The 144,179-nt window shown below is 37.2% G+C and overlaps 5 protein-coding genes across 5 annotated transcripts; 3 read left to right on the plus strand and 2 right to left on the minus strand.

Annotated features, from left to right (window-relative positions):
* The first annotated feature begins 8,805 nt into the window (after positions 1-8,805).
* Positions 8,806-54,209, plus strand: DDI1 (ubiquitin family protein). The gene is made up of 16 exons (XM_089992485.1): positions 8,806-9,014; positions 14,088-14,120; positions 14,267-14,391; positions 20,493-20,601; positions 22,859-22,975; positions 33,173-33,238; positions 48,372-48,434; positions 48,519-48,563; positions 48,849-48,910; positions 49,712-49,805; positions 50,147-50,239; positions 50,362-50,431; positions 50,620-50,696; positions 50,852-50,918; positions 53,179-53,204; positions 53,835-54,209. The coding sequence occupies exons 1-16, from the start codon at positions 8,949-8,951 to the stop codon at positions 53,961-53,963; spliced, it is 1,242 nt and encodes a 413-aa protein (XP_089848611.1). The 5' UTR covers positions 8,806-8,948; the 3' UTR covers positions 53,964-54,209.
* Positions 54,210-60,940: 6,731 nt separating this feature from the next.
* LOC149812639 (subtilisin-like protease SBT5.4) lies at positions 60,941-68,048 on the minus strand. Its single transcript, XM_089992264.1, has 11 exons — positions 67,971-68,048; positions 67,571-67,677; positions 67,395-67,492; positions 67,087-67,251; positions 65,973-66,084; positions 63,727-64,264; positions 63,151-63,239; positions 62,806-63,054; positions 62,241-62,355; positions 61,932-62,145; positions 60,941-61,488 (listed from the first exon to the last, which is right to left on the minus strand). Exons 1-11 carry the CDS (start codon positions 68,046-68,048, stop codon positions 60,941-60,943), a joined length of 2,313 nt encoding a protein of 770 aa, XP_089848390.1.
* Positions 68,049-74,966: 6,918 nt separating this feature from the next.
* LOC149812640 (BTB/POZ domain-containing protein At1g55760-like) lies at positions 74,967-78,255 on the minus strand. The gene is made up of 4 exons (XM_089992163.1): positions 77,935-78,255; positions 77,030-77,175; positions 76,502-76,623; positions 74,967-75,798 (listed from the first exon to the last, which is right to left on the minus strand). Exons 1-4 carry the CDS (start codon positions 78,051-78,053, stop codon positions 75,193-75,195), a joined length of 993 nt encoding a protein of 330 aa, XP_089848289.1. The 5' UTR covers positions 78,054-78,255; the 3' UTR covers positions 74,967-75,192.
* Positions 78,256-87,689: 9,434 nt separating this feature from the next.
* Positions 87,690-110,460, plus strand: LOC149812641 (uncharacterized). The gene is made up of 6 exons (XM_089992155.1): positions 87,690-87,847; positions 88,113-88,178; positions 89,666-89,740; positions 90,963-91,092; positions 91,159-91,284; positions 110,317-110,460. Exons 1-6 carry the CDS (start codon positions 87,690-87,692, stop codon positions 110,458-110,460), a joined length of 699 nt encoding a protein of 232 aa, XP_089848281.1.
* Positions 110,461-115,610: 5,150 nt separating this feature from the next.
* On the plus strand, positions 115,611-116,246 carry LOC149812642 (disease resistance protein RPM1-like). Its single transcript, XM_089992265.1, has one exon. The coding sequence runs from the start codon at positions 115,611-115,613 to the stop codon at positions 116,244-116,246; it is 636 nt and encodes a 211-aa protein (XP_089848391.1).
* The last annotated feature ends 27,933 nt before the right edge of the window (positions 116,247-144,179 follow it).

Consider the following 144,179-nt stretch of genomic DNA (forward strand, 5'->3'; position numbering starts at 1 on the left):
ATTGACTCTTATATCACTTTGTAACACCCCGACCTGAGACGTCGAAAGTCTGAGTTTGGTTGGTATTACTTTCTAAAAAGAAAACATACATAGTTCACACACATAAAACATGGCTAGTTTTTTTTTGTTTCATTATTTTTCAATAACTTACTTTCTTTCATAATGTTCATCATTCATAACAAAATAAAATAACAATTATACGAATGTTCAATGACAAGAAAATGAGAACTACCAAATATTATGCTCAAGAAGTCAATCACGTTATGCTTGTACTAGTGTGCTTGAAACCTATAATTATAATTATATAGTGGATGAATCTACAACCCAATAAGAAATAATTATAAGAAAATAAGGAACTTAACTTACAATTATAGTGGGCTCTAAGCCCATAGTCTGAGTTTAGTTTTTGACACACCACACAAGTTTGTATGTTTTAATTATCCATCCATCACTCATTTAAACACTATATCACACCAAACTAATCTTAGGTCGGCTATATTGATCATAGTCGACTATGGGCGTAACAACCCGCGTAGAACACCCTAATTCTATATGTTGACCAAACAATAAATCATATACTCTCAATGGTCCCCGAACCACCAGGCACTCTAGTGAAACAAAAAAGGTACTCCACTGGTAGCTAGCAGGGAGGTCAGACTTAATCTCAATCTTGGTATGGTTTATGTTATATCTTATTCATGATGGTTCTCAACCATCTATGGTCGTTTAGAGTCTCTGAACACTGTGTGAGTGTAACCCTAAGCCATAAGCTAAGTTCAACTCATTGAACCATATTCTCAAACTCATTTTAGTCATTCTCTCACGACTGATATCATGAAATGATAACAACAAATCTCATTCTTTAATCTCAGGATGACATTAGGACTCACACTTATCTTATAATAAGCACACAATGATGTAGGGTCTAGTTTCACTCTAGCCCTCAACCAGGTAACCCTTACCACAGGTCACTACTTTCATGATTTAAGAGGTTGTGCATGTTATTTTCAATATATACATTCACATCATGAATAATATAAAGAAACTCCAATCTTATCATTATGCATGTTATTAACAACTTATTACACTGATATGCTATCACAAAATAATTTCTTTCTAATATGCATGACATACTACAACTAACATGTGTATGCAATTATCTTATAATATCATGCATGATCATTTTATGCACATCAATATCACACTCAAAAGCTATCACACTAATTAACAATATTATAATAATATACAACATAAAAAAATATTTATTCACATATAATTTTTTCTCATAATATCACTTACCTCGAATATGGATAATGTGCTTTAGTCACAATCGAGATTCAAAATGCTCTAACAGTAAGATCTGGTCGTTACACAAACATATTCATATTAATACACATCATCTCTTATATTTTAACAAAATTATCAAAATACCTCTTCTAAATTGACTTGTCAAACCTTAATTTTTATGCCCCTAATTTGATCAAGATTAGAGGACAAGTAGATTTGCCTTTATGATATGAGTCCAACGCATCAAACCTCGCTCTATTCTGAGTTCGGAGTGTGAAGTTATGCTCATTTTACCAAAATAGATAGTGGATACTCACAAGGGCATTTTGGTCATTTTGATAATTATTTATTATATTCATATGTATACACATTCTATCCATATCCATTACTGATCTGGATCTATAATTGTGGGACTGCGTATAGATCCAATTATGATGTGGATCCAATACTAATGTGAACCAGATCCAGTTATGTTATAGATCTAGAATAGTTAATCTTGATCTAGACCAAGTTCTTGCTGGATCTAGTTCTTATTTGGATTGGTCTAGATTAACGAGATCCTTACTCAGTCTGATCTAGATTATACTAGATCTGAATCGAGACTTGAGGCCCAGTCAAACTCGACTCAGTTTGGTTCAAACCCAGACCGATTCAGTCTGACCCGGTTTGATATTGAACCAATTTAACCTGACCTGAACCGGTTAAACTTGAACTGATTCAACCTACACTGGTTCGACTTAATCCTTTTTTTATTATAATAACTCATAAGCAGCCATGGTTGTCGTCTCTCATCTTTATCAAAAAAAAAATGAGAAAAAGAAAAACAAGAGGGCAAAAGCCCTTACCTCACCATCGGCCAGTGAGGGTTATCCTCATCCCTCGATCTTTTATAGTGAAGGCGGTTCCCCCAAACGAGGAACAATCTTTTCCTTTTTTATTTTTTTTCAACAATATCCCCTTCGATGGTTTCGTCGAAAGGGGGTTTTACACCTGTAAAGTCAAGCACAAACTTGATCGTTTACAAAATAAATAATTATTTTAAAATTATAAGCAATTCAAGTTGGACTTTACTCTAATTGCTTTCGCTTCAACCATCTTCATTATATAATGCATAATATATGTAAAATATATTTATTACTAATAAACAAACTTATACCAGATGAGCTGAGATGAGCATTGGTTGTTGATGCTCGAGTTTGCCGAGCCTATTTTATAAGTTCTAATGAGCTCTTTACGAGCCACACATGAGCTAACAACAAGCGTCTCATCCCAATTTTCTGTCGTCCCATCATAGTGTGGCAATATTTTGAAAGTTGGAAAAAATGTGATATTTTTATTGATGTTGGAAAATATTGCCATATTAATGGTTACTCTAAAATCCTGAAAATTTGGGCAATTTCAATAAAATAAATACGAGAGAAAGGATGATTCCAAACAAGAAATATCGGAATATCGCAAGGGTTGTAGGTCAGATATTTTGGAAATCGAGGTGGCCTTCGAAAAGAGACCTACTAAAATGCCATATATACTTAAAGGAATTAATGTCAACCAAAGAGTCAACAAGAGACAAAGTAGCGACACAGCGCAACGTCGAACAGGGAAACAATCCAAGTTCGAAATGCCATAGCACAAGTAAAGGGCATGCGAAAATAAACGGTAAACGCCAATTTTGAAAAATCTACCAAACGGTTACAAGAGATTAAAAAAATCCACGTTGAAAGAATATGCAACGAAATTGAACATAGCACACTGGTGGGGTTCGTTGCCCCTTAAGGAGGAGGACTCAGGTTCAAATTCCCTTGTGCACTGGTGTTTTTGCAAAAAACACTTTTGGTTTTCAATCAAATTTTTTATAACTCCTCATAAATTCAAGTTGTTAAAGAGCACAAACAAATGAAAATGTTTGTTTTTTTCTCTCTTTCTCTAAATTGGCCACCTCATAAAAGGATAAGGGAAAACCAAAATAGAGAAAGATGCATTAACGTTTTTCCTTCTTTAGAAGGAAACCCTAAGCAATAAAAATGATTTTGAAAAAGGGAGTTACAGGGAATAATGGCAGGGGGGTTCAAGAAAACTTAATGAAAATATAGAAAGACTTTTAAAAAAATGGGTGGAGGAACCAACCCTTCCCTCTCCATCGGACCCTTTCCCTTTTCATTTCTTTCGTCTCTCCAGACACTGCTATTCCATTAGGGGGCGTGAAACAAGTATCTCTGGTTACCTCTGGGCTAAACGACGCAAGTGGTGCAAGTGGGCGTGCGAACCACGTGAGAAGTAGAGCACTCTCAAACTTAGATTGTTATATTTAAAAGAGGTAGGGGTACCGTCTCTTTATACATGTGCATAGTGCCATGGGGTACTTGTATGTGTTCGATTACTCAAATATCTATCAATACCTAAGACTCATCTTGTTTCTATCCCATTGCATTTAATGGTGTTTTCATTATTTTGTTGAACAAAAATATATAGGTATACCTAATACTGATGTGGACATGACGACGTTGTCATCGTACTGCACGTGCACACAAGCTTAAAAATTTGACATATTGTTGTTGTTTTTTTATAGTTGATTTATCATTTGAGTGTGAATTTATATAAGGGATCATCTGATTAGTTATGTATACATCCATCATAAACAAACAACATATGTCTTAAGAGTAAATCAATCATATATTTTTTTGTGATATGTCCTGAAGCATAAATCTCCAGATACTTTTAAATGTGTATATGTAAAGCCACCTTTCATCTAGATCCTATTTGATTTCCTTTTTCTACCTGTAGATGCAGAAAAAAAAATGTATTTGATACGGTCATCCGATCGGGGATTGGTATCATCCAGTTTACATATTTCGGTAACTTCTGTTTTTAATTCTTTATTTAATATCCGTAAGAGTTTGGCTACTATATCGCAAGAAGATTGTTCGCTGACCTTGGAAGGCATAGGTCGAACAAATCGACCTGCATCCACACCCTAAACGGTCTGCACCCACCATTGTGACATTTCTTGCACACCCACACTTGACATCCTGCAATCACCATTACCATTGTTATATGGTTAATTCCAGAATATTGTAGAGGAATGAATTCATAAACTTTTTTCTTCTACATGAACTCAGTCTAACAGTACGAGGTTCACAAGGGTCATTGAAATGATACAACCTAATGCCTAGAATAGTTAATTAGGTAGATCCGAACTCAAATGAATACAAATTGCTATAGATCAAAGTAATTAATCGGACCAGCGTATACCATATTATGCAACTATGTTTCCAAATTTGTTGCTACATTACAAATGACGTAAGCAAACGAGTTTACGTATGTTTCCTGGTGGTGAGGTTATGCTCATACCTGACTCCAGTAGACGTTAAGATCCAACATGGGATCAACAGACTTGGACTGACACCAGTGGGTAGGGTCGAGAATGCTGCATCCTGCATGCATATGCTGCAGTGATGATCTACCTGGTGGTGGTAGTAGTCTGAAGCTCATCAAACTCCTAGCCACTGGTGCATTTAGTGGAGGGCCAACGACCTCAGTGTGCATCAGAGCACCTTGCGCCCTGTTGAGCCTAATCGGCTGAGAGTCATATTGCCTTCAGCCATGACGTGTCATACTTGGCGATGGGCTACTGCAAAACCAAACCACATCATAGAGATCCAAACCCAACTAGTTTGGACTGGTATGTGGGCAGGTTGGTAGGCATAGTTGCCTTGCTGCACTTGGTTCTGACAACAGTTGGCAGTTAGAAACTCCTACAAAAGAAAGGCAATTGGCAATACACGTCTGCTTGTGGTGACAACTTGTAAGGTCAAAACTAAATGGTAGGTTGAATAACTGGTGATGTCTTCGAACCAGCTTGAAAAGAAGAATGTACCTAATGATGTGCACCCGACCCGACATATGTTATGCAGTAGGGTTGGTGAGTAGATATCAAACTAATCCAAGACAAGTACATTGGAAGACTGCCAAGAGGATTATGCGATATCTTAAAAGGCACATTGGATTTAGTTCTTTGCTACCATGGTGGTAACATACGTGTAGTAAGCTATACGGATGCAGATTGGGGCGGTGACCCTGATGAGCGTAAGTCTACGTCTGACTATGTGTTCTTGATTAACAATGGTGCTATATCTTGGTGTAGTAAGAAGCAAACGTGTGTATCCTTGTCCACAAATGAAGTTGAATTTGTTGCAGACTTGTTGGCAGTGCAAGAATGTGTTTGGTTAAGGAGATTCATCAAATATTTGGGCGTCACTTCTGATGCAAAACTGCGAGCGACTTTATTCTGTGATAATCAAGCGACAATTGCGTCTACCAAAGATCCCAAGTTTTGCAGTAGAACCAAACATATGGACACAAGATGCAAGTATATGCACGACATTGTATCTAAAGGCAAGGTTGCCTTGACATATGTTAATACACAATATATAGTGGCAGATCCCTTTACTAAGCCGATTAATAGGGATTATTATGTTAAGCATGTAAAATCTATGGGTAATTGTAAGATTCGATATACTAATGCTATTTATATTTTTTTCTATGATTATTGTATAGCATATTGCACATCTATATAAATATGCTATCAGGTTCGAGATAAATCTTCTCACACAGATTTATCGCCTCAGACGCTGCTTGTGAGCGAGATGAGATGTAACAAAATCTAGGGTTGCTAAATTAATAAGCATGTCGGTTTTTTAGGATATCATGTGTTAATAACTCAAAAGAGTGAGAGTACAATGAGTTATGATATCCGCCATATATACGTATATTAGATACATCGCCCTAACTGGGTTAGGATGAGGTCTCGTGTATATTTAACTATATGGAGAGACCGACCTTGCTATCTAATTGTCGAGGGTAACCTGGTTGACCAGATCTAAGGACTTGGATAGACATTGCATGCGAATGTGCATCCTGAAGGACTCAAGTTAGTTTCTCGGAGAGAAACTGAACTAGTATAGATCTGTACGACAAAAAATTTATGATGTATGCATACACTCACTAAAGTGAGATAGTCTTGCCGTAATACGTTAGTCATACCACGTATATCGCACCATAACTATAAGTCGACCACAAAAGGAAATGAAGAATGATCCCTGTTTCTTCATTGTGTGAGTCATTAATATATATATATATATACACTTTGGTGTCCTTATTGACTTTTGACCTTATTTTAAGAAGAAAGATGAGTGTTGCTACTTTAGAATGTTGCTTAAGGCCATGTCTGATCCGATCTAAAAGGACATGTCTGGAAAAACAACTTATCTTGATTCAAAGAATGAGTATTGGAAAGGAATATCATTTGACATTTTCAGATTATGCATATGTTAAAAGCTAGCCTATGTTACCACATCCTGGGAATTTTGGGTTTATGATTAAACATGTGACATAATAGAAGGCCTTGTCTGACATAGCTTGACACTATAAATATGTGCAGAGGGATTTAGTATGCTAGAATGTGAAAAATGTATTTGATCTAGGACAAAGCTTCTTACTTGACTTGTGCAGGTATACCTTGTGTCATCTTATTTTTGTAGGTATAAGGTATTATGTTACACTAACCGATACATAATATGCCTCCATTCCCTAAGCTCACGGGTCGCACGATCCATTTGCCAGTATGAATACCCGATGCTATTTACTATTTGAACACATATGATGCTCATTCTTTTAAGATATCTTCTCATCATGTGCGAGTGGGAGAATGTTGGGTTGGGTACCGGGTCTACCCATGATGGGCGAGATCCGAACCCAGCCCACCATTTGAGGAGGGGGTGGTTTGGAAACCGCCTACCTCCCCATCTTCTCTTGTTGATTCCTCATTTGTGTGAGGTGAAGATGGAGATAGAGAAGCGTGCACAATGAAAACACACAGAGAGAGATCGTGTGCACAATGAGTGCACATTTTGAAAATGAAAAAGAAAAAGACGGCGATGCCATCTTCGTGGTGACAGTGCGTCGTGAGGCACTTGAATTCGTGGATTCGCCATTCTCTCCAAGTGATGGCACACATTCGTTGAGCAAGACGAACATCAACGATCGCTTTTACGCTTCCGCTTCAAAGAGGTATTTATTTTATCCTTCATATATATTTACAAGGAGAAAGCACCCAAGGACCATAGACCTATCCATGTCAGCTCAGCCTGATATACTTATGGTGGTTGTCCTGCTGTGTAAAACTCCTTGGGCTTAACCCTTGACCCTAGGGAATCACCATGCTTCGGCTTGCGCAAGGGGTGACACTCATGAGATTTGAACCTAGGCCACCTGCCTAGTGACTTGGGTCCCATTCCAACATGCCAAACCCCTTTTGGGCGGTAGCCAAGTATGCAAAGAACAGCCAAACCCTAACAACCAAGCAACCCACTTTCATTGGAACTGTTACAGCATTCCAATGATTTTTGTTAATGATTTAGGTGCGTTTTCTAAAATTTCACTTAATTGATAGGATATAGTCGAATGTCCAATCCGAGTCTGACAATTTTTTTGATATGGATCCTTTAAGCATGATTTTAATGTACATTCCCATCAGATTCAGAGTTATTTAATTGGATTAATTTTGGGTTTGGGTCGGATTCAGATCAACATTTAAAGTTAGATATTGAATTGATCAGATCCAAAATCTGACTTTATTATATATATAGTTTTACATGTAACTAGCTTGTTTTTGTTTTATTTATTCCAGATACAGTATTATCACATGTATTCCGGATTCAGATTCAACCTTACCTCCCCGTATCTTCTTTCAGATTAACATATCCTACTTACAATTCAGATTCTGATTCAGTTATGAAAAGATCCAGCCCGAATCCAACCAGTTTGTATTGCACCTGTACAACATGGTATTGGGGCGGTAGTGTGGTGTTTGTGGTTTGGATCGGATCCAATTTCAACATGGGTTCGGACTTCAGACTCATGACCAGTTTTGAGGCTGCCGTTGTCTTCATTGAAAGGGTCGAGAATCTACTCTTTGGAATTGGATGAAGTTAGGTTTTCAAAATAATCTGAATGTTTGAACCTACTTTTCTAGGACCGTGATCCAGGCTGCATTATGCATAATAATGCCCAGACCAACTTATGGGTCATGCTCCTCGGTAGCTCTACAAACAGATCAGATATGGTTGGATGTTTGATTCGAGATAAACATATTATTTCTGGATACGGATCAAACATCCAAATTGCATTCTCATCGGATTAGGATATATTCAATCGGATTACTTTATATTCGGATACAAAAACTAAGTTGGATCTGAATCAAAATCAGACCCAAATTGCACTTTTTTCACATGTAAATAGCTCCTCCTTGTTCAAATTTATTTTTTCCAGATCCAATATTACCACATGTATTTTCGGTTTGGATTCAACCTTCTATCTTCAGATCTGATATAGATTTGGATATGTATTCGGATCTATAAAGATCCGGACCGATTTCGATCCGTTTGAAACCTTACTACTCATTTTCGCGAAAATACGTGAGAATTTCCATTGAATTTAATAATTGAAATAAAAAATGGAGGTTGGAATTTTATTCCTTCTCAAGGAAGCGATTCGTCCTTTTTAATCAGAGCTTCTTATCACGCGAACGATCGCGCGCAAGCCTTCGTGGAGGAGAGAGATCCCCCATTGATCGATTACGGCCGTCGGAAACATCGAAGTCGACGATGAAGATCACCGTGATGACCGCCGACGAGCAATTCGTCGCCCTCGACGTCGATTCCGACGAGTCGGTAATGCCTTCCTCCTTTTCCCTCTATCCGTTATATGTTCTCTTATGAATCGCGTTAAATTTTGATATTTTTCTTCTTTTAGGGTTTCGTTTTTCTGGATTGTTTGTATGGTTTTGATTTTAAGGTTGTTTTCGTTGATTTGTAGGCGTGAGGGGTTCTTTTTTGGTGTTTGCTTTTGAATCTTTTGATGGGTTGAGTGTGATCGTTGTCATTGGAAATTTGGAACAACGAGTTTAGAATTGGGTGCGAAAATATGAATTCAATACGTTGAATGTGAAGAATTTCAGTTGGGCTGAGGAATTGTTTTTCCCTCCTCATCTCTCTCTCTCTCTCTCCGCGAGTTGGGAGAAACACAATGGTAGTAATTTGGGAGCTCGTTGAACTCGTGGCCCCATGGGCGTCTGAATTGGGGTTACTTTTTGCCAATTCGAAAGTGGTGCATGTGACTTGGGTGCGTTTAAGGGGTGTTTGTATATGGGTATTTAACTAGATCTATGGGGCACAAGTTGTGGATGCTGGATTATAGAGCGCAATGCCCTATCCGACTCATCGAAACTCTGTTTTAAATGCTCGTGACCTACTTCTTTGTTCTCCAGTGATCAACAGTCGTCACCGCTGGAACTTTATTTGGTACAGCTGGCTCGTTTCCGCTTGGTGGGATTTGTGGAACGAGCGCAACACGAGAACCTTAACTGATTCTAGATCCAGCTTCTCCATTGTGTTGCAGGACATTCTTTTGGATGTATTTTTTTGCGGCCAGCTTCAAATGGGGCCCTGAAAATGTTTCTTTTATTTCTCCCCTGTTTAACGGCATGTCCTCGGATCTTCTTTCTATGTTGGTTGAGTCCCCTTCAACCTTGTAGCTATCCTTTATCAAATAAAATTCTCTTAAAAAAATTATAAATAACCAAACTATTTGAAAAAGCGAATTGCATCTTGTAACATAATTGTGAGAAAATAGTACTGTATCGTAAAAATCACAAAAGTTGTGTAACATAAAGTTAAAAAATTTGAAAAGAAGTTGTGTAACATAAAGTTAAAATTTTTGAAAAGAAACACATAACAGTGATTATGAATTAAGCTAAATAATGCAGCAATTATACAACATACCGGATTTAATAAACATAATTTATAAATAACCTAACTATAACACAGTCTTAATTCTAACATTCAAGCTGATGCGAGATTGATATAAAAGATCATAGTTTGTGATGTATCAAAGTATAAAATATTTCTCTTAATATCTTATTATTATAGTTTTCTAAAGTCTAAACTCTAACTTTAAACATCTTAAGACAAAGCAACTTCAAAATTCTGGAATATAAATTTTAAACATTTCATTCTTAATTCTGTCTTGCTTCTTGATAAGTTTGAGAACTTTATCCAATTTCCAAAGTTAGTGGCAGTGATGATGAGTCATTTCAGTCGTCTTCATCTAACATATTATCTTCAAAATCGAGGATGACCTTAGGCAGTTGATGTGCCCTTCTATAGATTACTGATAAGTTGGCAACAATCTTAGCATGATTATTAGGTGGAATATGAGAAGAGCTATATCGTCATGTGTAATTGCCTTGGCCCGAAACATGATATCTGAAATTGTATAACCCACTGTGAAGTGCCCTCATCAAAGCAACACTTGAATAATCATTTTCTTGTTTCACTTGGTTGTTAGTATCTTCATGCGGATCATTTTTGTCTCTTTGGTCTCTTCCCTCTTTCATGTGATAAAACTAATAGAAAAGCCCCAAAACACTAAATACAATATGAAAAAACAATGAGTAATTTGAGCATGCTGTTTTAAGAACTCCAATAGGTCTCTCAATGTGCACGAGGCAATATTGTTGTTTGTCTTGGCTAATTGATGTTTTCGTTTATTCACCTTCATGGCAATGGTCCTCAAGGTTGGATCATTTGATGTCATAGACCCATAACTACTACAAATCTTGTAGATACATGCAAAAAAGGACTTGTTACCTCAAACCATAAAAGAATTGATGAGAACAACATATATCACCTTTGTTTGCCTCAATGATCATGAATCCACCCTGATTCATGCCAAATCTGAGTCTAGAGTAAATAACCCTAAAAGCCCCGAGCAGTGTTGTGAAAAGCGTTGAGGCGTAGCGAGGCGCTCCACCAAAATCTGAGGCGAGGCGTAAGCCTCAAAGTTTTTTTTTAAAACTTAAAAAAACTATAAAAAATATCTAAAATTATAAATAAATAAATAAAATCTTTATTCATGAAGCAACAACCAACAGTAAAAAAAATCTCAAATAAATACTGAAAAAAATATGAGAAAAACAAACGAATTATTCTGCGCATGAACTGCAACATAGAATATCAGTAAGCATCCTTGTGGACAAAAAACAAACGAATTATTCTTTTCTAAAAAGAATCAAAACTGCCCTGGAACTTAACACATAGATCACTTTCTGTCAATGTGCTTAATAAAAAAATTCAAAACTGTCATTAGGCTTAATACATCTATATCCTTTTATAGAACTTAACATAAATAAATTTCTGTCAATATCCTTAATACAAAAATTCATCAAAACCGAAAACATGCAAAGTAGGGATTTCTACATAATTATTCTTTTTTGTCAAACACACGTATCAGATTATTAAGCCTATAATTTTTTTTTTAATGCTGGAAAGGCATATCAGAAAGACTTGAAATCTAAAAAATTTAGCAAACCTCCGCATATTCCTTGTGTATTGCTGCACACCATTAGAATCGTCAACTATCAAGAGTGAGTTGAAGTCACCCTCCACACCAACAGTTCAAAGTTTGTGGGGGTGAATACTCGAGCAACCTCTTCAATCTCCCTCCAAAAAAGTTCTTTACGGGCACTTATGCACTGTTCATAGACTGCTGTTAAGATGAACGATAAGGGATCACCATTCAGGAAAAGAATGAAAATTGAGAAATCTCCCAAATTCACCACAGACCAATCAAATCCTCGTGCCAGGCCATTATAATTCCCTCTGCCCTACCTATTGCTGGACGCACCGCGTAATTGCAGTTCCTCCATATTTCGTCCATGAGAGCCTTATCCAATGAACCAATTTTGGACTTTTGAATACCCACTTGGCAATGCTGGGCCAGACCATGGGTCGTGCTCCATATATCATTGAGAATCGACTCCAACGTTCCAGCGTTCAAACCGTTACAGAGGTTAACGATCTTGGAAGTATGTTGGCCCGCAACGATTGTGAAATGCAACATGTTTCGCCCTTATTGCTATGGAGATACATGGAGATATCACTAATATGGAAGCCTTTAAGCCTTCCCCTTGAAAACGGTGTGAGATAAGGGCTTGGAAGCCAAATAAATCGAGGCGTGTGCGCCTCAGTCCGAGGCGCGCCTCGCCTCAAGGCGTGTGCCTCAAGGCCTATGAGGCGCACGCCTCAGGGGTATTGCGCTTTATACCTGCGCCTCAAGGCACAAAGGCCCTCACCTTGAGGTGAGGCACGCTTTTTGCGCCTTGAGGCACGTTTTTAATAACACTGGCCCCGAAGTACCAACCCTTGAAAACTTTATATCTCACACTCAACAAGAGAAAAATGACTTAGAGTATGTTTTGGGGTAAAAAACAATCCCTATAAGTGAAAAAAGTTTGGCCGTAACTAGCCAGACCTCTTAAAAAGTTCTGGTATTATATATATATATATATACATATATATATATATATATCATGGTGTGTTGTATTGTAATGTACATATAGTACGATTCTTTACAACTTGTATATGTTCTTGGTTTTCCAAGACTAGTCGTGTGCTTTCAAGATCACTGTGTTTTCTTTGGGTGGCTGATTGTCTAAGATCACATTTATTACACTGTTTAACACATTTTGATTGAAATAGGACATTATTGATGAATACTTTCAGTTTGGAATAATTTAGTGGGCTACAATCATCAACAACTGGCAGATCATATTCTTAAACTTTAACATTGAAGAAACCACCGTTGGCAATTTGGAACTTGGTCTCAGTTTTGCCAAGCTTGACTTGGTGGCTAGTAGCCTCATGTTTTTCATTTTTATGTTATTAAAGATGGGAACACTTTACTTCATAAGCAAATATTGGGGAAAATAGATGAACTGAACCCACTTTGTGTAATAGATGAACATATCTCACTAAATATCATGTGTGCCAGCTCACAAATGCTAGTCACCTGTGCAAGTTCAAATCTTTTGTTTTGGTGCCTAATTTATTTTCGAAAAATAATCATTACCTAGCAATTAATAAAAAAGAGAAGAGAGAAATGGATAAAAGAAGACCTTTAGAAAATGAGGACTAAGTGAGCAAAAAAAAAGTATCCATGGCTGATCACCGCCAACCCCATTTATATAAAAGAAGATGAGAACGAAGCTAAAAAATCTATTTGGGTAGAAAAGAAAGATGAAGGTGAGAGAAAGATTCTTGTTGGTTAACCGTAAACACCTTTTTCATGTCTTGGGTTGACTTCACTGAGTTTGTTAAACATGAAAGACACCCCTTATTGCAACTATTTTTGGTGTCCTATGCCTTTTAATTTCTTTATCACATTTGTAATATTTCTGTTCCATAATCTTGTAATTTGGCATATTTCTCATGCCATTGATGAGGATTACCTATTTTACCGGTTTTATGTTTTACATTCATGTGATGTTCATGCTCCATTGGATTGGTCTAAAATTGATTTCTTTTTATTAGGAATGATAATAATTTTTTGTCTTTGTCATGCAAGTTCTGTTAATTATTGCTTTCTCTTATTTTTCTTAATTTTTGTTTTTTTAATTGCAGCAACTATGATTTATTCATTACCTGCATGTCATGTACTTACTGAGGATTAGTTGCTTGGCCTAATTTTAGAATTATTGATTTTGGCTACTTTTGATTCCTGGAAACCGTCTTCTCAGTTTGTATCCTGATTTTGGCATATGCATAAATGAATCTGAAGTTCTGAACATTTCACCACTTTCTTTCTAGTAGTAATGTTTAACCACCTAGTTCCCAGTTCAACCGTCCTGCTTATACATGGTTCTGAATTTCTTTATCTGACTGCTTTATTTTTATTGTTGCTAATAGGTTGAAAATGTCAAAGCACTTCTAGAGGTGGAGGTGAGTTATGGCGTGTGAAAATCTTGATAAATCTGTAAGATGGGGGGCAGTGTGGTCTGGGAAGTAGGGTGCTTTCAATATTCCTGCACCAACATGGTTGAATTATGTTTATTTATTTATTTATTTCTTCTCGCTTCTTTATGCAGACACATGTGTCTATTCAGAACCAGCAGTTGCTTTTTAATGGGAAAGAAATCAGGAATACAGAGCGTTTAAGCTCTGCTGGGGTTAGAGAGGGAGATTTGATAATGATGGTTTCAAGTGCATCTCGGTATGCTTATAGTTTCCATGTTCCGCTGCAGATCATTTCAATGTTTGCACTCCATTGTTTCTCTTTGTAGTTTTATTTTTGTTATGTCTTTTTGGAAATCCTTCCATATTTTGGTAAAATTTTCTTATCAGGTTAGATGTTATTTATTTGTGAGATAACAAGCGTTCTGTTGAGTTACTCAATTTTCTTGTATTGTTGGCAGTTAGTATCATAACTAGTGGGAGGTTGGGGAAGTTGGACCTTGTCTTGTTATTTCCTGTCCTTGGTTATATTGGAATATTATGTAAGGAGCTGGTGATAAATTTAATTCCATGTTTTCTGACTCAAGTTAACATGTATGCTGTTGTATTTTCTCGTTCAATGTGTGACGGAGGGTGGCTGGATAAGTCATCATTACTGGGGTCAGGGGTTGCTTGCTTAGTGATTCAAAAAGTTTGTCAGGATAGTTTCTTTCAAGCACACATGCATGCGTGAAAACATACATGTGGCTTGTTCTATGGAGAGGCTCGGAAATATATATAAAATATAGTGTTTGGTGCAAATATATTAATGTTTTAATGCCTTTACATCAAGCATGCTTCATTGCAGTTAAATTTGGTTTACTTGCGACTGCTTTTCTCATGTAATTTTGTAGTTTCTTTTTGTTAAAAAAATATATATGTATGTATACATGTATTGTATTAGTTTGCCCGATAAGGGCATTTTTGTCTTTTTAATGTAATAATAGTTGTTTATTAAAAACAACTATTTTCTTTTTTTTCTTTTGTCTTTTTCTTATCATTGGGGCCCCACTCCACAGAGTTGTTGGGTCCCCAACAGACATAAATATGACTGTTGGGAGCTCCCCAATGACTCAATGAAGCGGAGCTCCCAATGGACTCCCTCCTCTTGTGTTGTATATAAATAGGGAAGTGATCCCCCTATTTTATTTATTCATTTTCCATTCTTTTCAATAATATTTATTTTTATTAGCTTTTGGTATTGTCCCTTAGTGAACTTTTGTTTATGCACTTGTATGCTTGTCTATCTTCTTTGTAATCGTCCATTCTTGGACTTGTGTGTGCTTTTGCACTTTGTTTCTATAATTCTGCATACTTCATTAAATGGTATCCGAGCCTATTGTGTTCTCTTGATCTTGGAAGTATTACTTGTGGTGATTGAAGATTCTTCGTCTTTATCTCTTTTTCATCATCGAGCATGAATCAAGATTGAAACTCTCCTTTACACTCATTAGATCCAACTACTTGATGTGGGTGTCGGCTATGAAAAATAATCTTAGATGAAAAAAACTTTGGGGCTTTGTGATGAGAACTTCTCTTGAACCATCGTTAAAGCTCACCAAGGTTGAAGAAGGTGTTGAGAAAGCTCTTTTTGGAGATAATCGTGTTAAAGCCATTAATGAACATCAAATAAAGGTAGAGGATTGGGAAAATAACCATGTCAAAATTTTGGTATTGGTTATGAATAATGTTGACATAAAAATATGTGGCAACATTGCTAAATTTAGAAGAGCCAATGAAGTTTGGTTCTTTCTTAAGGGTATGTATACCCAAAAGGATCTTGCCAGACAATATTTTTGTCAAGACAAGATTATATTCACTAAGGAGACATGTGTGCCCAGGATTATTTTAGCATTTTGTCTCCTCTTTGAGATGAATTAACACTTCTTGAGCCCAAATACGTGGCTCCAAAAAATGTTGAGATTAGAAGAGAGCAAATTGAGAAGAAACACTTTTTTCGATTCCTTATGGTTTAAGACCGAAATTTGAACAAGTGAGGTCTTCTCTTCTTCATAAAGCCAAAGCTATGTTTCTTGAAGATGCTCTTGCCAAGGTATGTCAAGAAGAAACTCGTCTTGGCATGACCAATAAAAATGATAATGTTTTGGCCGTTACTAGGTCGAGTTTCCAATGTAAAGGCCTATAAGCCTCCCCACTTTGTAAAACAAAATAACTATAGTAATGGGTCCATCTATAATAGTGGATATAGGAAGGGTGCTATTTGCCACCATTATAAAGAACTGGAACACATTAGACCGATATGTCTAAAGCTTAAAGGTAAAATTGTTTATGTTGGAGAAATCACATCTAAGAAAGAAGAAACAAGCAAAAATAGAGGAGATATTTAAGATACACTTAACCAAATATCGGAGGCACTTCAACAACTTTTGAAATCATCCTCTACTTCAGGTGCCGCTATTACGTCTTCTTCATCTCCTCTAGGTATGTAGATTTTTGATTCGGGTGTTTCCTTTCATATGACACCTCATAAGAATGCTCTTTCCAGAGTTTGCACTAGTTCTACTTTATCTTATGTTTCAACGGCCGATGAAACTTCTTTAAAAATAGATAGTATTTGAACACTTGACTCAAAAAATTCTCAAAAATTTCCTGTTCCAAAAATAAGGTGGTTCCAAAATTAAATTTAAATCTTTTTTTCGTTTATCAAAATTTTGATTATGGTTGCAAAATTTCTCTCACCTAAAGATTGCACTGTGCAGGATCTCCAATCAGAGAAGCTGATTAGGCAAGGCCATAGGATAAACGATATTTACTTTATGAATTTTTTGTTCCTTCCACCCAAGTAATTATGTAATTTTGTACATGACAAAAGTATTGATACTTGGCATAAGAGACTTGGGCATCCTAGTTTTTTAAAGATGTCTCTCTTACCTTTTTTGGAAAATATATGTAATGAAAAAGATGTATTTTGTAAAGATTGCATTTTCGAAAAAATGAAAGCCATTCCCTTTCCTCAAAGAACTTTTATTTCTAGTCGGTCTTTTGAATTAGTGCATTTGGATGTATGGGGTCCTTCACCCGTCATATCAAAATGACGTTACTCTTATTATGTTATTTTTGTTGATGATTTTACTAGATACACATGGATTTATTTTCTAAATCATAAATCCGATGTGTTTTCTTTCTTTAAGAAATTTCATATAATGGTTAAAAATCAATTTCTCAACAACCTATCTATTCTTAGATGAGATTCGGGAGGAGAGTACATGTCAAATAATTTTTAAAGCTACTTGAAACAAAATAAAATTTGTCATCAAAGATTTTGTTCTAGCACTCCGCAACAAAATGGATTAGCAGAAAGAAAACATAGACATATAATATAAACCACTAGAACTCTTTTAATTTCATGGGATATTCCAATTTTTTTTGGGCTGAAGCCGTTCAAACCTCAACATACTTAATAAATAGAACTCCTTCGTCTTGGTTACAAAATATTTCTCCATTTGAAAAACTTTTTAAAATAACCCCCGATTTTAAAAGACTAAGGATCTTTGGTTGTAAGTGTTATGTGCTTACTAATAAAAATGATAAACTATCCCAAAAAACCATTGAATGTGTTTTCTTGGGCTATGAAGAAAATAAAAAGGATACAAATGTTTTGATTTAATAAATAACAAACTCTATGTTTCAAAAGATGTCACCTTTCTTGAAAATGAAAATGGGTTTGATAACAAAGAACCTGAATAAGAAATTGATTACAAATTTTCATTTGATCTATTACCAAGACATGATGAGTCTAACTCTATTGGGGTGTTTGATTCTTTTAACAATAACTCTAGTATTGAGCATCTGATTGTTGATGAGGTTGGTAATCAACACGAAAGTTTGAATGAAAATGTATCGAATGATATGCATGTGTATACTTGATGGGGTGAGGGTAATCACTTATGTGCCCTTGACAAGTTCTCTCAAAATATTTCTTTAGAAGAATCTCAACTTAGGAGATCAAATCAAATCTCTAGTGCTCTAAGTAGATTTGTATCATATGACTCATTTTTGCAAAACTTTAGAGCATGTTTAATAACTCTTCGCTCTTATTATGAACCATCTCATTATAATGATGACAAACAATACCCTCATTATAATGAAGCAATGAAATTTGAACTTAATGCTCTTAGAAAAAACCAATACATGAAAAATAGTTGATCCTTTATTAGGCAAGAAACCTATAGGATGTAGATGTGTGTTTAAAGTCAAAACCAAAAGTGACAGATCATTAGAGAAATATAAATCAAGGTTAGTTGCCAAAGAGTATGCTCAAGAATATGAAATAGATTATGAGGAAACCTTTGCTCCCATAGCAAGAATGACTAGTGTTGGAGCTCTCATTGCCATTGCCTCTATTAAGAAATGACCTATTTTTCAATTAGATGCTAAAAATGCCTTTTTAAATGAAGAACTTGATGAGAAAGTTTATATGGAACCTCCTCTACGGGTTAATTTAAATGATTTTTTTTAAAACTTAAAAAGGTCTTGTATGGTCTTAAACAAGCTCCTAAGGCTTGGTATGATAAATTTAATAATGTTTTGATTAATTTAGGATTTATCTCTTATTATATTGACACTGCTCTCTTTCTAAAAAAAACAGGTACTACAATTGTGATTCTTCTTCTATATGTTGATGATATGACCATCACAGAAAATGGCAAATAAGGTGTTATTGAAATTAAATCAATTTGAAAGAAAACTTTTGATATTTCTAACTTGGGTTTTTAAAGATACTTTTTAGGAATTGAGGTTAACTACTCTCCGAGAGGATATATTCTCTCTCAAATGAAATTAGTTGGTGACATATGTGCTAGGTCAAGAGTTTCAAATGATAAGAAGGTGGAGACACCAGAAGTCATAAATGCTAAATTAAGACTCTAAGATGGTGTATTGCTTGAAGATCCTACTCCATATCGTCAATTAATTGGATCTCTCACTTACCTCTCTATCACCCAACCTGATATCACTCATGCTATTCATGCAACAAGTCAGTTCCAACATGCCCCTACTACAGTGCACATGGTGATAGTTATGATGATTGTGCAATACATTAAAAACACCATTTCAAAAGTGCTTTTCTTATCCTCTTCATCATCTTTAGATTTAACTGTTTATGCTAATGCTGACTGGGGTGGTAACCCAAATGATAGTATTTCAACTACTGGTTTTTGTATTTTTTAGGAGATTCGTTGATCTCTTGAAGGTGTAAGAAACAACAAAAAATATCATTATCCCCAGCTGAAACCGAATACCGTGTAATGACTATGACGAAAATGGAGCTTGTGTGGCTTAAAAGTCTTCTCAGTGATATGAGAATCATCATCTCAACACCATTAAAGATATTCTGTAACAATAAAAATGAAATTTAGATTGCAAGCAATCACACATTCCATGAGTACACTAAACATATTGAGATGAATTGTCACCATGTTCGTGATGAATATCTGAGAGAAACTATTACGTTGTTGTATGCCACATCGGAGTGCCAGTTAGCCGATTTCTTCACCAAAGCTCTTCCTGCTGCTCAATTTTTCTTTCTTCTTAGCAAACTTTCAGTCATTTCTCCGTAAAGTTTGAAGGAGAGTGTTAATATATATATTGTAATAGTTTGCCCGATAGAGGCATTTTTGTCTTTTTATATGTAATAATAGTTGTTTATTAGAAACAATTATTTTCTTCTTTTTCTTTTTCCTTTTTTTTATTTTGTCTTTTTCTTATCATTGGGGCCCCACTCCATAGAGTCGTTGGGGGCCCCAACGACTCTATGAAGGGGAGCTACCAATGGACCCCCCCCCCCCCCCCCCCCCCCCTCTCTCTTGTGTTTGTATATAAATAGGGGAGTGATCCCCCCTATTTCATTCATTCCTTTTCCATTCTTTTCAATAATATTTCCTTTTGTTAGCTTTTGGTAGTGTTCCTTAGTGGGCTTTTGTTTATGCACTTGTGTGCTTGTCTATCTTCTTTGTAATCGACCATTCTTAGACTTATATGTGCTTTTGCACTTTGTTTTTGTAATTCCACATACTTCATTACACTTATAACACTAAATGTTACATTGTAGTGCTGCATGTTCCTTTTCTTGGAATATGTTCAATTGTTGCCTTTCCTTCTGATTTGTCCTATAAACATTGAATAATAATTTTCTGTGAGGATAGCATGCTTTCTACATTTTTGAGTTTCAGGAGAATCTTTTACATTGTTTATAAGCTTTATTTTACAATATAGAACAGATATAACTATTGAATCATCTAATTGTTAACTTTCTTATGAGTTTGTTGAGATGTCAAGTCATTCTCCACTGGATTATTTCAGTGCTTCTGCAAATGATCTAAGCTTTAACCCAGATGGATCAGCAGTGAATCCAAGAGCTTTCCAGCAGCATGCTCGGCATGATGCTCGTTTGATGGATCAATTGCTGCAGGTAGACTAGATCTTCATGTCTCAATTTGTGTAGCTGTTGTTATCGTTAATCAATTTTCAGAGCTTAAAATCATAAAATACATACTGCAGTTTTCAAATGTGTGCGCTTGTCAAGCTATTAAACTGTATGTGAGATATGAAAACATTTGTTTTAAGTGGGATGAGCACTGTTCGTATGAAAGTTCGCTGTTCTCAATTGGTGGCATTTTATGCATTATCTTTGGTGGCCATTGTCACGTGTGGTTTCATTCCATTTGGGGAACCATGCTTCCCATTATTAAAAACAATAAGCATTTTTTGACCTGCTATCATATGCAAGTGCTGTGTTGTGGTTTGTTCAAGATCGTTATGATGTTTTTTTTTATGGAAATTTGGGGTAGACCTAGAAGTTTATGTGCCCATTAGAATTGTATACTTGTTAGACCCATCACAAATATGTAATGACTAGGGTTATAGATTATGGGACCTAGGCCGCTAGGCTGGTGGTCTAGGTTCAAATATCATGGGTATCACCCTTTGCACAAGCTGAAGTGTGGCAACTCCCTGGGGGCAAGGGGTAAGCCCACAGAGTTTTACACTGCCAGGACAGTGACCGTAAGTACGACAGTCAAAGCCAGGGCTAGGTCTCTGATCCTGAGGGTGGTTTCTCCGTGTAAATGTAAAACAAACAAACTAGAGTTATAGTCTTAACACTAAATTAGTAACACATTCATTTTAAATCAAGAAGCCAAAACTGAACCAACACTTTCAGTTGTCAACTTTTTTATTCCCTAGGGTCTCTAGCACTTGCAAATGAAAATTTTGTTCTCTAAAATTTCAAAATTCAAGCTTTCCTCTGTTTGCTGTTGTCTCTACTTTCTGTTGACTCCTCATGAATATGTTAATAACTTTTTGTATTCCTGGAAATGAGAAAAAGACAGGAATTGAGGAAGAGACAGTTTGATTGACCTAACCTGACAGGATCTAATAGACACTATGAAAGAGAAATATATATTCTATCTCATTGACATTCTAGTATGCTGAGCTGACTTGCGCACTGTTAGAGGAGTTTTAGATTGTTAAGTTCTATTGGAAAAGAATATTTTATTGGGGAAGGGAATGCAATATTCAGGAAGTTAGGATTTTTTTTTAAAGTTTGCACTAGATATAATTCATTTTTTTTATTGTTCATTGATGTCTGATAGCATGCTGACCAAATAACCTCTTCTGTAGATAGCTTCTTGTTATATGATTTTTTTCTGTCTGCTTTCACTTTTTATATGGATATCTTGTTTACTTTCTGCAATGGGTTCTCATATGCTACTGTTCGAGTTTTGTCTATCACTTGCTTTCAACATTGTCATTGATTAATTGTTATTTAATCATATCCTACTTTTATTTCTTTGGTATGTTATCCCTTTTTCTAAAATATTTGTTGCTAAACTGTTGAAGTGTGACATATCAATATCATAGAGTTCAGCATGTTTATCTATAAATTTTATGGCTTTGTACACACCTGAATCTCAAACAGCTTTCTCATTGCATGTGCTTGTCTATTTGAAAGTAAAAATTGTTCAAGAAGTTGGAGAGAAAACCATGTCAAGAACAATCTTTCTATTGTTTATGCTAGTAGCTAACATCTGTCTCCATCCTGAATGTCCAAATATTGTCAATGGGGATGTAACTAGAGTTGGTACATGTTTTAAGGATTCTTCTTCTTCTTCTTGGTATGGTAATAAGACTGTATTTTGTGATTTCTAAGTTCGAATAAAATGTTTTATTGGCATAAACCACTTGCTTCCCTTGCAACCATAGGGATATAAGTTTGTCGCACTTGCACTGTTATTCCTTTTGGGCCTTTATTATTACCTAATGAAATACCATTACGCAAATTTATGCCAGTTCACATCCATATTATAGACAGCAAGAATTGCGTCCTGTTTTGAAGAAGCAACTAAAATGTTCTTGCTTGCCTGATTGCCGATCACTTTCCTATTACACCTGTATGTCAGGAGTTGTTTTCCTCAAAATAAGAGTATCCAATGCTCTTTTTTTGTGGACATATTGCTGCATTTTGTTTTTTTCTCTCATCATAAGTTATTTTAGTGCTTGTGGTCCAATTGCCTAATAAGCACATGAAGGTTTATATTGGTCATGTAATTAAATTAAGGATCCTTTTATTCCTACATTACTAGAGACTATTTTCACGTTGCAGTAAATGTGGATTCTGTATATCATATCAGGTATCTGTTCATGTTGCTCCTTTATTTTTCTTTCAGAATGATCCAGCATTAGGCAAAATGATTCTTGGAGATGATGTGGATGGCTTACAAAACCTGTTGAGGGAACGCCATAGGCAGAGATTGCAATTACGACAACAACAGGAGGAGGAACTGGTATTCTTTTTTCCATTTAAAATTGTCATATATGGCAATATCTCAGAGATTTCATGAACTATTTGCTACATTTCTGAACTGCATAGGAATTTTACAGCAAAGTTGGATTTTCTTTGCGACTTGGTGCTTCCTTCCAGTTGGAAGATGGATTTATTTTTCTAAGTTGGCAAGAAAAAAAATTCTGTTGTAGTAAATAAGTAGCCAGTGCAACAGATATATGTTTCTGAACAGCACAGTTTATGCATGAGAAAATCACTCAGCTATTTCCTTGGGATAAAAGGTTCCTACTTTTTAGTTATCACCATGTATTAATCTCTGGCAGCTTTATGCATGAAAAATCAGTCAACTATTTCCTTGGGATAAAAGATTACTACTTTTTAGTTATCGCCAACTGTTGCAGCCGCTACTTGCAACCTTAGGATCTATGTCACGGTACATCTCAGTGGTTTGGGAAGTATAGGAAAAACATGGTCAAACGGATAAATTCGGTAGGTCAAAACTGGGCCCGACACGTGAATCGGGAAGGGACTCCGGTCTAGATCTAAAAGGACCTGGACCAGGGCTTCTAGAGGGACCTAAGGATACGTGTTAGGGTTTGATATAGGTGCTAGGGGTTAGAGAGGTAAGACCTATGTCACACATGTTAAAATATACTGTTATGATGTTATCATATATATATGTGTGTGTTTATATATATATATATTATGTTTTTGCAATATATATATATATATTATTTGTCTTTTGTAATGCCCACTAGGGGCAATTTGGTCTTTTTGTTCTCATGTAAATAGACATGTCCACTAAGGACATTTTTTTGTATTTTTGTATATTTATTTATTTATTTATATTTGATTAAGGGTAAAAGGGTCCTCCCTTAAAGAGTCGTTGGGACCCTCCTCAACGGTCATAAAAATGACCGTGACTTTAGGGAGCCCCTTTAGTCCCCATAAAGTGTATAAATAGGGGACTTTACCCTTTCGTCTCTTTAATGCTTCCTTAAGAATTTTCAATATATTGGTGATTATATTTTTAGTTCTCTCTTTCACATTGTGTGGTTGGTGCCTAGCCCTTTGTGGCTTATTGTATTTTGTCCATTAGTGGCTTCTCATTTTTGTAGTAACTTTGTGACATTGTTATTTGCACTAGTGTTTCAATACATGGTATCTGTAACAACCACAAATTTTATACTAAAACTTAAGAATTATGTGGATTTGGGCCTAGGATCCGTTATTGGATCCAAAAGAAAAATGCGCATATTAGAGTATTTTAGTAATATTATAGAAATAAATATCTAAGAATTTAGATTTTTCAAATCCACGGTTCGGACCCAAGTGGATCCAACCCTTGGGTCCACTAATGTTCATGCGACCCGGACCCAAATCAAATTGGGTCCAGCATCGCGGGTCGGGGGTCGGACCCGGACCCGATCCACTCCCTGTAATAAACTTTTATTACAGGGAGGGATAAAGAGGGGGGGGGGGCGATAGGAGGGCCGCCCGATAAACATAACATGAGAGGGGGGAGAACCCCTCCCCCGATATATCGGGTGTTAGGGTTCAGCTGAACCCTAACACGCAAAGAGATGGGGAGTTGGGGGAAAACACCCCGCAGCCGCCGGGAGGGTATGCCTCCCTTCCTTTTCGGGAGGCCACCCACCTACAAAGGGAGGACTCCTAACCCTTCCTTCTCTCCCTCTCGCTGTCCCATTCTCTCTCTCACTCTCTTCTACCTCTCTAAACTTCGAATCACCCTCCGATCTCGGGCTGCAGCTCGAGGCCTTGCAGTGAAGAGCCGACCTCGCCGGTGGTGGTGCTGTCCATGCCGACCGACCCCTCTCGTGGATGCCGCAACAACCTCGCCGGATAATGGTAGGTTACTGTTTTTTTTCTGTGTAGGTAGCTCGCGTGCTCGGGGTGTGAGTGAATGGGGAAAAGAACATCCCCAAATCACGAGTGGCGTGGGGACAGTTGGGGATTTCTACAAATGCAATGTCCGTGAGTAGATCTCCCTGATTGTTTCTTGGGAGTTTGGGGTCAAGTATGAAGGGTGGTCCGATTAACCCCAAATCAACTAAATTGGGGGATCTCGATTGTTGAAAAAAAAATATATATATATATATATATAAAAAAAAAATAAAAGCCCAAATCTAAACTGGGAATCTGGGGTTTATCTTCCCAGATCTTTACATTGTTATGAAACCTGTATTCAGTGTTATGCAAATAGTTTTTTTTTATTTGTATGATGTAATTTCGATTATGCTGAAAAGTAAAAAGAAAAATTCTGGAAATCCTTGTTACATGATTATTCTTTGAACTAAATTATGGTCTGCATATGTGTAACCTGTCGAAATGGGGCAGAATGGGTTATAATAGGGAAAAGTTGTAAATTATTCCCCTAGTATGATTCAGTTTGTAGTTGGGTAAGAGAAATTAAGTTTTGTTTTTTCCTTTCACAAAAGGAAATATACATAAAGAGGTTAGCCACGCCCTTGGTATGATAATTTTGAATGTTCATTTGTATTCTATTAAATTGTTACAAGTTCTTTTGGTTATGTGTAACTGGATTAACAGGTAGGAAGTTTTAGGTTTTTACATCAGTATATGACCTGTAATATGCAGCCTCTCTGAGCTGTCTACGTTAGAGGAATGGGGATCATGAGGGTTGGTGTACTATGTTCTGGAAAAATTTCGGTAACAGAAATGATGCATTCGGGTAGACTGGCACACACTCTGTACACGTATGACCATGCTTGAATACCATAAGGGTCTGGACATTTGTTTTCATATGATTAATCAATGTAAATGCATGTTTAAAGCCTGTGTTTTTAGTTTGAATTACTTATGATAAAACCAGGTGCTGCCCATGTTTGAGTCTTGTATATGTCCAGTAGTTGTTCTTTTGTTTTGTTGGTTCTGCATAATACAACATGTTTAATACTTAATAATCCTGTAAAATGCAGTAGAATGGCTGAAACCACTGTTTGATGTATATGCTGTATGAGGCGCTGACCACGACTGGATTTATTTGTTCCCTGGCGGTCCTAATTGTTTTTTGATTGAAATTTTTGTTTTAAGACTGATGATGTGATAAACTCTGTTTGGATTCTATTATTATTGAAATAAAAATAAATGGTGTGGTTTGCTTTTACCTTCCTGTATCGTTCTGAAATACTTAACCCTGGAATCATTTGTTGTTTCCGCTTAAAAAAAAAAATCCTCAAAAATTTGGGTTTAAATTTCGGGGCGTTACAGTATCAAAGCTCCTAGGTGTTTGAGCATTCTTGGGACTCAATCTTGTATTGTTATTTGTGTGCTTGTGTGTTGCACACTTCTTCTTGTCTTGTCTTCTTCCTTTCTTCCATATTGGCCGATAAAGATGCAAGGATTGGTCTTCCATTCAAATTAAATGGGAACACTTATAGAATGTGGGCGACCGCTATGGAAAACAACCTCAAAGGTAAGAAACTTTGGGGATATGTACGTGATATGGTTTCAGAACCTTAATTAAAGCTCACCAATAAGGAAGAAAATGAAGAAAAAACCTTGAATGATGAAAAAAAAGCCAAGGCCATTCAAAAATACCAATCTAAAGTTGAAGATTGGGAAAGTGAGCATGCCAAAATATTGGCATGGTTCATGAATAATGTGAATCTCAAAATTTGTGCTAATCTCGTCAAATTTAAGAAGGCAAATGAAATATGGGTCTTCACGAAAGATATGTATACTCAAAGAGACCTTGCTAGACATTTCTTAAGTGAGAGAAACCAACCAAGCAAGGGGATATGAGTATTAGAGATTATTATAGTACTTTATCCCTCTATGGGATGAACTTGCTCTCCTTGAACCTCAATGAGAAGAAAGTGTTATTGCCATGTAGCAAGAACAAATGGAAAGAGAGATTTTTTCAATTCATTCTTGGGCTTCAACCCAAATTTGAGCAACTAAAAGGATCCTTACTTCATAGGGCCTTAACTCCTCTTAGTGAAGTTCTTGCCGATCTATGCCAAGAAGAAACTCGCTTGACTTTAAGAAATGATGTTATTTGAAGTTCATGCGATGTCCAAACCGGGGAATAATATAAGGACATATAAAGCTTCTCACTTTTAGAAAAATAACTATAATGGTGGAGAAAGAAAAATCGTGTCATTTTTGTAATGAACTGGGTCACCTAAGACCCGATTGTCCTAAGCTTAAGAAAAAAGTAGCTTCCGTTGGAGACAACTCAAGCAATGCAAATAAATAACCAAAAATTGGTGGAGATATCAAGGACTCCATTGTTCAATTTACGGACACACTTCAACAATTTATGAAAAACAACTCTTCCACACTTTCTACTTCCGGTGCCGCTGTGTCATCAACTCTCGGTATGTCTTATTGAATTTTTGATTCAGGTGCTTCCTTTCATATGACACCAAATGCATCATCTTTTTTTCATCTTCAAATTGCTATGTACAGGATCTTCGGTTCGGGAAGCGGATTAGGTAAGGCCATAGAAGAATAAACTTATACTATATGGATTTTTTGTCATTACCATCTAAATTTTTTTGCAATCATGTTCAAACTAAGGATGTTGCCACTTGACACAAAAAACTTGGTCATCCTAATCTCTCTAAGTTGCATATATTTTAGTTTTTTTGAGAAATTTTGTGATAAAGAATTTACATGCAATGATTGTATTCTTGGAAGAATGCATGCTCTTCCTTTTCAACATAGCAACTTCATTTTGAAAAGACCTTTTGAGTTAGTTCATTCTGATGTATGGGGATTGGCTCCCGTCTTGTCTAAAGAAAGATATTCATATTATGTTGTCTTTATTGATGATTTCACTAGATATACTTGGGTTCACTTTCTTAAATAAAAATTCAATGTTTTTTTTTCTATTTTTAAAGAATTTCGTACCCTTATTCAAAATCAAATTCAAAATAAAATATCTATCTTTATATCCGATTTCGGAGGAGAATATATGTCAAATGAATTCCAAAATTACCTTAAACAAAATGACATTATTCATCATAGATCTTGTCCCAAAACTCTTTAACAAAATGCCCTTGCCGAAAGAAAACCTAGGCATCTTATTGAAACCATAAGAACTCTTCTTACTTCTAAAAATGTTCCAAAGATTTTTGAGCTGAAGCCACTCTTTCCGCAATATATCTTATAAATAGGATGCCATCCTCATCTTTAAAAAATATTTTTTCTTTTTAAAAATGATTTAAAATGTCTCTTGATTTCGAAATATTAAGAATTTTGGTTGCAAATGCTTTGTTCTTTTTAAAGGACAAAATAAACTTTCACCAAAAGCTCTTGAATGTGCTTTAAAGGGTTATATGTGTTATGATGCTAAAAATAACAAACTTTATATTTCAAGAAATGTGACTTTTCTTGAGGACCAAAATGGCTTTGAATATAAAAAACCCAAGGAAGATGTGATTATCCTTTTATATTTGACGTTTTACTTAGAAATGAGTCTAATGATACTATTTGTGATAATAAATTTATTTATGATAACAGTTCTCATCAAAATGATGATTCTCCTACTAAGAATCTTAATGATTTCTATGTATATACTCGAAGTGAGGGAAGCAAGCATCAAAATGCTTTTGACATTTATTCACAAAATCTTTCTTTAGATGACCAAGTAGAAGAATCCCTACTTAGACGATCCTCTAGAAATAGTAGACCTCAAAAATTTGTGTTTCATATGATTTCTTCTCTCCAAATTATAGAACTTGTCTAATGATGATCCATTCCCATCATGATCCTTACAACTTTAAAGAAGCTAAGCAACATCCACATTGGGTAGATGCTATGAAACTAGAATTAAAAGCACTCAACAATGCTAACACTTGAAAAATTGTAAGTCTCTCCTTGGAAAAAAGGGCATTGGGTGTAGATTGGTTTATAAAGTAAAAACTAAAAGTGATGAGTCATTAGAAAGATATAAAACTAGGTTAGTTGCTAAGGGGTATGCACAAGAATATGAAATTGATTATGAGAAAACTTTTGCTCCGATTGCTAGGATGACTAGTGTAAGAACTTTAATAACCTTAACATCTTTTAAACAATGACCTATCTACCAATTAGATGTCAAAAGTGCTTTTTTAAATTTGGAGCTTTGTAAAGAAGTCTATATGGATCCCCAGTCAGGACTTGAGATAGAAAAAAGGAAAACCCTTAAGCTTAACAAATCTCTTTATGGTATTAAACAATCTCCAAAAGCTTGGTATGACCGCTTTAGCAAAGTTGTTCTTGATAGTTGATTTACTTTTTGTTATATTGATACTGTTCTTTTTGTTAAGCATGCAAGGGACCACGTAACTATTTTGTTGTTGTATGTTGATGATATGATCATCACTGAGAATGATAAAAGGGGCATTGAATTTATTGAAAATATTCTTAAAAATAATTTTGATATGTCTGACCTTGGATTTCTAAGGTATTTTTTAGGAATTAAAGTTGCATATTTTCCTAGAGGATATGTTATTTCTCAAATGAAGCTTGCACAAGATATTATTAACAAGTCTGGATTAACTGACGAAAAGAAGGTGAAGACTCTAGAAGTCATAAATGCTAAAATGAGAGTCAATGATAGAACTCCTTTAGAAGATTCCACTCCTTATCATTACTTAATTGGATCACTAACGTATTTGTGTATTACTTGGTCAAACATTGCTCATGCCATTCACAATGCAAGTCAATTTCAAGATGCTCCTAATACTATTCACATGGCTGTTGTCATGCGAATTATCAGATATCTTAAGCAAATAATAACAAAAAGACTATTCTTATCTTCTTCATCTCCAAATTTAATTGCTTATATTGACTCTGATTGAGGTTGTAACCCCAATGATCGTATTTCTACTACATGTTATTGTGTTTTCTTGGAGAATCCTTAATTTCTTAGAGATATAAGAAATAACAAAAGTATCGTTGTCTTCCACGGAAGCTGAGTTATGGTGATAACCAAAACTACAACTGAACTTATCTGGTTAAGAAGTCCACTTAAAGATATGGGAGTCATCATCTCTATTCCTTCGAAGCTATGTTGCAATAACAAAAGCGCAATCTAGATTGCCAGCAATCATACCTTTCATGAACGAAAAAAGCATATCGAGATGAATTGTCATCATGTTCGAGATGATTTTTTTGCAGGGCACTATTCAACTACCATATGTCACTTTAGAGTATCACCTTTTTTACAAAAGCTTTGCCACCTTTCAGTTCTCCCTTCTTCTAAGCAAACTTTTGATGATCTCACCGTCTGTTTGAGGGAGGGTGTTAAAATATATGGTTACCATATATATATATGTGTGTTTATATATATATAATGTTTGTAATGCCCACTAGAGGCAATTTGGTCTTTTTGTTCTCATGTAAATAGACATGTCCACTAGGGACATTTTTGTATTTCTTTTTTTTTATTTGATTAAGGGGTAAAAGGGTCCTCTCTTAAAGAGTCGTTGGGACCCTCCCCAACGGTCCTAAAAATGACCGTTGGGGAGCTCCCAATGACTCTTTTGGGAGCCCCTCTTGGTCCCCGTAAAGTGTATAAATTGGGGACTTTTCCCTTTCGTCTCTTTAATGCTTATTTAAGCATTTTCAATATATTGTTGATTATATTTTTAGTTCTCTCTCTCTCACATTGTGTGTTTGGTGCCTAGCGCTTCGTGGCTTATTGTATTTTGCACATTAGTGACTTCTTGTTTACGTGCTTGCACATTCTTTGTAGTCACTTTGTGACATTGTTATTTGCACTAGTGTTTCATTACAACATAAACACTCCATTTTGCCCGCTGTACCCATGTCGACATGCGTGTCCCCGACATGCCATTTTACCCTTTGTACATACAAGTTTGTATTCAATTTATAATTTATAATTTTATATTTTCATTATGTAATATATATTTTAGATATAACATATATATTTAGATTATATTTAATTTATTTTGTATTTATGTGATATTTAATAGATATATATAGTTGTGTCTTCGAACTCACATTTTTTGAAATTGCTGTGTCATACCCTCCGTACCCGCGCTCACACTCGTACCCATGTGACATAGGGTCAGACTGAGTCGTTGGGAAGGCTGATGAGGTCAGACGGGCAAAATTACACGTTTTGCCAAAACGACATAGTGAAATTTTGGTATTTCGGATTTCAAATGTGGGTAGGGTCATATCTAAGGCTAAGATCAGGGCTAGGGAGGTCCTAAATGAGTTTACACATTCAGAGTATGTGCAGAAACTTAGAAAAGACAAAACAACCCGCAGAATGGGACTACACTGATCCTTTTGATGCGGTCTTTGTCTAGACTTTAAGGAAGGTTAGAGACTAGTCCTAAGGCATGATAGGGGTCCAAAGAGTATGCCAATACCTGAGATAAAGATGAGAGGATAACTCATCAGTAAAACCATGATTGACAGGGCTTCAACATTAGCTTCCACACTTAAGGAGGCACTCTACTACAAGAAGGGTTTGGGCACTTGGAAGAGATGAAGGACCATCCTATGGAGGCTTGGCACAGAGGAACGAAAAGAGAGAGAGAGAGAGAAGAAGGGAAGAGAGAGACGTCTAGAGAGAGAAAGATGGACGTCTAGAGATAGAGAGGTTAGGAGAAAACTTCAATATTATTCCATTGCATTAAAGGAGAACCCCAAACCTATATTTATAGATGAGTGGTCTGTGATAGAGTCCCTACTTAATCATATAAAGCATAGAGTCCTATTGTAAAATAAGAACTAGACTAGAGAGAGATTCTAGGGTCTTACTTCTGTCATAACTCTTATTATAATTAAAAGTCCTAATTAAAACCAATTTCAAAAGACCTTATTAGACTATCCTTAATCACCTTCCTAGAAGGTGGAATAATCCTCTAGAGAGGTGGGGACGTTCCACCTTGGACTTCTTAATTAATGCCCTCTCATGTGGCCCCCGTCGACCGACTCTCCCTGCTTCAGGCATAGACAAGTGTCATGCTCTTTTTTCTTCTGGTACAAACATGTGTCCATTGACTTTTTCACATGTGAAGATGACACCTCAGCGTCACATCACCCTAATGGGTCCCACCTAGGCCTGGACGACCGTCTAAGCCTGCGGAGAAAGGTGTGTGGATCCCGGAGCTCGGATCTGCACTATCTTTTGAAATTTGGGCGGTAACACCAACCATAAATATCTAGCATAATATATATTACAAAGAAGATATTTGCAAATAAAGTCATGCCAATAACAATTTGAACAAAAAAAACAACAATAAGAATAAAATCAATCAAATAAGGATTGAAGATCATGAAATAAACCTGAATGAAGTTATGGAGAGAATGTTCACTATGTTTGACACATGTTTTGTGTAGAGGAAGTGTCATTGCATGTCTGGGGCAATGTTGTTTTGATATTACATGACTCGGGCACTCTTTATCAGATAGCTATATCTATATCTGACATCTTGGTGACACCAGAACAGACACCAGTTCTCCGTGAATATTATTGGATACAGTATTTTTTAGTTCATGAGTTCCCAGTATTCCTTGAAAAAAAACCAGTGCGGAATATTTTGAGACACTTATATCGGTCCCTTGTCCTACCACTACAGTCATCCTGACCACATGTTTTACTTTTTGGTTTTTGTTTTCTATTTGTGGTTATTGAGCCATACATATTGTGGTTAATTTCGTTGGTGCTTTTTGGTGTTTTACTTTTGAAAGCATATATTCATACCTTTTATGTAATCATAAAATGAATAACTGTCGAGAAAGTGCTAGTGATTTAGTTTTGGTCTCTTTCTCTCTCTCTCTATATGTATGTATGTGTGTACTTCTAAAGCTTTAGCATGTCTGACACTCTGCTGTGGTCAACACTAACAGTCTAACACCCATATCTGTGTCTAGGTAGCAGAAATTTGACACGTAGACACAGGAATGTAGGTGTTAAATAAGAGTCACTTGTGACAGGAGTTTGCACTGGAGATGTACTTTTGTGGTTGAATGGTACAACTGTTTCCTGAAGTACCACTGTACCATTGTTAATTCCTACATAATTATGATGTCAAGATCAAATCTTATATTACATCTTTTATATCAACTAAATGGACAATTGTCGTATGGTAACTTCATCTAATATTTTTGTGGCAAAACTATATCACTTGTTGTCTACTTCAATATGCTGACAGTTATTTTTGTTATAATATGGTTGTTTCTGCAGGCATTACTGTATGCTGACCCATTTGATGTTGAATCACAGAAAAAAATTGAAGCTCTAATCCAGCAGGTTTTCATTTGTTGAGAATTTCAGTTGATTAAATCAATGCTATTTAATGATGGGAAGTTTGTAGTTCTTCCTATATCCGTCTCTGTATTTCTTTGAGGATATCTACATGGAAGTTGTTCATATCAAGGACCAGTTTGCATGTGGTGCATTTAGAGGAAGTTGTCCTGTACATGATGAACTGAACATGATATTCTGATTACATTTAGCTTTAACTGCTATATATTTCAATAATCTTGGTGTACAGTTTAGCTTGACTTCTTTATTTCAAGTCTTCTACTCTTCTGATATTGGAGATATCCGCAACCTACCTTGTGTAGCTAGAGAACCAAGAAACAGCAGAACCACTGTAAATAAATGGACCCTGAGCCTTTTCTTGCATCTATAATTAGTTGGACTTGTTAGAAGCCTTTCAAATTTATGTGTGATGAGTTCTGTCCTGGTCAATGCAGCATTTTGAACCTTTTCTGTTAAAACTACTTCATCTGAATATGTGATTGAAAATGGTATGAGTGTATTGGGTGCTGAGTAGAAGTTTGTCTGCCAAGTGTTTTACAGAATGTCGTGGCGTTGCACAAATGAATTGGTTTTCCTTGCAACCCTGAGGATTGTTATTTACGTGATTAATGGTGACTTTTTCATTGAGGCATAAGGAAAATGTAAATAGAGCCTAATTTCCATTTTAATAAAGAATATAGTGATGTAAACATGTCAGATCAGTTAGGGCGTATGCTTTCTTGAATGCGGCCTAATTGGATGTTGCCAAAATAGATTCATGGTCAGATTCACATTTGGATGGACAAAGCTATTACTGAATGCATATCTGACTAGCTCAAATAGCTTACTGGATATAGCTTTTATTGGGATTATTCAATGGAGTGTATATAGCGATAGCACCAGACAGCTGGGTGCCCAGTACTCGAGGTGGAGATAGATGGCCAGCACAATTGTTTACAGGTGGGGGATAAAGATCCCTATACAGCTGGGTTATTTAGAGGTTTATTACTAATAAGGCTATTGTTTTAAAACTATTCGTGTTGATATTTCTTGTTGCACTACTATATGGGGTTAACCCACCATGTGGTTGTTAAAGAAGAATGTTGACAAGTTGGGGCCGGTTGGCCCAAGTTTACAAATTTTGGTATACTGATGATTGTGAGAAGGTTAGGCTGTTCGGAATTGGATATGGATTCAGAAGTAATACTATGTACGAGTGTTGTGAAAAGCGTTGAGGCGTAGCGAGGCGCTCCACCAAAATCTGAGGCGAGGCGTAAAGCGTAAGCCTCAAAAAAAAAAAATTTAAACTTAAAAAAAACTATAAAAAATATCTAAAGTTATAAATAAATAAAAAATTCTTTATTGATGAAGCAACAACCAACAAGAAATAATAAATCTCAAATAAATACTGAAAAAATATGAGATTAGCATGTAAATAAATACTGAAAAAATATGAGATTAACATGTAAAAGTAACATTAATGCAACAATCTATGTAAGTATCTAAAAAATAAAACATGGACATTCATTAAATAAAAAATTAACATTAACAACTAAATGCATCTTAGCATTAACAATACCATGTCATAATTAGAAAATGTAAACATTAGAAACCAAAATTCTCTTCAATTAAAATGATCTCTTGCCGCATTTGCAGAAAAAAAAAACAGAGCTAAAAAAACATCTATTGAGAACATTGCATCTATGCAGAAATCATTATTAAAATCTGATAAGTGAAAATCAATATTAAAAGTATATCATGTCATTAATATTGTGATCTATGAAGAAAATTCAGGTCATTTGACAACACCTTAGAATGATTTTCATTCAAACAATAAATAACATCCAAACGTTGATATTAATGTCCAAACAAATATTCTAAATCTTATAGACCATTTAGATTATTCTGTATAAGGAGGAAAGAGGATAAAGACATAGCACAATATAATTTAATGCAACAAGAGAGCATCCAATGAACAAATTTTTGTTTTTTTCAACAAGGGAACATCCAATGAAAATAAAATGCTAATACAAATACAGCAAGGGAACAGAAAGTAGAACAATACAACAATTTACTGTTTGCACATGCTAATAAAAACCATTCATTATAAATGAAATGCAAACGACACTCATTTCAACAATATAAAAACAAATCAGGAAACAAGAAACCAGCTAAGGTTTTTCAACAGACACTATATGGGATGTTCATCGCATGGATGAATGGCATCAGGTTGACCTCTACCATCGAAAGTAGAGGTCACGTGTGGGCTGCAAAATTCATCAAATGTTGCAACGAATGGTCTGCAAGAACTCACGCGTGGGCTGGACCTGCTAAAAGCATCCACGCTCATCTAAAGGAGATGGGACACTGCACTAGACATGCCTGTGATAGCACGCTAACAGCACAACAGTTGCAGAGTTGCTGATTTTCGCAGACACTCGTTGAAAGGGGGGGGGGGAAGAGCATCAACGATTGAGAGAGAGGGGGGAAAGAGCACACCTGACCTTCGAGAGAGGGAGAGGGAGCCGGCTCAGTGGTGGCAGTGGTGGCGACGTGGGTAGGTGAGGAGAGGGAAGCTTGAGCAGGACAAGAGAGGGAAGCGCGAGCTGGAGATCGAGCAGGCGAAGGAGGAGCGTGAAAATACCTTTTTAAAACTGTGTGAAAACCCCTAATTTCTGGTCAAATGGGGACTTTGACCCTCATTTGACCAAAAAATTTGAAGCGTATATGCCTTGGCTTGAGGCGCGCCTCGCCCTGAGGCGTGCGCCTCAAGGCGTATGAGGCGCACGCCTCGAGCCTTTTGCGTTTTATATGTGCGCCTCAAGGCAAAAAGCCCCTCGCCTCGAGGCGAGGCACACTTTTTGCGCCTTGAGGCGCATTTTTAATAACACTGCTATGTACTAAATCTGAATCTCGGTATTAATTGAAGATGGTTTCACAAGACAAGAATACAAAGGATGAGATCACAAGCTTAAAGTTGTGGTCGTTAGCTATCCAGAGTTTGATTACCAAATGCCCTGATGAAATTTTAGAGTTCTTTAAAACATAAAAGAAATATGAAAAAAAAGTTCAATGGATAATATATACGAATTGTGAAAAGAGTAATTGTGAACTTTTGTGGTCACCAACAAATCACAGAATGATATGTTGATGAATTTGAATCATAAAAAATAAGTAATCACCAATTTGTTTCTGATTTTCTTCCACTGAAATGCGACTTTCTTTTCCTAAGTAACACTATTTTTAAAATGCCATCACTTTAGGTTACTTCAGTCATTTCAACCAGTTGAATTCCGCTAATGTGAATATAAAGGGTTTAAAGTAACCCATATATTATCATGGTATTTAGTTTTTTATTTTTCTATGTTTTGTAATGAAAAAAAAAAGATACAATAGAATGCTTCTTATGGGCTTACAAGAGCACAAGAACAAGGACCACTTATAGGTCAATACACAAACACATACAATCGACCCACTAAGGGGCAAAAACACAAGTAAAAATATAAATCTTTATTAGAGAGCAAAATGCTTGAGGAAACATTGCATTACAAAGGGAAAAAACCAATGGTGGAGTGACGGTTATTTGGGTCACCTCCCTAGTCAGAGTCAGTATAAGCAATTAATTTTAATTCAGAAGAAGAGGATAAGAATACTCCCTTGTTTAGTGTGCCATTTATGTATCTCACAATCCTCAAGATTGCATTCATGTGATCTGATGTTGGTGCATGTTGAAACTGACTTGCAGTATAAACTGCATGAGAGATATCTGGTCTAGTAATACTCAGATACATCAAAGATCCCACAAGCTGTCTGTAAGGGGTGAGATCGGAGAGAGGAATACCATCATCAATCTTTATTTTGGCTCCTACTATAGCAGGAGTTTCACAAACCTTATCATCCGTAATACCTGACTTGTCAATAATCTCAGAGGCAAGCTTAGTTTGAGATAAAAAATACCATCTATGAGAGTATGCTACTTCAATACCCAAAAAATAAGTTAGAAATCACAAATCAAACATTTCAAACCTATCCTTCAAAATTGATTTTATGCTTTTAACACCTTTAGAATCACTTTCGGTTATAAGCATATCATCCACATATAAGCGCATAATGACAATCCCTGCATTGGTTTTTCTAACAAATAAGGCAGTGTCAGTGAAACATAAAGAAAAACCATTTTGTAACATTACGAAGTTAAATCTATCATACCAAGCCTTGAGGGCTTGTTTTAAACCATAAAGTGCTTTTCGAAGACGAAACACTTTCCCTTTGAGAATCTCAATTCCTGGTGGAGCATCCATATATACCTCTTCATTCAAATCACCATTAAGGAAGACGTTTTTAACATCCATTTGATCAATGTTTCATTTGTTGATTGCGTCAAAGGTAATGAGACATCAGACAGTGACCATTCGGGCCATAGGGGCAAAAGTTTTTTCATAGTCAATCCCGTATTCTTGACTATATCCCTTTGCAACTAATATATCTCAAGAGATCCATCGCTCTTAGTTTTTATCTTAAATACTCATCTACACCCTATTGCTTTCTTACCCTTAGGAAGATCTTGAAACTCCAAGTCTTTGCCCTATTGAGAGCTGAAAGCTCACATTCCATTGCTTTCAGCCATTCAACATTCTTTTTGGCTTCTTCGAAGTTTCTGGGTTATATATAAGAATGAATGGCGCTAAGGCATGCTCTATGTTTAAGAGTAAACGAATCATATGAAATAAACCTAGAAGGCATCTTTCTACTTCTCTCAGTTCTTCATAGGTTTTCATCATTTATTGAATTGGACCCACTAGGTTCACTGAATTTTTCAATTGCACTCCTAAAACTGTTTCTATGCTTTAGGAGATAGGTGAAATTTTCAATGGTCCTTCATTTCTATGTTGAGAGATAGGTGGATGGGAAGTGCCATCTTCTTTATCATTGACGTCATTATGAATGAAATCATCATCACTATTATCATTATCATCATCATGTGCTAACATTTCAAATAAAAAAGAGTAATCCATGTTTTCTTCAAAGGGTTCACTCCTTTCAAAACCATTAACATTTTCCAGAAAACTCACATTTCTGGAAACATATAGCTTGTCATTCTTAATATCATAACAACGAAACCCTTTTTGGGTTTCGAAATATCCAAGAAAAGCGTAGGCAATGGCTTTTGGTGAAAGCTTATCGTTCTTGTCAGTAAGAACGAAACATTTACAACCGAAAATTCTCAACTGACTATAGTCGGGTTCTTTGATATACAAATTTTCAAAAGGCGAGATATTGTTCAAGTTTTTAGAAGGTAGCTGATTTATCAGATAGACAAATGCTAAAGCCGCTTCAGACCAAAAACCTTCTGGGATGTTTTGAGAAACAAGTAATGTTCGAGTTGCCTCTATTATATGTTTATGCTTTCTTTCGTCTAATCCATTTTGGTGAGGGGTTTTCGGACAAGATCTTTGGTGAAGAATACCATGACTTTCAAGATAATTTTTGAATTCACTTGAAAGGTATTCTCCAGTTGAGTCAATTCTAAAAAAATTTAGATTCCGTGTTCCAGCTGAGACAATATCTCGTGTAGTCGTCAACAAAAATGACATAATATGCAAAGCCTCATTTTGATAGAACGGGTGCCGGTCCCCATACATCCGAATGGATAATTTCAAAAGGTCTTTTTGTAAACATATATCTTTAACAAAAAGGCAATTTTTTCATTTTCTTAAGAATACAGTCGTTACAAGTGAAATCACTTTTGCATAGACTTTTAAAAAAAGATAAATGAGAATTTTTTGCAATATTTGGATGTCCAAGTCTCTTGTGCCGCACATTAATATTCTTTTGTTGGACAACATTACAAAACGGGTTCTTTGAAATTTGAAGAAATTCGACATAGTATAGATCGCCCTTCCTAGAGCCTTCCTCAATCAATCTCCTGGACCGGCGATCCTGTATCCAACATTTGTTAGATGAAAACTTTATATCACGCTTATGATCCGAGAGTTGAGAAACGAAAATCAAATTTAAGTTTAATTTGGGTATAAATCTAATTTTTGGAATAAAGAACCCTTGCTTTTCAAAATTTCCTATTCCTTTTACTTTAAAAGATGTTCCATCCGCGGTTGAAACAAAAGATGGAGAGGGATTTTTTGAGTATTCGGAAAAAGAACTAAAACTTGGGGTCATGTGAAAAGAAGCATCCGAATCTAAAAGCTAAGAAGTCTTATCGGGAGGAGAGGAGGTTGACATGGCGGCTCCAAAAATGGCCCATTTTAGAAGAGGTTGAAGTGCATCCACGATTTGTTGCAATGAGAGAGCTCCATTTGAAGATGGCGAACACTCTTCCTTTTGAGGGTGGGATGTAGTAGTCATGGCAAGTAACTTTTTCCACTTTGGGCAAATAGGCTTGATATGCCTTGGTTCCTTACAAAAATGGCATAAAAGCTTGCTATAATCCTTCTTCCCTCATTGACCTATTGAGTTTTGATTCTTGAAGTGAAGAGGCTTATAGGTCCTTAAGTTGCTCCTCGGTCTTGAGACGTCATTAAGTGTTCCATTTTCTTCATTATTGGAAGGTGTAGCTAGAACACTTGAGTTGTTCTTGCTTATACCCATACGAATCTCTTCCCCACTTAGTTTAGTAATTACATCTTCAAGAGAGGGGGACGTGAAGGCGGATAAAAGAGAAGACCGGATTTGTTCGAATTCAGGCCTAAGCCCATTCAAAAAATTAAAAAATCTATCTTCTTCTAATTGTTTATGACGAAGCTCTATGGCTTCTCCACTCCACTTGGGTTCGAGCATAGCAAGCTCATCCCAAATAGAAGAGAGTTCAGCAAAATACTCCTTTATAGTCATCTCTCTTTGATGAAGAGTTAGCGCCCTCTTTTGGAGGTAATATTTATGGGACAAGTCCCTAGAGGTGTACATCTTCTCAAGGTACTCCCACGCTTGAGAAACCCTCTTAAAATTGATAATATTGGCGTTAATTCTTGTTTTTACGGATGAGAAAATCCATGAGAGGATTTTAAAATTCCTCATCTCCCATTTTTCATGCTTTTTGGTGTAGTCTTCAAGAGCCTTGGCTCTTTCTTCGCCTTCAAGGATTTTTATTTCTCCTTTCTTCATCAAGGTTATCTTTGACTCTAGTTCGGGAATCGAGCCTTGAACATAGCCCTAAAGCCCTTTCCCTTTGATATGAGCCTCCATGTTTCCGGCCCAAACGTGATAGTTGGACCCATTGAGTTTGATTGAGTTTGAAGTCAAGAGAAAAATGAGTCTTTTTCACCCATTAGAGAGGAGAGATGATGAAAAAAAATACGTACCATAAAGGATTTTTAGACCTTTCTTGATAGAAGAGTCTTCTAAAATATTGGATGAACAAGCGGATCCACTCCAATCACCGAAAAATTAAAGGCATGCTTTTCGAGGCACCCCAAAAAGTGAGAATCCACACGATCTTTCTTTCTCCAACCTTGCTCTTATACCATGTGAAGAATCCTTGCAAACAATCAAGTTTTCAAATAACTTGATACTTCAAATACTAAGACACAAAATAAATGCATAGTGTTTATAAGCTTTACGCAACAAAAGAAGTGCAATAAATGCACAATGTTTATAAGCTTTTCACCACAAAAGAAATGCAATAAATGCACAGTGTTTATAAGGTTAAGGAGCCAACTCCTTACTCTAATACTTGCGTTCAATGGGCTCACATAGCCCATATTTATAAGCACACTTAAAGAGCCATTGGGCCAACGACTCTTATTAAAGACTTTGGGAATCAGCGCAACGTCTATCTTTTTAAACAGTATACAACAGTCAGTGGCTGACTGTTGTACCCTGTATACAGTCAACCACTGACTGTGTACAAAAATATTACATAAAAGAACAAAAATAAGAAATAAAAAAAATTACAAAAATAAGAAAAAATAAAAAGGAGGAATTACAATCATATTAAAAAACATGAATATGCGTAAAATATGGAAATGACTAAAATACCCTTATAGCTAATACATTGTCTTATGAATTACAATTTAACATGCGTATATATGTAATGTATATATACATTATATATATATATATGATATAACCATATATATAATATATATACCAAGTACAATATCTTAACACGTGTTAGTGTTGGCTGCAGGTCATGAGACAACCAACACATTATCCTTGGATTCCTTGGGCTTGTACATGGTCTTCAATCTAGTATCTTCCGTACATAATTCGGACAAGACTTCATGTAGTGGTAGATGCTCATGTTTCTCATGATGAATAATGGTGACCCTTGTTTGAATTTGGGTCTAAGGTATTGCATAAATTCAAGATTTGCTCTTCTAAGATTTGTTTTTTTACTTCAGTCGAGCATCATTGGGTGTGTCCCAAATAGGCTCAAATTTAGCCATTTGGTCCCGAAGACTTTTTAAAGATCCATAGTATTCCTGCACACTTTTGTCACTTTGTTTACAATTATGGATCTTATGTATTTTCCATTTATGAGCTTCATCTCTTTGGGTACATGTTTGTTTGATAAAAGTCGAAGCCTCATCCACTCTTTCAAACTCTAAAATGTTTTCACATGGTTCCTCACACATGCTTCCCATGAAAAAGAGAGCACTTTAGCACAACCTACTTCCCATGCTTTATAGGTATTTTTGTAGTTCAAGATCTCTCTCTCTCTCTCTCTTCCTTTAAGAGCCTCCTCTTTAGTCCTACTATCTTCTACCGCAACAACTTTGGTAAGAATGAGTTGAGGTTCTGCAGTAGAACCATAAACCAAGTGTCATAACTCTTTTTCCACTAGGATTCTTTTTACCGTAGTGGCCTACATGTTGTAGTTGGTCCCATCAAATTTGATGAGAACCAGTCACAACCTTCTTGTCAGCCATATAAGCAAAGAGAAAAAAAGAAAGAAACCGAGAATACAAGAGGGAGAAGACAAGAAAAGAAGAAAAAGTTGAATAAGGTTGATGGCACACTTCCCGAAGCAATGAACCAACACTCCTATCTTTACGGCCCACCATGAAATCTTCAAATACAAGTTATAATAAGAGAGCACAAAGGTGTTAGAAAACAAAGGGTTCGATAGTGAACCCATAAATGCACACTTAAGGTGCAAATACACAAACCCACTAAGGGGCAACCAAAAGCACATAAAGTGCTAAACCCACAAAGGGGTTAAGCCAAAAGGCTAAAAGAATATTTCTTTATTATGAGAAATAGGGTAAAAACCCTTTTACAATGGAGCTAAAGCTCCCACAAGAATAATATGAAATACAAGAGTAAGTCCCCTATTTATAACACAAAAGAGAGGTAAGGAGGGGCTCCTCTCATAGACGTTGGAGCCTCTCCAACGATCACAATTGTGACCGTTGGAGGGGCCCAATTTCTCTAAGAGAGAGGGTCCCCAATGTACTTTGAGAAGCACGAGAATAAAAAAATAAAAATCATATTCGTTAGATAGAATATGCGTAAAATTAAGTGAAATGACTAAACTACCCTTATGGCTAATAATAGAGAAATATATATTATATATATAATTAGGTAGATACATATACATATGTACCATATATGTATATGTATCATCCTTTATATATATATAATATATATATATATATATATATATGATTACAATGATTGAAGAATACATTTTAACACCCCCCTCAAACTTTGCGTGGGGGAACGAAAATATTGAAGAATACAAGATGAAGAATCTCAAGGCTTCAAGAGTCTTCATTAAGGATGCCATTGGAATTTGCAAATGTCTTCCTCCAATTGCCTTTAATGGTGAGCACCTTCCATGATCTATCCAAGGTACTTATTTCCATCTTATCTTCAAGATCTTGTGGAACAAACCAAGAAAACGTCCAAGTAAAAGATATCTTTGCACTTTAATCAAGTGGAATATTTCAAATAAGATGAATCAATCAAAACCATATCATAATTGTGCAAAAAGATATTCTATGCATAATAAAGGCATAATTATTTTATTTAAAGCACAAGATCCGTCAGGACAAGATAATTACTTATGCATGCAAAAATGTTTTTAGAAGACCAACTTTTAAAGACATATCCTTGAAAATAAGTAAAACTGAGAAAATTTTAGAGTGTACGCGGAAATGTATAATAAGAATGCTTAATGCATTCACATGGTCCAATAATGAACAAACAAGAAACCACAATGAGGAATATCAAAATAGTCCATGAAGGGACAACATAAAGAGCCTTCAAAGAGGCAATAGAAAATATATGAATCTTAATTGAGTGATTGATTAAAAAGCCATTGTGAGCATATGCATACAATATCATGTAATGAAATGGATAAACACTGAAAGAGTCATTAATGAACATGCTTCAATCATACTTTAAGCAAGTATATTACCTGAACTTACAAGATGAGAAAAACAAGTGTTATTGAATTGAGCAATTCTCTTGAAGGGGATTTCACAAAGGAAATGCTCAAGAGCATATGGTAAAAGAGAGTGTATAAAACACAAGAGTTCAAAAGTTTTAGGTTCACTTATGAGACAAAACAATCAAAATATATTCTTTGATTAAAAAAACATGTGCACATAGCAATTGTGCTATTAAATGAACATGAATTAGAAAATCTCATATCAAAGCCAAATTTCAAATTCCCATAAATATGAAATTTTGTAAATATCAACAATAGTTCATCCGCTACAAGCAATCACCTTATTAGATCTCCCAAACCCACAAATCAAGTGTATAAGCAACTAAAATAAGAACATAAATATAATGCCTACCAAAAGGGCCAAAGACACACAAAGGTGTGCATAAACATCTCTTGTCTACATATAATAATACTTGAAATGAGTGTATCGGTGACTAGAACAAGAGTACAAATGCCAACATGGACTAAAAACCACACGTAAAAATGTGAATAAACAACTCTTGTCTACATATAATGACACTCTAAATCAAGTATGTTCAGCTACTAGAACAAGAGCACAAAGACAACCATGGGCTAAAACACACACGAATGTGTGACTAAACATCTCTTGTCTATATAAAATGACACTTGAAATGTGTGTATCAACGACTAGAACAAGGACACAAAAGTCAACCATGGGTTAACATCACACTCAATGGTGTGAAACAACAAACCATGTTTACATATAATGACACTCAAAACAAGTGTGTTCAGCTACTAGATCAAGAGATCAAAGCTAACAATGTGGTGTGAACAACATTTCTTGTCTACATAAGATGACACTTAGATAAAGGGCATAAAAGGAGAATAAACTTGAGGTAAGAAAGCTTGTAATGGAAATACAATTAAAGAACATCAATTTTTCAATATACCTTAAGACACTATGGTTTCAAACCTTAGACATCTATCATAGGTATACATAATTAAAAGCATCCATAAGATCAATGGTCAAAAAACAAATGAGTGACACACTCATAATCAGAGATCACAAAAAAGTCATTTAGAGTCAAACTACAAGTTGATAGTCTAAAATGACATAACACAGGTGCACATAACTCACCTCAACAAACATCTCTGATATAACAATAACAAGGCCAAAAAGGATTGATGCATTATATAACTTGTGATGAACAACATAAGAGTGCCATAAAAGGCAAAAAATACGCTTTAAAAAACAACATTCTTTTGAATACGCAATTCTATATGAAAAAACCATTTTGGGATAATCAAGACTAAAACCAAGCTTTAATATTCCTTGATTGTAATGAGATATGCGAAAAAAAAATGCTATAAGCACTTACAATGTCCTACAATGGACAAATAAAAGAGTCAATACCCAAGTCCACTAAAGGACAATACGTACACAAGCCTTGAGAAAGACACTAAAATATAAAAGCTTCTTTTAAAGAGTATTCAAACAAGCACTAATACTCTCACAAAAGATGTGCACAAAGGCACTCAAACAATACTTGAACAAATACGCACAAAGGAGTAAAAATAAGCAAACATGCACAAAGGCATGTATCTATTGAAAGAGGGCAATGCTTGAGTCTCTCAAGCTTTAATTATGCAATTATATTTTCAATTCAATGTAAGAAAATGAGGACATATTACGGCTAACGTAGGCATCTTTTAATAGAAGTAATATATAATCAAGAGGTTTGGAAATCTCATGTGAAAAATACAAACAAACAAGTTTATAAACTTGCACCATTAAAAGAAAATCCAAACTAATGAAATCTTTTATACCAAAAGATCTTATTATGCAATAAATACAATATGGAATTTTAACACTTACCACAAAAGCTTTTAAAGATTCTTTAAATAAACCAAAAACATTGAAGGACCTTTACAATCCTTCTTTTCACAAAGATCGCGGAATTCTCACAAATAGTTATCATTAACAAGAACCACTTAGGGTTCATACAAAAAAATGAAAGACTTAATTCAAATGTGAGAAATTTACATTCAAGAATTACCAAATTCATATATCAAATTTTCGCATAAAGTGCACTTAGACACACAAACAAGAGAGGATCTAAAAAAAATTAGGTTTCATATGAGAGTCAAGAGTATTAAGCAAAAGCCAATAATACTCATTTAGCAAGAAAACATATATAATTTTAGAAGTTGACTTATAAGTCAATCATGAAACAACTATGTAAAAATCATCAATCTTACATTATTGAAGACAATTTTGAAAAACATAAATTACTATTATATGTGATGGGTAATTGATGAATGCGTAGAGAAGTATGTGAATTATCACAATCCTTCATATACTAAAATCTTCAATCTCAACCAAACTTTCTTTAAGAGCTTCCTACACATATAAAAGTTTTTTATTACAACCATGTGTGTTCATTCATGTAAAAATCTCTATATAAAACAAATATGTGTATAAACACAATTCTAAAAACAAGAAGTGTGCACAAGGGCACAAGGAGAACTCTCACAAGTGCACAAAGGCATGGAAAAAATGAACTTCAAGCTTTTAATACTTGAAGTCAACATAAAAATAGAAAACTCCTAAAGCCATACACGTATTTAAGTAGGATTGACATTAAATTTTTAAAAAAACATGATATAAGACCCATTTTTGAGCAATCATATATCTTAGAAAACAAACAAGTTTACCAATTTTAAAAAGAAAAATTTAAAAACATGCGAACAAGTGAAATGTGATGCGAAAAGAAAGGGTTCTCAAGTACCACAAACACTAAAATGTGCAAAATACATGCAAGAAAATAGTTTTATAATGCATAATACTTTAAGAAAAAGAGATGCATACCGAATAGCTTCAAGAAAGAAAAAAAAGAAATGAATACTTCACCATTTTTTGAAGTTTCTTGAGCGTCACGCTTTCCGATGCATCAAAAGACAACCCGATCATGACCTAGCTCTGATACCATGTTAGAAAACAAAGAGTTCGATAATGAACCCATAAATACACACTTAAGGTGCAAATACACAAACCCACTAAGGGGCAACCAAAAGCACATAAAGTGCTAAACCCATAAACCCACAAAGGGGTTAAGCCAAAAGGCTAATTTTTTTTTATTATGAAAAATAGGGTAAAAACCCTTTTACAATGGAGCTAAAGCTCCCACAAGAATAATATGAAGTCCTCTATTTATAACACAAAAGAGAGGTAAGGAGGGACTCCTCTCATAGACGTTGGAGCCCCTCCAACAGTCACAATTGTGACCGTTGGAGGGGCCCAACGTCTCTAAGAGAGGTCCCCCCAATGTACTTTGAGAAGTACGAGAAAAATAAAAAAATAAAAAGATTACTGTCATATTCGTTAGATAGAATATGCGTAAAATTAAGCGAAATGATTAAACTACCCCTATGGCTAATAATAGAGAAATATATATTTTATATATATAATTAGGTAGATACATATACATATGTACCATATATGTATATGTATCATCCTTTATATATATATAAAATATATATATGATTACAATGATTGAAGAATACATTTTAACAAAAGGCTGTGATACCATGTAACGAAAAAGGAGAAAAACATACAATATAATGCCTCCTATGGGCTTACAAGAGCACAAGAACAAGGATCACTTATGGGTCAATACACAAACACATACAATCAACCCACTAAGGGGCAAGAACACAAGTAAAAATATAAATCTTTATTAGAGAACAAAATGAAAGCATTGCATTACAAAGGGAAAGAACCTCTTCATATAGAGGTTTGAGGGCTCAAAGAGCCATTTGGGAGCACCCTAACGGCTAGAAATAGAGCCGTTGGGGAGCTCCCAATGACTCTATGCCCTTTGTCCTAAATGCTTGCAATCAAAAGCTGAAAATACAAAAAAGAAAAATTTAAATAAAATAAATGTAAAAGACAAATGTGCCCCTAATGGGCACAACCTATTACACAAGGGGGAAAAACCAAAATACCTCTAATGGGTATTGCCTATTACAAACATATAATATATATATATATATATACATACATATATATTATTGTGTATATAGCCCTTGGGAGTGGGGAAGCGCATTTCGGAAGCGCGAAACGTTGCACTTCCGAAATGTGTTGAGAAGCGCACCAAAAAAATGGGAAGCACGCTTCCCCCTTTTTTCAGTTTTTTTGTATTTTTATTTATTTATTATTTATTTTCCTTTTTTTTTGCTCCCCCCTCACTTCCTAGGTCTCTTCCGGTTTGCTTCCTAAGTCGGTTCCGAGACGATTCCTGGTTTGCTTCTACGTCGTCCCACGCTTCCCACTTTCTAAAATTTTGAAAGTGCCTCGCTTCCCGCTTCCGCTTCCGCTTCCCACTCCCGCTTCCTCGACTGGCAACTCTGGTATATATATGTACATACACATATAAACACGTATATATAACTAAATATATATACTTATATTCTTAACATGTTTAAATGCAATGTTTTTCTAATCCTTATTTCTCATACATAGATACATACATACATACATACATGTGCCTGTAGCTGCAATTACATGTTCTATCTGTTCAAATCTACTGGTTTTTTCTTCCAGGTACTAAATTATGGTTATCAAAGTTCATGCATCTCATGATCCATAACACTATTTTTGCAATGTTAAAGTTTGTAGCTGTTTATCAGTGTATATGCAGAATTCATCTGAACTGCTGGTAATAACTTGATTTACTAATTTGGACTTGCCTGCCTTTTCGCATGCAGAGAGGAATTGACGAGAATTGGGAGGCTGCACTTGAGCATAATCCGGAGGCTTTTGCACGGGTGGTATGTAGTCTAAGAACAATCTTAACAAATTTCTATATCCAATTTTTCTCTAAATACTTGGTTTTTAAACTTTTATCCCTTCAGGTTATGTTGTATGTGGATATGGAAGTCAATGGTGTGCCACTGAAGGTATTGAGTAGGGAAAGTACTTCATTTTTTCTTGATTAGACAAAGCATTATCTTGTGTACATTTATTTTATTCTTGATAGAGATGTATAAGTTGGAAGCAATGTTTGAGTGATTTATATGGGCTCTGCTTCTGATGGGAGTTCTTTGTAATTTAATAACTCTATCATTATTTGCATCAGTGTAATTGATTCTTGTTATGCTAATTTTATTTATGTGTATCTGTTTCTTTCACATGCATATTCATGCCTTCTTTTAATACTTCAAGCTTATTGCTCTCTTTTATAGGCATTTGTGGACAGCGGAGCCCAATCGACAATAATATCTAAAAGTTGTGCAGAGCGTTGTGGGTATGTACTGTGACTAAAATTGCATGCAGCACATGTTAAATTTTCTTTCCTTGCTAAATGGAATTTCTGTGTTCAGTTACCTGTGTAGTAGGATACTGTGTTTTTAATTTTTTCATAAGGTTAACATAGTGAATTTGCATATTAAGAAAAGTGTATGCATCAAGTCCATTTAATCAATGAGCCTGGTTTAAGAACTTCAAAAAATATATATAAGCTCGATTATGAAAAGTGTTAGGCAAGATGGAAAGGTTAGGGATTAAGGATACTTCTGAAGTTTAATCTACATGATATAACTCACACTGCAAACTTGGGGCTTAGCAAAAAAGTCTACAGTAAAATGCTCACAAAAACACAGTAGAGGGTCTGCAGTTAACCCCCTTCACCCCAATACTTATCTCCAGTGTCACAGTTCATGTGTTAGCATGCCTTGTTTTCTTTCATTGAATATAACATTGGAAACTTTGACAGAATATACCCTTTGTTATGTATTTTCTCGCATATTCTGTTTCTTGGATTGCTCAAGGTAACATCATATTCTATTAACTTCATTACTATCTATTTCTTAGTGGATTTGTTTTGATATAGTTAATAACTTATGATGTTTATGTCTCACAACTCCGAAAGTAGGCGCAATTTGATACCTTTATGGTAATGAAATTCTGATCTTTTTGCCAAACTGTTTTCTTGTTATCTGGTGGAAAGTAACATTTTTCAGTAAGATGCCTTGGCTAACTTTTCTTTGTTAGTTGATGTCACCAATAAAAATACTCTTCTGCTTTGTCTGTGATAACTTTCTTGCAGGCTATTGAGGCTTTTAGATCAGCGTTATAAGGGCATTGCTCATGGGGTTGGTCAGACAGAGATACTTGGTCGAATACATGTGGCGCCAATTAAGGTAACCACTGAATTTACTATGATTGATTGTATGCCTTTTCCAACAGATTATGAAGCTTGCATTGTATGTCTATGGGTTTTATTGAAAGAGGGCACTAAGCCAAAATCTGAATCGGTATATATAGGAAAAAGCATTCTGTTAGTGTTTATGAAGCTTGCATTGTATATGTCCTGGAGTTATAATAAGAGGGCACTAGGTCAAGATGTGAAGCAGTATGTATAGGAAAAGACATTCTATCAAGTGCTGACTGCCTGTCATTTTTAATTGAATGTCAACTCTGCTCCTGTAGAGGTGCTGTATTAGGTGCTTCATTGTGTACTGAATATGCTTGAACTTGACAGATTGGACATGTGTTTTATCCTTGCTCATTCATGGTGCTAGATGCTCCTAACATGGAGTTTCTCTTTGGGCTTGATATGCTCCGGAAGCACCAGGTAAGTTGCTTGGCATCATTCATAGCATCTGATATAACAAGTGTCAAACCTTCTAAATTTATTTCTACTTCCGTTAACACTGATATATTTGCTTTAAAAATTTAATAATTACTATCATGCAGTGCACAATTGATTTGAATGAGAATGTCTTAAGAGTTGGGGGAGGAGAGGTTTCAGTCCCTTTTCTGCAAGGTCTATATCTAAATTCATGTAGTTCTCTGATTTTTGTGTGTGTGTGTGTGTGCATGCCTATTCCAGAGACAGTTTTAGTAGGTTAACACCATCTAATTATGATTAACTAAATTCCATTCTCTGGGTTGAAAATCTCTTATGTTCAGACATTTATTGCCTACTTAAGAGCATTTTTTTTATTGTTTTAGAGAAAGACATTCCATCTCATTTTCTTGATGAAGAAAGATACTTAAAACAGCAGCCTTTAAGCACATCTTCAGTTCCTGTAAGTAATATAAAGATGATAACTGTTTAATTTTTCTTTTTCTTTTCTTTTTGTAATATGTGATTCCTATTTTCATAAAATTTAGATGCCTGCTCTAATAAAGATAGCCCATGGGTCATTTTTTTTGTGTTATCTGCTCCTTGAATCTTTTGCAGGGAACATCAAGTGGAACACCAAAAAGTGATCACAACCCAACCACACCATCGAGGAGTAATGCTTCTGGTTAGTTTCTAACATGCCACTGTCCTATCCTATGAAACCTAATTTCAACTTCATTTATTAATCCCATCAGGTGCCTGTTTGCATGCACACATACACAAACACACATAACCTCTGAAAATAAATAAGAGATGCTGTGTTGTACTATCGGCTGCATTCAACTGCCCATCACCTTAGAAAAAAGATTTTTCTAGAGAAAGTTGCAAAAACCGGTAGGTCCAAAATCGGTCAGAAATCCTTAAAGAGCAAATTCAACCTCTTATGAATAAGAACCAGATTAGTCATATTTATACGTTTCAAGAGAAGGAAACCTTTTTAAAAAGTAAGCTTTCACAGCTCGTTATACGTCTCTAAACGCCATGTCACAGTAGTTCTGGTAAAAGCATGCAGGAAAGCATTTGGACTTGGGGCTTTGTCACCATCTACTTGGAAGACAACATTCTCCATTTCAACATCTTCTATCAGCTGAAGCAGCATATGGTTTTCCTCCCCGCTAACCACCATCTCGAGATACCTGCAAGCTTTGTCTCATGGTCAGGAATGCCAGAAAACAAGGCTTTAAAGAAGCAGCTTCTTGAGTTTTTTTCTACCTCTTGATTCTTGGTTTTGGATTCATCCTCTCGTCAAAGAAATTTCATTAACTTTCTATGGACTATGTATGCTTTACTAGCAACATGAATGAAGGTCATGTTCTGGTGTCCCTCTTTGAACCAAGTGCTATTGGATTTTTTATGCCAATAAGATTGTTCCATCCCTAAAAATTTGTTGAGTTGACCTCGACTCACCATAGTCCAGGGTGTCTGATTGCTCGATGTTTGAATATAAACATTCGGCTTTGGACTGAGTTGATTTGGTCAAAGCTATGTCACATAGGTGCGGGTGCGGATGCGGGTGCGGATGCGGGTGCGGATACGGGTGCGGGTGCGACGATGCGGCACTTTAAAAAACTTGGGTGCAGGGGTGCAGGGAGGGTATATATATATAAATATTTTTTAACAGATTTAAGTTAACACTACATGTATCTGTGTGCATTTATGTATTTTTATATATAATATAGATAAAAATGGACTTGATTAGGGTTAACTGAATCTACTTTTAGAGAGAAATGGACCTCAGTGTGGTGGACTTCACCTAACACAAAGGAAGCTGTGTCCAACTGTCGCACCTGCCTAGGTGCGGGTGCGACGCGTGTGCGGTGCCCTGTTAGAAGAGTCCGTGTGACATAGGGTCAAAGATTGAAACAAACTCATTGTGGTTTCATTTAGACATTTTTCTCTTTACTTCAATTACCTGAAGAGCCACGCAACATCGGAGGACCAAGGGGGTACTGTAGTGTGTATAAATAAATAAATTATATATAGGCTTAATATCTGCTGCTATTGAAGGCGCTGTACTATTGAGCTGGAAATCGTAGGTTCAACCTTTATCAACACAATCTAGCCGCATAGATGTGTTCGTCATGGTTTGTTTGCTGCATATCAAACCTTGGATCAAAAATATGATTTTTGGAGTCATGAAATTGTAGTGCATTGTGAGCGATTGATTTTTGAAGCCCCTAAAATTCCTGCTTACATGTCATAATCATAGGATTCAAAACTCATTTTCTATTGCACAAACTTTGTTGATCATATTCATGAGGTCCGATCTACTAAAAAAGAAATCTAAAAAATATGAAAACAAGGTGATTAGCTCCATGCCTTCGATGACACCAATATATATATATATATATATATATATGAGAAGGGGGATGGTCTACCCCTGTTATCCCCTTCAAAATCTGTGTGTTAGATATGCTTTTTGGCAAATCTAATGGTATAGATGTTATCATGATTGAAAACATATGATTAGACTTTTGGACCAAAGTTTTTTGATGTAGAGGTTAGATTTTATAACAGAAATTTTCACAAATTTCAGTACTGCTGATTTTTGGATCCTTGTAAAGTCCTATCTACACATTAAAAAAGTTTGATCCAAGACTATTTATATGTTTTCAACCATGGAGATCACATCCATATGTTCAGATTTGTCAAAAAACATATCTAACATGCACATTGTGAAGAGGACAGGGGCTGGACCATACTCCCCCCTTCTCTATATATAAAGTTTGATGCAAAATTCATTTACTTTATAAGAATTCAAGAACGACATCAAGATGAATGTAATGCATGGTTGAGAGAGAGAGAGCGAGGTTTTCATAATGACTATCTGCTTGCCAACTCATTGCATCATTTATTACTTATTACATTTTCTACTCTGTTGACAGGAACCCGAAGAAACGTTAGTACCCAGGTAACATGCTCTACTGATGTCCTTTATTACATTTCCAGTCTTTATAAGATTTGAGTACTTAGAGTTCATAATTTTGTTCTATGGATTGCTTCCTCCCTCCTCTCATCTCATGCTCAGTAAGTTCTGGAAAAACTGGACTAGATGGCTCTTTTGTTCTCTTTTGGATATAATGCCCTGAAAGAGATGATTGGATTTCCTCTTTTCCATTTTTTTAATCATTGTAACGTCCATATCATGGTTTCACAAAAATTGAAGGGATGAACCTTAAGACTAGCAAGAATTCATGCTTTTGGCAACAAATTCACACATGAAATCTTTGAAATGCTTCAGTCCTGTGAATTATTTTGGTCTCTGAGGTTCATTTTTCAGGGGCTAGAATATAATTTCAGACTTCGGGATGTAACCAATAAAACCATTTTCTCTTTTCTATTGTATTTTCACTTTTGATCGTTACACCATACAGTTGGTTTTCTGCTAACACATCAGTTGTTACTTTGGGATTTTGCCCTTTTAATCACTTAATTTGAGCATGGATCTTCTCGAATAACTTGCGGTCTGTTACATTTGCATCTGCTGGTGAAATTTCCTTAGAACATATGATTACTGTTTTTTATCTCCACATTGACGCAGGGGGCTGAGTACGAAGCCAAAGTCACTCAGCTTATGGATCTGGGTTTCAATCGTGAAGCAGTAATACAAGCCCTCACTTTTGCTAATGGCAATGTAGAACAGGCAGCTGGGTTTCTATTTTCAGGTTGATACCATGATTCCACTGATTTCCACTGGATGGTTGTCATCATCATTGTTCATTAATATAACATTATTAAATTAGCATGATTACTGAGACTTCATTTTCTCAGATCAGTTTCATGAAATTGTTAATCATTTTCAAGTGTCATCTTATCGTTTGATGCATAAATTTCTGAATAGTAACATTGACATGGAGTTACAAAAAGTTTCGAATGCACATGGGCAATACATATCTAGCAAATTTATGCTACTGAAGTTCGTTTGCAGCAGAAACAATGTTAGACTGGATCTGGGGGTGTTCCAATTTTTGTAAAATCAACTACCCGGATCAAATTGGACCAGGTTTTGGTGCCACTAAAAGTCAAACCAGTCATCGAACATCAAATCTTTGTACCCTCTCTTTTGTGGTGGTTTCTATCGTGAAAAAATCAATTGTGATGGTCCCTTGGACTTCATGTAATTTAGCAAATAGGTGTGCATATGGATGGAATTTAAATGCGCAATTTAAACATAAGGTTTAAATTCATATCTAAATCTGAACTAGATGCCAAGAGGGGTTGGCGTAGTGGGATGTGACCTAGACTGCTAGGCAGGTTGTCTAGGTTCAAATCCCGTGGGCGTCACTCTTTGTGTAAGCCGAAGTGTGGCGACTCCCTGAGGGAAATGGGTAGTCCATGGAGTTTTACGCTGCCAGGACAGCGACCCTAAGAAGGCTGGCAGAGCCAACACGGTTAGGTCTCTGATCGTGGAGGTGGTTTCTGTGTAAATATAAAAAATCAGAACTAGACATGAAGAAGTTGAATCAGGTCTAATAATTTTTTTTTTAATGATGAAACTGGGGGATTAAGCCCCCCTTCATTTTCCATTAGACATGCCCTACTGTTAGCTATAAAATCAGGCAATTATTCAACCACCCACATTAGTGGGGTTGGAGCTTGCAATTTCTCATCATATGGTGGCTTGCACAAATTGCTGCTACCAAAGAGATGGAGCCCGGGTTGGTATTCGGTGAGAATGGGTTGAAATCATGACTTACTAATTGTGTCCTAACCAGATCCAAGGGGTTTTCGCAGTGGGATAGGGCCAGACTGTTTGATGGACAGTCTGGGTTCAAATCCCATAGGGGTCACCCCCGGTTAAGCCGAAGCTTGGTGACTTCCTGGGGTTGAGGGGTAAGCCTTCTCAGTTACGCTAACATGGACAGCAACCATAGTATGGCAGGCTGAGCCAACACAGTTAGGTCTCTGTGCCTGGAGCGGTTTCTCCGAGTAAAACAAATAGTGTGACCTAACCATACGGCTATCTCATTCATGATTCAACTGCCAGTAACAAGTGCAGTTAACTGTACCCCAAGCTAGGGGTGGATATCGAGATGGCCACGTCACATAACTGACCCCAATTACAGCCCGATAAAGAGCTTGACAGGCCAAACTCATATTCAGCCCTGAGCCCGACAAGGTCATAATCAGGCTCGGGTCAGACCCTTTAGGCCCAATTCAGTAACCGAGCTGGCCTTGTCAAGCCTATATATGTTTCATATGTGCCGGGTCAGAAATGGGTCTCGTTACTGGATACAATTATTAATAAAAAACTATTTCATATGGACAAATCAAACTATTTGCTGCAGTCAGGGCTGGGCTACAAAAATGGCTAAAAATCAATTTCATATGGAATCAGGGCTGGGCTAGGACTGGGCTTTAAATTTTTTTTTTTAACTGGGCAGCGAGGTAGGACTGGGCTACAACCCAATTCTGACCCCCCCCCCCCCCCTCCGCCTATGCCCACCGCCCATGTCCAAGATGGTTAAGTTCATTGATTTTTAAATTGATTCAACAAGTTTTCGCATATTTCCTGTATAAGTTTAACAGAAGATCAAGTATCAAACTTAGGAAGCGAACATACTTCATTATGTTTTAGTAATGCTACTTATTTTTTTTATAGGCGAGAGTAAATAATATAGAAGAGTTTCAAGTGAGGAGGAGTCACCCTGTAGCAGAGACAAAAGACTACCCTGAATCATGCCCTCAAACAAAGAAAGGAATCCTGGAATGACAATAAGACGACAACCAATTCCATTGCCTCTGACCTGATCTTTAGTATAGACTTGTGACAGTCCGAGAGAGTTGCAGTAGCCTCCAACTCATTAGCCAAAACCCCTGCTTGTCATGGCTACCCAAGCCACAAAAATTCTACATTGCAAACTTCACATTGCAAACTTCACAATTTACTTGATATATCAAAATTATCCGAGCTTTCTTCAGAAATCAATTTTCTCAGAATAGTTTTCCTTTTCAAATATTTGTCTAAGTCTAGATTCACAATTTTTCAAGTTTCAATATTTTTCAATTTCAGAGTTCAAATTCAGGGAAATCAACTTTCTCAGAATTATTTGAACTTTCTTCAAAATCGATTTTATCAAAACATCAGGATTTCTTCAGAAATCATTTTTTTTTTCTTCAAAATATCTCCCAGATGTGATTCACGATTTTCAAAGTGTCCTCTTTTTCTAAGAATTTATAAGTCCAACCCCAACAATCCCTTAAAATCAATGTGCCTTGGCCATCTCCTTGTGCATCAGTGAATGCTTCAATTTCATTTTCTCGGATCCAAATATAGACCCATATCAATAAACATCATAAATTAAGAATTTGATTCAGAAAGATAGATCAATTCTCAAAACATGCCAAAACCTTATATGTGAATGCTTATGTTTAGATATGAAATCCAAACAAGACCCAAGATGGATCTCACATAAGAGAATAAAGATTTTGGATCCATTTGAATCCAAACCACACTCCATGCAATTATATATATAGGAGTGAGTTGGATCCAATTGGACCCAACCCAATCTTTTGAACAACCCCTTAAATCACCCCTTTTTAATAAAGAGATGGAGGTTTGGATCAAGGTTGGATCCAATTTGATCCAACCCGAAACTAAACCACCCAGTCGATACCCCAACCATCGCCCCACGAATTCTATTTTAAACCCCCCAACCCCCTAAGATTTTAATTATAAACATTACCTCTCCCCTCTGTTTTGTTGGATGAAAGAGGTCCTAACGTCCTCCTCCTCCTCTGCACCCAGTCAGGCACCAGCCTGTGCCTCCCACCTCCACCAGTGATGACCCACGGCACCACCCTCCACCAGATGATGCAGCCAGCTTCAGTTTGATTGCCTTCAAAATCTCTCTTAGTGTTTTTCCCGCATCAAACAGATTGGGTTTCGACCGAGGATCAAGATCCGGCATATGAATTTGGGCATCATTGTCCATAACCTGGCCTTCAGCTGGTTGGGTCTGGGTAACCAAATCCACATCTCCAATGCATCATGGGTTCGCCCGCACGTAAGGAATTAAAATTGGAGCTTCTTTATGACATACACTATTTTTTCTGACACGTTATTACTGGTCTGCATGGTGGAGATTGAATGGTCATCTAGGCCTGGCAGCTGCCTCAGGGAAGTTACCATTCTATAAATTGAGCAAATATGCATGAGGTCCCTCCTCTCATTTTCCAAGATATATTAAAAAGCTTTCTCTGCTCCCTAACCCTAACCGAATCTTGTAAAGCCTCCCCCATTATTGCATTGGGAAGCATGATTGACTCCAAATCAATATGATGCTCTGTCATGGAGGAAAATGTGTTTGCATGTCCCTCAATTGATGAGCCCACTGAGGCTTCCAGGTTTAAACACCATCCTTGACACGAGCGGCTAAAGGGCGGTGGTGACGGCTGGCCGGAAAAGTTTATATAACGGCACTTAGAACACTTCCAGTCGCCAGAGACTGGCTTCATCCCTTCCTGCAAACTTTTCCTCCTACGATCTTGCTCGACCATTTTTTTAGATTTGTAGACATTCCACTCTTCCTAATTGTGATTAACAATCGGTTGCTGACTGCAATGATCCTTGCTAAACCAGCACCAACAGCAAGATTTCATATCCAGCCTGTTAAAAGGAAGCGCAGGATCGATGGTCCCACCATCCTGGGCTGTGGGGAGGTCTTGCAGAAATACTCTTCATCAGCTTCTCAAGTTTAGACCAATATCTAAGAAATGGATTTTCGGGTGTTTTAAATACAGACTTTTTCTCTATATCTTATACTTTGGAAACTCTTGTGTCTAAGGATGGCTTGCTAACATGCATGTGCACCTTGTGCTTTGATGATGCACTTTTCACTAGGGATGGCAGTGGGGCGGGGCGGGGCGGGGTGGGGGACAAGGTCTCCACCCCCGCCCCGCCTCAAGATTAGAAGCTCCATCCCTGCCTCCATTCCCGGTGGGGATGGATTTTTACCTCCACCCCCGCCTTCATCCCCGTTTCATGTCCTCCATCCCCGGTTCAAACGGGGATGAGGCGGGGATCGTGGTGGGGATGGGGCAGGGCGGGGAAAAGGGTACGTCCATCCCTGAACGGGGATAGATTTTAACCTTCGTCCCTGCCTCCATCCCCGTTTCATACCCTTCATCCCCGGTCCAAACGGGGCGAGGCGGGGCCCCGCTTTCCCCCGGTCCACTGCCATCCCTACTTTTCACTTTGCAAGCTTGCAGCGGTGCAAGGCACATTTGAGGCGCCCAGGTCCATTTTGATCACACTTAGCCTACCTTGTCCTTTTGAACAAGCTGACTTTGACTTTTTATTTGTTGTTTAGTTTGGCCATTTGAAAGCTTTTAAAAGGTTTTTTAAATGGTGTTTAGGAGACTTTGTGACTGTTGAAGGTCCTTGACCGTTGGTTAAAGGTAGGTGACCATTTAACGTCATCTTTGTCTAATTCTCTAAACATTAGATTTATAACCTTTTATTTTTATTTATCATCAAAAAACATGTTGGCCCTCCTAAAATCTATAAAAACTCCTCTTTTCTGTTTTTTAGATCATTAGATTTATGGTTATCAAGCCTTTCTCTCTTTCTATTCTTTTGTTCTAGTTTTGGTTCACAAAGTTCATGTGTGGGATAGATCTGATTTTGCAAAACAATGACACTCTTTGGTCGAAGTCTAGTTGTATCTTGGGAACTTTATCGCGAACAAACACAGTTTTTGGCCAACGTTTGTTCCATCAATTTAAAAACTTCAAAATGGCTTCTAGTTTGACATCCAACTTCATCAACTTATTGAGCTGTGATATGTTGTTTTTCAACCTGTGACTCTCCTGGAATCAACCAACCCCAAGGTCTAGAACCTTGAATTTCGTATATCCGTTAATTGAATGTCAAAAACAAAATTTTTTAAATTTTATTTAAAAAAATTTGGGTCAAAGATTTTAGGGCGTTACACAGATAGAGTTTTGCATTTATATAGGACACGTACACCTTGTATTTGGATATGGACTGAGCTAAAAGTGACCCTCTCAATCACAGTTTGATTTAACAGATAAATGTGGAATGCTGAAAATGAGCGTTTTTGCTCATGCTAACATCGTGGCCGTCTGTCTGCATTTTGGATGAATGCCACATTGTTTTGTTGACTTTTTAGCTTTTCAAAATACAAATACACGATATTGGCATGAGCAAAAACGCTCATGTTGAGCATGACCTGATCTGCTCTGGATAAATGCACTTATTTATTTCACCAAGTCAACGGTCTTCTTACTAATTTATCAAACCAAAATCTTGCAACTTAACAAGTTTTGAATCAGGAATAAAAACTCACATGAAAAGAGCTAATTGTTAAATTATAGTGTGTGGTTGTGTCTTAGTCAAAGAATAATTTTATCTTCTTGTTATGAGTTTGTGAAATTTTGATCAATTTATTTTGTATAGAGTGATATTTACATAATTATAGTATGAGCATGTTAATTTATTTAATGTGTAGTAAATGCCGTGCAGCGTGTGAAATGTTAGTATTTGAAGGGTCCATGTAGAGTTGATATGTGAATATCAACTTTACGCCTAAAAGCTCTAAGCAAGACATTTTGACCAAAAGTTCTATGTGAAGAGTAGTTAGTGGTTAAAAACTAATTTTCGTATCTTGCATTGGAGACTATGAAAAGAAGGTCAACAGTCACTGAAATTATAACAGAAGTGTGTAGAAAGACCCCCCCAATATATATATTGAATACCATTGAAAAGAAGAAACTAAAGAGTAGAAATCATTTTTTCTTCAAAAAATTTCAATTTTTTTGTCTTTGTTTAGTAAGAAACTTTTTTTGAATGATGTGATTATGACAAGTAATTAGGTTTTTAAAAGGTTCAAAAATCAACAGCCCAGGCTATGCCAACATTTCATAACTCAAGATCACATTTTTACATCAGAAAAGCACAATCCAAGGCATGATGCTTAGCAAACAAACTACGTTAAACACATCACATCGGTTAGATTGAGTCGATACAACTTTCACCTATGATTTCTAGCTCATTAATTCCTTACCTTCATTGGTAGCAAATATTTTACACACACACACACACATATATATATATATATGTGTGTGTGTGACTTGTACTTTGGTGTGAACATCTGATTTATTAGTGATTTTTTTTTTCGTAATTTTTCTCCCTTGGGTTGGGATTTTTCTTCTAGATTACGAGTTGAGTTTCTCCTTGCAAAATTTTAAAAAAATATTAGTGTTTTGTTTAGGGTGAGGGCTCCCTTGAAAAAAAAATTCTGTCAAAATGCGAGCAAAATAGATTTTTTTTTTTTGAAAATTTCTGTTGTTTCTCCACTTGCGTTTTTCTTAGCACTTTCCAACTTCCAAACGTGAGTGTAACTATGGAAATTCAAAGGATGGTTGGAAAATAATACAAAAGAACAATGAAATGCAAATACACATAGATATAACAGATAAAACTCAAGAAAACGCGAATTTGGTGGAACAGAGAGAATATTGCATGCCAATTACGACTTGACTTTATGATGTAGCTAAGTGATAAAAATTTATCATTGTCTAACGAAATGTAAAAAAAGGCAATGTTTTAATTTTCTACTTTTGAAGAAAAATCAGCTTGAATGACAATGATCCTCAGCTCCATCACTTGGACTAGACTGTACTTCACCCTCTGCTATTCCCAACCTTGACCACAAGTGCACTTCTAACATAGTGTTCACCATCGGACCAAATCAACCTCCCAAACACATAACCACCCTTAGCACCTCTATTAACTTCAGCAGTCACTGTAAATTTCTGCTCTTCACCAACCTTCTTAAACTTCAAGCTCTCTGGCTTCACCGATATCAAAACTCCCGGCGGCGATTGGATCCGAACCTTGTAGGTTCCTGGAGTACCAACATTCTTGACGGTTCTAGAGACAGTATCCGATCCAGTAAGATTAATGAAAGCAATTGATGGATAATTGAGGTCTCCAATTTTAAGTGCATGAGAGGGGCAGACATAGGTCGGATTAATGAAAAGGGAGGCAACTGTTTTGTTGTAACCAAGGGTGCAAAAGAAGTTACTATAGTCACTGATACCCATGTCATAAACCAAGCCTGGGTCTACAGCTCGGTTCGGTCGAACATGACCTGATCCATAGCTAAATGGTGTTGCTTTCACTAGAGATGCGTTGCGGATTGGCTCCTTGATGTTGTCGCGCCGTCTCGCTTAAAAAATAAACAGAAACAAATAAAACAATTATTAGTTATCATCAAATGAAATCTACTAAAAGAAGCAATCCGCACTGCATAATGGAGCAAAATAAAAGATCCCAACTTATTCTTTTTTTGTATATTTAAAGGTTGATATACAGAGCCCACAAGGGCTCTGTTTTCTTGGCTAGGGGCGAACATGGTTTGTCACCTGACAAGGGATGACCACAGCTCAAAATCCACTGGGTTGTCCTTTCCCATAAGGTCAAGGCTCGGTATTGTCTCCCGTGGGCTGGGAAGATCACAAGGATTTTACCAACGGGAGGCCTACCAATGTGTGCTCTGTAATAGGCCTAGCCAATAGAAAAAAAAAAGGTTGATACAAAAATGATACAGAATCTTAGTCCTGAAAATCAAGAAGCCAACTTGAATGTGCAGCAGAAAGAAGTGGTTCCTACCAGTGGTCATGAGTGCAGACTTAATAGCAGCTGGACTCCAGTCAGGGTGAGCCTTCCTTAGTAAGCCGACGATACCGGATACATGGGGGCACGACATCGATGTACCAGAGTCGACGTTAAACTTTACTCGGCGATTGTCAAATGTAAGGCTTGTAGGTGATGTAGCCTCACTGTAAGCTGCAACGATATTCACTCCAGGTGCAGTAATGTCGGGCTGTCATGTAAAATTGAATGAAACACATACTGAATTATATGTTATAATCCAAACTCATCCAGAAAATTGCCAATGGGAATGTCAACAATGCGGACCTTGAGAATCTCTGGATTGATTGTGTTAGGGCCTTGCGATGAGAAGGCAGCCATGACTGGTGAAGGTTTTGCGTCCAACTTAGTGATTGGTTTCGCTATATATGCCACAGGATACCTGCATATATTCAAAGATAAACTGTTCGGTTAGTAGTAAGTTTTGGACAGATGTTTAGTTCTCATGGTGCAGTTATGAAACGGCTGTACTACCTGTCCTATGATATGTACTGTGGACATGGATGTATAGCATTGATTCTTGTCTTTGTGTATGTGTGTGCACGCATTCCTGCATGTGTGTGTGTGCGCTCATGTCAATCCCTCATCAACGAACCAAGCTGAGCATCATAACAATTGAATTTCAAAGACGCCTTTGATGAGCTTAATTGAGTCAAGTTCAAAATATTCATTTTAACGACCATGCAAACATAAAAATCTGATAAGCGAAATGTTTGGTTTACTTGGTCATGTGAAACCAAACCAAGTTCATGAAATCCAATATATCTACTAAATGTTTAGCAGATAATTCCATTGCAAATTAAAGAGTAAAAAGCATGGAAGAGAAACATACTTTGTGGAATTAATGTATTCAAAGACCTTTTGGCCATCTGTTGCAGTGAGATGAGAAGCAGGAAGCACGTGAGCATCAGCGAGGAGTTCATTCCCACTTTTAGGATCATTGCACAGGATCATACCAACACCTCCAGCCTTCAACACTGCATATCCCTTGGCAACCCTTGCATTTCCTCCTCCCCGGAGGCAAGCTACAATCTTTCCCTTTGTTTTCTTTGGATCAAGACTATCCTCAATACAGTATAAACTGGTAGATCCAAATAAAAAGAAAAGGAGTTATTACTTCAAAACACTGCAAATGCAGCTGAGTTGATCAAGTTAGGCTAATCTTCAAATTACTTACGCAGAAGTAGCATTAGAAAATCTGAGATCTTGCCCTGCAGCCAATGGATAAAGACCCTTTGGAAGGGAATCTGGGGAAATACTTTGTCCCTAGCCAAGAAAAAACAGTTTATTAGCAACTCAAAATTTCCTACACAAATGTGTCTGAATAATATTTTAGAGTTACATAAAGCAAGCACAAGTTTATGAATCACAATCTTTGTAAAATCAGATATGAAGAAGTTAATAGTTTAGTGATTTTTTTTATTATTCAAGGAGAAGCCACCAATATGGTTTGGACACCACGGCATGGTCCTGTTAGCACCTTATGAGTTCATATTCTAATACTAGCTAGTCGACATGGTGGTGATTATGGTGATCTTGGCCGCATTCATTCTACTAGCGAATGACCATAAAGTAATGTTTCTACAAATATTTGGTAATAAAATTTCCTGCAACTCTACATTTTGTTCTCTACCATATGCAAATAATGAACGTTAAGCTGCCTTAATACTACTAGAGAACATCGTGTTCGTCAAGAGCATACAAGTACTTTTGAAAGTGTAACTAGAATAAAAAGTAAGTACTTAACACTAACCTTGAGAGTTATGTTATTGCCAAGAGACACATCAGAAAGAAACTCTCTATCCAGCGTGCTTGCTGCAACGGTGACTATCCATGGAGCTACATTGGACACTGAGCCAGGCTCCGGCCCACTGTTGCCGGCCGATGCGACTACCACGATTCCCTTGCTAACGGCATGGAACGACCCGATAGAGATCCCGTCCTCAAAATAGCCACCTGCAGGGCCTCCTAATGATACTGAGATCACATCAACTCCATCTCCTATTGCTGCATCAAAGGCAGCGAGTATGTCGACATCGAAGCATTCACCACCATCAACCGGAGTCCAACAGACCTTGTAGGCTGCGACGTGAGCCTTGGGGGAGCCACCCTTAGCATAGCCACTAGCATATCCGAATACACTTGCATTGTGCACAAAGCTGCCCGCTGCAGTAGACAGAGTGTGGGATCCATGGCCGTCATGGTCGCGAGGGGAGATGAAGCCTTGTGTGTCAGGGTGATGAACATAGTCAATGTAGCCTTTGTCGAAGTAACGGGCACCGATCAACTTCCTAAAGCCCAACAAGTACAAATATCATGTCAACACGATTGAATTATACATGAGTGTGGAGAGATTAGTCCATCAATTTATGAGATGAAATTTGAGAGAGAGAGAGAGAGCCGAAAGAAGATCAACATTAATACTCATGAAGATCAACAAAATGTTGAACCCATGAACCGAAGAAAGTAGAAACAAAACTAAAATATAGAAAAAACAAAGCTGAAGAAAAAGAAACTACAGACAGCTAGCAACAAAACAACAAAGCCTACTCAACCAGGATCAGCAGGATTAGAAGAAACCACCGCTGAGTGAACGTCGTTCAGATGAGAGGAGAGGTCTGTAAGATGCATATGTAATATTGCATATACATCAACCAGGATTTTATGGACAAGATGATTAAAGATGACCAGAATTTGTCAAAAAAGAGTCTTTTGCGCTTGATTTGGAAGACATGGTTGCTTACTACTTGGTGGTTTGTTTGGATGGCACTGAATGATGCTAGAGAGAGAGAGAGAGAGAGAGAGTTTACATATATGGCATGCGTTGGAGTATAAGAAAAACAGCGGGCTAAACTGGATCTCAAATTGGGTCTTGAACAAAATACATGGGGATAGCTTGGGCATTGCATTGGATAGATAAATAGGTAAATCGAAATTAAGCACTTGAGATCAAGGGATAGCTTAACTAATCCCTTTATGTGACAGCCAATCACATGACTGCATTTTCAGTGGGGTCTGCATCCTATTTTTATGATAGGGGGTTAGGCATACCCCTACCAGTTATACAACTATATCATTGGGTTTTGAACCTGCAATGCCAACAAGGTGACGTGCACTAGCAGCTCCTACCAGACGGAGTCCGCATCCTATTGCTGAAATACTGTCATGTAATTGGTTCAAGGTTTATAAGTGGTTAGTTAAGCGACCCCTAGATCCCACAAAGACGGAAACAGATCCAGATCCAGTGTTTGGGGCAGAACTTATAAGGTGTTTTTCCCAACTAAGGAGAGTATAATGAAAGAGAGACCCCTCTAACTGAAAAGAAAAAAACCTAATTGTATAACCAAAGGAATAGAGAGAGGGGTGGGCATGTACTCAATCACACTTGACTCAGGGTCACGCTGGTCCCTGACCCATAGTTGTCCCACCGGGTGACTCAGTCAAAAATAGTTTGTGTCCTACTCATGACTCAGCAAGACTCAACGAGTCAACACTGATGACTTTGATTTTTTTTTGTATATTTTAAAAACAAAAAGTTTAAATAATAAAAAATATGTAAACCTTGGACGATTCTTCAAAAACTCACCACTCGAATGAGTTTCACTAGTTTATGCCAAGCTTTCACTGTTTTTGGCAATTTTCGGTTTACTTTATATCAGAAATTGCTAGGATGTCTCCTCAGACTAAATCACCCAATCAATGGTTTGACATGAACAAGTTTGCCAGCTATGCCCTAACCCATTTGAGTCACGCATGAGTGGTGCCCACCCTAACTAGGGCAATGCCCACCTGCAGTCCGGGTCAGGTTGGGCAATGCACATTACAATTTGAGCATCTTTTCTGGGTAAGGGTGAGCACGTGCCCACCCTACTCACCATGTGGCTCGACCCTTGCACCTGTGCATTAAGAGTAAAGATAGTGTGTTCTTAGAAGCACATTACGCAGGAAGCCATTTACAGCACCCACTTCTTTTTAAAATTTAACAAGTATGAAGCAAACCTGTTACATCGAACACCATTTGGATCAGTGTTATTTTGGCACACTCCTTTCCACTTCGCAGGGACAGGCCCAAACCCTTTGTCACGAAAGCTCTCAGATTCGGGCCAAACTCCTATTTAAGACAACAAAATGCAACAGTAATCAGAGGTCTGATATGATGGACATGTTCAAAGATATCAAAGTGTTAGTGGTAAAAAAAGGATCGGGTTTGGTTGAATGACATGTTTTTCTTTGGCACAGATCTAAGGTAGGACACCTTCTGAGTGTTCAGAATGACCATTGACTTTTTTTTTACTAATATTATGACAAATAATTAGTAATTTTTTTAATAAAGTTGATTATGTTTTATATAAATAAGTGCACAGTTAGCATACATTTAATAAAATATTAAATACCATAAATAAAGTATTTAAACAAAATTAAAGTTTGGATTGAATCAAGAAATAAGAAAAGATAATGCAGTTCTATTAAATTTTGAAATTCTCAATTTTGAATATATATATATATATATTAGTTTTTTAAATAAGTTATTAATTAAAATTGTAAGCAACACATATTTCTTTACTTTTTATTAAAAAAGAAATTTCTTATTTAAGAAAAAATTGAAAGAAATGTATTCCCCCCCAATAAGTGAAATGAGATTCCCATAAAAAGTAAAGAGGTTTCCCCTGCAATGTGAAACGGTTTTCACTGGATGGAAAATGGTTTCCCATGCATATAGAAAGGTTTTCCACGAGTTTTGGAAATGCAAGGTTTTCAGTTTTGGAAACGGTTTTCCAAGAAAAAAGATTCCACATGTAAGTCGAGTTTCTGGTCACTCTGAGCAGAACTATACAAAATTTAACGAAAATTATTACTTCAGGAACACAAATATTGAGACCTAACTCCATGAAAATGGAAAGAAATAATGCACCAACGACTGTGATCATGTCACCATAGGAAAAAAAAATAAAGATGTTGATGGAACATATGGACATAGGGGGCTATGGTCCATGTTACAAATATCTGAAAGGAATCTAATATTTACTTCACTATTAGCCATACCAGACTGTAGCATACTACAGATTGTTTCCTATATATGACAGTGATAAATTGGGAGATACATCATACGTACCAGTGTCAAGGTTTGCAATGATGACACCTTCACCGTAATTGGTCTTATCCCAGGCTGAGTGCAATAGAGTGTTGCCATCTTTCTCCAGGCCCATGAATTCCCATGTTCGAGTTGTGTGAAGGAAATGACCCCTGTTTGGAAACACAGATAGAACACTAGGGTGCTCTGCCATGACCACAACACCAAAGAATCTTAAAATACAGGACTGAGATTGGAAGAGTACCTATATATATATACATACATATATATATATATATATACAGAGAGAGAGAGAGAGAGAGAGAGAGAGAGAGAGAGAGAGAGATTACTTGCTATGTTTGCAGCCTCCTCCTCGTCTAGATGTGCAGCAAAACCATTGATATGGTTTGTGTAGGAGTAAAATACGCTGTCTCTGGCCTTGTCCTTGCTATAGAGACGGTGTCAAAATATTGAATACAAATTATGTTGCATGGTTACGTAAATGAAAATAGCAACACACTTTTACCTTCCTAGGAACGAGCTGAGAAAATGATAATGTGAATCCCTGACGAGCTCATGATTGATTTCATCTGGAGATGTATGAGAATGGGACCCCAAGTAGACGACGTACGACTGCCATCATCATCAGAAATACACAATTCAATGCCTCTACCACCATGCATCAAATTTAGAAGGCAAAAGGGTTAGCCTAGTTTGAACGGCCGTCGGCTGTCAGACGGGCAGTCATGGTTCGATCCCCTCAGAAATATTATAACCCTTTGCCAAAGCTGAAGAAAGCATAGGTCCTGGGGTCGAGGGTACTAGTCACGGCGTTTTACACCCTGGGAAGGCAACCAAGTTTCCCTGCCCCGGTCGACGGTTTCTCTGTGTAAAATATGAAAAAAAATTGAGAGAAAGAGACTAACCTTTTTTACTGCATAAGAGGGTGCAATGAATGAAAAGAGATGAAGAAGAAGAAGACAGAAAGGAAGCCTAAAGCTCATATCTGATCTTGTACAATTCCCTATGGTGCTGTGCCCTGTAGCTTTTTTTTCTGAACTTTTAGTTGAATTTGCCCAGAAAGCAAGGTGGGGATTCTTTTTATATATATATCTTTCTGAAGCCAACTGTCCAAGATACCGACGGATATTGGGAAGATCTCCTCCAACAAATTTGCTTTAGGAATTCATGGGCAAGTAGAATTTATTTTTATTATGGAAACCCAAAGACCAATAAGAAAAAAAGATTGATTCTGTTTCTTTTTTTGGGTGTTCTTATGGAACACCGATCCCATCCTTTGAAATATGATGAGTTCCATCATACATTCAATCCTAGCCATCCAGCAGAACCATTTAGCTATTGATTGAATGGCTAGGATTGAATGTATGATGGAACCCATCATATTTTAATGATGGGATCCGTGTTCGTTCTTATGAGACTCGTTATCTTATGCATGCCATCAATTATTGATTGCTTCAGAAGATAAAATTGAAATACGAAAAGATTCATTGCTTTATAAACCTCATACTCATTTAATTATTGATTGCAACCAATTAATATGGCAATAGATACGTCCAAATCAAGACAGATTTTTATGGCGAAGTTCTTGGGGTTCTCCGTTTTAATTTCTAGATATTGGATATGTATGAGAAAGAGTTTTGTTTGGAAGTACTGGGCTTGGTTACAGGGATGCTCAACGGATCTGGATCTGCATTTGTATCTTAATAGGATCTAGACATTTTCATGTGTGTACACCCCAAATTTTACAAAAAAATTAATTTCAATTTTTTTCTGAATATCTAAAGCAATCTTCTTGGCGATAGCACCAAAGCCTGATCTTTAGCTTAAACCAAGTCAAACCTTGGTAGAAAATCTAGGTTTGAACCAAGCGAGGCGAAGGCTTGGTACAAACCTGATAAAAAACCCAATGTACATAGGTGATACCCATAACCCATGCACATACCCAACTAGATATGTCCAAATGTGACCACTTTTTTTTTTTTGAGACTTTACTCAGAGAAACTACTCAAGGCGCAGAGACCTAGTCGCGCTGGCTCAGCCTGCCATGCGTACGATCACTGCCCTGCCAGCGTAAAACTCCGAGGGCTTACCCCTCGACCCCAAGGAGTCACCCAAGCTTCGGCTTACACAGGAGGTAGGAGGTGACACCCTTGGGGTTTGAACCTAGACAGCCCATCAAACTGACTAGGCCCTAACTGCCCATCCCACTACGCCAAACCCCTTGGGTCTAGAGCAAATGTGAGCACATGTCTATATATGAATATGTGTACATATATGTCCCAAGAAAATAATATAAAAATACATATGTATATATTGTATAAAAAAAATTCTTTTGCAGCCGCATAATGGCCAGTTCTGCTGCACATTGCCGTGAAAAGATCAGGTGCAATATGATTCACAAATATTTGTGCATTAAGCACCTGATCGACCTCCATCTTGGGAACAGGCCTGTCGGTTGTGGGCCCCAAGGCCTGATGAACGGCAATCAGGTGCTTAATGCACAAATTTTATACCATGTGATTGTACCCGATCTGGACTCCACATTGCCCACGACAATGTGCAGTGCCGCTGCACATTACCCCCAGCAATGTGCACTGCGTATTGCACCTGGTAATGTGCAATGCCACTGCACATTGCCCTGGTGCATCGCACATTGCACCTGGTAACGTGCGGTACCACTGCACATTACCCTAGTGCAGTGTAGGTGTTAGGGCATCTGATTTCTTTGGTCAAGGTCCTACTCGAATCCAATTGATGCAATAAAATGTTGAATATAAAGAATAGATCATTGAGCTGCATGAAAGAGTGAATGTGATGGAAGCTCAAATTGGAAGGATGCATGAGTGGGAGGCCATGAATTGAGAAAGTAAATTAGCTGGAATCTCAAATTCAACAATTGATGAAAATTATAAGGATCAACCAAACAAATTTTTTACATCTCATAGGTGAGATCTTAACAATATTTTCTTTACAATTTATTGTATCATTTTTTAATGATGCATTTGTAATTAAAATATTAAGTTGAATGTCAGTGTGGGTGTACTGTAGGTATTGAATCATATGTTGATGGGAGTTGCCGAGTGTCACAATATTATTATGAGCTGCACTGCGTCACTAATCATGCATGAAAGAAATCTGTTATCTTAAAATTAGAAAATTTGTATTGGTGGATTGACTTGACCACTATTTTCTCTTCATGTTTTGGAGTTATATAATTTGGAGCTAAGGTATGGATTATTTATGAGTTAGCTCTTTGGTCATGTAATATTTTATTATTTGGGATTGAGTTATGGAGACTTTCTTCAATATGTTCATCCCAGGCAATGATATGCTTATGCACCTATTGCTAAGCATGCATGGTTATAACAGGTAGCTAGATTATTAAATAGAATAGACAATACTTTGGATTGTTTTATTTTGTATTAGTGAGCTCACTACTTAACATATCTGATTGGTACAGTTGTTAACTGCACTTTTGAAATTTGTTCTAGATGTAAAATTTGTAATTGGGGTGTTGTTCTAAACGTAATACATTGGATACTTGGTTTGTTATGTTGATTTTTCTTCATTTTGATATGTGGGCTTCTTGTAATATTCGATGGCTTAACCCTTGACAGGATTTTTTTCTTTTTTCTTTACTTTCCAACTCTTGCTCTATAACAGTATATTGCATACTATTATGTTGTCTTCTTTTCTTGGATTTATGACAATCTATTGGAACTTGTGGGTGTAGGCACTTTGAAGGATTGGCTATGCGATGGGCACTCTATGTTGGGCCTTATCAACAGCTGCTAGGTGTCTGTCAACAGTTTCTTCAAGTTGCAGTCTTGAGGGCTTAATGGATTTGTAATAGAAGTGTTGGGCTTAATGTTTATCGTTTGGATGTGTAATATTTTATTGAGTTTCACAAGTAAGAACATTGAATGTATAAAGTTGTAACAATTGTTGGACGGTCAAAAGACAGGATGTATTCCGACGAAATGCTATGGCTTCTATAAGAGGACTATAATGAGGAGGATGACAGACCTTTTTCCCACGATCTACACTTCACTGTTAAAATATGTGTATATATATATATATATATACATCCGTATATATATATATATAAGTATATATATACATATATGTATATATATATTGTTTCTGTTTTAGTGAAATACCCGATATGGGTATTCTTGTAAAACCACCCATGTACTTTTTCTTTTTTACTTTTTACTTTTTTTCTTTTTCCTTTTTACTATTTTTACTTTTTATTTTTTCCTTTTTGTAAGACCACAAGGGGCCCAACAGTCAGATTTATGACCGTTGGGGCTCCCAACGACTACAAGGGAGCCCCCTTGTGGTCCCTTCTTTGAGACTCCCTCCTCTATAAATAGAGGAGGTATTCTCCTCTTGCATGTATGGGTTTTCACCCTTCTCTTTCTTTCTTCAATAATATCCAACTTATGACTTTAAGTCATTTTCACTTTTGAGTGTTTTGTGTGTGCACTTTTAGTGCTTGTGCTCTTGACTCTTGTGGTCACTCTTTAAGAGTGCCTTTGGCTCTATTGGTGCTTCTGCCTCTTTTCATTACATTCACTACACTATTATGGTAAGGTTTTTTAGACGGCAAGGCTCATTTGGAGTTGTGGGTCATAGTAGGTCTTCGGGTGGGCAGTTAGAGGCACAAGGGTCCTGGTACTATCCAGGTGTGAAGAACCCTGGAGGTGGCTGCAATGAGCAGAAATGCCACTCACCGGCCTAAACGACGAGCAAACACTTGAACTTGAGGGCTGTCTGTCAGGGTGATAGGCACTGCTTATCCTAAGCACAGTACCCAACTCATTCCTCGCGGAATAGCGTGTAGGGTTGATACAAATGCATTCCCTCTCAATCAGATGTGATATTTAGTGAGTTCCACGAGAACTGAATATTATTTCATAATTGAATTGTAAATCTTTACATTAATGAACGGAAAGAGTTTTTTAGTTATGAAATTTGTTTGTGATTTTGTTGTTCTTAGATTTCAACACGGATACTATGTCAATTTTGTCTTGATTTTCAGTAGACGTGCTATCACTAATTATGGTTAAATGCTAGTGCTTTTGTACAAACAACTAAAATACATTGGCGCTTCTATTGCGTCAGTGACCAACACTTTTTCTGGCATTATTATGCTAGTGAAGATCTTTCAGCGGTGCATAAGTGTGCCAGTAAAAGGCCTCCTTTTTCAACTTAGAAAGGGGTTTTGATGGTGCAAACATGTGCCATTGAAGAACATTTCATTGGCGCAAATTTTCATCAATTATAAACAAATGTGTGGCAAAATTTTGTGCCAAAGAAAATATGTACACTGGCGCAAGTTTACGTCAGTAAAAATCACTTCACTGGTCAATGTCTGACGAATCAACGACGATGCTTTTACTGGCGGTCGTTTTGTGCCAGTAAAAGTTTTCACTGATACAATCTTTGCACTAGTAAAGCTTCCTTTTCTTGTAGTGAGCCCACAATCTATTCAAGTTTTCAAGAACCTAGGGTACTCCCATGGATCGAGAAAACCAGGTTATATTTTTCCTTTTATGACAGGAGAATGGATGTGCATGAACCGTATTTTGCACAATGAGATCTTTGTTGGATCTGTTCTGGTGTCATCACAAACAATGTCACAAATATAATTATTGGGATTTTCTTTGGCAAGGCAAAATCTCACCATTAATTGAAATTTTATTTGCCATAAATAAAAATATAAAGAAAAGTGTGAATAACTAAAATAGCAAGTAGGAGTGCAAACGGGTTGGATTCAAGCTGAGTCTTCTTTTTTTGAGAGGAAGGTAAAAATGGATTGAGGTGAATCTTATCATATCTGAATCAGAATATGAAATCCAAACAATAGATCTGAATTCAGATCCAGATCCGAGGAGGTAAGGCTGAATCTGAATCTGAAATACATGTGATAATATTGGATAAAAAAATAAAACAAAAACACACTATTTAGATGTAAAAAATGCAATCAGGTCAGATTTTCATTTGGATCAATTCCAGATCCTATTGAAAACGATGGCCCAAATCCGACCTGAATCTGAAAATAATTCTATTGACCATATTCGAATATGATTCCAATGCACATTCAGTTTTTACTTAAAAGATCCATATTCATAAATAACATGTCAAATTGGGATAGGATATCTTGCAAAGGGGTCCCCACCTTTTCTACCATTAGCTCAAAAACTTTATCTATCAAAAGGGTGTGAGTAGGGATGGCAGTGGGGTGGGGCGGGGCGGGGGACAAGGTCTCCACCCCCGCCCCGCATCAAGATTAGAACCTCCATCCCCGCCTCCATCCTCGGCGGGGATGGATTTTAACCTCCACCCCCGCCTTCATCCCTGTTTCATGTCCTCCATCCCCGGTTCAAACGGGGATGAGGCGGGGCGGGGCGGGGCAGGGATGAGGTGGGGAAAAGTGGCAGGGATGGGGCGGGGATCATGGTGGGGATGGGGCGGGGCGGGGAAAAGGGTATGTCCATCCCCGCCTCCATCGCCGAACGGGGATGGATTTTAACCTTTGTCCCGCCTCCATCCCTGTTTCATACCCTTCATCCCCGGTCCAAATGGGGCGAGGCGGGGCCCCGCTTTCCCCCGGTCCACTGCCATCCCTAGGTGTTAGCAGGTTACTATTGTCATGTTGGCCATTATTAAGCAATCATTTGAAATAACCATTATACCCCTGATCAATCAAACGAAACCAAAAACCCATGGTACACCCCTTGCCCCAAGGAATCACCTTGCTTCGGCACGAGCAAGGGACATAATGCCTTTGCCCACATCTTATATGCAAAGGGCTGATGACCATGGGAATAGAACCCTGACCACCTGGCTAGTGGTCAAAGCCCCTTTCCACTACACCAGACCCCTTGGGGTTAAAACCAAAAGTATTTTAAGTAAGGGTAGAACAACAATTTTGAATAGTTCCTGCCTTATTTATATTTTGCAAAAAGGCCCTTCCGGAAGGACAGAAACATCATTTTGCTGCCCTCAACCGTTTCCATGGAAACTGGGATCCATGGATCTGTTAAGTGATCCCATATGTCCCACACCCAATCACATGGCCGCATTTTGAAGAGAGCCTGTGGAGCCCATGAAGTGCTGTCATGTGATTGTCCTGGGGCACAATTAAGAGATCCCTAGACCCTCTTTAGTGAGATGGATGCTAACCTCAAGAACTTTGTTGCAAGGTACAAAATGTCCAGACTGATTCGCAAAATCGAATATATTTGGCAATGTTCGAATCAGTCCCTTAAGGGGGGTTTTGATTCACGGACGGGGGAGGACAAGGACATGGTGTCTTGTCCTGTCTGCAGACAGCCCTGGATAAGGGCATTTTTTTTCAAAGGTTTCCACACTGTCCTGTCCTTCCCTGTTCTAGGGGGGAGGAAGGAACAGAGTGGGACAGCAAAATGAATCCACACAGGACACACGAGATGCAGTGTTCCACCCATCCATGCGTCCCACGTTTGGGTGGGTGTGCAGGCATGAATGGGCCCCACAGAGCAGGCGTCCCGCGGAATCAGATGCCCCTTAAGGAAATACTAAAATTTAGTCAACAGAATATAGGCTCTAATCTTGTCCAGATCTTGTAGACCACAACTTCTGGCATTTATAGTTAGTGGCAGCCTACTCATAACAGGCCTTACACCTAGAAAGAAATCCACTAAGGTTGCCCGGAGGCAGCATGTTTGGTAGCATAACTGATAGTTACAGTTACTAAAACTGATTTGCAAGCCTTTAGTCTTTGACTATTCTCAATTGTCTAATATAACAAAGTTCTACAGATTCAATTGACATCATTTTAGTTTTATTTTTTCTTCTTTTTGTTTCTTACTCACATACAGCATGGAACTAGCATGAATACAAATTAGAAAATTATGGATATTGATTTCAAACTGGATCTTGTATACATATTTATCCATACATAATTCATTCGGATAAACAATATACATGAGACAGAAACATCAGACATACTGAAAAAATGCAGACCTTGGTTTGACAGAAAGAATAGCTTTAGGCCTTAAACAAATTCTGTACAAAGTATAACCAATTGACAACACGCAACGAATATTGTCACAAACCACATTCTTCATACTTCCCTGATTAGAAGCCCTTCCATGTGTTTAGAACCTCCTGAAATATCTCACTGATCAGTTCTCTATCAGCACTTTGGAGGAAAATGTTGAAATCATCACGAATATCGAATATTTTGCCAAAGTTTATGAGGTAAGTAATGCAGCTTCTTTTGAGACTTGGCAATTGATACATATAAGCATCTTGGAGCCTGTTAAGGACATTTTTTGTGTCAATGTCCTCAATAAGGCTCTCCTCACACAGCTCTTTCAGATCAGAGACATCATACTTGTCTGCAACTCGAAGCAGAGCAGACCTATGGGCCATGAAGTCTTCAATTTGGATGGATCCATATATGTAACTAAGAAAGGCTTGGCAAACATCGATAGTCATGTCACTGATCTTAATGGTTGATAGTTCCTTTTCTTTAAGGTTGTGAGCAAACATGCTGCGGAAAACTGGTGATCTGCTGGCAAGAATGGCACGATGTGCACCAATACTGCCATTAGAAGCGTCAATTGTGACATCTGTGTGTATGTTTTCAGATGACATCCGACCCAGGCTGGATAAGGCTGCAAGGCTTGACTTGTTTTGAATGGTTTCTTTGGAAGACCAGATTGAGCACGGCTCACCACCCTGGAATACGCAGCTCAGAAGAATCAGCACCACAAAGCGCACCGAGTACCACACATACGGAAATTTGAATGCAGTAACACATGAACTGGCTGCTTTTCACATTAATTCATTTTTTTTAATTGGTCTTAGCAATTGGAAAAAGGATAAGCGATTTCTTTTCCCTTTTCCTTTAGATAAAATATATAACGATAATACTTTTTTTTTTAATGAGTATAATGACAATACTTTTCAATCATATGGAAATGGAGAAGTGCACACTTGTGGTTGTTCAACACAGATCTTGTCTTTCTTTTCATTTTTAAGAATGCAAAAGAAATTGCACACACAATAAATTGGGAGACGGACACATCCAAATGATGGCATAAAGTATTTAAGTATTCAGAATAACCCTGTTTCCTTGTTTGTTTCCTTTTGAAAGAATGGGGGGTGATTGTGAGACCACAAATTTTTGAAAGAGCGAGACCACAAGTAGGGAACAAGAATCAACTCCTGCTTGTGATCATAGAGATGTGCTGTACATTATGAAGATATTTTTCATCATATTTTGTGCTTATGGATCTTTCTGCTACCCACTTTAAGTGGGTTACCATGATCTTGATGATGCAGAACAGCTATGTCTATGTACAAAGGCCTTGAAATTGCATTAGAACTAGAAAAGATAAATGAGAGCGCTATGCAAAAAGCAGGGGATTGGATTTCATACATCAGGAGGCATGATCTTCAAATCCAGAAACTCTACGTCAATTATGAATTTCTCGCTGAGTGATGAAATATCGAGCGGCCAGACAAAATCTTCCCTGCTCTTTAGCAACTTGTCACTGATTTCTTAGAAAATAAAAATAAAAAACATAAGATAAATTGGGTGTCATTAAAGTGATTTCAGGAGCTTGTTACAGCAAGAATCACCTATCGCTTTGCTCATATGCATCATTTTCCATCCTTAAGATAAATGGCCTTGTTGCAACTATATTAGACTCATCCGATTGAAAAGTAAAGAAACTTTTGCAAATCATGTACCTTCCAATCTTTCATCAATTTTTTTTTATAATTAAGCGGATAGCCCAATCTGTACAGTTGCAACATCATAGCCAAGGGACTATGGGATTCAAATCTCATGCTTGCCACTAATGAATCAACAATAAACACATCATAAATTTCAAAAACTCATTTAAAGTTTGTTAAAAAGGATCATCACCCTACATGGTTTTTAAAACAAGTTAAGAAAAGATACCAGGATAAACAAGAGCATTACGATTCCCGTTAGTACAGAGGAGCCGAATGATAAACGATGCGATTGGAGCTGGTTCCCTAGGTAACTTCCCAAGATCTGGAAATAGTCTTATATGCAATGCCCTGCTCCTCTCAACCGATATGAACCTGCATTTATTTTCTAAATTTCATTAATTCTTATCACCATAAAAACAAGAGTAATTTCTCTAACTTTAAATTCCATCAACAAATCACACGAATTAAAACCAAACAGGTAGACCAAAGAAATAGCAAAGTGGACGATCAAGCAATAGATATAAAGACTCAAAACTACTTGAAACCAAGCAAATCTGTCTGCTGCACCCCATCTTACGTTAATAACAAGCACCGTCTACCTTCTATCTACCTTAAAGGAGTTCTGAATTTTACTCTACATACAAAGAAAATTAAGAATGTGGGGAGTCCTAAAAACTACTGAAAACCAAACAAAAATTGTTTGGTGCATCACATCGTACTTCACTCACCAGCACCACCTACCAACCCTAGAGGGGCCTGAATTTCTGTAGATATAAAGAAAAAATAAGAACTTGGGGAGGCCTAAAAACTATTGAAAACAGAGCAAAAACTTGTTTACTGCAACATATGATTCTTCACTAAACAGCACCACCTACCAACCCTAAAGGGGCCTGAATTCTGTACCTACAAAGCAAATTAAGAACTTGGGGAGGCCTAAAAACTACTGAAAACAGAGAGAAACTTTGTTTCTAGTGCAACGCATCAATCTTCACTCACCAGCACCACATGCCAACCCTAAAGGGGCCTGAATTCTGTACCTACAAAGCAAATTAGAAGTTGGGGAGGCCTAAAAAACTAATTTTTAAACAAATCAAAACTTATTTTAATGCACCCCGATCATTCTTTACTCACCAGCACCACCTGCCGATCCTGAAGGGGTCGGATTTTCTATATGTGCAAGCCGATAGGTTGTCGATCTTCCATTGCGCAAGACGTGTTGTGGTCTCGACGCGGTACGTGCTATCTGTCATGCGGGAGGACGCTAGGATCGCAGTGATCTCATTGACGCAATCCAGGATTCCTTCCAGAAAATCTCCGGGATTCCCCAGGTTTAATCAGTAGAGTAGAGGAAGGCTTTCTCAGTAACCATGGAACTCTCTGATCTTCCGGGTGAGGATGGTAGCAGGTTTTGATGACCGTACATAGAAGATTCAGTCTCCAATCTTCACGCAAAACCAGACTTGGATCTTCCTTTACGCCAGAGACAGAGAGAGAGAAGCTTTTGCGTGTAGTGATCATATAAAAGGAAAAAAAAAAGTGTTGGGTAGTTTGGAAAAGCTACCAGCACTCCTACTGATGGATTCGGCCAACCTTTCACTTTTTTTTTTTGGAAAATGGCCACGCAAGGAATTTTCATCTTAAGTTTTAATAGATTAAAACGCCCCTAAGCTCGTTTTTTTAGATTTATAACCCCAATAAACCGCATTCATCTCTAAGACTTGATCGCGCTGACTCAGGCTGCCGTGGTCGCACCGGCAGCATAAAACTCCAAGGCTAAGACTCCCGCCCCCTGAGCCTATGCTCGTCATGGTTCGATTAGTAACAGTTCCATTTCCATGCCATATCACAAAAGATACACATACGACTTCTTAATTTTTAATAGATAAAAAGTATTTTTTTTAAATATTATAATATGTAAATTTACTTTTTATTGTTATTATTAAAAATTATTAAAACAAATTAAAGTAATATCCATATGCATCAATGACTGTATCGACGTTACATGTGTCGTGTCACCAGGGACACCTGGCATGTCCTCCCCCCTAGCCAGCATTCGTGCATTGTTAAGAAAAGATAAGGTGCAATATGATTGCATAAAAATCTGTGCATTAAGTACCTGATCACCCCTCTATATTGAGGATTAGGACTGTCAGGTGCGCTTCAAAATAGTTCAAGATTTATGAAAAAACATAAATACCGTAATTTAAACGCAATATTTATGATTTAAAAAGCTATTTATCATGAAAAAATGTGTATTTTTTAAAATAATTGTTACTAATATTTTCTTATAAAAATAGTTTTTAAATTTATTTTTTTATTGTTGAGATTTTGCCAAAAAAATGCGAGATTTATGAAAGTTTTTCAATTTTTCATGAGCTTTTGAAAAACTAGATTTTGCCGAAAAAAAGTTGGTCACTAATCACTATGGTCAAGTGTGGGCCCCAAGACCTGATGGAGGGCATTGGTATTGCACTCGATTCAGACTCGGAAAAGTAGATTTTCAGCCTCATGTTCAAATAAGCATAATCGAGGTTAAGTCTTCATTGGCTTCATCTTTTTAGGTGAGGCTCAAAGCCTGATGGAAGGCGATCAGGTGTTTAATGCACAAATTTTGTGCCATGTAATTGCACAGTAGGTGCACTATAAGCACTCATAACTCATAACCTTGTGCTTTTTGAATGAAGTTATTATTAGAGGCAAGCATGTACTTTGAAATTTACAGCTTGTTCACTTTATAGTTGCATCAAGTGATCCTCTCGTCTTGGTAAATTAGTTGTGCTTAATGCTTATCAATTCCATACTTGATGATAGGGCTGTCTACCGTTTGAGTGCCTAACCTGTAACTCCCCTCAAGTCATCAAAATGAAATCTCAAACTCAAATCCGTATAATTTCAGAAGTTTACTTGTGCTTTAAAATACATATAAAACACTCGGATTGGGTAGAATATCTGATAAAATCAAAACCCAAACTCAAGTCTGCATATTGCTCGGATCGACTCAAATATTATTTAGATCTGCATTTTTATGCTCATACTCGAGAATTCAGGCGGGTAACTGGCAAAAAATCCTATTAGTGCACGTCACCTTGTGTTGGGATGTTGCAGGTTCAAAATGTTGGGTAGGATGGGGGTTTTCCACCGCCGGTCTGGTGCGCCGGCATCTCCGTCACCAGCCATTATGCAGCCCCTGCAAAAAATGAAACACACAGCGTATCTGAGGCGACCATTGATGAGCTGTTGTGCTTGCCAGAGAGGGGTTTCCTTCAACTCAGCCGGTCTGCAGCCACCACAAGCGCATGCCTCCGAATGCTACCAGTGAGTCGACCTCTTCCCTCAAAGTTTCTGTATATTTGCGCTTTTCTAAAGGATCACTCATGGATACCCTTTTATAAGCTCAAAATGAGAACGATTGAGTAACCGTTCCCTCTGGATTAATGCATGTTTAACGGAAGGAGCAATTTATATGCCCTAATGCAAAAAGAACAGTTTATTTTCAATCACTAAAGTTAGATTCATCTATAAAAGGTATAGAGCTAGAGTCATCTAAAATCACAGAACTAGAATCTGCATGACAAAAGACACGTATCAAGAAGCATTCATATGAGACTAAACTTTAATGAAAAAAATAAAAGAATAAAGGCCCTTGATATGCTTCTTTCCAGATGAGTGAAGGGGGCCATCAAAATCCTTCTTTGGTAAGAGCTCCGACACGCGAAACCACTTCGCCTACCAATCATATTCGGTAAAACTAAGGTTCTTATCAAGATAGACCATCAATACAAGGTATCTTTGGATACTCATGTGTGATGTATCTCGACACATTTACCTAATTCTACCCTACTTAAATTTCAAACACGATAAAACTACCTTTGGATCGTTTATCGTTTCATAAATCTAAGTACAATGTGCATATCGGCTTAAACTGTATGATTGTATAAAATTCATTGATGACTTATGTGTATTTAGTCACTTTGGTGATATGAAAACACTGAGTCATCTAACTATCCTTAATGCCAATATGCAAAATAATATCTTAAAATGGTCTGTAAACGGAATGAACTGGTCATATGACCTTTGAAATGATTCGAAAACTGAATGAACCTGTCATATGTATCACGAACCGGTCTTAAAGCACTCTGAACGGGTCTGAAACGACCCCGAACCGGTCATCCAAGGGTCCGAACCGGTTCTGAACCTTATGAACCGAGTCAAGTATGAACAAAAGTTCATGAAAACCCTATAACCACATGTCAAAATCCCTGTATTTTCTTATATTTAAGAAAATAGGGTCTTAACATCTCAGAACCGGTGAGAAACTGAAAGGAACCGGTCAAAAATGGCTCTGAACCGGTCCCGGAAGGGGGTTGAATCAGTCCCTGATCCGGTTCAGGCCAAATAGTGCCTGGACCCTATTGGATTCGGGTCGAAACCCGACTGTAACAGGATCCGGGTCAGACCCAGTACAAAACGGATCTGGGTCGGACCCGATACAGACTGAATCCGGGTCGAACCCAGTACAAATCAGATCCATATCGGACCCGGTACAGACCGGATCCGGGTCAGACCCGGTAATAGCCGGATCAGGGTCTAACCCAGTTGCTACCATATCCGGGTCTGACCCGGAGGCTCCTTGATCCGGGTCGGACCCGGTACATACCGGATCCGGGTCTGACCTGACACAACCTGTATCCAAAAAATGGATCCTGATATTAAACCGTGAAACACGAAATAGGGTTTTCAAAACCCTATTTCGTAGTTTCACTCATCGCTTTGCAGAGGGCGATGGCCGCCGCCGCCTGCCAGCTATCAACCCCGGCGACCTATGCCACCTGTCAGTCGGCGACCAATGCCGCTGCTGATGGTGTCTCTCCTCCGGCGAAAGCAGCCATCCGCCGGCCAAAAACGCATAAGCCTTTTCAGAAATTCGGCGACTCAATAGTCGCCGGTGACGGTTTTGATGGCTTCAACGGCAACCCCGGCGGTGGAAAGACTAAAAAAAAAAACCTCCCATCGACATTGGTAAGTCTTTTTTTTTTTATCTGTCTGTCTGTCGCCCAATGAAGACAGTCGCCGGTGGCGGCGACCAGCAACATCTTCACCTCATAGTGACATGCTTTGCTGGACGACCCAGAGCACACCCCGCAGTGGAAGCGGGGTGTGGGCCTATAACCCAATGTTGGGTCAGATGGGGGTTTTCCACCGCCGGTCTGGTGCGCCGGCGTCTCCGTCACCAGCCATTATGCAGCCCTGCAAAACATGAAACACACAACGTACTTGAGGTGGCCATTGACGAGCTGTTGTGCTTGCCAGAGAGGGGTTTCCTTCAACTCAGCCGGTCTGCAGCCACCACAAGCGCAGGCCTCCAAATGCTACCGGTGATTTGACCTCTTCCCTCTTAAAGTTTCTGTATATTTGCGCTCTTCTAAAGGGTCGCTCATGGATACCCTTTTATAAGCTCAAAATGGGAACGGTTGAGTAATTGTTCCCTCTGGATTAATGCAGGTTTAACGGAAGAAGCAATTTATGTGAGGAAGCGTTACCCACATCGTGGGTAACCACCACAAACGTGGTGGTTTAACCCAACACAAAACCCAATGGTATAGTCTGCTTAACCCAGCTTGTCTTTCAAAAAAAAAAGTACATGTTCAAATCCTTTCAAACGAGCGTTGATTGCTTGGTACAGTAGAAAAGAGTTCATGAAACTTCTGTTTTTTTTTTAAAATGGAGAAACCACCTCCAGAATCATAGACCTAGTCACACTGGCTAAGTCAATGTAAACCCGTGGCACACCCCTCACCCCCAAGGAGTCACCTTGGTTCGGCATGAGCAAAGGCAATAATGCCCTTGCTCCTCCTTATATGCAAGGGGTTGACTCCCGTGGAAATAGTACCCTGTCTAGTTGCTAAGGCCCCCTCACACTAAGCCAAACACCTTAGGAATTCCTGAAACTTATTCTGATATGTATTGCTGGGCCATCCTAACCTTTTTAATTTGAGGTTTTGAAACTTTAGCTCAAGTTGGCAACTTGATTGTTGACTAAATGATGGATATCAACAACTTCTTTAGGTCCATAGAGGCATGACATGACCTGTCCAACTCATCTCTACCATGAATGTGGAGGGAAGTCAGTCAAATTCAATATGGATCTTCTCTCATGGGACTTGTACCGATTTGTTCAAATTAGGGTTAATAGTCCAAGATGAAGTCACCAAGTTTATGTGATTTTGTAGAAGGGACATGGTATATGTAGTTGGTGGCATGCCTTCATCGAGTCTTAGTAGGGTGTACAAGCTGAGCAAGTGTCTTGTGAAATATAGTACTCTGTTCCTTTGGAATCAAACTGGCGACAAGGCTTCAAGGGTTTACCCACATGGTCTCGGACTCGTGGATAGGGAGATATCCTCCTATCTCAAGTTCGAATCCCCCTGCGGGCACCTCCTCCTGCCATTATGGCGAGGCAAGGTGTCTCCCTAAAGGTCCAAGGGTGCATCACAATTTTATGCCGCTTGAGAAGCGATTAAGGTATGGTAGGCGACGTCTGGGGCTGTCTTTCCGTTGCCAACTCGAAGGGGGTATGGTCAGTTGATTCATATTTCTGCAGGTTGTAGGAGAATTGAGCGATTCGAATACTGCAAATATTCTTCAAAGAGAGTGTTGGTTGGCCATCTCTATGAGGTGAAAGCACGTTGAAAAATGCAACTCGGGGGAAAGGGGGTGTGGGTTTCTTGGTTCCTCATAAAAAAAACAAGAATGAAGCAACATTATGGTGCTAATCCACTCTCTCATAGTTTACCATTATAGAGATAAGCCAATTAAAACTCGATCTTAGTGGATTCTTAGTCATAACTCACAAAAATAGAAAGTGTAACAGTTGAGGAAAGTAGACATGTTCCACCTGGTTCGGATCCAATGGGGATCCGAAGATGTGAACTGATTATGATCTCTGTTTCAAGCTGATTCATCTTCTTTTCAAGCTTTATTGGTCGAGTCCTCCTCAACCTATGACTATATTATCAATTTACTATTAATAACACATTTTTTTTCTCAAAAAAAAAAAAAACACTTGAGGAAAGGCCTGAATCAATGAAACAAGGTCCAAGTCAAGAGCCAGGCCTAGCAGTTAGAAATTGGCATCAGTAGCTTTGCTTAAACTTGCAATAATTGAGAAGCACTTGGCCCTCTTCAAGAATCATTGCTTTGATTAAACAAATCTGTGGGGTTTGGATTTGGTTGAGGCATATCTTTAAATTGACAAGGACTGGAATCTTCTTTTCTCCTGGAGACGTGAGGATGCAGAACTGGTATCTTTTTGGGGCATTCCACTCTGAATTTTGGAGCAACTTGCTCCAAGCAAACAATTCCTTTTCTTCTTCTTTTTTTTTTCTTTCATTTATTTATTTTAATTTGCTTCACTATGTTATTTGTTTTATTGTGTTTCCTTTGTCTTGTGTCAATGAATGCATATTGGCTCATTGATTTTAAGAGTTACATGTGATGCAATCAATCTTAGTGATTGGCTCATCGGAAGGGTCCAACTCTGTACTAAGCCTGTTTGGAATCTCGGCGCCCTTCCCAGCGCCGAGATTCCAAACAGGACCACCAAGGTAGTTTGACCAAGATTTTACCTCGGAACCACCAAATGCATAAACGCGCATCCCAGCGCCGAGATTCCAAACAGGCTCAGTACCGAGTTGGGCCCAGATCATGTATGGGTTACTGCGGAGTTTTATTTTCCTTTGGGTTTCAATCCAAGTCTGAGTCCAACATGTATACAAATCCAACTATATTTAAAATGTGGCTAATTTGCTATTTTATGCTAGTCTGATCGGGATTCTTTAGTGCCCAAACTCAAATCTAACTCTGAATTTGACCAGCTAGGACCTAATTAAGTCAGATTGAGTAAAGACCACATCCAACACGAATCCAACCCATTTACATCCTTATGTTTCATTGCCTATTACTGACCTCGATGATCCCCACCTGATACAAAAGCGGATCTTGACTCAACTAAACTCGAGTCGAGAAAACCCACCAGCTTGACCAGGGGTTGACTGTTAGGTCGTGTTTTTCTAATGAAAAATATGATTTTATGAGTCTTTAAATTATGAAAATTTAGAGCTTGACAATGTTAGGATGACAATAAAAACTTTCTCATATGTCATAATTGAATGATCCAAAAGGCAAATCTTACTCAATAAACCATGTTGATCATATTTGTAGGGTTAGAAAAAAAATAATTTAAAAGTGAAAACCAAGATTATCCACACCTTGCTACTGTTAGGACGAACCAATCACTTATGCTACAAGTTTTGGACCCAGAAAACATACAAGGCTTGCTGACCAAAATTGGATACTAAGAAGAATGCCAACATTCATAACTAGATCCAGATCTGAACCCAATATCATAGGTTTGGTTGATAATCAAGCATAATGAGACCAGGTTGAGGTGTTTAAGCTCAGCTCATGCTAGTGGCCAGCTGAGCCGCGCTCGAGCTGCGGCTTGTCCCGATCTATTGAGTCAAACTTGAGCTGATGATATAAAGCATATAAAATATGTTTGTTGTGGTTAACGAGCCTATATGAGCCCATTCAACCCAAACCAAATACTTGCTGTTGTTGATGTTAGGCCTACTATACTTATTTTACTAGTTTGAACGAGCTCTTTATGAATATTGTTAAAATCTGTCTAGTTCACAATTTGGAGAAAAGGTGCTGACCTCTTTATCCCAAGTTCGACTCTCATTGAGAATGCATGTGCTTTTGACTTGTGAGCACATTAAAGGCTTTGGGTGTTCTGTGATCAATGTAGCGCGATTTATAAAAATCTCGCCAATATATCGCAAGAAATTGCCTGAAAGTTTAAAATGACAATTTCTTGCTAGATTTTCAAACCGTGACAAATATTGCGATATTTACATTTTTAAAAGATATTTATCGTGAAAACCTCCAAGATTTTTATTTTTAAATGTGTTTTATTTATATTTTCTTATAAAATTTATTTTTATTATATTTTATATTCTCAAGATTTTGCCCAAATAACACAAGATTTATGAAAATTTTCAAAATCTCTCAAGTTTTTTGCCTGCCGAGATTTTGCCGTTTTTTAAACTTTTGTCACTATGTTTGGGTGTGTCAAGTTTCAACATCCCCACCTAGAGATTACCTGCTTTGGTGTGAGATTCATCATAAAAAAAAATGGTTTGATTAAATCGGTCCAAAGACAATTCAAAAGGGGATGATTCAATTCACTTTTCTTAATATTTTTTAAAGGGTTAAAAAGTTATTTAATATATAGTTTTTTTAATGATACATGCTATGTTATCTGATTGTAAAAAGTTGTCAATTGCTCCTCGGTGGGCAGGGAGGACCTTAAGGGTTTTACGGTGATGGGTTTTTTCCTTGGATTATCCAAAAAAAAAAAAGTTGTCAATTAAAAAACAATTAGATTTTAAAGAATTTGTTTAAGAAACCTATTCACCTAATGAACTGACTTTAACAACATTGCTTTATTATTCTTCCCTATCACAGACTCAACTATAGGCCCACATCATACCGGATCAGGTGCAATATGATTGCACAAAAATTGTGCATTAACCACCCAATCCCACTTCATGGGTTGTGCCTCACAGCTGACAGGTCATGTCATGAAGATGGAGGGTGATTAGGTGCTTAATGCACAAATATTTGTGCAATCATATTGCACATGATCTTTTCACCATCATACGGGGTCATATTGAGCTCCAATCATAGTGACAAAAGTTAAAAACCGCTCCTAGGTGGTAAGCAGGATTAGGGATGGCAGTGGACCGGGGGATACCGGGGCTCCGCCCCGCCTCGCCCCGTTTGGACCGGGGATGAAGGGCATGAAACAGGGATGGAGGCGGGGCTGAAGGTTAAAATCTATCCCCGTGCCGGGATGGAGGTGGGGATGGACTTACACTTTCCCCCCGCCCCGTCCCATCCCGTCCCGTCCCGTCCCCGTCAATCCTCGCCTTTCTCCATCCCGACCCGTCCCCAATCCTTTAATGAATGACTATAGACCAAGGGGAAACGAGGCCCCGCCCTGCCTCACCCCCGTTTAGACTGGGGATGGAAGACATGAAACGAGGATGGAAGCAGGTGTGGAGGTTAAAATCCATCCCCGTGCGGGGATGGAGGCGAGGATGAAGGTTCAAATTTTGAAATGGGACGGGGGTGGAGACCTTGTCCCCCGCCCTCGCCCCGGTCCACTGCCATCCCTAAGCAGGATCCTGTGTCAAGCTGAAGGCTCAGGATCGAATCCTGCCCCCACATGGGACAACTGTTGTTCTAGTAAGGGTCCGCCTAACCTCATCTTGCCTTTCAAAAAAAAAGAAGTTAAAAACGGCAAAACACCGGTAGCCAACAAAACTCACGAGAAATTCATTTTTTTTTAAATCTCACATTTTTTGGGCAAAAATCTTGGCAATAAAAAATAGATTAAAAATATAAGAAAATAAAATTTAACAAGAAAATATAAATAACAAATATTAAAAAAACCACACTGTTTTTCCACGATAAATAGCCGAGAAAAAACATAAATGTCACATTTAAAACACCATATTTATGTCTTTGACAAAAAACTCGTGAGAAATTGAAAATATCGCGAGAAATTACCGTTTTTAACTGTAGGATAATTTCTCACGAAATTTTCATAAATCTCGCGGGATTTGTCGCTACTTACACTTAAACCCGATACAACACAAACGAATTCAGCATCGAATCCCAATACGGTTTGCAGCGTGCTACCTTGAGTACCTGTCCGATACACTCTACCCGGTTCGTATAGAAACGCGAAGGTTTATGCAGGGTTTACAGATTTCACAGCGAGCTTCTCCACAGAGAGAGAGAGAGAGAGAGAGAGAGAGATGCATAGGTCGATCTCGGGGCTCCGTCTTCTGAGGTCGAGAGGGTTAGGGTTTTGTACGTCGGCTTCCGAGAAGATCGTCGCCGCCGTCCTCTTCGAGAGATTGCCCGTCGTCATCCCCAAGATCCACCCCGCCGTCTACGCCTTCCAGGAATTTTCGTCAGTCTCCTCTCGTTTCTTTCCCCCCAACTATATTTCTCTGCGATCGCATTTTCTTCTTCTTCTTAATTATCTGAGTTTTTCTCGAATTCTTTTAGTGTAGTCTTGATGAACCTTTCGGAATGATTTTCGTGGTATGAAAGTTCTGGGGTTTTTGAATGCAATAATCTTTTTCCTCGATGAAATTCAGCATTTTTCTTGGCGAGACGTGTTTGCGGGGTTTTCTCGATTTATAGAATGATTTGTTGTTGGGATTGTGTTTTAGATTTCGGTGGCGGCAGCAATACCGGCGGCAATATCCCGATGAGGTATTAGGGAAATCGGATGCGAGGTGAGCTCATAATTCCAATCCGCAACTTGTGTTTTTCTCATTTCGATTGCTTTGATTCGTAATTGGGTGTAACAGAGAGTAGTTCTCCTTTTGTAGTCGGATCGTGTTTGAGAAAGTTTTCTCTTGATCTCATTGGATCAAATGTTTGTTTGATTGGAAAGTGTTGTGGCAATGCTTGGTTGGTCCTGATGTTATTGCGGTTTTAAGATTTTTTTTGAAGGGTGGTACTTCTAAATGCCCAATTTTTTCTGAAAGAATGTCGATTGATTCAACATCTGGGAAGCACGTTCGGATTGGTAGAACTCAGATTAATTAGTTAGTTTGAGGATTGAATTGTTGTAAAGCATCGATATAAACTTGACTAACAAAATAATGGCATAAGATATGGGAGCAAGCTTTGTTGTTTAGGCAGGTTGATCAATTACTTTTGCATTCCTGTGCCTTCACCCCACCCCCCATCACCGACCGCACATTGGCTGGTAAAACCCTTGAGATCCGGGGAGTGCTCCCAGCTTCGACCTTGTGGCAAGGGACGCCACCCATGGGTTTCTAACTTGCGATGTCCGGTCAACTTGGTGACATTCACAAGCAACCCCTACCAGATGGACCGGATCCCCTGTGCCTTCCTGATGGCTGTAATGAGTCGGTTTTTTCCCTACTATGTTGCTGCTTAAAAAATATTCTAATATCATTATGGCGGTCAAGAAAATTATCATCGTGGGTGTTTTTTTCTGCTTGAATAGACTGTGTGGATGAGAGTTTGCTAGCATGACATGCCTATAACGTTTCCTTTCAATGCGCCCATTCTATCTCTGGTTCTATTTCTATATGTTTTCAAACATCAGGAAAATTTCTCGCGTCTATATTATGAGAAAGATTGTGGGATTCTTTTGCCTCTTTGTTTGCTTTCTATATTCTCATGCAGTTCCTATGTAAGTCATTGGTAATATCACTTTATTGCTAATTGATTTTATGTCCAGACTGTTTAATTGTCATTGTATAGAAGACTGCTGATAGTGGTATTACTGGAAAATTATGGTTGTCAGGTCAGGCATATTCCAAGAATTTAGTGATTGCATTTTATACAGATTGGTCCTCAATGGAAAAAATAATAAAAATGGTCTTTACTCATGCAATTACGGAAATATTTAATTTAGTTTTGTTCACTCGGGCATATGAAATCAAGACATTACCTATAGTAGAGTTAATTTGAAAATTGGTAGGTGTTCAGATACATGGACTTTATTGTTTCTTCTAAGATCTAGACAAGAATAATATGCTTGCCATTGTTTGTGAATGCAAAGAATTCCATTTCCATCACAAGTTATCTTTTCTTGCCATCAAAATTCAGTGGTTTCTTGTTCATAAACACACATGCTCACATGCTAGTTGAGGTATTGGTCATTATTGGTTGTACAATTAGGCTGTAAATGTGTTTCACACATCAAACTTTGCTAATTGATCATGTTCTATTGCTTTTTCATCAGGGGGAAGGGTGACTATCAAATAGATTATGTACCAGCTCCACGAATAACTGAAGCTGACAAAACCAATGATCAAAAGTAAGAGAAATATGATTTTTTTTTATGTAAGTGCACTTAAGAAAGTTTTTCTACTAAAAGTAGAGGCCTGAGCTACCAGTGTCTTCCTCTTTCAACTACATAACGCCTGAAGTGTTCAAATGCATCTGCAATGTAAAATATTCATACTCCACACTGTTTTGAAGTTCAAACTAGTGAAATTATGCTGTTGTCTTACTTTGCCCTTACTAACTGCTGAAGTCCTTTTTGAAGCCATGTAAGAACTATCCTGTCTGAGGCCTAAATATGTGACGTCGTATTTATCTGAGCATTACGAATGCATGCATGTGTTAAAAAAATGAAATTATAGAACAGAAATACAAGAAAAGCTGTCCAATGGGACACATGGGTTCACGTGTAATCACATAGTGCCTGCTTCAATTATCATTTTCTGGTTTTGCTAATATGGATAAGTATGTTTACCTCGTTGGGTACTATGTAGCTATATGCTGAGGAGACCCCTGATTAACTATATAATTTTCTTCTCTATTGGCAGCTCCTGGTCAAATGATGTATTTTACTGACTTACCTTGGTAAATATTTCTTTTTTTTTCCAAAAAGAAAAGGAAATTTGTTTTTTTATTTGGGTTTGTAGGATATTTGTATACTTTAAAAAAATAAATAAATCGAAGAGTTACAAACAGTAGTGTTCATAGGTCTAGATAACTTGTAATGCTTGGTACTACTTATTGTCTTAATGTAGGGTTGGACACCCAACTCATGCAATAAACCGTCTAGCACAATGTTACCTTCCCTATAGATGTGATGTATGTGCACGTAATTAATCACCTTCTTGAAATCCGTGAACTGTTAAATCCTTTGTCACACAGATACAGACACTCAACTGGACACAATATATCACTAGTTAAGATTCAAAATTTTCTAGCACGTGTAAATTTTATGTTGAGACTGAAAGATCATTACAGAAACAATTAAAAATAAAAAAAACACAAATTCTAGCAATTGAAAGCCAAAAAAACACATTGAGTGTATATGGCTCATGTCAGGTCATGTTGACATTTCATGCCTTGCCATCTGGATGCATGCAAAAACACTTGTCCCTGTGACATGGGTATTTGCATGTCCCCATATGCCAGGGTTATGTTAAGTTTTATGTAAACTCTCCACAGAACTCTGTTTAAGATCATGTTTACTGGAAATTGGTGATGACAGAATAAGAAATACCTTTTTGCCGTATTTGCAGGTCATTACAGAGGGCACTTGACAGAAGGTTGTATCTCCTCTTATATGGCAATGCATATGGAACTTCACCTAACAAATCAGTCTGGCATTTTCCAGAAAAGGTCTATGAAAATGAGGAAACATTACGCAAGGTAGTCAATTCTTGGTGCCTTTTCTTTTGCTTGAAGAAATTTATCTCCTGATCAATTTCTTTACAGTGTGCAGAATCTGCATTAAAATCTGTACTTGGAGATCTTTCACATACATACTTTGTTGGCAATGCTCCTTTTGCACATATGAGTATAGAACCAACAGAAGCTGAACCTGGGTTTCCGGCTTTTAAGGTAATTGTTTCCATTATTTGTTTTATAGTCTCATTACTGAAGACATCATGGCTTTTGTTGCATTGTTTATCCCAAGGTTCCTGCTCATTTTTGAGTAGTCATGGTTCCTCTTCTGCATTGTGCTCACCGTTCCAACTTTCAAGACCTCTTAATGTCACCTTGAGTTCCATTTACCTGAATTCATGTCAGCCAAGGTCCAATCTTAGATAAGACTTGCATTGTTTTGGTAGGGAGTACTGCTATTCATTGTAACCTGGTCCCAGTCTCCAGATTTCTAAACCATGTTTTGTAATTGCTCTTTGAGCTGCATCACCCTTGCACGAGAGTGTGCAGCATAGGCATCTTTAAGAGATTTCCATATCTCAATGGATGTCTCAAGACCCACAACTTGTGTGTGAATGGGTTTGGTGAAGGAGGATATGATCCAAGTTAACAGGAGGTGGTCATGTCTACGCCATGAAACATATTCAAGATTAACAATATTTTTGCCATCTTTCACAATAAACTGATTGGGTTTGGGTTTAGACCCATCAATGTTCCTGTCTAAATCATACGAGATCAATAGAGGCTTAAATTGTGATGTCCACAAAGCATAGTTATCAGCAGTAAGTTTAGTGCTGAGAAAATATTGAAAATAATTCGGGGCCGGCAATACCAAAAAAGAAGCTGGGCTATTTTCGCTGCTAAGACTGCTTGATGACGCCATGAGGGATGAACAAGGAAGGTGATCCTGCTATAAGGAAGCTGGTTCTGATACCATATCAGTATTGCGGACACGATGTAGCATGCACACACACCTGTCACCTGGGTGCGGGTGTGGGTACAGGTATGGGTAAGAAGGGGTACAACACGGCTATATATATATATATATATATATATATATATATATATATATATATATATATATAGAGAGAGAGAGAGAGAGAGAGAGAGAGAGAGAGAGAGAGAGAGAGAGAGAGAGAGAGAGAGAGAGAGAGAGTTTGGGTCAACTATATATATTCAATGTTTTGAAGGTCCTTGAATGTTTGAACCTTAATATAAAAGGAACTGAGTCTGGATCATATGTAAATCCATGGACCCAGCTCCTTTTATATTAAGGTTCAATATAAAAGGGTCCTTTCCCACAGTCTCTCTCTCAATATAAATATAAAATGATTTGGCTCTGGATCTTATGTAGATCTATGAACCCAGCCTTTTTTATATTAAGGTTTAGGGCCTTTCCCACAGTCTCTCTCTCTCTCTCTCTATATATATATATATATATATATATATATATATATATATATATATATATATATATATATATATATATATATATCCACGAAGGAGGCCGAGAAGACGAAGACGACGGAGGGGCCAAGTGAAGACCCAACCCCACCGTCTCTCTCTCTCTCTGGCAGATTGGAAGAAGAAGGTGGTTTCGGGTATGCTCTCTCTCTCTCTCTCTCTATTTCTTTTGTCTTCTTCTACCTTCTCCTCTTACTTCTTTTTCTTCTTCTTCTTCTCCTCTTCCTTTTTCTTCTTTCTCCTCCTCCTTTTTCTTCTTTCTCCATTGCCTTTCACCGACATAAAAAAAAAATAAAAAAATGAAAAGAGAGAGAGAGAGAGAGAGAGTTGGGGTCCAGGTTGGGTCCTAGTTTGACCCAACCCGACCCAGGCGCGGTACCCACCCTCGTATCAACGCCTGTCAACACAGGTACTCCGCTTGTTTTGGCGTGTTGCGGTTACCTAGACACACACACACACACAAACGAGTTCAAACGAGCAAGAACACACAAAGGTTTACGTGATTCGATCCTTTAGGATCTATATCCACCAAGAAGGCCAAGACACACTCTCTCTATAACCAACCAAAGAGAGTCAACCATATGTATTATATTAAATGGGATGATTAATACATTTCTTAAAGGAACATTTTGACAAGTCGTACAATCTATGTAGTCAAAAGCGCTAAGCGGCGCAGCGCTTAGTCGGTAGACCCCTAAAAAGACTAGTTGAGGACTAGGCGGGACTAGTCGGTACCTCAATTAAAATATAAAAAAGTATACAAAATATACATAAAATATGTTTAGTTCTTTTACTAATAAGATGTTTTCATTACACAAATACAAAATTATACATATTTTCACAAAATATATTAATATACATGACTAGAATATATATATATATATATGTTGGCGTCGGCAGAGAGAGAGAGAGAGAGAGAGAGAGAGAGAGAGAGAGAGAGAGAGAGTAATCGTAATTCTTATTAAGCATTAAGCCCTAATCCCTTCTTAAAGGAATTAGTTAATAAAAAACTTACAAAAGTACTCCATCTATTTCCCATTAATTATGTACTACTACCCAAACTAAACAGATATTCTCTTTTTCTTTTTTAACACTCCCCCTCAAGCTGGAGCATATCTATCTATCATGCTCAGCTTGTCACAACATCTAAGGAAGCCCACATTAGCAAGAGGTTTAGTAAACACATCAACAACTTGATCCTCTGAAGCAACATGACATGTAGAGATTTGTCCTGTCTGTACTAGATCTCTTATGTAGTGACAATCAACTTCAATGTGTTTCATTCTCTTGTGAAATACTGGATTATTTGCAATATAGGTGGCTGCTCTGTTATCACATCTCATCACCATTGGTGTTGAGGTTTGTACATGTAGATCTCTGAGAACTGATCTAACCCATATCATTTTGGCTGCAGTTTGAGCCATGGCTCTATATTCGGACTCAACACTCGATCGAGCTACTACGGTCTGTTTTTTGCTTCTCCAGCTTATTAAGTTTTTGCCTATAAACACACAAAACCCCGTAGTGGACTTTCTATCACTAATGTCTCCTGCATAGTCAGCATCTGAATAGGCAACAATATCAAGAGAAGAACTTGATTTGTATAGTAGTCCTTTACTTGGAGAAGACTTCAAGTACCTGAGAATCATCATTGCAGCCTGCCAATGCACTTGGGTTGGTTTATCCATGAACTGGCTGATCTTACTCACGGCTAGGGAAATATCTGGTTTTGTCACTGTAACATACAAGATTTTACCAACCAGAGACCTGAAACTTCTACTGTCAACGGGTTTTGCTTCTTCAAACTTGTGAAGTTTAGGATCCATTGAAATGTTGGCAGGTTTGGCTCCTAACATTCCTGTTTCCCGTAACAAATCAAGTACATACTTCCTTTATGATAGGACTAACCCTTCACGGTTTCGAGCCACCTCTATACCCAAGAAGTATCTAAGAGGACCAAGATCTTTAGTAACAAAGTGCTTCTGTAGATGAGCTTTGGTATCTAAGATATCCTTGTTATTGCTTCCTGTGAGTATAATATCATCCACGTATACAACCATAACCACAACCACAACCACAACCACAACCCTCGTGGGAGTTTTTTTAACAAATAATGAGTGATCTGATGCCGACCTGTTAAAACCAAATGCAGACACACTCTCAAACAGCTTCTGAAACCATACACGTGGACTTTGCTTTAGACCATATATCGCTTTCTTTAACTTGCACACCTGGTAACACTCCCCTTGAACCTCAAAACCCGGAGGTTGTTGCATATACACAGTCTCAGACAAATCACCATACAAAAGACATTCTTCACATCCAACTGGCATAGGCTCCATCCATTATGGACAACCACTGATATGACCAGCCGAATAGTGCCAAGGCGTGCCACAGGAGAAAAGGTTTCAAAGAAGTCTACCCCATACGTCTGTGTGTACCCTTTTGCCACCAATCTGGCTTTGTATCGTTCAATTGTGCCATCCGAATTGTACTTAATGGTGTAGACCCACTTACACCCAACAATATCTGCGTCAACAGGAGGAGTAACCGATTCCCAAGTATTCCGTGAAACTAAGGCATCCATCTCATCTTGCATAGCAACCTTCCACTTGGAGTCTAAGATTGCCTGATTGTGATTCAGTGGTAGAAATTCAACAGATAGAGCTATGATGAACTTCTTCATGTGATTCCTAAGTCTCGCATCTGTAACAAACTTAGAAATGGGATGCAAAGTGCATTGCCTTTTACCTTTCCTGATAGCAATTGGCAAATTATCATCCACAATAGAAGCTTCAGTCGTGGCTGAAGGACTCACTTTTGAGGAAGAAGGTAGTGTAGGTTCTGATTCCAGATGAGATCTACGAGCATATACCAGAGGGGGGTCATGATACCGTGAATGAGTGTGAGAGGTAGGAAAGCTTGCATGAATTGACTCCAAAGGAAGAGGGGGTATAGGTAATGGCATAGCATCACCCTGATTACATAGTAATCTGGTGGCAGTACTTGAAAAAAAAGGAATGGACTCAAAGAAAGATACATCTGCACTGACATACTCTCTACGAGCGACGGGATCATAACATCGATACCTTTTTTGATTTTTTGGATAACCCACAAAAATACACTTTATGGATTGAGCCAATAGTTTGTCTCGATAAGGCCCTAGTTTATGAACAAAACAAACACATCCAAACACCTTGAGAGAGATCGAGAAAAGAGGTGTATTGGGATATAGGATTTTCACAGGAATTTGTTCTCCCAATGGGGATGACGACATGCGATTGATAAGGTAGCAAGCTGTAAGAATGACATCTCTCAAATATGAAGGAGGCATACATGATTGTAACATAAGACTGCGAGCAACATCTAGAAGGTGTCTATACTCTATGCTTCCTTTCAGCTACCCCATTTTGTTGGGAGGTATGAGCACAAGTCGCTTGAGGTCGAATGCCACGATTCTTATAAAACAGTAGTAACTCATTGGTTTTAAACTCGAGAGCATTGTCAGTGCGGATGATCTTGACAAGAGAATCAAACTGAGTGTTTATTTCAATAATGAGAGACATAAGAATAGAAGGAACTTTCGATCTGTCTTTTATTAAAAATACCCATGATAATCTGGAAAAATCATCGACAATGACTAAATAATAACGACACTGGGACCTACTGGGAACTCTACTAGGTCCCCACACATCCACGTGAAGAAACTCAAATAATCTTTGACTAGATGAATTCTGACTTAAAGGAAACGAACTCCTGTGGTGTTTACTTAACTGACAGGATTCACACTGGAACGAGGCAGAAGGCGAAATTTATGGAAGAATTCTACGAAGTTTTGGCAGCGACACATGACCAAGACGAATGTGCCATTGATAAGAACTGGTGGACGACTCAGACACGGTATGCGCGACTCCCAGTGGTTGATGAAGATAGTAGACACCTCCTTCTTCATAGCCTCCATCAATCCTTTTCTCCGTCAGCAAATCCTGGAACATACAACACAAAGGATAAAAAATCACTCTACAATTGTGCTCTTTTGCAATACGACTAACTGACAATAAATTTTGAGGAAAAGAAGGAGCATGAAGCACATCTGTCAGTTGAAGTGACGGAGAGATTGAAACATTTCCTTGTCCCACAATGGGAGATGAACTCCCATCGGCAAGGACAACCTTGTGATGATCACACATGGGGTCTATCTTAGAAAATTTTTACGAGGACCCATATAGGTGTCTAGAGGCACCTGAATCAATAATCCATCTACTACCTTGGTGATTCAATCCTTTACCTACTGAGTAGGCAACATCAACAATGAGAGTAACTGTGTTCGAACTAGGACGGTGAGACATCAATTCTTCATAATCTGCACGACTAAGAGTGACCGAGTCATTGGAGGAGCCAGTCGGAATCTCCATGTCAAGCTTCGCAATTTGAGCCCTGGACACATTTTGTGTCTGGGAAGAAGAAGGGGGTCTACCATTTTTATGCCAACACCTGTTCTCCAAATGTCCCAATTTGCCACAATAGGTACACTGAAATCTACCTCAACCTCCTGTACCTCTGCCTCGACCTCTGCTACGCGAATTTAGGAAATTTCCTCTTCCCCGACCAAGGGTGACTACATGCGTCGATGTTTGTGAATCAGAATGAGTTTGCGGAAGAGTGATAGCCAATCTACTCAGGCGGTTGTAGGCTTCAACAAGAGTTGGGACATCCGATCCTGTCAACATCTGAACCTTGGCAACTGCAAATTCAGATGATAGTCCTGTCAGAAATCTTGCAACCATGGTTTGCTCCTGATGGGACTTCTGCGTGGTACAACATAGGGGCCTGTGTGCATTCAGTCTTTCAAATGCATATTTGACAGAAGCGTAATATTGGGCCAGTGTCTGATCTCCTTGTTGTAGTTGATAAATCTCCTGCTCGACTTGTAAGATGTGGCTTACATTAGTCTCGTGAGAGTACGTATCTCGAAGGTTGTCCCACATCTCTTTAGCAATGGTGTAGTAAAGAAGACCATCAGCGATATGAGGCAATACACTGTTCATCATCCACGACATAACGATGTTGTTATCTTCATCCCATGTACTGTATTTCCCAGATTTATCGGGTGGTTCTGGTTCTAAAAAAATATGTTTTTTTCGATGACCAGAAACGGACATCATAAAAGTCCGGGACCACCTCGCATAGTTCGAGTTATCTAGCTTGACTGAGGACCCATACGAGAAGGGATTCACAAAGGCTTTATATTCACCACTCAGCTCCCCTTTTTGATCCCCATCTTTAGACATCTTGACTCTTGACTTAGTTCTTAAACAACCACCAGACCTGACCTAGATCTGATCAGACCAGATCTAATTTGCGACAAAAAAAACATTAGATCACTTTCGAGACTCGTCGGATCTGATATTTGCCAGGCCCCCACCACGATAGTTCCACCACCAGATCTGATGTTAGATCTGATTCCAGATCAGCGTCTGACACACAACACAGATTCCACGACTTTTCTGCACCAGATCCCCACTTGATCTGGTCTTCTCCACGATCCACACTCCACGAGCTTCACGACTGCATCATGCTGGAGGCTGCAGACCTTCTCCAACAATTACAACTTCAGCCATATACAGACCTGGATGCATCACCTGTAGACCTGTTGCATTCAGGCCTTGATAGTGATCTCGACACATATCTGAAACTCAAATCTGTCTTCCACGCGAAGGTTCAGTCACAACAGACGCAACAACGACCCCATCGATAACAGTGGCAGAAACGACCTTAGAAGCAATGCCCCGTGTCATAGACGCAACACCCGCAGCTTCGTCAGCGTCACGCAACGGCAGTCGACTGCCGCAGCAACGTTGACACCTGCAGACAGAGGCGACTGCGAAGGCTGCTGCAGAGACGTCTTTGAGCGGCGACGATGTGGAGGCTGCAGCAATGTCGTCGACGTCGATGCTAGTCACCCAGGATGGGTGGCTCTGATACCATGTTGGCGTCAGCTGTGTTCCTGGCAGAGAGAGAGAGAGAGAGAGAGAGAGAGAGAGAGAGAGAGAGAGAGATCATAATTCTTATTAAGCGTTAAGCCCTAATCCCTTCTTAAAGGAATTAGTTAATAAAAAAATTACAAAAGTACTCCATCTATTTCCCATTAATTATGTACTACTACCCAAACTAAACAGATATTCTCTTTTTCCTTTTTAACAACATATATATATATATATAATTCTGCACACACACAAATATATGTATATATATATATATTTAATTATTCATAACATATTCAATATAATCAATAAAATATGCTTTCAACATTTCACTCAAGCACAATAACACATACATATATAAATAACATATTACATAATTCATAGTACTAAACATGCTTTCAGGATTTTGTAGAAAAATTCATCAGAAACAAACACACACATATATAAAAAACATAATCAATTAAAATTAATTGTGCATGCTTTTAATGTTTCCTAGAAGAAATCCCAAAATCAAAGTCGCGCACACTCTCTCTCTCTCTCTCTCTCACACACACACACACATATATATATATATAATAATAACTAAGCATGTTTTCACAGAACAAATCACACAAATACATACACATATATATAATTATATATATACAAAAAATAGCAATATATATAAGAATAATAAATGCTAAACTAACCTCATGCCTAGGCGGAGGTATCTTAGTCACCGACTAGGCGCCTTAGTCGGTGCCTGGTCGGCAAAATTGGTACCTTTTAAGGTACCCACCTAGGAATTACAAAGCCTAGGCATTTTACTTACGCTTGACCGACTAGGCGGACTAGTCGGTGCCTAGTCGGGGCTTTTGACTACATAGCCTACAATTTGAAACCTTCCTAATCTTGAGCTTATCTTTTCTTTCTGTTCTTTTGTTTACAATGGGAGGACTCTCTTCTAGAGTCCTCTTTGGAGAGAACTTAGTAACATGTTCAAGAGTTTGGAATTGTCTTGCTTCATGGCCAAGATTCATTAACTTTTCTTTTTTGAGCTGACTTTGTTCATTATTTGGAAACATCCCATCTTAAGGCAATGAGGACCTATGAGTCGAATCTGGATCCAACATCTCCTCATGCCTATCATGTTTCTCCCAACGTAGTTAGTGGTGATGATGCTTGGTATCCTAACTCTGGTATTTTCTATCATATCGCTCACGACTTGAATTAACTTTCTCTTCATTTAGATTGTCAGGGCATTGATTGTAACACCTCAATTTTTAAATCCCGAAAATCGTGGATTTTTTTAAAATGCTTTTATAAAATTACAGCGGAATAATCAAATGGGACTAAAACTTAGCGCACTACTTCTTGTTTACATTCACATTCACACGTGTATTTGAACTTAGAAATTAGACATTCATGTATGAAATAAATGTTCATATATGTCCAACATTAATAATAAAAGTCTAATTATCAAATCAAATATCAGTTTTTTTGAGCAATTAAAATGCTCTTATTCTAGAACTTCGGAGGTTTGGGAAAGGTATGACTCGGTCCTCGTCGCAACCTCCCATCATCGCACGTGAGTTCACTTCCTGAAAAACATTAAAAATTCATAGGGTCAGACAAAACTTATCTCAGTACGGTAGGGCTATACTAAACATGTAATCTAGAATTTATAAGTAAGAATTGCTTCAGATTTTTATGCATTTAACAAATCAATTATGACAAAGTTCAACAAGTATTGCAAATATCTCAAGTAAGCATACAATTGCAAAAGTTAACATTCATTCTTCATTCATTCAACTTAAACAATTTAAAATGCATGAACAATTAAAAATGCAATAGCTTACCAATGCATAAGCCTTTCGTATGCGTTAATTATCTTTTCTTTCTTATATGATACGTGCCATGCCTTTCTAATGCACACATACTTAGGTTTCTCTTCTTAGCCCCGTGGGTACAAATACATGCATATACCTGGATAAGGACCGTGGCACATGCGATATTTTCATACATAGGTGGCTTTGGCCTGGCCGGGTACCTTTCACCAGTATCAGGTGAGGGACGACAAGTGCGAGAGAAGCTTCCAACACCACCATCATGATGCATCAGACTTCCACTCATGAGTTTCTTCTCCTTACGTTGCAGTCTATTGCAAAGGGTTTCTCCTATCTTTGTGGTTGGGGAAGTGCAACCTTCCGTGCTCAAAGATATATTTCCACGACGCCATTTATACTACTTTCCCTCTCCTTGCAAGCCCTTACTTTAGTGTTACATGTTTCACTTATTTACATTAAATGCCTTACATGCAACACCATATCAGAATCCATGAAAGATGATTCAGGCACTTCAGGACCAATGGATACGAATTTAGAATATTGCATTCGATAACATGCTCGTATTTCTTACTTTGCAAACATGTGCACATATATATAAACAATACGATAAACTTTCATAACTTTGCATGCACAACATCAAATACAATTAAGCATCCACACATGTTATATTGTACAAACTCGGATCTCTGTTAACCCATTTTTGAAAAACTCACTAAAAATGACAGAAACTGAATTACACTTTCCCAATTTTATTGTGAATGCTCCTATGTCTCAGGAAAACGGTCTAAGAAACAAAACTAAAAAAATTTATTATAATAAAAGCAGAAAAATTCCGGGACTAAACCATGTTCAGGAAAAATACAAGACAAATCCTGTCATCTACAAAAATTTATCTCGATTTGGAGAATTTCTCTAAGCCTATAGAGAAATCTTTTCATAAAACCCTTTTACAAGATCATCTTATACATGTTAGCTTTCACCTAGATTTTTTCCAATTTATTTTGATCAGTATTGGTTGGGTCTTTACAACCATAAAAAACGTGGGTCGGAAGAGTCCTGTAGACAGGACAAAAAATCTGTACTTTGATGCAATTGACGTTTTGACCTCAATACTGGTCTAAACAAAGTGAAACAAGATTTTAAATTCAAGCCCTGGATGTGTAGAACACTCAAATATTTTTATTTTAATTTATTGGCTTCGTTTTCATGAAGATATCGATTTATTTCTATAACAGGTCAGGATAAAAAATGAGAACAGGAAAGCCAAGATTCAAACTCATGCAAGATCCATCAAGTAAAAACAAGATTTAAGGTAAAAATCCATACAATAATGATTTTTGATACTCTAAACATTGTTACATCATCATGTAATGCATATTTGATCAAATCCATGCTAATCTTGCAAAAACAATAACATACATCATCTAAGAATCACAAAATCTTCAAGAAATAACTCAAATATGATTTCATCTATGCAAGAATTACAATAAACCCTAAACAATCATGAAAACATGGATTCTTTATGTAATAACATGTTTAATCATGCTAAATATGAAATAATCCATCCTACATGCTCAAATCAATTCTTTTTATAAAAAATATCAAAACCCTAAAAACGTTTTTGCCAAAACCTTTTTTAAAACAAATTTTTTCACATACAAGAACATGTATTCATGCATATAAGTTATATAACAAATTTTCAGAACTTATAAAACCTATATTTTATCAATAAAACCTAATATTAACTTATTAAACATGCTGGAACAAATAAGATCTAACAAATAACAAAAAAAACCTTTTCACAAATTTGTGAAAAGTCTAACTCTATATGACTGTTACAGAAGCTGCAGAAAATTTTCAGTCGGTGGTCAGAGCTGAACTTTTCACAGTTTGTAGAAAATTTTGTCAGCTTTTCGATGGCTTAAACCGTTTGAAAAAATTCATTCGTATGAGGAAGTTACGGACGTTTTGGTGCAGACATGTACTTTTCTGTTCCAACTGTCACAGTTCCGTGCTCAGTCCATGAACATAACTCAAAATTTCACAGTAGATGAAAAATTTTGTTAGCTTTCCAATGCAACAAACCACTCGTTAAAACTCTTCTGGATGAGAGAAATACAAGCGGTTTATTGATCGGGTATTAGGCCGAAAATACGTAATTACCAATTTTTTTTTGAGAAACCCAATAATACAAAACATGTATTTTTCTATGAAAACGACCATAGAAATCGTTTCAATTTTTATAGCACATTAGTATAAACATAATCTACTAATCCAAATCGAAATATATAGAAAAATAACTGGGTAACATGCATATTTTATAGCTTTTACGGTTTTATTTTCTGAGGAATCAGTTTTGAGAGAAAATGATTTTTAGAGGGGTTTTCTTTCAAAAACCCCTTTCTATGACATGCATAGACAGTCCTAACCCAAACTCACATGTGGGAGACATGATTTAGGGTCTGTACGTATAAAAAAGCGAAGAAATTCATACCCACAAATTTCGTTTTACGTGTAGAGTATAGAACTCCCTAGCTTAATCGGGTTCTCAAACGTAGATCGACCTTCGTCTCCCGTTTTCAAACCTTAGAGGAGCTTCAATAGCTACTGGAAAAGCTCCAAAAAGAAAGAAAGAAAGAAAATAAAGAAGAAGATAGAGAATTCTAATGAGAATAGGAGAGAGAGAACTAACATTGTTAATCCTCCTTATGAAGGCCTCTATTTATAGATGGGCTTAGACAAGACTCCCATCTCCAATCTAAGTGGTTAATATCTATTATTATATTTTATTAATAAAACAACTAAATAAATTATAAGTCTTATCTTATTCAATTTCAAAATTAACTAAGCTATAGAAGAAAAGTAGAGACTTTTTACTCTGACTGGGCTCTAGTGACATGGTAACCTTTTGGGAGGCCTACAGACCCAAATACTTATCAGAATTTGACGTTTAAATAGTCTATTCGATAGTCTTCGAAACATAGATCATTGTGGTGGTCTTAGATTTAATCATACGCACACGGATCAGTAAAAAAATTTAGTTGACGTTGAAGAACGTTAATTTTTTACCTACAATTAGTTATGAACTTCAGTCGATGATAAAATACTCAAATCAACATCAATTTGGGCATGTAAATAGTTGATTTTGATGCCCTTAAAATGAGGAACGTTAAGGTCGACTTTGATTTAATAGATAAGCCACTTATAAGTCAAAATTTCTGTCGAAATAATAATGACATTTTTTGGAGCGTCTGACCCTATGAGTCCAATCCAATGATATATGATTCAAAATATCCTAAGTTATATCTAATCTAATCTATCCCTAAATTGATCTAAATGTTATGGATTATATCTAACTTAATTGGGTTTGATTTAAATATCATTAGTTAAATTTACTACCTAATTTAAGGTTCAAATCCATATAAATTTTTTTATTTATGATTAATTCTAATTTCATGCCTAATTAAATTAAAATTCAATTATTTACAATTTCAAATGTGAAATTAGATGAAATGACATTAAATGACTATGAATTAGGCTTAAATGTAAATAGATTTCATCCATAAAATTTTGAATTTTTATATATTTAAATTATTTATTTTAAATATTCTTTAAGAAGTTAATTCGAATTTTTCAGAAATAATTTCTGAAAAATTGAAACTCAATAGGGTCAATGAGACCCTTGGGCGTGCGAGGGTGTTTCTTACACTTAGATTTTTTTTCTAAGTCCTCCATACTCTATACTCAACGCAAATTATCATTATTTAGACTGTTTAATTTATTTTCTAAAACTGATGTTTTCTCAGAAACGAACTTCAAAAGCGATCTTTATCAGGGTCGGCAGGACCCAGTATCGTTTTGAGTGTTTTATTTTTTATTTTTATTTTTTATAGATTAGATTTCAAACCCATGAAACTAAATTCAAATTTATTGAATTTACATTACATACATATCGAGTTATCCTAAATTTGTCTAAAATCGTATTCAACTTTATTTCGGTGAATTTTACCAATTATTTTTTTTTTCATAAATTCGATTTTGAATACAAATTTCATAAAAATCAACTCGAATCAACTTTAAGTTTTCATACGATATTTCTTATAATTTCTCTTAGGCTAATTTATATTTTTATACTAATTTCTCATAAAATTTATTATTTATTTATTAGAAATACCCTGAAGAATCACATGTATTATTCTGAACTAAATTTAAAATTGTAGTTTCAATTTTAACAAAAATACAGTTTATTATATTTTTCAAATTTGAAATAACATTTGATTAAGTCTTAATTTAGATTTGAATCAAACTCAAATCTAGTTATAATATTTGAGACATATTTATTAAATTCGAATTCAAATCCAAACCTGATTAAAAATCAAAACCCTGATTCAGAATAAATTCTAGACTGAAAATTTATTCTGAATCCTAATAAATGTTTGAATTATAAATTAATTCTCATTTTAATCTCAAATAATATTTTTAGCCTTAATTCAATGTTATTTCTCGTAAAATATTGAAAATTTGTGGGTTTTACATTGACATAGTCAAGATTGGTAATGGCTCAGGTTAAAAAATTTCTCTTGTTGGCAGTTTTGTTTTTCATTCAGGAAATTCTAAGTTTGTGTTAAATGATATCTTACATGTTCTTGCTATGACTAAAAGATTGCTTTATGTGCAAAGATTCACTAAAGACAACAAAGTAGCCATTGAGTTCCATCCTACTCATTGCATCATGTTGGACATTAGGACCAGAAAGGAAGTTTTACGAGGGACAACAAAGAATGGTCTTTATTCTATTAGTGTTGGTCATAGTGAATAGACAACTTTTATTGGTGACAAAGTTAATTTTTTTACTTGGCACTATAGATTTGGTCGTGCTAGTTTGAACGTTGTACAAAACATTATCCAACATTTCCAATTACCTTATTATGATGATTAACTGCATGTGTTCTGCTTGCCAAGTTGGAAAACAACATAAACAGCCATTTTCTCGTGCCTCTTATAGTATGCTTAATCCTCTTGAGATCATCTTTTCTGATGTCTGGGGTCTGACCCCATTGATGGGAGCTAATGGCTCAAAATATTACATAGTTTTTGTTGATGCCTTTTTCAAATATTCTTGGCTGTTTTTTATCATCATAAGTCGGATGTTTCAAGTATATTTTGAAAGTTTAAAGTGTTGGTTGAAAATCTTATTGGAAAGAAAATTAAGTATTTGCATAGAGACGAGGAGGAGAATACAAGGCTCTTGATCCCTACTTGAAGGAGTATGGTATTGGTCATTGTTACTCTTGTCTTCACACACAAGAGCAAAACAGTGTACCTAAGCTCAAATGTAGGCACATTATTGACACTGGTTTGATACTCATGGCTCACTCCGGGGTTCCTCAACGGTTTTGGACATGTCTTTTCTACTGCAATCTACCTTATAAATCGTTTTTCCTCACCAAACCTGAAAAACAAATGTCCTCTTGAACTACTCTTCAGGAAACAACCTTACTATAACTTCCTAAGAACCTTTGGTTGTGCTTGTTTTCCAAACCTTAGACCCTATCGGATCCATAAAGTTGACTTTAGGTCAAAGTTACATGTGTTTCTGGGATACAATGATAGTCATCATGGGTACATTTGTTCTGACCCTGTAAACAAGAAGTCTGTTGTGTCAAGAGATGTTACCTTTGATGAAACTAAGTTTCCCCTATGTCACATAGGTGCGGGTACAGGTGCAAATGCAGATGCGGTGATGCGGCACTTAAAAAAAACTTGGGTGCGGGGATGAGGGATATATATATATATAAAATTTTTAACAGTTTTAACTTAACACTATGTGTATTTGTAATTTTGTATGCATTTATGTATATATATAATATAGATAAAATTGGACTTGATTAGGGTTAACTGAATCTACTTTGGGTAGAAATGAACCTCAATGTGGTTGACTTAACCTAACACAAAGGAAGCTGTGTCCAAGTGTCGCACCCAGGCACCGCCTGGGTGCGGGTGCGAGTGCGGTGCCTTGTTAGAAGAGTCCGTGTGACATAGAATTTCCCATGAAGGAGACTGCTGAAGTTGGTGGTAAACCTATCTCTTCTCCAACTGTTGTACCTTTACCTCTGCCAGTGTCCACCAATACTAGTGAGCCATCCCAACCTGTTCAAGAGGAAGTGTCTGGTCTTGTTCTTCCTGAACCTACATCTCCTAGTAGTGAAACCAATTCTAGATTTGACTCCTCCAGCTCATCCGAGTCCTCTGGTATAAACTTGGTTGTTGACCTAGGTCCTGTTCCTCATGTCCAAACCATTCCTTAGAGAACTCATCACATGATCACCCAAGCTCATAATGGTAATCTCAAGCCTCGAGTGTTCTTTGCCTCCAAATATGCTTTTCTTGTACCCTTTCTTGTTGAGCTTACTAAGGATCAAGAGCCTACCTCCTTTAGGCAAGCATCCGAAGATCCAAAATGGTAAAGTGCTATGAACGAAGAATATGCTGCCATTATAAGATATCATACTTGGAGTCTTGTTCCACCTAGTCCAAGTCAAAACCTTGTGGGATGTAAATGAGTGTACAAAATAAAAAGAAAATATAATGGTTCTCTTGAACGTTACAAAGCCCGATTAGTTGCCAAAGGTTTTCATCAAGAAGAAAGTTTAGATTTCTTTGAAACCTTTAGCCTTGTTGTCAAGTAAGGAACCATTCATACTGTTTTATCTCTTGCTCTTAGTGAAGGATGGCCTGTGAGACAGTTGGATGTTAATAAATCCTTTTTGAATGGTACCCTTAAAGAAGATGTATATATGGTTCAACCATCTGGCTTTGAAAGCACAAAGTTCTTGAATTATGTGTGCAAGCTCAGTAAAGCTTTTTATGGATTGAAACGGGGGTACCAAGAATTGAGTAGTGCCTTGATTAAGCATGGGTTTATTAGTTCGAAAACTGATCCGTCTCTTTTTGTGCTATGTAAAGATGGTTTGCAGGTGTTTATACTTGTTTATGTAGATGATATATTAGTTCCTAAGAATTTTGGAAAGTTCAAGATCTTATAGAATCCATTGACAAACAGTTTGCCTTAAAAGACCTTGGTCAACTTCACTACTTTTTGGGCATTGAGGCATGCTATTTCTCTCAAGGTCTTTTTTTATCCCAAAGAAAGTATATTGTCGATATGTTGAAGCATATTTCTTCACTCATGGCCACTTTTCCTAAATTGTCCAGGACCAATTGTAATAAATTTGAAAACCCCACCCTCTATAGGAGCATTGTGGGTGCTCTTCAATATGTCATCGTGACTGGACCTGATTTGGTGGTTCTAGTTAATCGAGTTTGTCAGTTCATGCATCGTCTTTCCACAAAGTGCTGGGCTGCTATGAAGCGTATTTTGCGTTATTTGAAGCATAAAATTCAATATGGGATGTTGCTAAGGCCATCAAAATCTAGGTATATTTCTATCTACTCTGATGTACTGGACTGAGACACCGCAATTCTACTTCAGGTTATGCAACTTTTATTGGACCAAATTTGGTTTCATGGAGCTCAAAGAAACATGTGGGTTTGGTTCGATCACATGAGATTCACTTCCTCATACACTTTAGAAAGTGAATCTCATTTGCTTTTTTTTGCAAAAGCAACCAAATGTAAAAAGTACCCTCATGAGAAAGTTAATCTCATTTGCCTTTGCAAATGAGAGTCATTTTAGAAAGTGAATATCATTTGTGTGAGAACTCGAATCTCATGAGACCTCATGAGATTTAGAAAGTGAATCTCATTTGCACAATACCCCACAAGCAACCAAATGTACTCGTGGTGTCTTGGTCCAATACAAAGGCCGAATACAGAGTAGTGGCAAATGCAGCTGTCAAAGTTATGTGGGTTCTGTATCTCTTACGAGAACTTGGGTTCAATTGTAATTCACCACCAACGATTTGGTGTGACAATGTTAGTGCTACCTTGCTACCAATTTTTCTTTTCATGGGAGGAGCAAGCACATCGAAATTGATGTGCACTTTGTGCGAGAAAAGATTGCTCAGAAATTTCTTCAATATCTCTCATCAAAGGATCAAATTGTCGATATTCTTATGAAGCCTTTGTCCGTTACTATGCTTAATTACTTCAGGTGCTAAGGAGATGTTGGCTCTAGATCCGACTTCTAGGTCCTCATTGCCTCAAGATGAGAAGTTTCCAAACAATGAACAAAGTTAGAACTTAGCACATAGAAGGAAAGTTAATGAGTCGTGACCATGAAGCAAGATATTTTAAACTCCTCAAAGTGTTACTAATTTCTAGGGGTGTCAATGGGTCGGGTTTGGTTCAGATCCAGGTGGAACCAGACCCAAACCTGTTTTGAGATGATGGTATTGGGTCCGGACCCGGGTCCAATCGGACCCACCATAAGAGAAACCATACACGGACCCTATAAGGATTACATGAACCAGACTCGGACTATAACCGATAAAATAATAATTTTTTTTTACATTGAAAACTTGCGGATCTTAGTCAGAACTCGGGTCGAGCCTGGGTTTGGTATGAAATTTCACAAACCATACCCGGTTCCATATATTAATCGGCCCCTTCGGGTCCGACCCAGATTTTAATCGGACCTTCTTATTTATCACCAAACCTTGACTCTATAGGGTTTGATACAGGTCGGGTCCGGGTCAAACCTGACCCATTGACATCCCTACTAATTTCTCTCCAAAGAGGACACTAGAAGAAAGTCCTCCCATTGTAAACAAAAGAATAGAAGGGAAAGATGAGTTGAAGCTTAAGAGTGTTTCTAATTGTAGAGGGACTTATCAAAATGTTCCTTTAAGAAATGTATCTAATTATCCCACTTAATATAATACATATGGCGATTCTCTTTGGTTGGTTGGAGAGAGAGAGAGAGTTCTTCTGCGTGAACGTAGATCCTAAAGGATTGAACTATGTAAACCTGTGTGTTCCTGCTTGTTTGAACTCGTGTGTGTGCATGCTATCTCGTGTTCTCAACATTGATACATGCAACCTGGTCACCAGCATAAGTTGTATAGGTCATAGGTTGCCAGGTACCCAGAAACCTTCGTATGCTAGTCTTGGCGGCCTCACCCTGATGGGAGGTGCAGTGTTTTGATCCGAACTATTGAAACTGGTCATCCTCATTCATGCTCTTTGTGCAACTTGTAACTGATTAGACTGAAGCTGGAGCAATTTCGTCTTATTATCTTATTTTCCATTTGCCATTTAAGATATTTAACCTTTTGCCTTTTTCTCTGAAGATGAGACTGATTCCAATTGGTAGAAAAGCCTCTAGTTGCTCATTTCTTTATTGAAGCCAATCCTTTTCATGATATTTTACCTTTCAAAAGCTTGAGGATAGTGTTTCCTTTTTGGAAAATTTGGGACTTTTCTGGCATGAAAGTACCTCAACTAAAGTAGGTTATTAGTCCTGATTTGATTAGTTTTAAGATCAATTTTTATTTCGGCTCTTGTTGCCATGAGCTTATCAATTTGAGAATGAGTGAGCTCCCTCGCCGGACAAGTCATAATGGTTGGAAATCCTAAAAATTCAAGGTAGCAGCGTCATGCTGCCACTTACAGAAATTGGGGTATTTAAACGTTGTTCTGTTTCCTAATTCCTATAGATGCATACTCTAGTACCCTCTACCTCACAATGAAAATTGATTTCTTGATAGACCTGTTTAGCTTAGGGAAGAACAGCGACCATATAAGGCAAAGTGCGAAGGTGTTGGAGTTTTTTTTACCCTCTCAAAATCTCCCAACTTTTTTCTCAATGGAGGTGATTGTCAGGAATTTTTAGCTCCATAAAGACAATCACCGGATAGAGTCTCAAAATCTAATATATATATATATATATATATATATATATATATATATATATATATATATAAATTTACCTAAAGTTGTTTCTGATGCTTTTATTTTATTTTATTTTATTGCAGAGATTCTTTTTCAAATCACAAGTTATTGCAACCAATAAGTTTAATATCAAAAAGTGTGAGGATCACGTATGGGTGACAAAAGATGAACTGATGGAATACTTTCCAGAACAAGCACCATTTCTTAACAAGATGATCATCAGCTGATAAAATGACCAGGGACAGGGAGCATATCTGTGGAGAATGAAGCTGCAAAGGCATTGTATTCCTAGGTGCATCTGTTATTCGTATTCCATCTTTGGATGGCATTTTATTGGATTCTCCGGTCCTCATGGAAGATTTCATGCCAGACCACTGGAAGCCAAGTTTTGGATCTTCAATGACCTTACATGACATACAGTTGTCCAAGTTTTGTAAGTGTTGTTGAGCTGTGTAAACCTTTTCTGTTCAGTACTGTGACATCGATGCCCAACTTTTTTTGGCATCCATCATGTTTCTGCAGCTGTCTCTTAAATCATGTTACTGAAGCTCTAACAGATCTCCCTAGAATAATAAAAATGATTAGTTGGACAGAAAAAGCTTGGACTTGATCACTCTGTTTCTCTGATTGCCACTTGTGCGCTTTTTTATTGTATGTGCTCTTACACATCATTGGTGTGCAAACATTTCTTTATTACATTTTTTTTCCTTCTGGTTATTTTAGAATCCTCTCAGCAAGGAACAGCTGGTTGCCGTTGTATACCTATTCAGCTCACCATGTTTGTCAAAACTATTTGATGCAAGCTGCACATTGTTTGATTCCTCATATTTGATATCTTGTAACAGACCAGTAAGGTAGTAAACTGGTTCAGGTCTTGTCCTATCAAGAGGTTCATCCTTGCTCAAATATGGAACTCCCAATGCACTGATCTGTTAATAGAAGTAACATGCGAACAAGATTGTACTTTTTTATGATGACCTTGCCTTATGCAGTGAAGGTGGTTCTTTTATTTCTTGCTTTACTGAAATCTAAGATGGAAGTTCCTGAGGCAATTTGATTCAACTGGTTTGATCCAAATCCAGGTGGAGCTGTGCTGATCCCCAACTTCTGTAACTGATAAAATCAGATCAGGGATTGGAACTGGTATTAGTTCCCTCTTCACAGACCTAATTAGATGCAGAGGAGCTGTATGTAAATGAATTGTTCCAGAGATGATTGTTATACAATCTGTGTAATTCACAGCTTTTGTGTCTTGGCTGGAGACGTTTTATTCTTGATATTAGGAGCCTACTGTGATTATCTGAAGTTGTTTTCAGAAGATGCAAGCATTCATCCACTTGTAGGCCCTGTGTGGGATCTGGGAGTTGGAGGGAGTTTATGGATTTCGAAAAGTGGAAGCCATCGATTCCTATATCTGGTGGTAATTACCAATTCTAGTTCGAGGCAAACACAAGGGGAGTACAATTTAATTTTACCTCATTCACAAAGTGCCTTTTCACCGGCATTCTCTCCAACAATCACCACTATAGTAGTTGAAACAAATCGAAACTCAAATCTTCAACTCCCATCCCAGCAGGCTCTTTATGGGTGCAAATAAACTCCAGCTTTTCCCACCATCTCTCTATTTTCGTATGAAAAGTCCTTCACACCTCCTCCCCATATGAAATAACTTTCATTGCTTGCAGGCCTTTTAGAAAATACACGGGACCTTAGGGGGGATTTCATTTCATGCCCTTTCCTATGAAAGAGACCCTTTGTGATAGGAAAGAGGGCCTCATTCCTAAGGAGGGCGAAACAAGCACCCCATGAGAAATATGTGGCATGGCCCATATAATAAATGCAAAAAGGTAAGTTTCTTATAAAAATGGATTCATACCTCCCCCCAAGGGAGTGTCCCTTTCAAGGGAAAGTGCCTTCCCTTCAGTGGGGGTGTAACAAATGACCCCTAAGTAGGGGTGTCAATGGGTCGAGTTTACCCTGACCTGACCCTTAGCAAATCCTATAGGGTCCGGGTATGGTGATAAATAAGAAGACCCAATTAAGACCCGAGTTCGGACCCAAAGGTCCGATTAGTACATGGATCCGAGCATAGTTTGTAAAATTTTATATCAGACCCGAGTCCGACCCGAGTTCCGATTAAGACCTACAATTTTCAATATAAGAATGAAAAAATAGTATTTTACTGGATCTGGTTCATGTAGTTCTTATCGAGTCCGAGTATGGTTTCTCTTATGGTGGGTCCAATTAGACTCAGGTTCAGACCCGATACCATACCCAAAAATTGGAGGCAAGTCTGGTTCCACCTGGGTCCGAACCAAACCCGACCCGTTGACACCCCGACACCCTAAGGGAGTATTTGCATGAGGGAAAAAGGTGCCGTGTTTTAGTGGCACTCGTTTCATGGGCCCCATGACTCCATTTCAAAGTTGAAAACGCGGCAGCCACCTTCTCTGAATTCTCCGTGTAAGGTGAATCTCCAAAGCTTGTTTGATCATTTCCAGGTCATTTTCAGCCTATAGAGTATTTTGGTGCCTCTATATAAGAATAAGGGTGATATACAAGATTGCACAAACTATCATGGTATAAAACTCACGAGTCATACTATGAAACTTTGGGAGAGGGTGATTGAGTCTAGGTTGATGAAGGTTGTCATGATATCGGAGAATCAATTTAGTTTTATGCCTAGAATATCAACTATGAAAGCTATACATCTTCTTAGGCAACTTATTGAGAGAAATAGAGAGAGGAACAAAGATTTGCATATGATTTTTATTGATTTGGAGAAGGCATACGATAGAGTACCTAGGGACGTTCTTTGGTGGATAATGATGAAGAAAGGTGTTTCTCTCAAGTACATTAGTATAATTAAAGATATGTATGAAAGAGTAGTAACAAATGTCCGCACTTGTGGAGGGGTGACAACCAATTTTCCTATTACGGCTGGGTTACATCAAGGATTTGCTTTAAGCCCTTTCCTATTTGCTATAATGATGGATGAGCTTACAAGATCAATTCAAGAAAATGTGTCGTGGTGTATGTTGTTTGCTGATGATATTGTTTTGATTGATGAGTCTAGAGCTGGGGTTAATGCTAAGTTAGAATTATGGAGACAGACATTGGAAGCAAGATGTTTTAAGTTGAGTAAGAGCAAGACAGAATATATGAAATGTCAGTTTAGTAAGCAACGAAGTAGTGATGGGAGTGTAGTGAAGCTTGGTGAGCAAGAAATATTGGTGGATGATTGTTTCAAATATTTGGGAGCTATCATTCAAAAGTATGGAGAAATTGATGGAGATGTAAATCATAGGATAACAGTTGAGTGGATGAAATGAAAAAGTGTAACTGGAGTGTTGTGCGATCGTAGAATGCCATTGTGGTTGAAGGGAAAGTTTTATAGGACGATTATTAGGCCCACTTTACTATATGGTACGGAATGTTGGGCTGCCAAGAGACATCATATTCAAAAAAATGAGTGCAGCTGAGATGCATATGCTTAGATGGATGTGTGGAAATACAATAAAAGATAAGATTCAGAACAAGGAGATATGTAAGAAGGTAGGCGTTGCTCCCATTGAAAATAAGATGAGAGAGAATCATTTATGGTGGTTTGGACATATTTGACGAAGGCTTAATGATGCTCCAGTTAGAAGGATGGAGAAATGAGAAAATATATTAGTTAAAAGAGGTCAGAGTAGGCTTAAAAAGACATGGATGGAGATGATAGAAAAGGATATGAATGCTTTTAACCTCACCGAGGACATGGCATTGGATAGAAATGATTGGAAGAGAAGGATTCATGTGAAAGGCCCAAAATGATTTTCTTTTTTGGTTCATATCGCCGGCCCCAATTATTTTGGGATGAAGGCGTAGTTGTCGTTGTTGTTGTTCCAGCCTATAGAAGGTTCAAATCAAAGGCCACAACATTATAATAATCCAACACCACATGCGAAGTATGAGGAAATTTCTTAACAAAGAGACGATGAGCTTAAGTGTTGTCATCCAGAATGCATTCTCAGATTTTCTAATGCATATTAGTTCTAAAAAAAAAAAAAGGTTCACCGTTGGAATTATGATTTCAAAAGTAGAATGATTTCATAACACATTCAATGCCATCCATTTATTCAATCTTAAGCAATGGATATGCTTGTAGGCCGAGGAATGAAATTCACACCGGTTTATATTTCTTTGTCATAGCATCAAACACCAGTCAACTCTTCAGAGAGAGAGATAGAGAGAGAGAGAGAGAGAGAGAGAAGATCAACAAAATGTTGAACCCATGAACTGAACAAGAGCAAAAGCCAAAACAAATAAAGAAAGCAGAAGGGAAAAACAACATCAGACATAAAACGGGCTCACGCAGGAGCCGCTTGCCCAGATTGCGGCGAAAGAGAGGTAGCATCAGTAGGATGGAGCAGAAGATCACTAAGATGCATACGCAAGATCGCATAAACATCTACCAAGAATTTATGCACCAGGTTTTAAATGTTAACCGGAATTTGACGAAAATGAGCATCGTTTTGCGCCATCCAAACAAACCACCAAGAAGTAAGCAACCGCGTCCGCCAGATGAACCTCCACTTTGTGTTACGCCTAATACAAACCGGGCCCAAGATCAGATCTAGCGCAAAGGACTCCTCCTTAACAAACACTTCCAAATGCCTCCAGGTCCTGCTAAAGAGTTCCACAAATATTGGGCAAGACCAGAATAAGTGAAACATAGATTCTTTTGCAGCTTGACAAAGCACACATTAACTCGGGAGCTGAATGCCCCATTTCTTTAAATACTGTGGGTCTGGATCCTATCATGCAAAATTAACTAAGCCAGGACTCGAGAACCAGGAGAAGGACCCTTCGCCCAAAGCACATTCTCGGGCAACCAATCAGCCCCCAGGGGGAAGCAACGATCTATAGACTTTTGAGGTGAGGAACTCTCCGCTTGGCGCCAGCACCCACTGGAACCATTGGCCAAAATTTTCGGAGTCCTCAAAATAGTCTCTAAAGCAGGCTAAAGCCCTCAACCACGATTTACGCAAGTGCGAGAGCGCCAAACCCCGGGTTTCCAGACGAACCGGGATAAGAGCAGGAGCCCCATATTTAGCAAGAAGCAAACAAGCACAAGGGTTATCTGGTTGGTGGGCCAACCAACATTGCTTGACGACAAGAACAATGCTCCGCAGTCTGAGACTGAGATTGCGGTGGGACTGCCATGATTTCTGGCGTCAAGTAATTTGCATGTGCTCCAATATGCAAATTACCGAATGAATTGTCAGATCTGTACTTGAATTTGAGGCCTACCTGCATTACTGAGCTTCCAAGATCATTCTCAAAACTCCGAAACCTGCAAACTTTAGATATTAGGTTCACCAACATAGAAAGAATGCCGTGTGGGATATCGAAGGTTGCAAACTTGCGCCATCTGCACCTGGAATCGATCCCACAGACGTTCCCTTACTCTTTTGGTGAGATAAAGTGTGTGCAAGTATCAAATGGATGCGTAGCTCTAAGAAACCTGCAAGTCCTGACAGGAGTATCCGCAAATCAGCATCTGGTAAGAGAACTTGGCAACTTGGTGAACCTCAGAATATTGCTCATATTTAAAGTTCAGAAGCAAGATGGGCCAGAGTTATCTGCTTCCATAGAGAAGATGAAGAAACTAAATTCCTTGTCCAATCTTTCCATTAACGAGGATGAGTCGCTGGAGTTGGAAGCATTATCATCTCCTCCACCACACCTGAAGATCCTATACCTTGGTGGACGGTTGCAGAAGATACCAACTTGGTTTGGCTTGCTAAGTAACCTCACCAAGTTAGGATTGACTTGTAGACCGAGGGAGGACCCATTCGTAAGACTAGAGTTCCTGCCAAATCTAGTAGTCCTTTTTCTTCATGATGCCTATGATGGGGAACTATTATGTTGCGATGTTGGGGGCTTTCCCAAGCTCAACATTCTCTCTCTCATGGTTGGAAGGGCTAGAAAAGGTGATAATAGCAAAGGGAGGAATGCCAAGCCTTGAAAGTCTTTGCATTTATCACTGCATGTCGTTGAAAAGGATTCCTGAAGGCATTCAACATCTCTCCTCTCTTCAAGATCTATCCCTATCAGAGATGCCATTGGAATTCATGGACAGAATACACCCCTATGCCGGCCGAGATTACTTCAGAATCCAACATGTATCACGAATCAAGCATGTGTATGAAGAAGATGGGAAACTGTATCATGAAAATATTTGTTGATTCTTGAGGTTGGCTGGAAGCATAGAGCTAATTGCCCGTTCTCTTTGTTCTTGTTCAAGACTTTATGGGTTAGTTTAGATTAGTTTTTTGCTTTCTCAACAAGTCTTTGAATGAGGAACACTTGATGGATTAGGAACCAAATTGTAGGTAAAAGTTTCATCACATCTTTGTAATAACAATTTTAAGTCGCCTGGCAATCAAGAGACACTCCACCTATGAACACTTCATTTTTGGGGTCCTTTTGCAAATCAAGTTTACAGACTGGTTGACATAAATCTCATCAGATTTGGGTTAGGAAATGGGAATTCCACATGAAATGTCGTTTTTATCGGATCTGGGTTGGCCGGGGAACCTCATAATCGATAGGAAGGCCTACCATCTAATCAATCCAAAGCTGGCCTGCTTCCAACCAGCTCAAGCTGGCCTTAGACCCAGCAATCTAGACTCAGATGTAGTCTGTCCAATAGATGTGTCTGGGTCCATTGGGCACAGCAGGTCTCACTGGCAAAATATCCAATGTTGTCAAAATCAGTTTCTGAACTGAATTGATTTTCAAAAAGGTCCAGGATCCGGCTGATTGAGGTTCAAATCAAATCAGGCTGAATTGGACCATTTTTTTTTAAAACTCAAAAAAATAAATAAATTAATAATACAAAAAAGGGCCGATTCAACCCTGATTCAGCTGGAATCGGGCAATTCAGATGATTTGGAGTTGAATCAGACGATTTTTTAATAAAACTCTCGATTTGACCTTGAGGTCTAGTTTTGCTGCCGATTCGATTTAATTCTGATTACAATGAAAATACTTGTAAGTGTAGCCTAGTATGTCCGGCCCACGGATTTGTACCCCCACCAAGTCCCATATTGAAAATTCTAGAGAGAGAGAGTTTGTGTGCAACTAGCAATCGGCGTCCAAGGGATTCATTTGGATTTAGTTTTTAGTTTAGGTTTTATTTGAGTCTTTATTTAGATTTTGATATTATTATGTAATAGATCTATCTTAAATCCAATTTAAGATTAGGGTTTATTATGTTTTCCATAAATATTCATTATAGGGATTTTGTAGGCAGTTTTGATGTGATTCTTCAGAAACCCTTCTCTTTTTTTCCTTATTTCATGTTGATTTCTTGTTACTGTTATTTTCTTTCAATTAATTGATTTTTCAGTTTGGTAGCATAGTTTTGCAAATCCAGTGCTAGATTTGCATTATATATATATATATATATATATATATATATATATATATATATATATATATATATATATATATATATATATATAGAGAGAGAGAGAGAGAGAGAGAGAGAGAGAGAGAGAGAGAGAGAGAGAGAGAGAGAGAGAGAGAGAGAGAGACTTTTTTTTAAGAGGCAAACTTGATTCTATTAAAGCGAAGATAAAGAAAAAGAGAAAGTCTAGGGTGATGAGGTATTGACCTCAGCTTTTACAAAAAGAGCAGGGCAGCCAGCGAAGATAGGTCAAATCCATCCCAAGTCTGTCGCCGGCCATTCACGGCAACCATGTGAAATACATCAGACAAAATAAGCGCAAGCAAGGAGTAGGCAGGCCTAGCCGTCCACTTTTGCTTTGAAGGGAAGGTTAAATATCTTGTCAACCATTGCTACCACCACTACACCAACAAATCCAAGTCCTCAAGGTTGGTAAGTTTTGGAGCATTGTTGAATTCAGATGCTATAAATCAAACAACATGAGGCCCACTCCGTGGAATCCGAAAAAGCTGAATTAATTAATTAAGGGAAATGTTGGCTAATCTCGAGTGCACCGTACTCTCTACATCCCATTTCTTTAAAATTTCTCATTTTTTTTTTGTGTGAATCAAGCCCTACGAATATGGTTTAATCAAAAAACATGTTTTAGACCACCAATTGCAAAAACAGATTTTTAAGAGCTTCAGAATCCAACCATTTACAATATGTTAAAATTTCACCATAAAAAAAGTCTTGTTTTAAATTCTAACAAAGTGCATTTCCTAATAAATGAACTAGAGAAGCCCCAAGGGGGATTGGTGTAGTGGGGTGGGACCTTGGCCGCTAGACAGGTGGTCAAGGTTCGATTCTCATGGGTGTCTCCCCTCTAATCAAGCAGACACTCAGCATAGGCCCTGGGCAGGAGTCCTAGCCATGGAGGCTTATGCTGCCAGCACGAAGGGATGGCAGACTGAGCCGACATGACCAAGTCTTCATGCTGAGTGCAGTTTTTTCGAGTTATAAATAAATGAAAAACATAAATCAAATAAAGAATAGTTGTTGAACACATCTATGGAGTCAGATTAATCAAATAAGGCTTACATCTATAAATTTCAGCTAGAGAACAAGTCTGTCTGGAGTGTAGCTTATATTTTTCCAATTAAATACACCCAAAAGGATCCTACTAGTAGTTTGAACTTCATAAAAATCAAAGATACGTAGATATTCTATTGCTACCAAACCCATAATTCAAATGGTTGTTGATCCATGAAGGAATGCTTTATTGTGATTGTTCTCCAACTCTGGCTCAACACTAGTTTCATTGAAAAGTGAATCATGCAATTGACTTTGAAATTAATGAATAAGCCAAAGTTAGGCATGCCAAGTCCTTGTCTCTCACTATATTTATATTCATGACATAATGAAGAAATAGGGCTCGCAAAGCCAATGTAATGTGAGTGAGACTGCTCGAGAACAAGCCCACAAGGGATTCACTCATCTGGTAAGACCGACTTGCTTCACTCCAACTAAATTGATGGCTCATCATGAGCTCGAAGCTGGGTGTACTCGTCAGTGGACAAGGGACCAGTTAGAGGCCATCAGTGATTTGGGTGAGAGAGAAAAAAGAAAAAGAAAAAGAAAAAAAATGGTCATTTGTTTTGAATTTATTCTCCGAAAAAAAAAAAATCCGTGTTCGGGATCGAAGACTTAATCGCGGCTCAGCCTGCCATACCTACGATCGTCACTTCGGAAGACTAAAACTCCGAGTTCCGGTAATCAAGTAAAATGACTGTTTGTAAGCCAGTTCTTTAACCCAACCTGCTCTCGGTTGATAAGAAACCAATCCATCCATGGTGGTTGGATGCCGTTCATCCGAGTCTACTATTTTTGAAATGAACAGCTGAAAAAATAGTTCCTCCATGGTATTTGGGATGCCGTTCATTGAATGTATGGATGAATGACATAAGAGCAGATCTGATAAGCACTTCTTGTGTTTAGGACCCTCAAATAATCCATACATATGCTTCAGCTATAATGGCAAGATGAACCGTCCACGTGGTTAACTATGATAGGTCAGTACGTGGTTGCACCTTAGCTTGGAGCACTAACGGTCCATGTTCTGGTCCAAAAACCCTAGGACCTTCTCATGATCCAGAAATTTCAAAATGCCCTATGAAAATTGATGAAATTGCCTTTAAAGAGTTCATCAGTATGCTTATATAAGTTATAGATGGTGCTCTCAGTCCTTGAGTATCATAAAATCTATGTCACAAAGATACGTGGATACTTGAAATCTGTCACAAAGATACGTGGATATGTTGACACTCGTACACATTTTTTAATCAATAAAAAACTGCTTTTAATATTTAAGTGCATTTTCTTAAAATATTATAAAACAAATAATATAAAATATTAAAATAATGACCATATGAATATGTGTCTGAATCAGCGTGTTATGGTGTGTCCGTCCATGTCACAATCACACCAGTAATTATGAAATCTTCAACTGTTTAACTATAACTCGTAAGTTTACCGCGCATCATACATGGGCCATCGAAAAAAATGATGGTGTGAGTAAACATCAAGGCTTGAATAAGCACAAAGATATAACAAATATGCTAAACATTAAGAAAAATTATATTTTTTATAATAAATAAAATAAATATAATAAAAAACATAAAAAAATTGAATATCATTTCGAGCTTAGGTAACCGTTTTCTATGACGATGACAAGTACATGGAGGCTCTGACAACACTTTGGCAAGACACAAACTCTAAAAGATTGGTGAGATAAGGGACCTTCTGAGCTCATTAACTCAAATGGTTCTAGGTGTCACAGGTCTATTTCCTTTAATGGACCAGCGCGGCGTGATGGTCCTTTCTTACCACTGCAAGCCTACTTGGCAGCTCGCTTGCCAGTCGCAAAAGCTTAAAATCAGAGTACGAGAGAGCAAGAGAGAATAAAAGGAGAAAAATTGCAATCACAAGAAGCAATCACAACGAGGGTGAACAAAAGAAAGCTCAACGCATTTAATTCATTCACAATTTTGCCCGAGGGCTATTACAGTTCAAGCATACGGGCTAACCCTTTGGGGTATTGATTCACGAGAACCGGGCAGCTTACATCAGACTCAACAAAAGCAAAACAGACTCTAAGCACAACTTTACAATGTAAGTCGCAAGGGAACATGCTCCCTCCTTCAAATCATGCGCCATCCTCGACACTATCTGTTTCATGGTAAGCTCTGACTTCAGCTGGTTAGTGGTTGTTCATTCGAAATGCAGGCTCCCACATTGGTTCCATTGTTTTCTCCCACTGCACTAGATATTTCTTTGCTTCATCCAAGTAGTTGACCTTGTGACGAAGGATCTTACTGAGGTGCTTCTCGGCCCATTGTGCTGTCGAGGCCCTTTGCATGATGGGAGAGCATTGTGGCACGCCGCATTCTGGATCTCCATCATCTAGATAAAACTGTTTGAGGTTGCACACGTGGAACACTGAGTGCACCTTGAAGTCTAAAGGCAACTCCAACTTATACGCTAGCTTTCCCACCTTTGTGATGGTGAAGAGTCCTTCATATTTTCTGAGCAGTCCGCGGTGCCGTCCGCGAAAGATGCTTGTGTGCTCAGAATATAACTTCACCAACACTTGGTCTTCAACTTGGAACCCAGCGGGTCGACGATGCTTGTTCACCCACTTCTTCATTTTCTTTGCTGCCTTGTGTAAGAATGCCTTTGCCAACTCATTCTGCTCGTGCCAGTCGCGAACAAACTGATAGGTGAAGGATGACCTTTTTTTTTCTTGTAAGGCAAGAATGTGCAGGGTCAGTGGCTGCTGCCCCATGACTATCTCAAACGAGTTATGACCTAAAGACTCACTCTTCTGCAGATTGTAACAAAATTGTGCCACATCAAGGAGCTTCACCCAATTTTTCTGATTGACACTAATAAACTGCCTAAGGTACTGTTCAAGTATCCCGTTGATGCACTCTGTCTGCCCATCTGTTTGTGGATAAAAGCTTGTTGAAAACATCAAATCAGAGTCAAGTAATCGAAATACTTCATGCCAGAACTTGCCCATGAAACGAGCATCGCGATCACTCATAATGTTCTTTGATATGCCTTAGTGCTTCACCACATACTTTACGAACAACTCTGCAGTCTTCTCTACATGGCACTCCTTAGAAGCTGGAATGAATGTGACATACTTTGAGAAATGATCCACTACAACCAAAATAGAACCGAGGACCTCTACCTTTGGCAAACTAACAATGAAGTCCATGGAGATGCTATCCCAAGAACGTTCTGGAATCGGCAGAGGCTCAAGGAGACCGACAACCTTCTGGTTTGTCCCTTTATCTTGCTGGCAGATAAGGCATGTCCGCACATATCCTTCAACTGCGGCCAATAATAGCCATGCTCAAGGAGTGCTAAGGTCCGCTTCTGACTAGGATGACTAGCTCATAGTGTATCATGTCACTCCTTAAGCAGTTTTTGACGAAGGTTTCCCCACTGCGGCACGAAAATGCGTCCCCCTTTTATCATGAGGAGGCCATCCTATAGCCAAAATCATCGAGTCTTCCCTGCCTGTGCCAAAGAAACAAGGTATTGTACTGTCAGATCCTGTTACATCCCTTCGCGTATGCGGCTCAACAATGTGCCCTCCAAATGTACTTTAGAAGGCTCCGCGCGTGCAACTGCCAGTTCAGCTCTGCGGCAAAGGCATCCACAATAACATTGGTCTTTCCAACCTTGTACTTTAAGGCAAAGTTAAACTCAACCAAAAACATCTGTCACCAAGCTTGTTTAGGCGTCAACTTCTTCTGTGTCTGAAAGTAGCTCGTGGTCATATTGTCTGTCTTGACGACGAACTCGGCACCCAAAAGGTAGTGCCGCTAGGTCCTGAGGCAATATACGATGATGGTCATCTCACGTTCATGCACTATATAATGCCTCTTTGCATCCTCCAGCTTCCGACTCTCATATGCAATCAGATGACCCTCCTGCATAATAACTCCACCAATGACAAAGTCTGAAGCGCCTGTGTGGATCTCAAAGGGTTTTGAGTGATCAGGTAGTTACAATACTGACTCCCTCACTAAGGCTTTTTTCAAGTCATCAAAGGCATCTTGGCACACTCCTATTCAGAGCCATACCCGATTCTTCTTTAACAAATCTGTGAGGGGCGCAACAATAAGGGAATAATCTTTGATGAAACATTGATAATAATTTACCAAATCAAGGAATGACCATAATTCTGGCACTTTGCTTGGCAGAACCCATTCCTAGATGACCCTTATCTTTTGCTCATCCATGCGCAACACACCACGCCCCATAACGTGGCCAAGGAAGCTGATCTCCTCTTGCCCAAAAAAAAACTTCTCTCATTTGACACAGAGGTCATTCTCCTTCAACACCTGAAACACTGTTCGTAAGTGCCCGATATGTTCCTTCATGTTGCTACTGTAGATCATGATATCATCCAGGTAAACAACCACGAACTTGTCTAAGTAAGAGTAAAAGATCTAGTTCATTAAAGTCGTGAACGTGGCTGGAGCATTTGTCAACCTGAATGACATTACTAAGAATTCGTAAGCACCATAGCGAGTGACACAAGTCATGTTCGGCTCATCACCTTCAGCAATCCTCACCTGTTAGTAACCCGATCACAAATCTAACTTGGAAAAGATACGGGCACTGCCTAGCTGATCGAATAAGTCTACTATCAATGACAATGAGTACTTGTTCTTTATCGTGATATTGTTCAAAGCACAGTAATCCACACATAACCGTTTGGAGCCGTCATGTTTCATCTGAAAAAGAACTGGGGCACCAAATGGGGCTTTCGATGGACGAACAATGCCTGCATCCAACATCTCATTTAACTACCTGCGCAACTCCTTCAACTCAGTTGGCCCCATACGGTATGAAAACATTGCGGGAGGCTTCGCTCTTGAAGTCAACTCAATCTTATGGTTGACCTCACGTCTTGGTGGAAGACACTTTGGCAATTCTGGAGGCATCACCCCCCTGAAACTCCTTCAACAGTGGGGCTAGGGATGACGACACTGCTGCTTCTACCTTCCCTTCTTTTGTTTGTACAACAACTAAGAATGTCTGCTCCCCATGCTTGACACCATTTTTCAACTACATCACCGATAACACTGAAGACTTGCCTTTTTGTGTAAGGCACTGCACTGCGTGGGATAGGTTTGACCTCATAATCGTCAACATGTTAAACTTTGACATCATCATAACATTCTGGCTTTGAAGAAACTTCATACCCAGAATCATCTTGAAATCGTCTAGGAAAACCACAGAGAAGTTGGCTTTACTGGCCCAACTCTCCACTTGGATAGGCACATCTCTTGCTTTACCAAGGATGGGCTTGGCCTTAAAGTTTACCGTTTTGATGGTCCTCTGCTTTGGCCCGAGCTTCAAGCCCAACCGCTCTGCCTCTTCTTGCGAGACAAAGTTGTGTGTGGCCCCGGAGTCTACCATAGCTGAAGTAGACTTTCCATTCGTAATGACTTCGAGATACATCAGTTCTTTTCTAACCTGTCTGTTCTCAACTGTGCAACTTTTAGCTGCGTTGATCAACCACATGACTCCCATCTGCGGTTGCATGGTCTTAGTGTCGCTGCATTCAGTATCACTACATTCTTTCTTCGTTGCATTGGCTTGCCCGTCGTCCTTTACGAGATGCTTGGGGCACTGTCTGGTGATATGCCTATCTTCACAGAACCAGCATGTCACAACTGTACCCTTGTTGTTGTTGTTATGCTTTGTATAGTTCTGTTTTTTGTCGGATTGATGGCGTGTCGACGCCTCACCTTTGTTGTCGCACCGCTCATCCTTCTTTCCTCTGTGGTCAAGATTCTTCCCGACTTTGGTTGATGAGGTGAAAGACTTGCGCTGAGTGTCAACTAAGCACTCGATCGCCACATATGCATCTTCCAAAATATGGGGGTTGCTCTTTTCCACTTCAGATTGTGCCCATGACTGAAGTCCCACAATAAACTAGTTGAGCTTATCCTCTCCTGGCATGTTAGGCAACTCGAACATAAGCTTCTGGAATGTTCTGACATAGTCTTGTAACGAACCAGTATGTTTAAGCTTACGAACTATTCGATACGCTTGCCTCAACGCATTGCTCAGCATAAAGTAGTTGTGCAGCTCTATTTTGAAATCGTCTAAAGTGTCTATCACACATTGACCCCTCTCCATGTCGCTGCGCTTCTGCCTCCACCAAGCGATAGCATCCCCATCTAATAACGTTGTTGCAACCTTAATCCGAAGATCTTCAAGCGTCACATTTTGAATATCCAAGTAGTCTTCTAATTAGAACAAAAAGTTCTCAATGACCTTGCTATCTTGAGAACCATTGAACTTTGTGGGTCTTGGCACATCAATCCTTGATGGCCTCTCACCATTTCCGCCATTTTGGGTCACTGACCGCTGCAATGTGCATTTTTTCAACTGAAGCTCCTCTACTTCAGTCTGTAAGTCAGACACTATTGTCATCAATGAAGTGATCTGCCCCACCTATAAGTTCACCTGCTCTTGCAGGCTTGCCACCATATCATTCATTCCACCGAATGATTCAACTGCACATGAAATCGCTTCCTCGTGCAAAGTCACATCTTCCACCAGCTTGTTGACAGTTGCAGTCATCTCTTCTTGGTCCCGAGGTGAACCCATCTCCTCAGCTTTAGCAACTGCCTTGCCTTTGGTGTTCTGCAAATTTTGATAAGGTGCCACGATGTCTTGCTCACAAATCGCAACATGTCGGCGTGTCTGTCGACACCGACTCTAGAGTTCCTTCCTCAGCGCGAGAATGAGCTTTAGTACCACTTGCCACAAGCCTATTTCCTTCAATAGGTCAGCGCGACATGATGGTCCTTCCTTACCACAACAAGCCTACTTGTCAGTTCGCTTGCCAGTCGCGAAAGCTTGTAATCAGAGTGCAAGAGAGCAAGCGAGAATAAAGGGAGAAGAATTGTAATCACAAGAAACAATCACAACAAGGGTGAACAAAAGAAAACTCATCGCATTTAATTCATTCACAATTTTTCTTGAGGGCTATTACAGTTCAAGCATACGGGCTGCCCCTTCGGGGTATTGATTCACCTGAACCAGGCAGCTTACATCAGACTCAACAAAAGCAAAGCAGACTCTAAGCACAAATTTACAATGCAAGTCACAAGAGAACATTGGGATTGTCATGATGAAAGTCATGGGATTCAATTTATCGTCTTCTTTTTTCATATTGAGAGGTTCACATGTAGGTTCTGGTAAATCCACAATATGGTCTGGTAAGTATGGTTCTTTATCTGGTTCATTATTTTCTTTTGGATCAAGAGGTTTCATCATTAGTCTTATCAAAGCTATTACCTGATCTGCTTTATGCTTTAGAGCAAGTTTTTCAGCTTCCTCATCCAATTGGTAGAGTGTTTTTCATAGGTGGAATTTTTAACAACTATCAATGTGTTTGGACCAATATGCTATATTTAGATCCTCTTTCCAGTTATAGCAGTAGAGTTCTATCACTTGCCGTAGATTTGCATGGCCGCTTTAGGTTATTTTTTTTAATGGATGGTAGAGGTGCTCTTTCAGACAGTTCAGACAAAGTAATTAGCTGCAATCTCCTTTGATGATAATGATCCTAGGACTATTGAGATATATCTTTTTTGAAGTCTTTTCCTAGACAGAAATGCACCATGACATATATGTAACCTCAATTTTCTTATCAAGTAGTGGGTCTTGGCCTTATTTTCTTAGTTTGTTTTTTCTTAAAACATAAACAATTTGGAGTGTGCTGGGTGTGAACTTGGCTCTTCTCGATATGGATTTTGCTTCTTATGACTCTGCTTTGATCTTTTGTGATTTTGGGTGGTCACGATACTATCATGCCAACAAGTGTTTTGGAATAACGATGTTAGACCTTCAAGACTTAATTATAATCCGACTTATCTAATTCTTCTTATATAATAATTTTAGGATTTAGAGTCTATTCTAAGGAAAATGAAGAGGTTCCAATCGCTTTATAGTTATTGCTTTCTTTTTTTCCTTTTTGATGTATCCTAATCCTTCTTTTGAGTTAATCTTTGAGATCTAGATAGGAATTCTAATTTCTTGGTTATGATTTTCCAGTTCTTTGAAAGGTAGGTATCCCATTTTTAAGATTATTGACCATATCTTGGTGTACTTAACGAATCCGGGATATTTGTTACATTGTCTAAATTCAGAGTCACCAATTCTCTCAGTTGGCTTGAAGAATCTGGGCTTTTTTGAACAATTTACCGTTGCTATTGTGAAAGTTCTACTAGTGCTGGTTTTGATATCTGACAATAATGTCTCACCCTTTTCCCAGACGGAGGGGATATTTGTGAGTTGGTGAAAAACTAGATAAAACTGCTTTCAATTCGTTGATCCATGACCGACCCAAAAGGAAGTTATAAGATGCAAGAATGTCCACCACATGAAACATAGTTTAGTGGGATACTAGTTTGATTTCAACATACATTATTATTGTCCCCAAGGATGTTGTGACATTTCCATCATAGCCACTTATTTGGATGCAGTGGTTTTTGAATTCAGATTGGGTGACATTAAACTTTTGGGTGATGATATAAGGACATAGGTTAAGACCTCCACTACCATCCACTAGACAGTTAGAGATCAAATATCCATTGATCTGGAGCTCTGTTATGAGTGAAGACAAGCTTTGGTGATTCATTATCTGATAAGGTAATTAATTGGCACCTCGATCATGACTTGGGACACCAAGGCTGCCAAGTATTCTGGTTATATTGCTGGAGGTATTTTGATTTTGTTTAGAATACCTTTCATTGCTTGTCACTGTTCTTTGGACACTCTGATCAGTTCTAAGACATAAATTGGTGCAGTGATCTTGGACAAATGACTTTGGATTTCATACTGTCCTTTTTTTATTGGATATACCCCAATGAGAGCAGCTAGAAATTCTTGTTCTGGTATTTATTATGCATGAGGACCCATTTGATGAGAAAGAAATGGAGTACCTTTTCGAAGTTGATCAAGTAGGTAAATTTGTCCAAACCTAGTGAGATTTCTGACCTCTTTGATTAGGGTCTATTCTTAAGGAATAGAAAGGAGAGGTAGTGTCTGTGACTCCTGCTTTTGGACACTACTCTATTTAATGGGTTCAATGTTTTTTTTATAGGCCGCTCCAAATATACAACAATTACTTATTTCTTATCTTCCAACTAATTTTGCTCGTCTTGTTTCACCTTGATGGTTGGAACAATGGTTCATTTTGGAATGTGTTTGCACTGTAGTCTATCTTCTTTACTGATAATGACTTTTAGGATGATCATAATAATCAACTACATGTACTGTAGAAACTGATATGACTGTCTTCTTTGACTGTATTATCTTTACTGCCTCAAGATTGTTGGCCTGCTCATACTGACAAAACAAAGTGGTATAGATACCTAAGTCATCATTCTTTGTGTCTTGCTCATTGTCTCCGGTGAGTTGGAGATCTCCATTATCCAACAAGTCTTGGATAATGTGCTTTAGGGTGATACACCATTCAGTGTCATGTCTCGCGGTCCAATGAAATTTGCAGAATTTTGAAGGATTATTTTTCTTGACTTGAGGGGGAATAGGAACGTTTGAGAATTTAAGGAGTTTAGATTTCAGCAACAACTCCATAATATCTTTGAGAGATTTTCAGAATCAGGTCAACTTGCGATCCTAGGTCCAATTTAGATTCCACTTTGAGCTTGAGATTGTAAAACCCAAGATTGTTTCTTGATAATGATTAATTATTAGTGTATTTATGACTATAATCATGAATTTTTGATTTTCTTGATATTTTTGATTTTCTTAAAATTATTATTATTTTTTGATATTCTTGATTTCGATTAATTATGAACCTTTGCCTTAAGTTTTGAAGATTATTTTAAGAATAAATGAAAAAACTAAAATATATGGACTAAACAAGAAAATAAATGATTTGTATATTTTTAGATTATGGATTTTAGAATTGAATTCAAATTTAATAAATATGTCTAAAATGTTATAATTAGATTTAAGTTTGATTCAAATCTAAATTAAGACTTAATTGAGTGTTAAATTAAGGTTGAAAAAATATAATAAATTAATTTTTGTTGAAATTAAATCTATGATTTTAAATTTAGTTCAAAAGTCATACATGTGATTCTTTAGGGAATTTCTAATAAATAAATAATATTTTTTAGAAGAAAGAAGTTTAAAAATATAAATTAGCCAGTGGATTTAACTAATGATATTTAAATCAAATCCAATTAAGTTGAATATAATGTATAACATTTAGATCAATTAAATGATAGATTATATGAGATATAACTCAGGATATCTTGAATCATATATCATTGGATTTGACCTATAGAGTTGGACGATCTAAAAAAATATCATTATTGTTTTGACCAATTCTTTTAATTGATCAGTGACTCATCTGTTAAATCAGAGTTGATCTTGACGTTCTTCATTTCGAGGGAATTAAAATCAACTATTTACAAGCTCAAATTGGTATTGATTTGAGCATTTTATCAGTGACGAAAGTTCATGCCTAATTATAGGTTAAAAATTAACATTTTTTGATATCGAATAAATTTTATTATCAATCCGTATGCGTATGATTAAATCTAAGACTACCACAATGATCTACATTTCAAGGGCTATCAAATCGACTATTTAAACAACCAATTTTGATGTGTCTTTATGTCTCTAGGCCTCTCAGAAGATTATCTTGTCGCTAGAACTCAAGACACTGTAAAAAAATCATACTTTTCTTTTATAGCTTAAGTAATTTCAAAATTTATTGAATTAAGTCTTATAATTCATTATCTTATTTTATTAATAAAATAAATTAATAAATATTAACTTCTTATATTAGAGATGAGACTCTTGTCTAAGTCCATCTATAAATAGTGGCCCTCATGAGAAGGATTAATAATGTTAGTTTTCTCTTCTTTTTTTTTCTCTTTTCCACGCCCCTTAGAGCTTTTCTTCTTCTTTCTTGGGTTCAATAAAGGCCTTTCTGGCCAAACGGCTGAGGAAATGTATGATTTCTCTATGCTAAAATATATTAGGTTTAGTTGTATATTTTATTCTAATTTTTATTTAATTTATGCAAGAAAAATCATGGGTGCACGGATTCGGATGGCTCAGTTTGGCCCGACCCGAATACATAGACCTAGAATTATAGTTTTCTGGCCAGACCTTAGAGCAATAAAACGTTTGTATCTCTCTTGTCCGAAAAAGTTTTGATAAACAGTTTATTGTGTTGGAAAGCTAACAAAATTTTGCATCTACTGTGAAATTTTGGGCTCTATTCATAGATTGAGCACGACCCTATGACAATCAGAACAAAATATGACATGTTTGTAGTAAAATGTTTATAACTCCCTCATACGAAAGATTTTTTACGAACAATTTACAACTATGGAAAGCTGAGAAATTTTTTTACATAAGCTTTGTTCATCTAACATAAATTTTTTTGTGAACTCTGTAATAGTCATACAAAATTAAAGATTTTACTATTCAAGATCGATCTTTGGACTGATGGTCGATATATGCATTATTCATATGTTTTTCATGCAAATTTCTTCGTTTCAAACATCATGTATTATGTGGATATGTATGCAGGTTTGATGTTAAGCAGAAGTATGCCTAAGACATGAATTGCTAATAAATGGTTAGACATGATGCCTAATAAAGCCTGCACATTAAGATAAAGGATCAAAAGGTCCAATGAATGCAAGTTTATGTTTACATTTCGAATATTATGTTGTTTGCATGTATGCTTATGTTATGATGATGATATGGATGCTTCAATGATGTGGGTGCTCAAATTCATGTTCTTTATTGCATTGGCTATGTACATGCATATGTGCGAACTGAAGTATGAAAATGAATAAGATTTCCATCTACACATATGCTCAAGTTTATGTTACAAGTATGATTAAGTAAATATTTTAATGCTTTATAAGAATGCATTCATTGCCTATAAAGTGACTCAAGTTTTGATGCTGCATAAAAAATATGTATGTAATCAAGTAATCATGTGATATTAAAACTCAAGATACTTGCTATGAAAGTGACAGGTGGTACAAAACTTCATAGGGCAAGTATGTTTTGGGCATGCAAGGTTGCTTCTTTCCTCCTACAATTTTATGGGAAAAACCTCTGCATTAGACTGCAACATAGAGGGCAAGGTACTCATGAAGAAAACTGGTGCATCGGGTTGAAAGGTGTTGAAAATCTCTCTCGTATTAACATCCCTCACCCCATCCTGGTGAATGAGCCTGACCAGGCTAAAGCCACCCCTTTACGTAAAATATGACCTGAACCATGGTCTTGATCTGAAAGTCTAAGCCTGTGTCATATCAACATGGCTAAAAAGTGATAACTTAAGATATATGCACATTAGTCAGACATCACATGCGTCATTTAAGAAAAAAAATTTAATTAAAGATAGGAATTTATCTATGCATTGAAGGGCTTCAACATGTGGTAAATCATGCATATTAACTGTTCATGCATTTTAACTTCTTAAAATGTATGAATTGATGCTCTCTTGTTTAATTTGGTTGATCGAATAAACATGACTAGTTATGTAATTATTTCAGTAAATTTTAAATGCCAAACTATAAAACTGCTGTTGAAATTCCTGCTTTATATTCCTGTCTTACAAGTTCAGCATATCTCACTCTACTGAGACATGTGTTGTCTGACCCTATAAGGTTTAATATTTTTTAGGTGATTAGGAGTAGCTTATATGCAAAGGCTGGAGGTTGCGACAGGAACTAAGCCTACCTTTCCTTTTCATTCACAAGATATTTGAACTCTGATTTATTATTTGATTATTATGTTAATGGACTAAAGTAATTAATATTTTCAATGATTGTGGGCCTTGATTCATTCTATGCATGGCAATATCTATTTCTTTAAGTTCTCACAATCGTATGGTTATGCATGAATACGAAAAATAACACGCGAACTTTTAGACCCGATGATTTTTTCTGTTGTTATGTATTAAAATATTTAAAGATATTTAAAAAAAAAATTCCACCATTTTTGAGTTATAAAAATTAGGATGTTACAGTTCCTGCTTCTGCTATCCATGTGGTTTGTACTGTTCTAAATGCCTGTATTGTTTCTTTCCACAATTTACGATGCTAAATTGACTTTTTGGTCCTAGTATCCTTGTTGTTCTTGGTTTTTACCAGTAGTATGTCATAGGTACTAGCTTAATTTTTGATATACTTTCATTTGGTTAAGTCCTCTATTCTCATTTAAAAGAGCATCATAGGGAGACTCTTGTGAAGCTATGCACATGCATTAAGCTATAGAGTGCACTTCTTTCATTGATTATCTTTTTAAAAGCTTTTTTGTTTTGAGAAAAAAGCTTGATGTTTATGCTAAACCATCATTCTTCTAAAATAGGTGTATCTACTTTTTTTATTATCGATCATGTTTCTCATGCTTGAAAACAAACAGGGGCATCTATAGGCATCTCAATTTTGATGAAAATAGTTTTTGCAAAGTTTCTTTTTTAAAGCAAGGTACTTCAAGTTACTTTTGACTCAAGTCTTGGTTCAATCATGTTTTTAACCTTCAAAATAGTATCCTCAAAATTTTCCCCAAAATATTAATTAAGGTGGAGGATTTCATCTTTTAAACAAGTTAAATGTCAAGTCAATGTGACATTAGAACAAAAAGTTATAACCAAAACACAGTAACTCGTTTAACCAAAACCTTATTTTCAGCCATATCCTAATTTGAGTATATTTTTAAGACTCAACAAATTGAATTTAATTTTTTATTTAATATATGTAAAAGTTTAAGATGTTAGCTTTACAATACACCAAACTTCTCCTCGATCTAACGTCCAGTTCAGGAGATATGGTTGAAACAAGTAAACTTGTCAAAGCAGTCTTGGTTCAGTTCTAACGATAATTAGATTGTCATTAACATTACAAAGGTTGCCATAAGAAATCATTAAATTGTTTAAACTAGATAGTGTTAGTTTTCCAATGTGACAAAAATCAAGTCAATACAATGTTAGGATGGGAAGTTATAGCCAAAACAATGTGATCTGCTTGTTTAAAACCTCTCTTTTTAGGTAGGTCTTAATTTGAGTATAATTTTTACCATATAAATAATTAAATTTGGTTTTATACTTAAAATATGAATTAAATAAGATGATGTTAGTTTTCCAATGTATCAAAAATCACCTCAAACTGACATCCAGTTAGGCATATATGGCAAAAATAAGTTAACCCATTGGTGTAGTCTCAACTTATCATTGACAACAAATTAATTGTCGTTATCAATCTTTGAATTATCATCAACATTGGCCCAAAAGTACACTTGTCATAAAAAATAATCCACTTGTGGTCAGCATGACTTTTTGTCAACATGGTCTTTCCGCCATTTGGTCTAATGAACCTAGACCCTATTTAGAAACTCAAAAAACCTATCATGTCTATCTTCTCATTTCAGAAACCTTAGCCCTTAAGTTAGGTAACTTTAGCCAATCAGAAAGAGACCTCATAGCATTCATCCTATAGGATGTTGCCACATAATCTAAATCCAGATGTAGATCATCGGAGCTTGAATTCACATGATTAAGATCCAAACCCACCTAAAAATCTATAAATAGAGGTCTAGGTTCCCTGGTTTAACATCTAGACCTAAATAGAGACACTCTATCTTACTTACCACTCAACCTAGCATCCAGAAGCTAAAAACCTAGACTTTTCCCATGCGAGCATAACTTGTGGAGCTTACCTAGCCTAGTAAGGTTTTCCCTTGAACTCAATTAGGTGAGCGAAAAGTTTATGTCGAACAAGGTCAAGTAAAAGATAAAACAAGTGTTATTGTGTATGATTGCACAAAAGACAATGACAATTTTTTCAAAAGATAGACTTTTTGAAAAAACAAAGATAGAGATGAGCTTTATGCAAAGTTTTAGGATATGACAGAGACACTTTGATCCAAACATACGTAGAGATTAAGGTGGTTTTATGCTCATCTATCTATAATATGATTTTAAGATAAGACTAGATAGCTTTTTTCTAATGAGACAACTGGGTCAATTGGGTTTCTAAAAACTATATCAATTGCAAACAAAACTTGTTAGTAAAATATAAAAATATGCAAATGGCATGACATGACATGATGAATGATGAGATACCTTGATTAGACCCTTTTTGATCAGGTTGATAATGAAACAAGTTATTAAGATGAACTTTCTGACTCATGAAAGATCAACTTATTGAGAAAACAATTCAACATATACACCTAGCCTGCTTGAAGCCAATATTAATGGTTTTGATGAACAATGACTCTAGACAAAATACATTGCGAAAAGTTCTTTATTTCCTGACTTAATGAAGAGTCATTCAAGGTGGGAGGGTCTTGTCAACGACCAAGCATTACTCTCAAGACAAAATGAAAACTTTGTTTTATACAAGGGTATCCCTGACTTGATGAATAACCGTTTAGGATAAGAGGTCTTGCTAATGACCAACCATCATTCAAAAGACAAAACAAGTAGACAAAATAAAGTAAGATAATGATACACTGGAAAAATTGACTCAAAATAATCCTTCTTGCAAAAGCTATGACAATGATCCATGCATTGAAAAAATCTCAATTTTGGATAAAATCAACATAGATTGCAAAATTTTATGTCAAAATAACCTTGATGTAGGATCAATTTGTAGACCTTTATAATGTAAAATGAGGCCACTTAAATGATTGAATACTATAAATGCTATTGATGAGACAATCAAGATATGGTGCTAAAGAACTTCATGACAAACAAATGACAAAAGAAAGCTGACATTTATTATTGACAAGGGTATATGTATAATGCTAAGTGCCCTGATGAGACTTATGAAATGCAATGTGATTGATGACTCAACTCTAAAATGACTATTCAAACAACTTCTTTTTCTTTTCTTTAAAAAAAATTGTCTCTTGCTAAAATTTTTAGAAACAAAATTTGAGAATGAATTTTTTCATCTTCTGATTTGATACTTGCCTTAAAACATGTTGCAGACATGAGAAGAGTATGCATAAAATGATTGTGCACAACTTGCATTATTTAACGGGAATTAAATTATTTGTCAATGTTGGTCTGCCTTCACTTTTCAAAATTTTCCCTTAATTGAAGTTATCATAGAATAGATAAGTTTACTCTTCCTCACAAGAATAAGTCCTCTGTTTGACACTCATAAAAGCACATGTTTTAATTGCTATCGATATAATCTCATGAAGATTGAGACTCTAGAAGCTTTCAAATAAACAAGTCTCCTTGACCATTTAGGCCAAAAAAATTAGAGCTCCAAGTAAATAAAAATCTAAGATTTTTCATTTGAATGCACTTTAACCTCCTCACTCCAATGTTTGCCTCAAACTTGTCCTTTGTTAAATATTTTAAAGTGACAAATCATTTTTAAAGAATTTGAAGGAAACACTAAGACATGGGTTATTGAACTTTGAAAAAAGAAGAGAATGATAATAACAATGTTACTAATAAGATGGTGATGATTTGTTTTTTTAGGTAAATAAACTTTTTTTTTAAACATTAGGTATCAAGAGGCTTAAAGAGTTAACAAAGAAAGATGGATAGGACATTTTTAAACGTGAAGTTCAAAGAAAAGCAAGTGAGTAAGAGATCCTGAACATCCCTTGCTTGAGACTTTCAATTGTAGATGAAGCATGACAACTTTTTGAGCTTCATTTTCTCATAGTTTTTTTTTTTCTTTTTGACAATGCTCTTTTTTTTTTTGTTGCAATAATGCTCTTCATTTTCTTTTGCCACTATCATCGACCCTAAAACTAGGAAATTACTTTAAGAAGAATCACTAAGCCTAAGGGATAACAATTTTTTTTCTTTTTTCCACCTTTTTTGACATTTTTTTCACCCAATTTTTAGCAACCTTTTGAGATAACTTTTTTTTAGATAGGAAAGTTGGGATTAGGTGGACCCCTACCAATTATATAGAATAAGCTGAATACAACTTCAATTAACCAAGGAAAACCAGTCTGCAGGTTTGTTCTTTCATATTTGATTCTACTGATATAGTTTTAAATGAGCTATGCATTTAGAAACATAGTTTTTTTCTACAGTTACCCAATTTGAGGACATTAACATGGTTCGACATCAAGTGGTGGCGACCAAGGATAGAGAACGAATGACTAGGTTTTGCTTTGTATAAAGAGATAACCAACTTAATCATTTTCAAGAATGTTGAAAACAAAACTTGAAAGCATAATGTAATAGTGCAATAAATTCACCTGACCAACCAAAGGAGAAGATACAAAAGCAAAGACAAAGCATAAGGTAGTCTTGACCATAGTGACAAACGTTTTAAAGAGCAATTTCTCATTTCTCAAAAACTCACGAGAAATTGATTTTTTTTTATAAATCTCGCATTTTTTGGCAAAATATTGGCAATAAAAAAATAAATTTAAAAATATAAAATTTATTTTTTATAAGAAAATATTAATTAAAATTATTTAAAAATAAAAACATGTTTTTTTCGTGATAAATAGTCGTTTAAAACATAAATATCAGGTTTAAATCACGGTATTTATGTTTTTTCATAAATCTCACAAGATTTTGAAAATTTCACAAGAAATTGCTGTTTTAAACTTTGAGGCAATTTCTTGCGATATTATCGTGAGATTTTCATAAATCTTGCGATATTTGTCACTATGGTCTTGACTTCTTTCTGCTCGAAGAGTTTTTCCTCTAAGTGAATCAACATAGTTTTCAACTATAGAACACGTCTCAATATGCATCTTTTGTTATTTTTAGATTTCCCGAAAAGATTTACCCTTCTATTTTATTGTATGCATTTTATGTTTTTTTTTCATTAAGGGTTTTACCTTCTAGCTTTCTCAAACTATCACTACCAATGATGCAAAGAGTGAGATGGACTACCTGTATCTGATAATACGAGTTGGATCTTGTTACTTTGCAGCAATGGATAACACTTGAGGCGATGTATTGCACTATTAAAAATACCTTTAATTTATCTTAGTGATTAATGATGCTTAAGTGATAAAATGCGATACAATCATGCTTACGGCAGTAGTAGTGGTGTGCACATGGGTCAGGGTCCTGGCCAAAGCCCAAACACGATCCAACTCGTATTATCAGATACAGGTAGTCCAAATCAGATTTTATCAAGTCCACCTCGGACTGGACAAGCATGTAATGTAACATCAGATTTTGGTCAGAATTAAGCTTAACCCTGTGTGTTTTAAAATTTTATATGTAAAAATATGACAAAATGTGGCCATTTTGCCTGATTTTAGTATGACAGTGGCTCAGATCGGGAACCATTGTGAGACCAATTCACATCTGAACTCAAAACCGGATCTGATTTACTAAAAACAGATAGTGACCGGTCAAACATGACCCAATCCATATCTGATCCGTCTGCAATGCTAAAAATATGAGACAATGACACGCCACTTAGAGTTTGTGTCTAAGGAGACACGAATCAGTGACGCTGGCAAGACCCAGCCAAGTACAGACATTATTTTATTTTTCATAGTTTAAAATGATTTAAAACTAAATTTTATTAAAAATATTTTTGTATAATAACATTTCAAGAAATAAAATTTTATTGATTAAAAAATGAGAAATTTTCAACAACATACATAGGTTTTCAATATTGTTGAAAAGACATCTAAACTTTTCCATCCATGGTTAATTAAAAAAAAGCTCAAGCTTTACTTTCATCAAAGTTGCCATTAAATGTTTGCTGCAATTACCAAAACTTAGGTGTGTTTTTTATTATCACATAAATTTTAGGGATATTTTTGAAACTTTTTGAAAACAAAAATTATTATTTGGATGGTACATCAGCAAATTTATCCTATTAACTCAACTTGTATCAATGATAACCCAAGCTAAACACACGAAAATGATTTTTTAATTAACTAAGCATAAATTTAAGCAATGTTTTTCACAATATAAAAACTTAGTCGTGATTTTGATTGTCATTAAAACTTTAGGTGTGTCTTTGAAAATTTCCCTTAACAAATTAAAAAATTTCCATAAACTGGTGTCGCGTGTCGGGTTGCATCCGTATCTTTGTGACATGGGGATTGAATGATGAGTCATCCATTTGTCCTTACTAGTTTAACTATTAGATAGACGACAAATACAAAAATTCACATCTGCAATGCACCAGGCTGCTTTGGGCACTACTGCTGCAACTGTTGTGCAAACAACAGGCCAGCTGCTGCCTTCCACTACTTTTGCCTTTCACCAGTGGCAGGGCTCCTCCTGTTCCTCAACTTTTCTCTCCTTTCAAATTTTAAAATAGGACCGTTGGGAAGAGAGTGATATCAGTGTACCACATGACAACAGCACTTCATCCATTGGAGGGTACACACTCTGGCACAGTCTCATGTGCATCTCAGATGCTTGTACCCTGTCACCACTACCTGCCAATATAGAGTAAGAACCAATCAGCATCTTAGCAATGACTACCACCAAGTGCTTCTTCCATCTCTCTTATGATTTGATTCCTCTTGCCATGTACAAATCTCCTGCATCCCCAGCTCTTTCATTCCATGTTTTGTTGATCAAGGCATTTCTTCTGTCACGTTTACTGTATTTTCATCATCAAGAACAGTTATAAGCATAAAGCTTTTTCAGAGTTGACAGGAATTCTTGTGTTGGTAATAGTTACAGTTCCTTTCTAAACTTTATGGGTATCAAGGATTTTTCTTGCTGTATGGTCTAATACTTATCCACACTCAGATCTTTATGGGTAGGAAAAGTTTTACAGAACTGTGATTCATCTATAGGTATGTTTGCGCCTAAAGATAAACGTCTGATAGCCAAATGATCGATTTTGCAGGATACATGAAGCTACGAAGGACAACGGCAAGAAGGCATGTCTGCGGAGAATTCATGTCAGAAGGTTATCTTTGATCTGCCTGGCTCCCTGAATGCCAACTATGAAGCACACCAGAGGGGCTGGTATGGTTACTAGTTGGCATGAAGGGAGCCAAGCAGGTCACAATTAAGATATCCAGTTCAAGGTTCGCCTTCGGATCAAAATATACTGCATTTCCTATGTACTATTTGTTCTGTTGAAAACTTTTATGTCGTTATTATGCATGAGAGTGATCCACTACAAAAGATACTCCATGCTTAATGAAAGAAAAAAGGTTTAAAGGGCCGATGACTTTTAGTTCAAAATTTTGATACTGAGGGAACTTGAACTACCCAAAGGATCAGGCCTGCTGAAGACTAAAGGGTGAAGATTTTGAGTAACATCACCATAATGGTCTAATCCTGAGGACCTTTTCCAGGTCCATGGTCGACACTCTGTTCATAAATGTACTCAACATGCATGGCCAAATTACAAGTGCACATACTCACCATCCTTTCTTTATCTGTCATTTTGAAGTAGCTTTTAAGCTTGTCAGAATGGAAATGAACTTTACATATTGTCTCACAGAATGTTTAATAGATCTATTGAACTATTATATAACTTAAGTTTATTATCCAAGAAAAGCAATAGAGTACTTATACTGAGGCTTCTTCGCTTCAGAATTTTACCTGCAATAGAGTGAAGATTTTAGCCATAGTAAACGGTAGATACACACTGAAAATTAGACTTAATGGAAATGGCCCCTATCAAAACATGATATCTTTGAAAGATATGAATTCATGTGAGTTATTACATATATCAGGTAACCAGCATATATTATTCCCACAATATTTGCTAGATCTATTAAGTTATTATGTAACTTAAATTAACTATCAAGTGCATTAGAGTACTTGTCCTGCGGCTTCTTCACTTTAGCATTACCTGCATTAAATTGAAGATTTATGCCACATTAAAGAGTAGATGCATACTGAGAATTGGTCTTCATAGTATTCATTCCTACGAAAACATGATCTCTTTAAACGATTTGAATTCATGTGAGTTATTGAATATATCAGATTACTGGCACAGTCTAACGTACAAAGCAAATGTCATATACCACATGGCTATTATCATGATGGAATGCTGGTCCATATCATGTTTCTTAAAAGTATACACACACAAACCAAACCAGTTACTTATACAATATAGAGCAAATTTCCAAATTTGACTATTAAAAAAAAAAGAAAACGACAGCCTAGTTTAGAACTAAACACATTTTTCATGTACAGATATTACTATCTGGTTCATGTGATAATCCTTTCAGAAGTGGGACAGATAAAATAAAAAGGTTAACCCCTTGTCAGGGATGTTCTCTCCATCACTATAAGGTAAAATATGTAGATTTTTACATGATGTATATTTTTGACTCTAGTTGATAAGCATAATTCGACACTTGGTCCTTAAAAACGTGGGTGTCAACAAATTTGGTTGTTCACTAGAAGTTTGTACAATTCAAATCTTTATGCATCCTAATAACCTTGGCATGCTATTTTCATTGTTATTAATGACTACTACTATTAGACTGGTACCAATCAATAAAAGATGCAAATTTATCAGTTTCAGACCAATAATACAAAATTGTAGATATATGTTGGTTTGCCACACAAGCTTGCAGAAATCACTGTGCAGGGAATGATGCTGGTGCCGAACTTCTGCTGTTATCAAGGCTGGTACTTTGAAGATGACCTTATGAATATTACAAGGCAGAAAGAGATCCAATGTGAAGGTTCCCAAACCGATTTACAGAAATCTGATGCATATTTATTGTGTATTTTATGATTCCCATGCAATGTTATGGCAATCCAATTTCAAATATGTTGAATATCTTGCTTTGGATAGACAAGTCCTCGCTTTGAGATGAAGTCTATTTAATCCAAGAAAGCCCTTAAAGTGTTATGTTAAATTGCATAGAGATGGTGATAATATCCACTTCCAAGCACCATATTTGAAGGTTGAACAAATTGTATTTGTCAGGAGCTTCAATGGGTGGAAAAGACCTAGAAAATTAGAGTACTGAAGTACTAAAAGTAATGTCATGGAAATCCTTTCTCCTTAATTGTGGTTAAATGCTAAAACCTAAATGGTTGGTACATCAGAACAAGAGATAACTGATCCATAATCAGAATAAAAGAGAACTGATCCATAACATCAATAGCATGACAGAGTTCTCCTTGGTTGTGTAAAGCTTAGAACCTGTCCTGATGTGTACTGCGAGAAAATATATCAATACACAACTCTTCAACACCACATCACATCTTCCTGTGCTCTTAATTAAAGTTTCCTAACGAGCCATGTTTAGATCTTCTCCCATCTGGTTATGCATTGATAAGGTGATTGATACAAAAATTGCACATAGCAAAAGAGCTTGCAATTCTTAAACAGGTTTGCTGTGAAATTAAGTTGAACTTCTCTACGGGATGCAAAAACCACTAAGGCAGTGTAATCATATTACTCATAAAAGAAAATTTGGGCAAATAATGATGTACAATATGCATGATTAAAAAGATTAATAAATAGCTCAGGGTTCCAAGGATAGCTCAAAACTGTGGTCCTCAATACAATCAGCTACAGTTCCATCTGTAACAATACTATTAGCTGCAGCCTTTCAACTTACAAAAGGAGCTAGAAAAGGGACCACTGAGGTACAGATCAGTTGCAGCATGTGCAAACCACCATAAGTAAACTTATTGTACTATGAGAATATATAAATCTAAGGTAGATCGCTATTATATTAAAAAGTTCAATCCACCAGCAAAGATGGAAGCAAGCATACACACTGGATATGTTGTAGCAGATCCAACCTTCTCTGATGTGGAAAAATATCTGGGGACATATATTTAAACTGCAATCTAGCCTGTATGATTGATACAACCATAAGTGATATACTATAATATAATAAAATAAAAGTATTTTTGGCATATTTATGTTTCAACTGATGGAACCAGGACTCTGTGCCACAATTAGAGATGCATCTTTATCGTGTGAACACGAGCAACCTCAGACAGATCTGTGGGTGACATACCTTCAGACATGACACAGATTGTCATCATATAATGCTACTTATTGGAATGAAAGAATCAAAGTTTGCTGCATGCCACCATTTTAGCTGCTAATTTGCATTTACTTATCATCTGTATTGATAAATTTGAATCTCAAAATTGGTGAGCAATAGTGAAGTTTGGTTATTGTTCTGAACTAAACATAAGTTAGAAAAGGCAAGTAAATGACAATTCGAAACTTTGAAATTTGCAAAGTATCAATTCTAGAACATAATAAAATTTCCTAGCCTGTCATTGCATTCAGGATAACCCTATCAAACTAGAGCATTTGTTGGTTTATGGCCAGTGTTTTAATCAGAGCATATTATAATGGGATGTTTGCTTCTGTTGTAGTGATTAGCAATCGAGTGCATGTAATGCAAATTTCTCTATAAGCAGCTTAATAAAACATCATCAGTGAAAGAATGCATTTAGGTATTGGCAAATCATGGATTGGATAAACTTATTTACACTATAATTGCATGTCCATGTGTATGTAACCCACCTGTGCACAAGAGAGAGAGAGAGAGAGGAACTATCTGATACACAATCTATCTACAACATCTATTTTGATCTGCTTCTCTGTCCTATCCCTCTGTTTTCTCCTTTTTCTTTGTTCAACACTATGTGGTCTCCTTCTCCACTGACCCTTAGCTTTCTTTCTTTCCCTCCCATTTCTCATCCCATACGTAAAAGGCAAGCTCTTATCTAATATGCATAAAAAGTTATTTACAAACACAAACACAAACACAAACACAAACACGAAATTTTTTAATTCAGATTCATACCCAAAAATTTTAGTAATTCAGATGCATTCCTCATTTACTCTGCGCACAACTAAAAGCATACCTATGGTCAACTGCTAAGTTGACATTTCCTATTCTCTGTCCAAGTCATGATTGTAGATTTGTATCCTTAAAAAAATATATTTTACCATTAACAGAGAGTACACAACAACAACAACAATTACTCCTTCATCCCAAAATAATTGGGGTCGGCGATATGAACCAAATAAGAAAATCATCCTGAGTCTTCCACATGAATCCTTCTCCTCCAATCATTTCTATCTAATGTTATGTTGTCGGTGAGGTTCAAAGGATTCATATTCTTTCCTATCATCTCCATCCAAGTCTTCTTAGGCCTAACCCAACCTCTTTTAACTAATATATTTTTCCATTTCTCCATCCTTCTACCTAGAGCATCATTAGGCCTTCGCTGAATATGTCCAAACCACCTTAAACGATTCTCTCTCATCTAATTAAGAGAGAGTAAGAGAGATTAATAAGAATAGGTAAAGAGAATCATATTTAAAGAGGGTAAAATTCGTATAATATTGGATTTATTAACTATTAAATCTGGTCAATGGGAGAATAATCACCAGGGCAATGAATTTGAATAACTGAACAAAAATGAAAGCATTGTTTTAAATTATAGGGAACTTTAGCAATGAATATGAATTATTCAAAAAAATCGCTATGTTATTTGTAAACAACCCTGAAAACATACTGTAGTAAAATACAAATAAATAAAAAGCATAACAGAGTGGAGAGACCATTCTACGAAAATTCATATATGGTCTGAACAAATTCCTGTTGGAAACAATACAACACACTACACTATACCGACGAATCACAAACAAAAAAAAGGAAAAGAAAAGATCCAACCACACGCGAAACAAAGATTTATGTGATTCTACAAGAGTTGCCTACATTCTTGTTATTCAATTAAGATACAATGCTCTATAAAAAACGGATTGCCCTTTTTAAATAGAGAGTCTAAGAGCGTTACAAGGACTTTGTAAGTGTAGTTCGGATATTACAAGGAGTCTATGAGACATGTAGTTTAATTCTACAAAAGTTTAATGTAAAAATTACAAAATTACCTTCCAAAAAATTCTCCTGAGTTGATCTGAACAAATTTAGGATTTATATAAAGGTAAGAAACAGGCTCCACAATCCTCCAACAATCCATGGGGCTACGTCAACTTAGGGCGAAGTTGATCTGAACAAATTTAGGATTTATATAAAGGTAAAAAACAGGCTCCACAATCCTCCAACAATCCCAAGTGTTGTGATTTGCAAAGTTGATCTGCAAAAATTTAGGATTTATATTATAAAGGTAAGAAAGAGACTCCACACTCCTCCACCAAACCTAAGTGTTGTGATTCATTTAGAATATCTTAAATAGGGATGTCATCCGTTCAGATTGGGGTCAGATATGGCTAATACTAGAACCAATTAATCAAATGTTGGTTAAACAGATTTGGATTTGGATGATGAAAACCTCATCTCATATCTAGTATCTTACATATAATTCAATTTGGATATATATCAAACCCGGATATATTTTCAATTCTGTAGCAAAAAATTGATCAAAACCATATGGCTTATCAAATCTGGCTAAATGGAATGAGTTTAATTCCGTAGGATATCCAATAAAATCCAATCTGTTGACATCCCTAATCATGA

This window comes from Nuphar pumila, chromosome 16 (assembly GCF_984573655.1).
Source record: "Nuphar pumila chromosome 16, dmNupPumi1.hap1.1, whole genome shotgun sequence".
In the NCBI taxonomy this organism is placed as follows: domain Eukaryota; kingdom Viridiplantae; phylum Streptophyta; class Magnoliopsida; order Nymphaeales; family Nymphaeaceae; genus Nuphar; species Nuphar pumila.

Bases quoted from the DNA above. Each gene is read 5' to 3' on its own strand.
- DDI1 (XM_089992485.1), top strand. From the start codon at position 8,949: ATGAAGATCACCGTGATGACCGCCGACGAGCAATTCGTCGCCCTCGAC. The intron at 33,239-48,371 runs GTTTTCATTTGT...TTTCGCATGCAG, and splicing joins TTGAAGCTCTAATCCAGCAG to AGAGGAATTGACGAGAATTG. The intron at 48,564-48,848 runs GTATTGAGTAGG...TCTCTTTTATAG, and splicing joins TCAATGGTGTGCCACTGAAG to GCATTTGTGGACAGCGGAGC.
- LOC149812639 (XM_089992264.1), bottom strand. From the start codon at position 68,048: ATGAGCTTTAGGCTTCCTTTCTGTCTTCTTCTTCTTCATCTCTTTTCA. The intron at 63,055-63,150 runs GTAAGTAATTTG...TGGATCTACCAG, and splicing joins TTTTCTAATGCTACTTCTGC to TTTATACTGTATTGAGGATA. The intron at 61,489-61,931 runs GTAGGAACCACT...TTATTTTTTAAG, and splicing joins GTCTGCACTCATGACCACTG to CGAGACGGCGCGACAACATC.
- LOC149812640 (XM_089992163.1), bottom strand. From the start codon at position 78,053: ATGACAGATAGCACGTACCGCGTCGAGACCACAACACGTCTTGCGCAA. The intron at 77,176-77,934 runs GTGAGTAAAGAA...AAATAAATGCAG, and splicing joins AGGATCGGCAGGTGGTGCTG to GTTCATATCGGTTGAGAGGA. The intron at 76,624-77,029 runs GTATCTTTTCTT...TTATTTTCTAAG, and splicing joins TAATGCTCTTGTTTATCCTG to AAATCAGTGACAAGTTGCTA.
- LOC149812641 (XM_089992155.1), top strand. From the start codon at position 87,690: ATGCATAGGTCGATCTCGGGGCTCCGTCTTCTGAGGTCGAGAGGGTTA. The intron at 88,179-89,665 runs GTGAGCTCATAA...CTTTTTCATCAG, and splicing joins TTAGGGAAATCGGATGCGAG to GGGGAAGGGTGACTATCAAA. The intron at 91,285-110,316 runs GTAATTGTTTCC...ATTTTATTGCAG, and splicing joins CTGGGTTTCCGGCTTTTAAG to AGATTCTTTTTCAAATCACA.
- LOC149812642 (XM_089992265.1), top strand. From the start codon at position 115,611: ATGCCGTGTGGGATATCGAAGGTTGCAAACTTGCGCCATCTGCACCTG.